This window comes from Mirounga angustirostris, unplaced genomic scaffold (assembly GCF_029215605.1).
Source record: "Mirounga angustirostris isolate CCGP_5_RB_7025 unplaced genomic scaffold, mMirAng1.0.hap1 SCAF_8, whole genome shotgun sequence".
NCBI classification, from domain to species: domain Eukaryota; kingdom Metazoa; phylum Chordata; class Mammalia; order Carnivora; family Phocidae; genus Mirounga; species Mirounga angustirostris.
In genome coordinates, this window is record NW_026991716.1 from 39,283,582 (window position 1) to 39,397,811 (window position 114,230).

A 114,230-nucleotide genomic window follows, 5' to 3' on the forward strand; every position below is an offset into this window, starting at 1 on the left:
CACACTCAAGACGTCTGGAAATGGGAGCTTTTTTGTTAGACTGGCACAAACTCATCTGGTATCTTGATCTCGGGGTCGCGGGTTCTGGCCCCATGTTGGGCGTGGAGACTTCTTTTTAAAAAGTGCAGAAGCGTCTAAGTGTCCGCTAATTGGGGTTGATTAGTACAGCATGGCCTCCCGCACGACGGGGACCCCATCACAGAGTCCTGTGAGGCTCTACGGTGAAGGGGGTGTATACGCTTTGTATACACTTAAGGACTGGTGTCCAAGACTAAGAACACATGAGAGAGCCGTGTGCATAATGTGCAGCTATTTAGATGAGTGAGGGGTGTCTGGTTGCTTCAGGGAGGAAGGCTGAGGGGGAAGGGAGGCTTTTCTGCAGGGTACTTGCTGTACCTTTTGCCTTTTGGACCCTACATTCAGCGGGTGTAACATTTTCACCTAGGCAATACCTAGACAATTTCTGTCCCAGGACACGCTCCTGGCTGTGCCTGGGATCAGAGGTAAAAGGGCCCTAGGTCTGAAGTTCTGCTTTCCCTCTGAGAAAACCACGAAGGTGCAGCTCGGACGTTCCAGAAGCTGTGTAACCGTCTCCTGTTCCTGCCCTTGCCTCCTCCTGGGATCCCCTTGCTTCCAACATGCGTGCCAGGGGGCTCTAGGTCCTAATTTACAAGACATCAGTGGGGCTTCCACATGCTTTCAGCTTCCTTCTTGTTTAGAAATGTCAAAAGCATGGGGCGCCTGGGTGGCTGAGTCAGTTAGGCGTCTGCCTTCGGCTCGAGTCGTGATCCCGGGATCCTGGGATCAGGTCCCGGGACTGGCTCTCTGCTCGGCGGGGAGTCTGCTTCTCCCTCTCCCTCTGTGATCTCTCTCACTTTCGCTCTCTCTCAAATAAATAAATAAAATCTTAAAAAAAAAAAAGTGTCAAAAGCAGAGGCTCTTGGGTGGCTTCATCAATTAAGCGACTGACTCTTGGTTTCCATGCGGGTGGTGATCTCAGGGCCCTGATCTCAGGGTCTTGAGATCAAGCCCCAAATCCGACTCTATGCTCAGCGGGGAGTCTACTTAAGACTCTCTCTCTCCCTCTACCCCTCCTAGCCCCCCCCACATGCGTGTGCTGTCTCTTTCTCTCAAGTAAATAAATAAATCTTAAAAAAAAAAAAAAAAAAAGTCAAGGGGCGCCTGGGTGGCTCAGTCATTAAGTGGTTAAGCATCTGCTTTCAGCTCAGGTCATGATCCCGGGTCCTGGGATCGAGTCCCACATCAGGCTCCCTGCTCAGCAGGGATCCTGCTTCTCCCTCTCCCTCTGCCTGCCACTCCCCCTGCCTGTGCTCTCTCTCTCTCAAATAAATGAATAAAATCTAAAAAAAAAAAAAAAAAAGTTAAAAACAGATCATATTTGTAATATAAAGACAAATGTAAACAGCATATAAAATAAAACAGGAACCGCCCCCCGTCCATGAATCTGATCATTTAGAGGTAACTCCTGCGAATGGTTTCTTTTTTTTTTTTAAGATTTTGTTTTATTTTAAGATTTATTTATTTATTTTAGAGAGAGAGAGAGAGAGCGCTCGAGTGTGCGTGCAAGAGGAGGGAGGAGGGGCAGAGGGAGAGAATCCTTAAGCAGACTCCCTGCTGAGCATGGATTCCCAAACAGGGGACTCAACATGGGGCTTGATCCCACCACCAATGAGATCATGACCTGGGCCGAAATCAAGAGTCAGATGCCCAACTGACTGAAGCACCTAGGCTTCCCTTAAAGATTTTATTTTAAGTAATCTCTATACCCAACGTGGGGCTCAAACTCACAACCCTGAGATCGAGTCACATGCTCTACTGACTGAGCCAGCCAGGCTCCCCAATAACTTCTTTTTTATGTTTAATTTTTTTTTCTTTAAATTCATTTCAGACAGAGATACAGAGTGAGAGAGAGAGCAGGAGCAGTGGGGAGAGGCAGAAGGAGAGGGAGAAGCAGACTCCCTGCTGAGCAGGGAGCCCGATGTGGGGCTCGATCCCAGGACCTGGAGATCATGACCTGAGCCGAAGGCAGATGCATAACTGACTGAGCCACCCAGGCGCGCCATTTTTATGTTTATAATAATAGCTCTCTCCCAGGACGCCTCTGTGAAATGTTTTCATTTCTCTCGGGTAAATACCTAGAAGTAGATTGCTGGGTCATTTGGTAATTTTATGTTTAACATTTTGAGGAATTACCAAACATTTCCACAGTGGTTGTGCCATTTTACGTTCCCACCAGTAATGTATGAGAATCCTCGTGGTCTTTTTAATGGCTACATAGTAGTTCATGGCATGAATGTTCCATAATTTATTTAACTAGTCCCTTAGTTGATTTTTCATTAGATTCTTTCCAACTTTTTACTATTTCAAATAGTGTCACAATTAACATCCTGGCTCCAATCTTTGCTTTCCTCTTCAAGTCTAGTGCTAGGAAAAATCCCCAGAATAATCAAATAGATGAAAAATGGTCTCTTGTTCTATTTTTGAGAACGAATGCCAGGGATTATTCATTCATTATTTAGTATTCTTTCAGTCATTCATTTATTCAACTAATTCTTCAGGCCATTGCTGAGCTCCACATGTATCAGAAACTATGCCAGACATGGGTCTTTATCAGAGAATTGAGACAAAGCATACTGTGCCCTCAAGGAGGTGGTTTTATTTATTTATTTTTTAAAGATTTTATTTATTTATTCATGAGAGAAAGAGAGAGAGACAGAGGCAGAGGGAGAAGCAGGCTCCCTGCGGAGCAGGGAGCCGGATCTGAGACTCGATCCCAGGACCCTGTGATCATGACCTGAGCCGAAGGCAGACGCTCAACCGACTGAGCCACCCGGGCGTCCCAAGGAGGTGGTTTTAAATTAACTTTTACTTGGCATGTGCTACATGCACTCAGGCAGAGACTCTGGGCCCAGCCTGGGAGCTTCAAGGAAGGCCCGCAGATGGATATGATTCTTAGACTGAATTTTGAAGGACAAACTGAAGTTGGACTGATGATGAGGAGAGGACATTCCTGGCAGGAGTAGTGTGGGCCAGGTGTGGAGGTGTAAGAGCTGCATGTGGTTCAGTGTGGTGGTTACAGGTGTGAATCGAGGAGTAGAGAGAGGAGTGAAAGGCGGTGGCACCAGGCCTGAGACAGGGGTAGGTTGTGCCAAGGAGGACAGCTTTAGAGGGTTATAGAGAATCTGTGCCCTCCTCACTCCCTAAGCCTGAGGCCTGCCAGGCACGCTCACCTCCTGAGGTCCAACACAGCTGTCAGAGCCTACCTGATGCTCCATGGGTGAGGACCTGCCCAGGTCCTGGCTGACCTTCTCCCTACTTCCCAAGAAAGAGATTTCTCTTTTCTGTCCTATGGCCCAGAGTGCTCTGAGGACAGGGGCACAGAGAAATAAGTGACTTCATCGAGGTTGCTCAGTCAGGGGCTAGAGAGGGGCCATAAGATCAAGGACATTGGAGGGGGCTTTATTAGTAGAAAGAGACCCTTGGGGATTACCCTGGAGAAGAGGGACAGGGTGGGAGTGTGGAGGGTGTGCCTCTCATCATCAGCCACAGGGGCCTGCTGAGATTCTCCCACTGGCTAATCAAGAGTCAAGGTCAGAATAAGAGCCGAGACCAACCCAAGACTGAAGGATGGTCAGGATGATCTTCAAGTCCTTAGCAGATGTCATTGCCCATGGTGATGAGGTGATGGGGGGGGGGAGGCTGCATGGTCATGGGAATGTGGCCATGGGTCAGGGAGATACATGATACAAGCCCATTTTCATCAACTCTAGGTGGCATCTTCTCTATTCCTTCTCATCTATATACCATTAAACCCAAAGTGGCATAACATCCCGCCCATTACCACCACCATCAATTTTTACCACAATCGCTATCTCTATATCCATTACCCACCTCTAACTCTATTGCCAGCACCATCATTACTCAAATCACAGATACCTTCTCCCAAACTAGCCTCCATTACCACCATCACCACCAACATCACCATCAATGCTACTAGCCCTTGATGACATAATGAGTAACAAGAGAGATAGGATTCTTGCTCTCAAGGAGCCTACACATCTTCATCATGACCACCACCACCACCATCATTATCGTCTACCACATAATCCTTGTCACCACCACTGCCTTATAACCAACCACATCACTATTACCACTATCCTAGCCTCATACCCCTTACCCCTGCCCCAATCACTCCCATCACCATCAGTTTACCATCAGTATTCCCATTCGATCATGATTACACCATCCCATCACCATACTTATCACTGCAATCGATACCATCAGTTGGAATTCCACCATCATTACCACCATCATCATTGGAGGAAATAATTACATGGGTTGTAGCCATGGCTAATGGTCAGTGAAGCCCCAACTAAGACACGGAGGTCATCTGAGGTCACTCAATGTGGAGAGGGACAAAAGGATAAGAAGTCCTGAAGTGTACGAAGTCCATATTGCAAGCAATCCCAAATAGGGAAATGTTTATCCTAGGATTTTATTCTTCCCCAAACCCTCCAACAGTTCTAGCAATAATTTCAACTAAGGAGTTACTATTTTTTTCCAGTGCACAAGGCTCTCCTTCTCATCTAGTCTGGTATAAATGAATGCTTCCTCCAGCGTGGCCTCTGAGCTCAGGTTTGGATTCCCAGGTTGGAGAGGAATGAGGATAGTTAAAAACAAGCTCTCAACTGGTGATTTAGAGCTGATCTGCCCTCTGGTTAGACCTGTGGCATTTCCAACCTTACCTGTCTAGTTCCATCATCTGCCTCCAAACATCATGGTCACTGTTACCACCACTCCTTGATGACATTAGAGAGGAGAGATGCCATATGAGGTGGGGGCAGAGAGTAAGATGAAGCCAGGAGTACAGTTAATACCAAATCACTCTCTATAGAAAGGGGCTAAGATTCAGATCTGAGTTTCTCAGGAGCCAATGCATAAGGGGAGAGATAACCACTATCTGACTATCAGCTCTTTCTCATGTTACGGTAGGAGAGAAAAAAAACCAAAAATGCACCACAGCCAATGCCCAGACTTGGCCTCATTGGTGGTTTCTTTGGCTGTGAAAACTTCAGAGTGTTCCCCATGGAGTCGCTGGATGGACCACAGAGGTAAGATGTCCGCAAAACTTAGTTCTCTAAGCTGCAAAGAAATGTGGTATTTTACTTGTTTATTCATATTTATTTATATTTACTTATTTGTATTTTAAGTAGGTTCTACGCCCAACATGGGGCTTGAACTCCTGACCCTGAGATCAAGAGTCGAATGCTCTACCAACGGAGCCAGCCAGGTGCCCTGGTATTTTATATCTTTACATAAATGATATGATTATGTGGTATTAAATGAGGGAGGAACCAACAGTGTAGAAGTCAAACGTCGGTGAGAGCAAGAGGGGCAGGGGTTGTGTCCCTCCTGAGCTGGTCTCCAGGGCAGCTTGGGCAGCCATCAGGTGAACAAGAGGGAGAGGCCAAGGCTGTCCAGGGGACCGCACCAAGGTGTGAGGTGCCGACAGGCTGGTGCGTTTGGGGAACTGGAGGGAAGTGCGGATGCCGTGGAAGGGCCAGGAGGAGGCTGAGGGGGGCGCTGAGCTTTGGGAGAATCGTGTGGGCCAAAGGAAGGAGCTGGGCTTTCACCCTCCAGCAGGGGGGGCTTTGCCCCAAGCCATTGTCCTGTCAGCTTTGGGTTTTAAATTGTCCACTGTGGTGGCGCCTGGGTGGCTCAGTCGTTAAGCGTCTGCCTTCAGCTCAGGTCACGATCCCAGGGTCCTGGGATCGAGCCCCGCATCGGGCTCCCTGCTCAGCGGGAAGCCTGCTTCTCCCTCTCCTGCTCCCCCTGCTGGTGTTCCTGCTCACACTGGTGTCTCTCTCTGTCAAATAAATAAATAAATAAATAAAATGTTATAAAATAAAATGTCCACTGTGGCAGGTGTGTAGAGAGTGGGCTGAGAGGGGTGACACCGGAGGCCGGGAGGTTTGTTCACCTGGTTTGAACCCTCCCGCTAGACTGCGCTCCCTGAGAGCAGGGGCTGTGTTGAGCCATCTGGGTCCTCGGCTGAAGGCTTGGGATATCTGACTATTATCGCCTCCTGCCACTGCCCTCGCTCTCGTGCTATTAGCACCACCCTGACCACACACCCTGACCTCACTGAGTTAGTTCCCTTCTGGAGCTTTCTCAGGGAGCCCAGCAGCTTGGGCCAAAGGCCTGGGCCAGAGGCAGGGTCCTGGTCTTCTCTCCAGCTGTGCCACTGTGTAGACCCAGCAAGCACCCCCCACCCCCTTTTCCTTAGCTGTTCAAAGTGAGGGCTAGATTAGACTAGGGCTTTTCACACTTTTTGGGGGGAGTCTATTTGCTTAGAAATCTGGAGCCCTGGGACGCCTGGGTGGCTCAGTCGGTTCAGCGTCTGCCTTCGGCTCCGGTCATGATCCCAGGGTGCTGGGATTGAGTCCCACATCGGGCTCCCTGCTCCACGGGGAGCCTGCTTCTCCCTCTGCCTCTGTCTCTCTCTCTGTCTCTCATGAATAAATAAATAAAATCTTAAAAAAAAAGAAATCTGGAGCCCTTAGAAAAAAATCTGATGTCCTCCCAGCTCTGCGAACCCAGAGTTCGGAGAAGCAGATCAGAATAAACCTGATATCGCTGGCCTCTGCCGTGCTTTTGCTGCAGACGCCGTGAATAAGAACTGAATGTAGAAGATCAGACAAACCCTGAGTCTTCGGCATTGCAGGTACCCATAGCGGGACCATGGCGAGCCCTCTCTTTCCCTACCCACTCAATCCCCCAAGGGGAAGCTCCGAAAATAGGGGCAGGGGGCAGGCAGGAGGGACTATGTGTATGGGAAGTGGGAGAGTGATGGGTCTGGGATCACCCAGATGGACCAGGCTGCCCAGGCAGTTCCAGGTGTGTCTCAGGCCAGGGCATAAGGCTCCAGCTGGGGGCCTAAGGGTATATGGCGGCTTTGTGGCTCAGCAGAAAGAACTCTTCACCTGGTCAGGGCCTGGCCTTCAGTATGTATGTATGTATGTATGCATGTATTTAAGATAGAGCGCACAAGCAGGGGGAATGGCAGGCAGAGGGAGAGGGAGAAGCAAGCAGGCTCCCCACTGAGCCGGGAGGCAGACCCGGGGCCCAATACCAGGGTCCTGGGATCACAACCCGAGCCAAAGGCAGTGAGCCACCCAGGTGCCACCCCCCACCCTTTTTAAAAAAAGATTTATTTATTTATTTGAGATGGAGAGAGAGAGAGAGTGAGTGAGGGGAGGGGCAGAGGGAGAGAAGAAGACGCCCTGCTGAATGACCCATGAGATCATGACCTGAGCCGAAATCACCTGTTGGATGCTTAACCAACTGAGCCCCCCCAGGCGCCCCCTGGCCCTCAGTCTGGAATCCTGGGGGCCCAGGCAAGCTGTGCCTTCATTAGGTAAGGCTGACTTAAATCTTCCATAGAACAAAGGGCATCCCAGGAGAGTTGTCACCATGCCCCAGAGGACTCCTCCTCTTAGGAAGTCTTGGAGTCTAGGGGCTCCCTTCCCACACACCCAGCTACCCCAACATGGCAACCCGAGACTAGCCCACTTGGTCCCTGAGCACCGATCTGTAAGTCCCAGAGCCACAGAGTCAGTGACCTCTGAATGGATGGCGGTCCCTCCCCCAGGCTCTGGACCCAACAGGCAGGGATCCCTGAAGACCTGGTGATCAGGGAGGGCCCAGTCCTGGCCCAGCCCCCAGGGCTGGATTCTGCCTGCAGGCTCTCTGCTCTTCAGTCTAACTGCTCCCGCCTCCAGAGTCCAAGGGTCCAAGTGCTGCCCTGAGCCCTACCGAGGAAGGCCACACTGAGAACCGCTGGTGGGTGGGCGGCATGAGATTTGAGGAGCTGCTAGACCAGGTGGGCAGCTTTGGGCCCTTCCAGCTGTGGAACGTGGCCCTGCTGGCCCTGCCCCGCGTGCTGCTGCCCATGCACTTCCTCCTGCCCGTCTTCCTGGCAGCTGTACCTGCCCACCGCTGTGCGCTACCCGGTGCCCCGGCCAACTTCAGCCACCAGGACGCATGGCTGGAGGCCCACCTGCCCCAGGAGCCTGATGGCACCCTCAGCTCCTGCCTCTATTTCACCCACTCCCAGGCCCTCCCCAACACCACGTTTTGGGGAGCGGGTCAGAGCCCTGGGCAGCTGGAGGGTGAGCCCTCCACAGCGCCCTGCCCTCAGGGCTGGGACTACGACCGCTCTGAGTTCTCCTCCACCATCGCAACCGAGGTACCTGAGTGTAAGACTGGGGGCCCATGAGTGGGATGCACCTGCCACTGCCTTGGGTGATGACTATGTGGGCATGAGACACATTGCCTTACTTCTTAGAGTCTCAGTTTACCTATCTGTAGATGGGGTCTATGAATTTAAAGCAGTGAGCTTCGTTCCTGGCCTGCAGTAAGGAGCTCATACCCGGGAGCTGCTATTATCAATTGGGAGGTGGTTGAGGGAGGGAAGGGCTAAGACGGCTCCAGGGAGCTGGGGGAGAGAGTTGAGAAAGGTGTTTCGAGAGTGTAGGAGGAGAAACGACACAGGCCTTCTTTCTCTTCTTCTTTTTGGCCCCAGGTCTGGGATTTATATAATCCATCTAGAGGTGAACGTAGATGGGGGCAGCCTGTCTGGAGAGGAGCAGACCTATTGTCAAAGTGAAGGCCCTCCATGGAAAGAAGCTGAGGCTGCAGGATTGGGGAGGGGCAAAGTCTCTTACCCCTCAAGGTGGGGTGTAAATGGTTGAGGGTTTATTATCTGACGTGGAGGTACCATGATGGGACCACTGACCTCAGAAGGCCCCAGAGTCTGGAGAGGAAGGGTCGGTGCTAACTGGAGAGGGCCTGTGCCCATGGGAGGCCCCTCCCTGTTTGTCCCTGCAGTGGGACCTTGTGTGCGAACAGAAGGGCCTGAACAAAGCCACTTCCACTTTCTTCTTTGCTGGTGTGCTGGTGGGAGCCGTGGCCTTCGGATACCTGTCTGACAGGTAGGGTGCAGTGTGGGGGGGGCAACGAGGGAGTGGGGGGGAGCCCTCTCCCACTAGTCGGGGTATGGGCTTGGTCTACCTCTGTCGTGGGACCTCCCCTCTACAGGGAGCTGACCCTGCATGACCCCTGTGCAGGTTTGGGCGGCGCCGTCTGCTGCTGGTGGCCTATGTGAGCTCCCTGGTGCTAGGCCTGGCATCTGCGGCCTCAGTCAGCTATGTCATGTTTGTCATCACCCGCACCCTCACTGGCGCAGCCCTGGCTGGCTTCACCATCATCGTGATGCCACTGGGTGAGGCAGGCAAAGGACGGGCAGGGCCTAGAAGACTGGAGGGAGGCAGTTGTCAAGGCTGAGACTGAACCCATCTGCTTCTTGCTAACTTTCTTCCTGTCTCTGGTTCCTGCCCTGGGCCCAGAAATGGAATGGCTGGACGTGGGGCACCGCACCGTGGCAGGTGTCCTGAGCGGCACCTTCTGGACAGTTGGCGTGATGCTGTTGGCACTGGTCGGGTACCTGATACGGGACTGGCGATGGCTTCTGCTGGCTGTCACTCTGCCTTGTGCCCCAGGCATCCTCAGCCTCTGGTGAGGACTGTGGGCAGCTCGGGAGTGGGTGATAGAGGAAGTCAGAGACAGAATTAATCAGAGGCCGAGATTCGAATACAGAGTGACTGAGAGATGAAGAGAAAGAGAACGTCAGCGACCGAGAAACGGAAAAAGAGAGAACGAGAGACCAACCAATACAAAGAAGTTGGCACCGGATATGAGAAGCAGAGAAACACAGGACGACATATAGAGAGACTGTGGAGAGAGAGACAGAATCAGTGAGAGGTAGAAAGTGACAGAGACCAGGACTGAAAGGCGGATTCAGAGGGACAGATAGAGATGGTTGAAGCAGGGACAAGAGAGACAGGGATGGAGAGACAGGGCCAGCACAGGGGTAGGGAGCCCAAGCAGGAGGGTAGGAAGCCAGGCAGGGTGGGCATTTCATCACCTCCCCAAAATGAACTGGCTTTTGATGCCCTTTGGGGATTTCTGTATGTCTGTCTCTCCTTCATCCTATGCCCTCCTGTCACCTGTGGGAGAAGCGGGTGGCTGATGCTGGGGGCTGAGGTCTCCAGAATGATAGCAATCCAGTTGAATAGAGAAGGGAATTCTCGGCTGCGGTGGACCTAGGCCTGGGCAAGGCAGTGTGGGAGGAGGTGGCTTTTAAGTTGGGCCTTAAAGGATGAGTAAAAGTTCATCAGGTGAGGAGGGTTTGGGTCATGTTGAGGGACTGCATGAGCAAGAGCCTGGAGGTTGACAGGCTGTGGTATGCGCAGGAGGGAGATGTGGCTGTGGGTGCTGACTCTGCCTGAAGGCCCTCCTGCTGTCCCCCAGGTGGGTGCCTGAGTCTGCACGCTGGCTTCTGACCCAGGGCCGTGTGGAGGAGGCCCACAGGTACCTGCTCCGCTGTGCCAGGCTCAATGGGCGTCCCATGGGTGAAGACAGCCTGAGCCGGGAGGTGAGGGAGAATGTGTGTGTGAGTGCAGGCAAGTGCGTGTGTGTGTGGGGGGGGTGCATGTGTGTGTGCGCACGTGAGTGTGTGAGGCCTACGTCAAGCTCCCCCTTCCTGGGGCCCACTGTATGTGCAGGGAAAGCTCCTGGCCCCCAGTGGAGAGTTCCAAACTCTTCAAGATGTCCTACCTGGCTCCGGTGGGCCACATCCTTGACTCAGGTCCCACCCTACTCAGCTTGCAAGTGCATCCCCAAGAAGGAGGTGGCAGAGAGACCCAGGGAGATCAAGTGCCTAGCTAAGCCGTGTGCCTAAGCCAACTGACGTCACAAACTCTCCTTCTCTCCTGCCAGGCCCTGAACAAAGTGGCCACTCGGGAGCGAGTGGTTCAAAGACCCTCGTACCTAGATCTGTTGCGGACCCCACGGCTCCGACACATCTCACTATGCTGCATGGTGATGTGGTGAGGAGGGGCTGGGCCTAGCAGGGTGGGGATGGGTGGACCGAAAGGCAGCAGACTCCAGGATGGTGCTGAGTGTGAGAGGAAGATGGACAAGTGAACTGTAACTGTGCAGGGCAGGACGACCTGCCTCTGGGGGCATGGAGCTCTGGAAAGTCACAAGATGGAGCAGGCATCAGAGGCAAGGCTCAAATGCAGGCTCTGCCACTTCCTTTCTGTGAGACCTTGGACAGGTCACTTAACACCCAGCCTCAGAGTCCCTTCTGCAAAATAGGACGCTTTTAGTTCCTACCTCACAGGCTTGCTGTGCAGATTAGGTAAAGACGCTTTGGCCATTGGCAGGTGCCGCACACTCCCGAGGGGATTATGGGGACAGGGAAGGCGGTGGGCAGTGGGCTCTGGAGGTGGGGGAGGTGGTCCTTCTAAAAGGCCAAGGCTCCCTAAAAAGAGAGGACAAGGAGTGGGGGGTGAAAAGGAAGGCCCCTGAGTGGCATCACGACCCCCTTCAGGTTTGGAGTGAATTTCTCCTATTACGGCCTGAGCCTGGACGTGTCGGGGCTGGGGCTGAACGTGTACCAAACACAGCTGCTGTTCGGGGCTGTGGAGCTGCCGTCCAAGCTGCTGGTCTACCTGTTTGTGCACCACGCGGGACGCCGTCTCACGCAAGCAGGAGCGCTGCTGGGCACCGCCCTTGCTTTGGGGATCAGTCTGCTGGTGACCTCCGGTGAGCCCCGCCCACTCCCCGGAGGCCCCGCCTCCTGCCCAAGAACGCCCGCCCTTTCCCGGAAGCCCCTGCTCAAAGCCCTCCACTAGGGGAACCTCCCATCCTGGGAGCTCTGGGTCTCCCACAAGGCCCGCTCACTGCCTGTACCCCTTTTCTTCCAGAGATGGGGGCCTGGAGCACCGCCCTGGCGGTGACGGGGAAAGGTTTTTCTGAAGCTGCCTTCACCACTGCCTACCTGTTCACGTCGGAGTTGTACCCTACTGTGCTCAGGTGAGGGGAGCCTGGGCTCCAGGCAACCCACCTGGGGGAGGGCTTGTAGTCACATCTTTTTACCAACACCCTGCACACACACACACACACACACACAAACACACACACTCTGCAGCCTAGTTCCTCCCACCCATTCCTCACACCAGACCCAGAATACAGAGCTAATCAGAGCCATCTGTGCATGCTTAAATCTGGGAGAAGGCAGAGCATTTATCTTTACTAAGTGACCCTGAGTGAGGTCACACTTCTCTGGGCCTCCTTTAAAACAAAAGTCACGAAAAGCGCCATCTGCCCTGCCCTTCTCTTCCCATTCAGCACAGCCCAGGCAGAGCTGCCCTAAGGAGTAGTCTCTGGACCTAAGGCCTGGGGCCCTTTTTTTACTTTTTAAAAGATTTTATTCATTTGAGGGCGCCTGGGTGGCTCAGTTGGTTAAGCGACTGCCTTAGGCTCAGGTCATGATCCTGGAATCCCTGGGTCGAGTCCCACATCGGGCTCCCTGCTCGGCAGGGAGTCTGCTTCTCCCTCTGACCCTCCCCACTCTCATGTGCTCTCTCTCTCATTCTCTCTCTCTCAAATAAATAAAATCTTTAAAAAAATAAAAATTAAAAAAAAAAGATTTTATTCATTTGAGAGAGAGAGAGAGAACACGAGTGAGGAGAGGGGCAGAGGGGGAGGGAGAGGGAAAGGGAGAGAATCTCAAGCAGACTCCCACGGAGCTGAGGTGGGGTTTCATCCCACACCCCCTAGATAGTGACCTGAGCCAAAATCCAGAGTGGCCATGCTCAACCGACTTAGCCACCCAGGCGCCCCCTGGTGCCCTTTCAGCTAGCTAATTGGCAGGTGGGGAGAAGACTGTAGGCAGCTGGGTATGTTTAGAAAGCCTTACTCCTCCTCTACCAACATGGCAGGGTCTGTAGGAGCTGGGACCCTCTTCCTTCCACACTACCCTTTCCCCACCCCTTTTGTGACGACTTTTCTTTTCCTTCAGCAGTACCAGATTGATTCTGTCAGAATGGGAGTCCCATTCTCTGGTGAATACTGGCTTGGGGGTCCCTGGCCTGGGGACAGGTGGGAAGACCACCTGAAAGAAGCCTCAGCTTTCTTAGCCATTTGGGGAGAAGGGGATATCAGGACTTGCCAGCCCAGGATGGGAGCCCTTGTGAGGCATGACCCTAAGTAGGTGTGAACACCAACCCCTCCCCCCATCCTCTCTCTGAACAGACAGACAGGGATGGGGCTGACTTCACTGGTGGGCCGGCTGGGGGGCTCTTTGGCCCCACTGGCGGCCTTGCTGGATGGAGTATGGCTGTCACTGCCCAAGCTCGCTTATGGGGGGATCGCCCTGCTGGCTGCCTGCACTGCCCTCCTGCTACCAGAGACAAGGCAAGCACAGCTGCCGGAGACCATCCAGGATGTGGAGAGGAGGTGTGTGCACAGAACTGTGTCTGTGTGAGCACATGCATGTGGGAATGAGCGCTCAAGTACCTGACGCCTTAGGTAGGATTCAGAGAAGACGTGTCTGCATGTTGTGTATCTGGTGCTTCTATGCAAATGTGCGTGGGTGTATGATTTGAGGTTTGTAAAAGTATACATGAGTCCGTATGTGTGTGTGTACATGGATATCGAAGATTGTCCAGGAAGAGGTGGATGTGTGCACACTCAGGTATGCCTACACATCAGGGATGTATATAAGCATGTGTGGGAGTCACCTGTGGGAGTACCCTTGTTTGTATACCAGCAGCTGGGGAGAGGTGTAGGCCAGCCCCGATGGGGCAGGCTCGGGTGGGAGGCCCAGGGGCTAAATCCCACCACTGCTCATGACTCCTTCCTCCCCAGTGCCCCATCCAGCCTTCAGGAGGAAGAGATACCCATGAAGCAGGTCCAGGACTGAGTGGTATCAGGGGCAGGCCCTCCACAGAAGTTCTGCAGCAGGGGCTGGAAGACCAGAAGGGCAGGCCCTGTGGCTGGGGCTAGGGGCATCAAGCCCCCTCCCCAGGGTTGGAGTTGCCACCAGTGACCCCTCTCTGTGCTCATTCAGCCTTGACTATATGGCCTCTAGCAACTGGGTGACTGAATGCAGTGGGCTCCTGAATAATTCTGGTACCCTTTTCATGGCTGGGGGAGTTCCATAAATGAAGGTGCCCCATGGGTTTGGGCAGCAGTGAGTTGTGGGATGAGCCCTGGATAGGAAGCCAGTCTGACCCTGGGATCTGATCCCAACTTTGCCACTGATTTGCTGTGAGACCTTAGGCATGTGGCTTTCCCTCTCAAGGCTTCAGTCTGTTCATCTCTCAAATGGCTAATCAAGCCTCTTAGCAGACCTCACCACAGGATCTGTTGTCATGCTCAAACGAGATGCCGAATAACGTTTCTTTTTTTTTTTTTTTTAAGATTTTATTTATTTATTTGACAGAGAGAGAGACAGCAAGAGAGGGAACACAAGCAGGGGGAGTGGCAGAGGGAGAAGCAGGCTTCCCGCTGAGCAGGGAGCCCAATGCGGGGCTCGATCCCAGGACCCTGGGATCATGACCCGAGCCGAAGGCAGACGCCTAACGCCTGAGCCACCCAGGCACCCTAACGTGCTTCTTCTAGAGACTGTGCTAAAGAAGGGACTGCCCTGTGATGACTTGTGGCACCAAAAGGCTGGTGGGCATGCTGTCCACTGTGTGGTACTGGGAGCTGCCCAGGACCAGGGTACCAGGAGAATAGAGCTCTTTGTTCCCATGGCTGGCCCTGTACCTACCATGCACTTTGCAGGGTAATGCATCCTCCACCCCACACCTCCCATCCTCCAACCCATTGTTTAGGCCTCATGCCCAAAGAAGAGCTGAAGGCATGGGAGCCAACATTTTATTGGAGAAGCCAGAATAAACACATTTTTTTAAGTACTTGAAGTTAAAGAATTTGCTAGGGAAAGGGACTGGGAAGGCCAGGAGGCTACCCTTTAAAATGTGGTGGCCTATGTCCCCTAGCCAGATTGGAACAGGAAAGGGAGGAATCGGCAAAGTCTAGACTCCCTGGTCTACCATGGAGCCTAGGCCCAGGCCACTGGAAGATCATCTTCCCCCTGTGGGACTGGAGAATTCTGTAGCTCTCATTGGATCATGGAGGGGATGGTATGAGGCCTGAGTTAGAGTGACCTCTCCTGTGAGCATCTCATTTGGATTTTATCTCCACGGGGTCATAGATGTAGCAGCCCACATCACCAATGTTCACACCTGAGGGAGAGAGCCCCATCACCAAGGGCCTTGGGGCTGGGAGGTGTTGGGCTGAGGGATGAAGGGAATTGGGAGGGACCTGGGGTGTGTGTGACCACCCCAGTTTTTGTCCACACATCCCCACAGACCCACATGCCATACTTTAGGCCCACTGTCTGGGGTGGGGCCGCCCACCTTTGGGGCCAAACAGGTAGCCGTAGCAGGGGATGTGGCAGTAGGGGACGCCGTCATGCTGGGACATAGAGAGAAAGAGAACCATCTCAGCTTGACTCTCTTCCCATCTCCAGCCTCCCTCCTCCCAACATAAGCACCCATCCCTGCCCTGTTCACCTCAGCATGACTCCCAGCAGTCAGGGTCTTCCGGCAGCGCTGGCACCTCAGACAGGGTCGGTGCCAATTTCTGCCCAAAGACATCACCTTCTCAGCTGATGGTGGAGAGAATTGGTAATTCCAGGAGCAGGGCAAGGAGACCTACCTGCTTTGCACCACCTCCCTACACTTTGATGCCCATCCTCTGCCCCCCTCCCCAAGCTTTCCATTGTCACTTACCAAAATAGACAGGTTCCTCACAGCCAGGGCACAGTGAAGTCTCCCCAGTGAATGTCTTCATGTGGGGAGGGCCTTTAAGGGGAAGAGGCCCTGGCTAGGGCTGAGGCGGGGGCCAGGCCTAAGCAGGGCCCATCAGCACCAGCCTGTACATGGCTTCTTCCAAAAGCCATGCTCATCCCAGAGCCCCCCACCCAGCTGGCCATGAATCTTTCCTGGGCAGAGCTGAGTCTCCTATGACCCCCACCTCCTGCCCCATTCCTTTTTGCAGAAGGGACCACCTGCTTCCTTCTCCTCCTAGGGGATCAGGTACCCACCAGCTCAACCCTGTCAGCAACTCAATCCTTAGGAAACCTGAGCTGATACAGGAGCGGGCCTGTATGGGTGTCAGGTGTTGGGGAGCATGGTGTCACTGACCACTCTAGAGGATGGGAGGAAGGAACAGGGAGAGGGGAGAAGTGGAAGAATATGAGGGGCTGGCCCTGTCTCAATGACCTCTTACTCCTAGGTTGTTCTTCCATGGCCTTGGCCTGGGTGAGGCCTGAATCCCGGGCCAGCTTTGCCTCTGACTTGCTGTGACTGCACGAGGCCACTCACTCTCTCCAAACCACCTTGGTTCCCAATTTACCTCTTAACTCAGCAGCTGACATGAGAGAACCCCCCAAAAAGGGCCATGAATAAGAGAAGACTTTGCCACAAAGTTGTAGGAATGTGAAGCAGAGGACTAGGGTGGCAGACTGCCACCTGGTCTACCCTGTTTCAGCCTGGGGATGAGGAGTAGCTGGGGCCCAACTTCACTTACTTTTCTTGCCCTGGGGGAGGCCAGTCCTGGGCCTGGGGGGGCTGAAACTGCTGGGGCTGAGGGGAGTGGTGCTGGCTGGGGTGGGAGTGGGAGGGTTGTAGAGGTAGCAGCCCACACCACCAATGTTCACCCCTGCAGAGAAAACAGGGGCTGTCAGGCTTGAACCTCCAGCTCCCAGCCACAAAGAGGGTCCTGCTGTCCCCTGGCCTCTTCTAGATTGGTACTTACCCCTGGGTCCAAAGAGAGCACCATAGCATGGCTTGTGGCAATACGGCCTCCCATTGTGCTAGACACAAGCAGAGGAAAGAGAGCTGCTCAGGGGTAAAGAAGCGGGGGGGAGGGGGGGGAACGTGGGGAGCTCTCCTGTGTCCCACAGGCCTTCCCTCAACACAGACTGCCAGATGTGTCTGTCCATTGGCCTTGGCTGGTGGGGTTGGGAGGGGTGGAGGGTGAACTGGCATGTCAGAATTGCCACTGTGGTCAGGAGAAAGGGCAAGAGCAGGTCAGAAAATTGCTGCTTCCCTCCCCTCCCACCAAAAGGCATGGGGTCCACCCCCCACCAGCACAACTCAGGTGTCCCAAATCCTGGCTGGTGTGGGGCCCTCCGGGTAAGTGGTCTTGGTATTTGACTGCGGAGGTTGCCTTTAGTGAGCCTCCTGAGCCGAAACTGGGGGCTGGTGCTTAGGGGACAGTGACAGACACAGGGCTGTGCGCCCTGGCCAGGCCTCACCTCTGCATGCCCTCCTGGGGACAGGACACTGTGGCAGCGCTCACATTTCAGGCAGAAGCGGTGCCAGTTCTTGCCCAGGGAGCTCACCTTCTCCGCTGTGGGGGACAAGGTGGAACCGGACTGTGGAGAGCCAGGCCACGCAGCGGGCACCCCCCGTCCCCCCTCAGCCCCCTCCCCGCCTTTTTCCTAGAGACGATAGGGAGTGTCCCCGGGGGGGGGGGGTTCAGCTCCAACCCGCCCAAGTGCCCTGCGCCCCAGAGGTGGAAAGGGGGTCTGAGGCCACACCGTCGTCAGCTTCTCGAACGCCCCGGCTCACACTCGCCCCATCTCCCCCTCCTCAGCCCGGGCCTCACCGAAGAAAACGGGTTGCTGGCAACGCGGGCAGGTCCAGCTCATGGCTCCGCACAGGGCAGCCGGCGCCACACACAGTAGTAACCACCGAGAGGGGCTCCGTTCCCGCCCCCTTCGCTGGCTCCGCCCATGGCCCCGCTGTGAGCCTCATTGGGCAGAAACCGCAGCTCCTCGGCGCCTATTGGCCGTCAGAAATTTAGAACAACTGCGCCTGGGAGACGCAGGCGACCTCGCAGGTCTTTCCAAAAACTAAAGCCTCCGACCGGTGGAGATGAGAGAGGGACTTGAAGCCCGACGGGAAAGGAAGAGAGCAATGAAGACGACTGGAAAGGTGGCACTAGTTTCTGGCTTAGTACAAAGGGAAAACTGTCCAGAGTACAGACGTCATGAAAACACTGTAATTTCCTCAAAGCGAGGGGTCAGGCATTCTTTGAAATGGCTTAATTCCGCCTTGACAGTCTCAGGTGGTTAAGAGCGTCGGAATCTGGAGCGCATCTCTGCCACTTACTCTCTGGCTTCAGGCAAATTACTTAACCTCCCTCCGCATCCATTTTATTTGTACAATGAGTATGACGATTAATCTCTACCTCATAGGATTGTTGTGGAAACTGAGTAAGTTAGTACGTGCAAAGTGCCCAAACAGTGATTGGCACATAGCTGCTATAAAAGCGAGAGCTATCATTATGACAGATCCCATAATGAACTCAAGACTCTTTGGAAGCCTCAAAATGTGGTCTGGATACAATAGTTTTCTTGTGAAATTACAATGCTTGTTAAATTTAAATGTATCATTCAGACATCAATTACATAATCCTAATTTAGTTTTAAGGTGTTTTAATATTTGTTACAAGTAGCCCAAGAGTGCTTCAAAGGACACTTCAAGAAAACCCACAGAGAAAGGGAGAAAATATTTGCAAATATAGTATCTGGTAAGGATCCAGTAATCACAGAATATCTATATAAAGGGCTCTTACACCTCAATAATAAAAAGACAACCCAATTTAAAAAGTCAAAGAATTTGAATAGACATTTTTCTAAAGAAGATATACACATGGCCAACAAGCACATGAAAAAATGCTCAACATCATTAGTCATTAGGGAAAGGAAAATCAGGATCACAATGAGATACCATTATAGACCTATCAGAATGGCTATAATAAAAAAAGATAATAACAGGTGTTAGGATGTGTCAAAATTGGATTCCTCATATGCTGTTGATGAGAATGTAAAACAGTACAGCCCTTTGAAAAACATTCTGGTAACTCCTCAAAAGGTTAAAGAGAGTTACTGTATGATCCAGCAATTGCAATTCTGGGTATATACCCAAGAGAAATGAACGCCTATGTGCACACGAAAATTTGTACATGAATGTTCATAGTACTGCTATTCACAACAGCCAAAAGTCCATCAACTGATGAAACAGATGAACAATGTGGCATATCTGTGATAGAAGAGGATTCAGCCATAAAAAGGAATGAAGTACTGATGCACACTACCACCTGGATGAGCCATAAAAACATGCTAAATGAAAGAAGCCAGACACATAACACCACATATTGTATGATTCCATTTATATGAAATGTCCAGAGTAGGGAAATCCATAAAGACAGAAAAGTGGATTGGTGGTTCCTAGGGGTGTGGAGGAGGGGCATTCGGGCATATCTGCTAAGGGGGTATTAGGTCTCTTTATGGGGAGATGAAAATGGTCTGGAATTAGATAGTGATGATAGTTGTACAACCTCATGAATATACTAGAAATTAATGAATTGTATATCTTAGAAGGATGAACTTTATGATATGTGAATAATTTCTCAACAATAATAATGATAATGCCTGAAGAGAACTTATTTTTTTAAAAAGGTAGCTCAGGGAATGAGGGGCAGGAAAGAGAGCTGATTACTATGTGCCAGTGCCCCAGCAGAGAAAAGAATCCCTTGATGAAGTATTAGGTGGTGAAATGAAGAGTTTTCTGGAGTGTCTTTGTCAAGTCAGCTCAGAAACAGCTCAAGGGTGTGTGTGTGTGCTGAACTTAGCCTTCAGCTGCAGTGGGTGAGCCCTGCTAGGTGAAAGGAGTCCTATTTGTGTCTCAGGAGTCCGAGACCCTCTCTGGACTTCAGTTCCCTCACTGGGTAATGGGATAGGACTGGTGTCTGAATTTCCACTCAACACTCCTGTTGCCTCACTTGTCTCCATCAGTACTTTCTCCTTTTAACACTTGTTTTATCCTCCTTGTTGACTTCTAAAGGTGGAAGGCTGCACACCATGAAACAAACTTTTCTATACTTTCTCATTATCTGTTTCTTGTTTTGGGAACTATTTCAAGATCCTTAGTTTTATAACTGTTTCTTGATGGGCTTCTTTAACAAACTTGAAAAATATTAGTCTCCACCGATATTTTACTTTTGTGTTTCTGCCTCTCTCATTCGTTTCTCACAGAAGGTGGCTTGAGGTTCACTGTTTTTTGTTCTCTATGGCTGTCGTGGAGAAGGTCTTACTTCAGGAGGTTGGGAGGACTTCATTGTAGTCATTCATAGACACTGCATTTATTCTCCTTTAGGAAGGTTAGCTTCATTTGCCCACAGAACTATCCTTACAATTTCTGGGGCATATCAAATAATCTTTCACTGAGGCTCTGTAGCTCTTTCTGTGTGGGATCACCTTGGCCACATACCTCAGCCTCCTAGAGAGGTCATCTTTACCAGTGCATCCAGCACAGGGCCCCACACAAAGAAACAAGTGTCGGAGTGTGAGCGCCATGCTGCCTTCACACAACTTGCACTGAGTCAGTGGGGCAAGTGCTATACTGCTCCCGTCTTCTGCGGCCTTCTTGTGTTGTATGGCCATGACAAACACAGTGTGCCTTGTCTCTTCTAGTTCAGTGCTTAGAAAAGACTAGTTGAGGCTCCTCCTTTTCAAATATTGGCCATTCATTTGCAAGTACAGCAAATCACAGTATTCCACTCTTCTTCCTTGCCTGGCTTCTATTATTCTGTCTCTAAAAGAGGCTTTGTAAAGAATGCTAACAGGGAAAATGAACACTTCTTGTAGGAATGTACTTGTAGTTACTGACAGTGGCTGTTTTGAATAGTTGTGTGACTAAAGCCTGTAACGTGATAGTTTAACAAATACCACAAATGGTTAAGTCCAGTTGAGTGTAGGAATTACCTAATCAGCTGTCAGTGTGGAGTCTGTTTTTTTTTTTAAAGATTTTATTTATTCATTTGACAGAGAGAGACACAGTGAGAGAGGGAACACAAGCAGGGGGAGTGGGAGAGGGAGAAGCAGGCTTCCCGTGGAGCAGGGAGCCCGATGCGGGGCTCGATCCCAGGACCCCGGGATCATGACCTGAGCCAAAGGCAGACGCTCAACCGACTGAGCCACCCAGGCGCCCCGACTGTTGGTAGTTTTTGATGAATTGACCCTTTTATTGTTATGAAGCTGAAGAAACAAGCTTTTCAACTCAAGATGAGTGGTGGTGAAGATAATGGCCCCAAACACCTGAAGGCTGTCACATGGAGGAGGCATTAGGGGCACTACTGAGACCCCAGGATAGAGGTCACAAAGAAGCAGATTGGGATTCTGTTCAAGAAAAGAACCTTCTTACAGAGCCCAAACATGGGGTGGCTGCTTCAGATAGTAGTGAGCTTCCTATCTCTGGATGTTATAAATAACATTGGAGAACAAACCAACTGATCACCAGTGTTGCAGAAGGGATGCCAGCATCATACACAGACAGATATTTGAGTTTTCCTCACAACTGGCAGCATATGATTTTGTGATTCTATTACCAAAAAGGAGTTTCAAATTTGTGAGCAAGAGAGCACTGTTAAAATAGTGACAGCTACCACCTATGGAGTACCAGCCCAGGCACTTTACTTGTTATTTCTGATCCTACAAGAACCTGGTGAGGGGTTTAAATGCTACATTATCGGGGTGCCTGGGTGGCTCAGTCGGTTAAGTGTCTGCCTTTGGCTCAGGTCATGATCCCAGCTCAGCAGGGGAGTCTGCTTCTCCCTCTCTGTCTGCCCCTGCTTGTGTGCTCTCTCTCACTCACTCTCTTAAATAAATAATTAAAAAAAAAATGCTACATCATCAATTGTACATAAAAGGAGAGTGGCTTGGGGGCGCCTGGGTGGCTCAGTCGTTAAGCGTCTGCCTTCAGCTCAGGTCACGGTCCCAGGGTCCTGGGATCGAGCTCCGCATGGGGCTCCCTGCTCAGTGGGAAGCCTCCTTCTCCCTCTCCCACTCCTCCTGCTTGTGTTCCTGCTCTCGCTATCTCTCTGTCAAATAAATAAATAAAATCTTAAAAATAAATAAATAAAGGAGAGTGGCTTGGAGAAGTTAAGAGATTTCTTCAAATCATACAGACCCAAGACTCTCAAGCTCATACTCTTTCCACTCCCTGCTTCTAAGCATGGTTTCTGCTAAGCTGCCCATGTGTTTGAGTCTGAATAGCACCTTGTCTGCACAGCACCTCTGTGCCTAAAGGTAAGAGGACCTCTCCAGGTAAATAATGGGTTGCAAGAGACAAGGGAATGTCACTAAAGCTTTTCCATGGCTTCTCAGTGCTCTCAAGGTAAAGTTTTTAACTTGGCTCTAAGGACCTCACCTTTCCAGTTCTAGCCATTTCTCCTGTTTCTCCCTCCAGCCACACTAAATGAGCTTCGTAAACCTGTGAAATCCTTTCCTGCCTCAGGGCCTTTGCAAATGCTATCTCCCTTCTGGGAACTTGCTTCCTCAATATCTTCATCTCACTAATTCCTGCCTAACTTCAGGTCCCCCTCACCTACTCAAAACCAGGCTATTGGCCCCAGGCATTCTCTCCCATAGCATCCTGTGCTGGAGGGCCAAGGCGGTACAATCAGCAACACCTGTGTTTTCCCTACTTGAGAGCTCAACCAAATGAGGAAATAAAAGCTACATCTGTAGCTCAGTGGGAGAATAAAATAGGTTTGCCAACTTCCTGCCCCCCGCCCCCCCCCCCCCGAATTTAGGCTTTGTTAGTCTGTGAGCTCCATGAGGGCAGGGAACAGGAATGCTTTGCCAAACGCTGTGTATGCTTCCAATGCCTTGCTTAATCTCTGATACAGAGTGCTCAATAAATATTTATTGGTGAAAGAATATTAAATGTTATACACAAGTCTCCCTCAAATGTGAGTAGATGAGGGCTAATGAAGAGATGTGGAGTTAGAAGGGGACTGGTAGGAGTTAAGAGTTTCATTACAACAAAAGCCCTGGGGCAAGGGAAGCTTAGGTGGCTAGGAGTAAGAATTTAGGAGTTTGTTTCTTCATACCCATAAGGATCAGCATGTATGAGGCAAACCAGAATATGATTTAAACTGATCCTGATTATAAATACTAGATAACTAATAAAAAGAGAACTGAAAATCTGCTTTGGCAGCAAACCAGTCCCACTAATTGCAGTCATTCACAAGAACTTACTAATTAAGCTTAATTAGCATGTGGCACAATTATGTGTATCATTAAATATATGGCAAATGAGAGAATGTGGGAAAGTGTTATGTAAACTGTAAAGCACCTTACAAATATGACTGCTATAATGTGTCAGGTTAGCACTGAGTTTTGATTACAACTATAAAGTCCACTTATTTCATATCTTTGTAGACTTGTCCAAGTATATGGGCATACGCTTATAACTTTTAAGGCATTATCAAAAACTTTGTTCCTCAATGACTCTTGAAAGGTTTCACTCAGTTCTGGTATGTTAATGAAAAATTAGTCTTACCTTTGATCACCATGTTACTTAACCTTTATTACCCATACATAACCTGTGTGCTTTCTCATTCCATCTTCTGAGTTTCTCCTCTAACTAGAAAGCTTTACTTTCTGCCATTTACGTTACTTAAAAAATAAAATAAAAATAGAAACATACACACAAGACAAAACCAGACTGAAATGTTTTCTTAAAAACACACTAGCAAGTCTGTTTGACCTTTTTTCTTGTTTTCCAGCATCCACTTGCTGCCATTACATGAACCTGTTGAGAGCATTCTGTATATAGCTACTTGTGGTTAGCTGCTTGGGGTTATTGACTGGGCTACATTTTGTGATTCAGTGGCATCAGCTGGGCTAATTCAGAATCAAGGCTGCAGGAAATGACCCTCTGATCTCTCACCATGGTTGCCTTCAACTTATGCTCATGAAGAAATCAACAACAGCTTTCAATGGTGGTTTTCCATACAAAGATGGGCCTGGTTTCGCAAATATCATTTGGAAATGTGTATTTCATCTAAAAATACATAAAAATAACTACATCCAAATAATTTGCAGTACGAAAAATATATCCATATGCTGGAAACCGAGAAGAAAACAGGAGGAGTGAAACTTGGTGGTCAGCTTGCTTATAGGTCTGACAGATAGTGACAATGCTCTGTGATGTGAACTATTGGCAACTTCCTCATCTCATTTTTTATAATATACAAGCATAGTCGTTTCAGGTCACAAGACTATGTTAAGGAAACTAAAACAGTTTAATCTTAGAATTCAGAAAAATGCAAAAGCTTACCTTTTTATAGAGGAGTTTCTCAGTTCCTCTATGAAACTCAAAATCACAGAATCAGAAGTCAAGTTCCAGGCTCTTCCCAGCTCCAAAATGACTGGGCTTTTTCTCTTCTTCTCTGGAGCTTTTGGAAGAGGCAGAGCTATAACATCTTTATTCATACTACATTTATTACTACCAACCCCCACCACCAAAAACAGGGCAGCAATTACCAGTATCTTGTGGGGAAAAGAACTTTGTGATAAAAAGCCACAAAAAGGAAGGCTATAAAACCAAGGTGGCACTGAATCTTTGCAGCTGTATAGGGGACACTTACTTTTCTACTTAGAAGGATTTCCTTTGAAGAACCTCATCTCCCCCCATTCTAGATTGTTCAGTAGGGTAGATCTTGTCTTTCCATGGTGAGCTTCTGACCAGGGCCTGGTCTGAGTACTTTATCCACCTGTCCACAGTAATTGTTCAGGGATAGAAGTGTGGCCCAAATCACACTTATCCTCTTCCCTGAGACTTTTCCATGAGACTTTTTGGTGTTATTAGGCAAAATACACTTTCATTTTCTAGATAGAAACCTTATAAGGCCATAGCAGCATGAGACTGCAGGGGCTATCTTGCCCCTGAGTGAAGAGAAAATGAGGCTAAGCAAAGCTGAGAGGAAGGGGAAGGGAGGGTCCTAATGACATCTCTGACCTCCAGGATCTAACTCTGCCCCAGTTTCCCAGTATCAAGTAATAAATTATCCCCTATCCATTTTTTCTTAAGGTTGTTTGAGTTAGGTTTCTGTTACAACCAAGAGTCCTAATTAATGTAATGTGCATCTTTATACAGCTCTTGTGCTTCTTCTTGTATTTAAGAATTGCATCATGTTGTATAAAGTTGACACTGTAAATTGCTTTATATACATATTTTCTTAATGCATGATTTTTAGGATAACCATGTAAGAAAAAAGACTAGAAAATGATATATAAAAAATGGATCTTAGACAAGTTATCCAATTAAATAACAGGCAAAGAATTTGGATAGTTTTCCAAAGAAGATACACAAATGGCCAATAAGCACATGAAAAAACGCTTGACATCATTAGTCATTAAAGAAGTGTAAATCAAAACCATAAGGACATACCATTTTTACATCCACTAGGATGGCTGTAATCAAAAAGGAAAAAGAAAATAACAAGTGTTGGAAAAGATGTGGAGAAAATGAAACCCTCACATTTCTGGTAGGAGGGTAAGGAGATGCAGTTGCTGTGGAGAACAGTTTGACAGTTCCTCAAGAAGTTAAATATATTGTGATTTCACAGAAATGGCAGAGTAGAGAGTTACAAGAATCAGTCCTCCACTGAAGCTATCATTAAGCTGGCAAAAACAGATAGAAGCAACTTTTTCAAAACTCTGGAATCTAATAAAACTTAGAGTGGAGTCCAACCAGTGGTGTGCTTAATGAAAAAAGAAGCTGTTAATTTTCAGTAACAAAATGTTGCAGCATTTTTGTTTACCTGTCTACCATCCCCCTATTCCCCAGTTCAGTGGTGACTGTGGGATAGTAGTCCACATTCCTGGTGTGGCTTGCTAGTGCCAGGGGAGGAGAGATGCACCCTATTCTCAAAAGACTGTAGCTGTCAATTTTGCCCTGTCTGGTGGTTCCCTTCAGGACCCATGCTGAGTCTGACCTTTGTTTTGGCCCCTCAGCCTGGAGCAGCTTTCCAAGCTGCTGGTGATTGCCTAGAGCAAGAGACAGAGAATTGAACAAGCAGCAGATGGATCTAAAAGCCTGACAAGTAGGAGACAGAGGAGGAAGCTACACAGGGGAATAAGGACTCTAAAGGGCTGTGTGATTGGGGAAATCCATCATACAAAGTGCATGCCCAGGGATAGATGCATGTTCAGAAAAGACCTGAGAGGACCCTAGGTTTGCACCTTTGGCTGATCTTTGGGTTCCATGCAATCAGGAGGTGAAGGCTAAGGCAGAGTTTCAGGCAAATTGGCTTAGCATTGAAGTAGTGCCCCAGCTCAGAGCCAACCTACAAAAACCTGGAGAGGTGGTGGTGGTGTTTTTACTCCAGCCATTTAAGGAAATCTCTGCCAGGACACTGACTGACTGCTGAGATAATGGAACAGAGTTTCAGTGATCACACAACAAGAAATGCAGTCTTAGCAAAAATAGTTTAGAAAAGTCAATGAACAAATGGATGACAACAGCCTTCAATAATCAAAAACAACAAACCCTGGGAAGGGGATGATTCCCAGATGGACATACTGTAATATTCAAAATCTTCAGTTTTAAACAAAAAAAAATCACAAGGTATAAAAAGAATAAAGAAAGTATGGTTCATTCACAGGAAAAAAAAAAAAGTTTATAGAAACCATCACCAAGGAAGCCCAAACATTGGACTTACAAGGCAAATATTTTATATTTTTTTTAAGATTTTTTTTTTTATTTTTTTAAAGTAATCGCTACACCCAACATGGGGCTCAAACTCACAACCCCAAGATCAAGAGTTGCATGTTCTAATCACTAAGCCAGCCAGGCACCCCATTTGGCAAATATTTTAAATCAAATGTCTTAAATATGTTCAAAGAGCTAAAGAAAACAATAGACAAAAAATCTAAAGGAAACTAGGAGAATGAAGAAATGAATAAAGAATATCCATAAAGAGATATATATTATTTATATTATTATATTAATATACATTTATTATTATAAGAACCAAATAAAAATTCTGGAGCTAAAAAGTATAGTAGCTGAAACAGAAAACTCATTACAGGGATTCAACAGCAGATTCAAGCTGGCAAAAGAAAAAAATGAGTGAACTTGACGATAGGACTATTGAAATTATTCTGAGTAGGAGAAATAAAAAAAAGAAGACTCTCAACCAAGATTCTATATCCACAAAACTATCCTTCAAACAAAAGGGAAATTAAGACCTTTCTAGAGAAACAAAAGCTGAGGAGTTCATCACTAGTAGACCTGTCCTACATGAAAAACAAAAGGGAATCTTTTAGGCTGAAATGAAAGGACACTAGACAATAACTCAAACTGTATAAAGAAAGAAATCCAGTAAAAGTAACCATGTAGGTAAATATAAAAGCCAGTATTATTGTATATTTGGTTTGTAACTTCCCATTAGTTTCCCATATGATTTAAAAGGCAAATGCATAAAACAGTAACTGTAAATCTATGTTAATCAGAACACACACAAAAATCTATGTTAATCAGCACACAATTGTAACAAACACCATAAGGATGGAGATGAACTGAAATGAAGGGAGAGAGAGTTCTACAATAGTAGTTGGAGATTCCAATATTTCACTTCAATAAAGAACAGAACATCTAGACAGAAGTTCAATAAGGAAAGAGAGGACTTGAACAACACTGAACTAAGTAGACCTAACAGACATATACAGAATACTTCATCCAGAAACAGAATACACACTGGACTCCTGGGTGCCTCAGTTGGTTAAGTGTCTGCCTTCGGCTCAGGTCATGATCCCAGGGTCCTGGGATCGAGTCCCACATCAGGTCCTTGCTCAGCAGGGAGCCTGCTTCTCCCTCTGCCTGCCACTCCCCCTGCTTGTGCACACACTCTCTCTCTGACAAATAAAATCTTAAGAAAAAAAAAACCAGAATACACATTCTTTTCAAGTGCACATAAAACATTCTCCAGAATAGATCATATATTAATTAGTCCACTAAACAAAACTCAATACATTTAAAAAGACTGAAATCAGGGGCGCCTGGGTGGCTCAGTCCTTAAGCGTCTGCCTTTGGCTCAGGTCATGATCCCAGGGTCCTGGTATCAAGCCCCACATCGGGCTCTCTGCTCAGCGGGAAGCCTGTTTCTTCCTCTCCCACTCCCCGTGTTCCCTCTCTCCTGTCTCTCTCTCTGTCAAATAAATAAATTAAAAAAAAAAAAATCTTAAAAAAAAAAAAGACTGAAATCATACAAAGTATCTTCTCCAACCACAATAGAATCACGCTAAAAATCAACAAGAGAAGGAAAACTGGAAAATTCTCAAAATGTGGAAATTGAACAACACACTCTTAAATAACCAATGGGTCGAAGAAGAACTCACAAGAAAATGATAAAATACTTTGAGATGGATGAAAATAAAAATACAACATATCAAAACACATGGGATGCAGTGAAAACAGTGCTAAGAGGGAAATTACAGCTATGAACATTTAAAAAAGAAAGATCTCAAATCAATAACCTAACTTTACACCTTGAGGAACTAGAAAAAAAAGAGCCAACTAAACTAAAAGATAGTAGGTAGGAGGAAAGAAAGAATAAAGATTACAGCAGAGATGAACAATAGAATCAATGCAACCAAGAGTTGGTACTTTGAAAAACTGACAAAATTGGCAAAACTTTAGCTAAAAAAAAAAAAAAACTTTAGCTAAATTTACTTAGAAAAAAAAGAAGATGCAAGTAACTAAAATCAGAAATGAAAGGACATTACTACTGACCTTACAGAAATAAGAAAGCATTATAATACTATGAAAAACTGTATGATTAAGTAGGAACCAGACAACGATGTCACTTTTACCACTACTTTTTTTTTTTTTTTAAGATTTTATTTACTCATTTGACAGAGAGAGAGGGAACACAAGCAGGGGGAGTGGGAGAGGGAGAAGAAGGCTTCCTGCTGAGCAGGGAGCCCGATGTGGGGCTCGATCCCAGGACCCTGGGATCATGACCTGAGCCGAAGGCAGACACTTAACCACTGAGCCACCCAGGCGCCTCTTTACCACTGCTTTTAAACACTGTACTGGAAGTTCTAGCTAAAGCGATTAAGGAAGAAAAAGAAATAAAAGGTATCCAAATTGGAAAGGGGGAGGTAAAACTATCTCTATTCTCAAATGACATGATCTTATAATATACAAAATATATATTACATATATAAAGAATCCACACACACACAAAACTAGAAGAAATTAACAAGTTCAGCAAAGTTTCAGGATATAAGATCAACTCATTAAAGTAAATTGTGTTTCTATACACCTGCAATAGGAAATTAAGAATCAATTCCATTTACAATAGCATACAAAAGAATAAAACACATAGGAATAAATTTATTTTTTTTTAAGTTTTTTTTTTTTTAATTTATTTGACAGAGAGAGACACAGCAAGAGAGGGAACACAAGCAGGGGAGTGGGAGAGGGAGAAGCAGGCTTCCCGGGGAGCAGGAAGCCTGATGTGGGGCTCAATCCCAGGACCCTGGGATCACAACCTAAGTGTCTGAAGGCAGACACTTAGCCAGCTGAGCCACCCAGGCGCCCCAGGAATAAATTTAGCCAGGACGTGAAAGACATACATAAAACTACAAAATACTGCTGAAAGATATTAAAGAAGACCTAATAAACAAAAAGGTGTCTATGTTCATGGATTGGAAGATCTAATATTGTCAAAATGGTAATGCTATCCAAAGTGATCTACAGATCTAAAACAATCCCTATCAAAATTCCAATGACCCTTTTTACAGAAATGAAAAGCCAATCTTCAAATTCATATGAAATGCAAGGGGGCCCAAACAGCAGAACAATCTTAAAGAAGAACAAAATTGGAAGTCTCACACTTCTCAATTTCAAAACTTACTACAAAACTACAATGATCAAAATAGAGTACTGGCATCAGGATGACATATAAGCCAATGGAATAGAACTAAGAGTCCAGAAATAAATCCATACATCTATAGCCAATCAATTTCCAACAAGAATGCCTAGACCATTCAATGTAGAAAAAACAGTCTCTTTAACAAATGTCCTGGAACAACTGTACTTCCACATACAAAAGAATGCAGTTGGACCCCTACCTCACACTATATACAAAAATTAACTCAAAACAGGTCAACAACCTAAACATAAGAGCTAAAACTAAAAAATTCTTAGAAGAAAACATAGGGATAAATCTTCATGGTTTTAGATTTGGCAATAGTTTCTTAAATATTATGCCAGAACCACAAGTAATAAAAGAAAAAATGGATAAATTGGACTTAATCAAAATTAAAATCTTTTGTGCATCGATATTATGAAGAAAGTGAAAAGACAACATACAGCATGGGGAAAATACCTGATATCTGATAAAGGTCTAGTATCCAGAATATATAAAGAATCCTTACAATTGTAGAACAAAAAGACAACCCAATTAAAAAATGGGCAAAGGACTTGAGTAGATATTTCTCTAAAAAGATATATAAAATGCCAAAAAGCACATGAAAAGATGCTCATGGATTGGAACCACACAAACACTTGTAGTTATCAAGGAAAGGTAAATCAAAACCACAATGAAACACTAGGATGGCTATAATATATATAAAAAAAGAAATTAACAAGGGTTATGAATATGGAGAAATTGGAACCATTGTACATTGCTGAAAGGGATATAAAATGATAAAGGTGCTGTGGAAAAGTTTGGCAGTTCCTCAAAAAGTTAAACATAAAATAATCATATGACTTAGCAATTCCACTTCTAGTTATATTCTGAAAAGAAGTGAAAACAGGTACTCAAACACATACTTATTCATGAATGTTCACAGCAGTACTATTCACAATAGCTAAAAGGTCGAGATAACCCAAATGTCCATCAATGAATGAATGGATAAACAAATTGTGGCATACACATACAATGGAATATTATTCAGCCATGCTACAACATGGATTAACCTCAAAAACATTATGCTAAGTGAAAGAAGCCAGACAGAAAAGGTCACATATCCTAGGACTCCATTTATGTGAAATAACCAGAATATGTACATCATAGAGACAGAAAGCAGACTGGTAATTGCCAGGGGCTGCAGGGAGGTAGGAATGAGAACTAACCGCTTAACAGACACAAGGTTTTATTTTGGGGTGATGAAAAGGTTTTGGAACTAGACAGAGGTAATGGTTACACAACATTGTGAATATACTAAATGTCACTTGTTTATTTTAAAGTGGTTATTTTGTTACGTGAATTTCACCTCCTTAAAAAACAAAAATAAAAACAAAACCACAATACCTGAGATAGCAGTCAGAAAGGTGATTACATTTTGGGAAAGTAGTGACTGGAAGAGGACGCGAGAAGGGCTTCAGGGTTGTTGGTCATATTTTATTTTTTGATTTGGGTGCTGGTTACCCAGGTGTGGTCATTCTGTTAAAATCTTGGGGCTGAACAATTGTGATGTGTGTACTTTTGCTTTTTATATGCACCTTGTACTTCAAAATAAAACTTTACTTTTAAAAAGTTAGGAAGAGTTACCATATGACCCAGGATATACCCAAGAGGACTGAAAAACTTCTGTCCACACAAACACTTGTATACAAATTTTCACATTCACAGCAGCATTGTTCATGATAGCCCAAAAGTGGAAATAACTCAAAATTCCTCAACTAGTAGAGACACAAAATGTGGTATATTCATACAGAATATTATTCAACTATAAAATACAGTGAAGTACTGACACATGGTACAACATGATGAATGAACCTTGAAAACACGTTAAACGAAAGAAGCCGGACACAAAAGACCACACATTGTATGATTCCATTTATAAGAATTTCCCAGAATAGGTAAATCCACAGAGATGGAAAGCAGATTGGTGACTGCCAGCAGCTTTGGGGTAGGGAATAATTGGGAGTGTCTGCTAATGGGTATGTTCTTCTTTAGGGGGGGTGGTAGATATGTTCTGGAATTAGATAGTGGTGATAGCTGCACAATCCTGAAGATATGAAAAATCACTGGATTTTACACTTATTTAAAAAAAAGATTTATTTATTCATTTGAGAGAGCGAGAGAAAGAGAGCATGAGCAGGGGAGGGGCAGAGGGAGAGAGAGAAGCAGGCTCCCCGCTAAGCAGGAGGCCCCATGTGGGACTTGATCCCAGAAACCTGGGATCATGACCTGAGCTGAAGGCAGACGCTTAACTGACTGAGCCACCCAGGTACCCTGGATTTTACACTTTAAAATGGTGAATCTTATGTTACAAGAAATTTAATGTTATATGAAATATATTTCAATAAAAAAGATTTTTTTTTTAAGATATTATTTATTTGACACAGAGAGAGAGAGATTACAAGTGGGGGAGGCAGAGGGAGAGGGAGAAGCAGGCTCCCCACCGAGCAGGGAGCCTGATGCAGGGCTCCATCCCAGGACCCCGGAATCATGACCCGAGCTGAAGGCAGACATTCAACCGACTGAGCCACCCAGCTGCCCCTCAATAAAAAAGATCTTAAATACTTTTATAATATATGTGAACTCTAGCATATTAAATAAAAGAAGTTCAAAGGGAAAATATTACTCTGGAAATGTTCCCTTTCCCCCTGCCCATCCCTCAGATCAGCACATCTTGGAGGTAGACCTCAGATACCACTGGAGAATGGGGGTAGGTGAGTCGCAGTTGGGAATGAAAACTGTGACCAACAGCCCTGATTGTCCCTGAGCAGAGGAATGTGGTAGCTGATGAGAAACAGACCTTGGGCTAGAGCAAGGGAGAGAAAGTCAAAAGCGGTGGTGACAAAGTGTTGGCAGCCCTGGCACCAGAACGCTTTCCATTGCTTCATCCACAGGGCTGATGCCTTAGGAATGAGTAGTCCTTAACTGATTTCAGCCTCAACAGCCAGAGGCCCTGAGATACTTCTTAACCCTTAACTCCTTACTTCTTACTCTTTTGATGGCTCTGGTTGCGTATCATGCAGTTCTTTGTACTTGTAGTATTATGAGTAGTTCCAAAACCTACCCAAACTATAGATTTATTTGGGTAGACCTCTGGGACTCTAAAAATGCCTGGATTTACAAATCAGGAACAAAAGTAGGCTAACAGTTTTAACAGTAAATCTGGATCAGGGGCAGCTCAGATTTAAATGAATCTCAGAGTTTAAAGGACTTAAAGGTCAGCTAAATTTTATTTGATTTTTGTTCTCATCCTCCACAGTCCCAAAATGCAAAAAGGAGTAAATGAAGCACCTCCTGGTATTTCAGATAGAGAGGAAAGGGTTTCCTTGGTACTTTGAAATGATGCTTGCCTGCTTCTGTGTGCCAGATGTTTCAATGTGTATAGGAGAGATAGTAAGACTGAATGGAAACTGGTAGTAGACAGCTGTCCTGAAGTCTGAAATCCCAGGATTTTTCAAACACCACCTTTGTGGTTGTCTCCCCTTCCTTCCACCTCTTTTGTCTACTCATACCCCACTCCTCTAAGAACATAGCCAATTTTTACCTTGATTCTTATATGGACCAGTAATGAAACTGAAATAGTAGATGTTCTACTTGCTGGGAACACTGGGGCCCAGGCTCCAGGAGGGATGAGAAGATCTGAAAGCCACAGCTTTAACATAAGTATCATGGCACAAAATGAGAGATGGAAGTTAGGAGATAAAATTGAGACGAGGAGTGGCAAGCTTAAAATATACATCTCTATGCCTATCCTTATCTTGTTCCTCTTCTACTGCTACAAAGATACAGACATACATACACAACATTTGCTCACCCAACTTGCCATTTGCTGGCAGCTGAGGGCCTTCTCCACAACCCATCCCTGTCCCGGCAGCCATACCTACCTTCCGGAAGTCAGACCCTGGAGGTGACTGCCTACTGACCCCAAGGTGCTCATTATTTCTTTGGTCTCTGTAGCTTCTATCCCTGCCTCCCTGAGGCAAAGATGTCTTCTGCAGTCCTTCCTTCTGGAAATCTGGACTTTAGCAACTGCTCCTGAAAAGAAAGGAAGAGAGGTAGGCAAGAGTCAGTAAATGTCTTCATAGTCATCCTTGTATAGGTAGGCTATAGGAGAGCTGAGTAGCAGTTTAGCAGGGACAGAGCATCAGAGAGAAGATGAAAGAAAATAATACCTCAATATGGTTGATTTTGCCTCTTTGCAATCCTTCTCTATACCCTCTATCATGTAACTCTGCCTCTCCTTTCACCCTGCTTACTCACTTCCCTTAAACATGCATTTCCATTGCTTTCTACAAAATATTTTCTCTCCTGATCCTCTACAAGTGGAATGAAAAAAAGCCTGTAAAGCTTTTAATCTATACATCTAGAAACAAATTATCTTCTACTCTCTTGCATGCAACAGACTTTGTGATATCTTTTTGTGTACCTGCATTAAAGGTAAAGCTCTGTGAAGACAGGCAGTTTGATTTATAGAATTTCACGTCCAAATGCTTGTACACTTGGAAATGTATAACCAGTTGAACAGAAGTAGGGGCAAGAGATAGGGAAGAGGAAGAGAGAAAAAAAGAAAAGAATAATATTCTTCAAGAATGGAGATTGAATGAATGTTGCCCAGCCTTGATGGGAATAGAGGAATTTAGGGAGTCTTGCGGGAAAAACAGCAGGACCTATTTGCAATGATAGAAAACTGATGAGTGGAGTGACACAGATGCGTTGAGTAGGAGACACACACTTAAAAAAAAAAACAAACCCACACTATTTTTTAATATATAAAAGTACACAAAAGGAAAAAAAATAAACCCTGGTCTGTAATTCCACAGCACCAGATCACCCTTACTGACATAAAATTACATATTTTACATGTGTGTACATATTTTATATGTGCATGAAATATTTATATTTTATTTTAAATGCATTTTACGGTCAGGATGTTGAAACAAAAAATACAGAATAAAAAAATGAAAGCATTCTTCCTCCTTCTACCAACAGCAACTGTTTTTGCTTTTTTTTTTTGTTTCCTTCCGGAAATCAAACTGGCAGCTTGACTGAGGGTTCTGATGAGGTGACAAGAGGATGTTGGGCCAAATCAGAGGTCTGGGGTTTGACTGACTGATTTCAACAAGCCTACAAAATCTGGCTGGAAGGAGAAAGGTAGCCATCTGAATATCAAAGTTCCCAAAGCCTTTGATTGCTAACTCTAAGGTCAGTTTACCCCCATTCCCAACCTCAGTTTTTCTTCCAGGAGCTTCAGGGGCAATGTGTCCCCCTCCTGGCCTGACACCACTATTTCAGACTGCTGCTGAAATGGAGGCCAATGACAGCCTTGATATGCACTCCCTGCCATAGACAGTGCTTTGTATACAAAGATCCAGGACAGAAGCAGGATAGTTGGCTTCTGGAGTGCTAAGTATCCAACAAATACAATCAGCAACTTGCAGCTTTTACCCACTAAATTGCTGAGTATTCACAGTCAATAAAAAATAGCTACTATTACCACATTGATTCTTTTAACAAATTTTTATTGAGCACTGTGTGTGTGTCAGGCAACTGTGCACTGGGAATACAATGAAAAAACAGTAAGCAAAGAGACTTCCTGCTCTCGAGAGTTTATAATCTAGTTGTGGGGGGAGGGATATATTGATCAAATAAACACATAAATGTAAAATTAAAACCACACTGTTACAGTGAAAACATACATGGTCCTTTCAAAGTGTATAAGGGTTATGGGCAAATCAGCATGGCAGTGTTTTTTTTTTTTTTAATGATAGATTTTCATTATCAGTTCAACTGCTTGGCTTATCAATGAATACTGTGAGTGTATACATAGTTTTTTTTGGTTAAAAATTACACAAACATTATAATAAAATTCAACTCTATATAAAGAAATGTGTTCACAATCACAAACTCTTTTCATCTGTCCATGTTCTCACAAAATTGTTAATCAATGACCTTGCTTAGGTTCTTTCTTGCCCCAGGCTTAGTAGGTATGTTTTGTTAATGTGAGAACCAAGGTTTATGAATATATATTTTTAAGTAAGCTCTAGGCCCAATGTGGGGCTTGAACTCATGACCCCGGTATCGAGAGTCCCATGCTCTACCAACTGAGCCAGCCAGGCACCCTAGGAATATATTTTTAAAAACCCATCTCACTTTCTTTGTGGGCTGTCTCCTCTCTAAACCTGCCTCCACCTTTTTCTTTTTAAGAAGTACACTTAATGTCCCTGTTGGATGCCTGTATCTATATGTCCAACCCTCCCCGCCCCTCAACACCTTACCATTCTTCTTCAGCCCTTGAACCTGGCAGCCTGATAAATGAACATATGTCCTGGCATGCTTTGATACCAAACCATTAGCTAACCTTTTGACTTTTACATTTTTTTTTAGAGATGGAGCTGTATTAGGTACAATGGGAATACTTACCAGAAAGGTTAAGAGTCTTATATGCCCTGAAGCTAGCTGTGAATAGGAGATAGATGGTTTATGAAGCAAGAGGTCTCCATTCACAAAGCCAAAGGGATTTCTGGGGGGAGGGGGGGGGGTTATTTACACAACTTAGGCAAAATTAGGTGTTTGCCCAAATTTAAACCTAACTGCTGATGATGTATTCTCACAGTTGAGGGAGCCTAATAAAAACTTTCTGATGTTTGCAGAATTTTGAAGTAGTTATAGATGATACCATAAGCGACATGTAAAGATTAGGGCCCCCTCCTTGCCTTTATCTCCAAAGGTGAACATTTACTCAGTGCTGTGATAGTACTGAATAAAAAGAAACAGGTCCTACCTTTAGGTGCTGGCAACTGGTTACAGTTCTGCCTTTCCTTTCACAGGGCTTCTCTGGAAAGCTAGATCCCACTGATCAAAGAGGGATCACACTTTCAGCCCAGACTAAACGCTCTCCCTCTACTAGCTCAAGGCAGATATACAGAATGCCATTGCTTCTTACAAGTAAGCATTCATTATTCTAGAAAAAGCCTGAAGTTATCAAGAGAATACAAAGGTAACAGAACAAAGTACTCCAGCCCCAGCTACTTAAATTAGTTCTGTACTTCCTAGATTTTGCCTCTCTTCCCTTCCCTACCCTTCCCAAGAGTCCCCCTCTTAATCTAAAGAGTAAGATTCTGACTCCCTCAGAGAAGGAATAAGGGTACAAGTGAGATCTGAAGAAGACTAACCCCTCCCCACTCTAAACCCACCCATCTCGCCCCAAAGGGAGGTGAACTATCAGTAACAACTGGCATTTTAAACTTGTAGGTTCTCTGAATTCCTGTAGATAGGCTGCTAGAATAGGGAGGGAGTAGCTCTCCAGAAAAACAAATATATTTCTGAAGCTCATGTGGGTTTACGTTCGTCTAAAGGGCAGCTTCTAAGTCACTCTATGGTTTCCAGGCCAGAAAACTGCCTAAAAAGCAGACCTAGGAGGACTACTCAGGATGGTATGATCCTGGACATATTTGGGGCTGAGATGGAGACAATGATCCTCATTTTAAAGAAGGAAAAAAAAAAATTCCTGTGGCACAGTGAGGTGAAGTAACTTGTCCAAAATCACAGCAAGGCAAATGGCTGAGGAACATTCACGGACTGAACTCTCCCAAGTATGTCTCTTTCCACAAGATGATGAACAACAGAGGCCAGGACATGTTCTAAATAGACATTAGTCAAGGCTCTAGAAAAACTAAATGGCCTCCCCAAAGTCAACATAGGATTCTGCAGCTCTGCACCCAAATTAACAGGGAAAAAAGAATTCTTAGGGAAAAAGACCAACTTTGCATTATTTTTGAGTGGGGAGAAGACAAGACTCTGAAGCCTCTGTTTAGCCAGGCTATAAATTTCTGCCAACAAGGATGTCAAAAGGAAACCAGGACAGAGATTAGGAAATCTGAGGACTAAGCTCTCTGATCCCTAAGGACGCCCTCAGCAAGAACATGAATATTCTTGGGGGAGTTCAGCTTCCAGAGTAGCACAAGGCGAGCCAACATAAGGGTGTATGAAAAGCTTCACAGTAAGAAGATGTCAAAACCAGACCACTGTCGCCTACTCACTACCCATCTGGGCAGCACTGGGGCACAGATAACATAACTTCACAATCTGACATGAAGAAAGTAGCCCCAACAAGTGGGGCAAAAGAAACTGGGAGGGAGGAGACAGCAGGAGTTCATTTTTCTAGTCTTCCTGTGGAGTTCAAATGTGTGTGGTTTCAAAACAAAAATCCAGAAAGAAACATGAGGTTAATGCATTTATTCCAAGTAATTAACACGTTAAAAATAAAATTAAACTTGTCCAAGCCAACTCATAAATTCTTTAATCTTTTGAACAAAATGTACAACCCAAAACATCACACTATGGTGGAAATAATTTGGGAAAGGGAGAGGTAGAGGAAGGGAATACATATGGATTGTGGAACAGAGAATGAGTCCAATCCCAAAACAAGTTTCAGCTCTTCTACCTCTTCAGAACAGAAATGGCTGCTAAACAATTTAACACAAAGTGTTACTGGATCACAATACAATGAACAAAAGGCCATTTCAAAAATAAAAGTGACCCAAAAAGCATATCTGCACCTGGCATTCAGCCATGAATCAGCCTTACCGATTTGTCGTCTTCCAAAAGTGAACCTGCTAGATTTTCTTCCATGTTTATTGAGGCCATTTCCAAACAGGTTTGTGAGTTAGCAGGACCATCTCAAGCAAAGGCAACAGAATAAAGAAGTACGGGGTTGACATGGCACAAGGAAGTAAACAGTAAACAAAAGAGCTACTCACGCTGCATTTCAAACAATGTTAAGGCAGGCTCATCCAAATGGAAGCCTAAGAGATGAACAATCCTTCCTTCATTAGTCGTTTTCCATTTCAGCAGGCTTTCTGGTGTTTCTCCCAGAGATCCATCAGCTGCCCAGGAAATTGGGTAGGAATACAACATAGCAATTGGAGAAGTCAGCTCTGTCTCCCTCCTCCCCCATATTCCAGAAATGGTAGAGTCAAAGCCAAAATACAATCAAAGCACACTATGTGGTGAGCCAGACAGACATTGGATTTTAATGACAAAGTAGGAGAAAGTAAATTGGAAAAAAAAATAACAGAAAATACTTTTGTACAGATATGTATAGAAGTTATGATTGATTTGTCTGGTATCTTAAGAAAAAAAAAACGGAAAAGAGGTAAACTTTTTGGCTTCCACGAACATTTACTGTAAGATGTTGACTGCATTTCTTGGTGTAGGTTCCAGATGAGATAGCCAACTAGTCCTGGATCACCTGGGCACCTGATTTCTAGAAGCCAATTTGATTCATCCACAAGTAGCTCTGGATGTGTATTCTTAGTCATGAACACTGGATGCTGTGTGGTCCTGGGTGGCAGCAACTGGAGCTTCTTGCGCAGGTATTTCCTGAGGGACCATATTGCCTCCAACTACTTGCTCCCTTGTAGGGGACCCTGAAGCCAGAGATCTTACCAAATTCAAAGGGTGGTCACTGTCCTCATCTACTTGAGGAATTGCTAGCTGTGTTATGGACACTTTCGGTATTTCTAGCTGTAGTGGGCCCATCTCCAGGGAACTACACTCAGGAGGGTCACCTGGCTCAGACAGAGGAGAACATAACTTCTCTTTTTGAACTCCAGGTGTCCGTGTAACAAATTCAACAAGGTCTGGAAGGCAAGGAGACGGCCCAAGGCCTGCAGGGTTAATTGTTTCTGATTCCAATCGGAGTGAATCTTGTTTCTCTAATTGAGAAGTTTCTTCTACTTCCTCAGGCATCATTCCTCCTGCTAATAGGTCAAGTGCTTGGTGTGTTCCCTCTAGGCTCCCCAAGCCAAGGTCAACATTTTCTATAGGAAGTCCAGTTTTTAAAATGTTAGGAGTGATCCTTCCACTTCTGGGATTAGATGAGTTTTTTTCACCCGCTGCTCCAAAGTTAAGCACCAGGGTTTTGGGAGAATCTAATGGAAATTCAGAAAAGGATGGGATTGGTTCCAAGTCAGTGAGAGTGGAGGGATTACAGCCTATAGGTGACATAGAATTTTCTTCACATACTTTCTGAGTCAGGGCAGTTGGGGATCTATGTGCTTGGTCTACCCGAGTATTGCAGAAATCAACACCCATATCCCCCAGGTTCCCCAGGGCAGCAAGCTCTTCTACTTTTAAGTCTGTAACTTCAAAGTCTTCTAAGGCCTTGCTTTCTACTGTCACAGTTAATTCTGAATGGACATCTCGTAGCTCCAGGGCTTCTGTTTCTGGTTTCTCTGGGCTCTCCCAGGTCTCTGATTTCTTCTTATTCTCATTCCAAACAGCCAGTTCATAAATCCTTTTACCTTGAAAGTCTTTTGATCTTTCTCTCTTGAGTTTGAGGCTTCTGTAACTAGTTCTGGAAGCTGATTCTGGAGCTGAATTTTCCAGCCACTCTTCACTACCAGCTGAAACTCCTTGCTCCCGTGCACTATCTGTTAAACACATATCTGATCTGGCTGGGGACTGCAGAAGCAATTCTGGGGCAGAAATTTTCACAGGTACATCTTGTGGGTTCTGGAGTAAAGACCTAGCTTCTGACGGAAATGAGTCTATTTTTGCTTTTGTGGAAGAAAGAGCCTGTGCGCTCAAGTCAATCACTATTTTACTTTGAGATTCACTTCCTGTCATCAATTTCTTGGACTGTTCAGCCCTTTTGTCAGTCATTTGTAACTTGGGCTGTTCTATTTCTCCCTCCCATGCACATTTGTTCCCACGGTTCAAATTAGAATCCTCTATGCTATTGGGCCCAACACGGATACCTGTTCCCTCTCCTACCATCCCCTCAGAAAGCTTTGGTCTCTTTTCTTTTAGTTCAGCGTTTGCCTCTACCTCACTTTCCCCACAACCCTTAGATTTGTGGAGCTCTTGGCTTTCCTCTTCCTGGATACCAGATTCCGTAAGGTGAGCTTCTACCAAATTCTGAGATTCCATGATATGGCAGTGTATATCTGACAGCTGAGGGCCTGGCTCTACACCTGGTGGCCCTGGCTCTCCCAGCTCAAGTTCAATTTTTCCACCTGGAGATATATCCCTATTAGCATCACTCTGGAAGGAGCTACAAGTCCACATGGCCAAAGTGTCTGTCTTTGGGGTAACAGTTTCATAAGGCCTGCTTTGGCACAACCTTGTCAGAGGCTGTAGGAAGCCGTAGCTACCACCTCTGCTCTTTGAGTCTGTGCATTCTACAACTGACCATTTCCCTAGAGACACCAGAGTTTTTGCAATGGGCTTTTCAGGGTTGCTGACTAAAGGAGCAGAGTTCAAACTTCTATCTGGAGGCAACTCCTCTTGGGATGCACTGTTGTTCAAAGTAGAAGTGGAAGGGGTATCTGAACTTTCGACTCTAGAGAGATTGCTGTTTTCCCCATTGGCCAATAGACCACCACTCAGCTTAGTCTCAGGGGCCCCCTTTCCACCACTACTGTAGAATATATCATACAGGTCCTTAGCATTGGCTGTGGCTAAGCATGAATTTCGCTTTTCCAATTTTTTGGCTTGTTCACTGAACACACTTGAGAGGGGAGGTGGAGGACGCACTAACACAGAGAAAAGGGTCTGGTCCCTGTCACTCTCACTCACCCCAGGAGCCGTCTCATCAGAAGGAATGGCAGCTGGCTGTGCTGAGGCCATGATGGCTACTGGCAACACAGGATTCAAAATGTTAGGACCCAGGAAGCCAGGGCTGAGAGTGTGAGATACAGCTGGGTTTGATTTGACCGGTGCCAAGACAGCATTTGCTTGAGCAGGAGATGGGGAAGCTAGATGAGGTATAACTGGGGGTGGCGGAGGTGGTGGTGGAGGGGGTGGTGGAGGAGGTGGTAGCATTTGCTCAGGTATATGGGATGGCTCATTCTTTTCAGCCAGTACCATTTTTTCCTCTGGAGACCCTTTTAGAATCACCTCTTCCCCTCCAAATGCTTTGGAGATGATGTCAGGAGGCAAGAGGAGATCAGCTGAAGACTCTTTAACCACTGGCAGAGGCTTAGCGGTAGTTCCAGAAGACTTGATGGATAGAAAGGTGTTAAGAGGAGCTGGCTTGCTCACTGTGGCTGAACCTGACTTGCGGAGTACTGTGGATGGGATCGGCAGGTTGGGTCGGATCTTAGTCTGGGTTGAAGTTGTCACAACAGGCATCCACGGGCTAGTATGTGCAACAACCGTTTTCCCAGAGAGCTTGATTTTGATGGGCTTTGCCTTCCCAGCCTCAGCCTTGCCATCCTCTTTGTCCTTACTGTTTTCTACAGCCTCTTCCTTGGGAATACTTGTGGCCATTGAACTTTTTTCCTCTTCTTTCTCTGGCTTCTTCCAGCTGAATTTCCCGAAAGAGGAAGATGTTGGTGATTCTTTCTTTACCTCTTCCTTTAATTGGAGTTTGATGTTACCCTTCCTTTTACTTTCAGTCTTTTCAGGAGAGTTCCCACCCTCAGAGAGTTGGTCCTCTAGTTCTTCAGAGACTTTGTCATCCTCTTTTACTTCCTTCATGACCTTTGCCTTTTTTTCTTTCTTTTCTTCCTTTGGTTTCTCACTGAGTTTACGCTTTAGCTCACTCTGTCGTCGCCGTTCTGTCTCTAGGACCACAGCCAAGCCAGCTTGGCGGTCCAGATTCCGCCGCTCCTCATACAGTGGGTTTTCAACCACATATTTCTGGGAAGAGAAAAGATAAAGGCTCAACAACTGGTCAAAATACAGTAAGAAAGAAAATCTTGGCCCTGTTACTGTTGGAATTCAATTGGTAGAAACCCCTGAAGTAGAGTTATCTTCTTCAAGGATACAGATGGTTCTACCAGGTCAGCATCTCTTAATAGGACTGAAGAGACCTTCCTAGTAATTACATGGAATTTAAAGTATTAATGAGTTTTTCTGACTCTGAAGTTGTTTGACAAAGTCAAAAGGATTACTGTAGAAAGTGGAAAACTCCACAACTACTACAAAGACCAACCTTGTATTTCTCATTGTGCTGGTGACCCTTCACATGTTGCTCTCCAGAAATTGGATCCCCCAAAAATTCCTCACAGAGTTGGCAGTAATATCCAGTGATGGGAATCAGAAACTCAGAACCTGAAAGAAGAAGTCAAGAAAATAAGTCATTTCCACCTAGGATGTCAGTAAAGGAAATCCCACTTCCCCTTTGCAATAAAAAAGTCAACGGTATACAGGACCTTACCCACTTTCAAGTCAGAAGTAGCATTTAGATGAATCTAAATGGCACAGTCTTTCCAATTTAAAACTTGAAACTCAGAACCTCTAGCCCTTCTCCCTCTTGGGAACATTACCTAGTTAATTCAGGAGTTTCCTGTGCCAGAGTCAGTTCTGTTGTTGATGCTCCTCAAACTCCAACTACCACTAACCATTGTAGGAAATTTAAAAACTATACTCCCAAATAGCTCAGTACCATTTGTATGAGGATCTCTCATGCTGGTATTAATTACTCAAGAATCTACCTTCTATAAATTAGCACTGACTACTTAACGAAGGTAAGAAATTGAGAAGTATAAAGACAGACTTTCTACTTCTCAACCTACCCCCAATAACAACTATTCAAAAATATTTTATAGTTCTCAGGTGAAAAAGTAGTTAAATTACTATACCTTTTATTGTTCTTTTACCTGGATTTCAAATAAATAAGATTTTGGTACATAAGTCAGTGACAAAAAAAGTTATATATACATTAAAAAAATTTTTTTTTTAAGTAGGCTCCATGCCCAGTATGGGCCTTGAACTCATGACCCCAAGATCAAGAGTTGCATGCTCTGCCGGCTGGGTCAGCCAGGCACCCCTCAGTTATATTTTAAAATGGGTATGTATATGTTTAACAATTGTTAGAATTTTGGCCATATGGGTGGAGATCATTTCTGTCATATAGATCTCTATTTCTTCAGGATCTAGTTTGCACATAGAAGGCATTCTTACACCTTTGTTAACAAAATGGTTATGTCCCACCCTATGCTACTTCCTAGCACCTTAGTTCAGGGGACTCTTCTTTGGCTAAATGTAAGGAAACTACAAAGGAGGCAGGGGGGATCATACCTTTTGCAGGAACAGTTATCTTGTCAGTACGCTTTACAGCATCTTGCTTGGCCTCACTCTGGGTCTTTGAAGCCCAAGGTCTGTTGTAGGGATCCAGTGTCTATTTGCAAGAGGCAGAGGCGCTCACACAACAGCACTAAAACTCAATGACCCACTTTTCTCTCTTTTTCTCCCCCACACCAGGGGGACCAGAAACCCCCAGCTACCCACCCCCACCCTCTCTGCCAACTGTTTAAACGGAAATCACCTGTGGAAAAGGTAAACACATGTTAGAGCAAGTACTAGCAACGGATAAAATGAAACAAATAATCAGGTACTCAAGGAATCAAAAGAGGCAAAAGCCTCACTTACACTTGTCATGGTGTTTAGTTACAGGCAGGTCCCCTGGACTGAGTCCTGGGGATGGTGTGTCCTTTGTTGGTATCTCTTGGCTCTTCAGATTGGGGCTCCTGCCCATATGAGAATGTTTCATTTTCCAGCTTTGTAATGCAGATGGGGGTGTAGAAGTTTGAGGGGAAGGAGGGCGAGAATGGAAATAATAGCGAGCAAGATACCTACCTGTGTGTGCTTCTTATTGTGCATATGAGTGAAGAAGTCAAACATGGTTCCACAGATGGTGTTGCAGTCTTTGCACCAGTGATTGCCAGCATCATAATACTCATAGGCAGCAACAGGCTGATCAGCCTGCTTAGCAGCTGGCTGGGGGCTCTCGGCAGGCTTGGGGCTCTTAGTATGGGAATTCTCACTGTTTACCTTTGATTCCTAGAGGGAAAACACCTGCACTCAGAAGGAATTCTAGATCTGTCTTCCGCAGAAAAAGCAGGTAGCTTACTGCAATAATCGATACAGGGCCACATGACCATATTTTCAGTGTCTACAGCTATATAAACTAGGGAAAACCTCATGAGAAATCTGTTTACAAGGCTCAAACAGAACTATAGTGCTACCTGATCATGGAGAATACATCATAATGGCAATATATTTACTTATATATCCTAAAATATTTAGAAAAATACTCAAGATTATGGAAACACTGGCTGCCTCTGGAGAGGGGAAGTAGAGAACAAGGATGGACAGGAGTCTTTTTACTGTACAGCCTTTGGTAGATGTTGAATGTGTTCCCTATGCAATTAAATACATTAGTTAAATTTAGAAATCATAATGACAACTAAGAAAAAAGAAAAAACAACATGGAAGAGGTAATTGACAGGTTAAGCAAATGCAGAAAACACGTAGTAGTGAACCCACTTATCATAGACACATCCTGGTATGCAAAACTGGAGAGCAGGGCTGGTGTTGCGCATAGATAAAGCAGACAGTCATCTACGTGGGATGACTTAAGAGAATCTGGGTAAAATATTTCAAACTGCCTAAAATACCATCATTAGAATTTAACACCTTTGAGTTAACATGAATCCTCTTTTAAAACATATCAACTCAAAAAAAACCCATTATCAACTCTTCAGATTGAGTTATCAACAATAAATACTTTAATATGAATTCATGTGTCAGCAAGCTGGGAACAAGGTACTTAGGAAGTGAGAATTTTGGTAATGTTGGGGAGGGAGGCATAGAAAACAAATAATTTGGAACAGAGGGAGGGTAAGTATGAATGAGGAAAAAAGATCAGAGAACTGGGCACATGGGCTGGTGGGAAGAGGAAGACAGGCTGGAGAAAGGGAAATTAGAACTTCAAAGATAATCTTTCCCTACTAGAGTCTTGTTCAAAAGTCACTAAAGAAATCATACCCAGCAGATAAGGGATGGGCACATGTATACACGGTTGGCAAGTATTAACTGGCACCATCTTTCTGCAAGATAATCTAGGAATACATATTACACACCTCAAAATTCTTTATACCCTTTGACCTAGCAATTCCACTCCTTGACATTTATCTGAAGTAAATTATTGCTTCAAACAGGAGGCGATTTGACTGGTTAAATAAACGTCGGTATTCTTGTAACAATAAAAAAATAAGGTCATTAAAAATGATATTATAGAAATCTATTAACATGGAAAGATGTTCATGATATACTGAAAAAATCAAGTAACTAAATACATTTGAATAATCAATAAAAATATGTAAATAGGCATAGAATGTCAAGTGTCACCTTATCTGAATAACTTTCTGTAACTACTCTATATCCCTTATCCTTTTTTTTTTAGACACTTGTCATTACCTAACCTGTACTTGTTTATTTATTGTTTATCTTCTATTTCATGAGAGTTAGAACCTTGTCTATACAGTTCCCTACTATACTTCCCCCCCCCCCCATCTAAAACAGTGCCTGTCACTTTCTTGGAGATCAATAAATATTTGCTTAATGAATTAATAAACAGAAGATTAGTTGGAATAATATATACCAAGATATTAATGATAGTTGCCTATAGGTAGATGAATTGTGGAATTGTGTGTATGTGTGTTTATTTTTATGAAATGAATAGAAAGAGAAAGAAAACCTTAAACCAACTATGCATTTTAAAGAGAGGCAAAGAAAGAAGAAATACCAACCAGGTAGGAAAGAGGTTGTAGACACATTCCTTACTACTGAAATTAATACTGAATTGTAACATATCCATGTTGGCCTCAGAGAACATGAAGTCTCATTCAAATCAAGGTGATCGGTCATTATGGGGCTGCTGCACAAATGGGCCCCAAATAATGTATAAGTCAACTAAGGCCAAAACTTTCAAGCTCTTTTCCCATCAAAGGCCCTGAACTCAATGCCCTGGTATAAAAAGAGTATAGTCCTACCTGACTGAAAAAGAGAACTCTCCCAGGAAGAATGGAAAAATCAGAGCCTGGTTGATAGAGAATACAGAATATCCTCTTTTCTACCTCCCCAACACTGAGTATCTACTATATAACAGACAAAGTGGATGCCATTGGAAACACAAAGATACATGAGTTCTACTCTTTTATTCTCAGGGAGTTCTTACTTAGTGGAAGAGATGGGCATGAGAACAGACATGATCTTAATCAAGTTTTGTTTTTTTAAGATTTTATTTATTTATTTGAAAGAGAGAGGAAGAGCACAAGCAGGGGGAGCGGCAGAGGGAGCGGGAGAAGTAGACTCCCCGTGGAGCAGGGAGCCCAATGCAGGAGCTCGATCCCAGGACCCTAGGATCACAACCTGAGCTGAAGGCAGATGCTTAACCAACTGAGCCACCCAGGGGCCCCAAGAGAATCTGTCAATCTTGCACTTACATGAGATTTGAATTTAAAACTGAGTTCACTGAGTTAAGTGCAGAGGAGGCAAAATATGAAGTATCTACTTTGCTGCTGTGGATCATGGCAGGAAAGAAGAAACGGCCAATAATGAAATTATAATGAGCAAGGGGGAAAAGAAGCATGAAATGAGGCTGAAGAGGTAGGCAAGGGAGTACTGCAATCACTGGCTATATGTGGAGAAAGGATTAAGAGTGTAGTCATACAAGCAGGAATTGTAGGTGGCTTGGATGGCAATAAAGATGGTGAGATGGATGAAACCGAGATTTACGTCAGAGGGAGAACTGAAAGAATCTCATTGATTCAGTATGGAGCAGTTAGGGAGAGGGAAGCACTAAGAAAGGTTTTCAGGTTACTGGCATGAAAATTGTTGGACAGTGGGGCCACTGAGATGGAGAACACTGAAGGCAGGAAAGAGGGAGGATGCGTACATCATTAGTTTAGTTTAGGATGTGTTGACTTTATTTTTTTTAAAGATTTTATTTATTTATTTGACAGAGAGAGAGAGAGTGCGTGCACAAGCAAGGGGAGCTGCAGAGGGAGAGGGAGAAGCAGGCTCCCCGCTGAGCAGGGAGCCCAACATGGGGCTCAATCCCAGGACCCTGAGATCATAACCCAAGCCAAAGGCAGACGCTCAACCGACTGAGCCAACCAGACGCCCCAGGATATGTTGATGTTAAAGTGTCTATGAAACAATGAAGTGGAAATAGTGAGTAAAACTGTTGGACGCTCAAATTTGGACCTCACCAAACTCATTTGAGCTAGAATATAAAACCAGAAGTTGTCAGCATGGAATTTCAGCATAGACCTGGATAAAATGACCTAGGGAGAGAGCAGAATTCTGGAGAACTGGGCTACGACTGAGTCCTGCAGAACTAAAATATTTAAAGATTAGGTATAAGACAACACACAGCAAAGGAGACTAAGTAGCAGCAGCCAGCATACTAGGAGGAAAAGAAATGTGAGAAAAGCCAAGGGAGTAAAGCATTTTTAGGAGACAGTGTCCCTGTATCAAATACTGATTTGAGAACTGAAGTGTATTCACTGGCTATGCAGCATGGCATTGACCCAGTTGCTAACTGTGAATGCACAAAATGGTATATAGACGTTACAAGAAGATTAGAAAACCATGCTGGAGTGGGTTAAGGAGTAAAGGCGAGAACAAGAACATAGAAAGCCCTGAATGCTAAGGATCTGGGATTCTACTCTGTGGGCAATGGGAACTACTAAAATTCTGAAGTAGAGTCCCATGATCTGATCTGTGCTTTACAAAAATAACTCTAATATGAGTTAAGAACAGGTTGGAAAAGGAAACTAAGGGAATGCTTAGTTAATAAAAGGCTTCTTTAGGAGTCCATGGAAATAAAAGATATAATAGAAACAGAAAAGCTGAGTTGTTACCTTGCTGTTGGAAGAGGAGTTTGAGGATGATGACACTTTTTCTGGGCTCTTAGATTTTTCTGCTTTCCCAGACTTCTCTGGAGTCTCTTTACTCTCATTTGAAGACTTTTGGGATTTATCCAAAATGTTAATTCCCAGGATCTGAGCCACTTTGTCCAGTTCAGACTGCTTCTTTTCTGCCTCTTCTGCCTCTTGTCGAAGTTCTGCAATGTCCTTCATAATGTTATCCTGAAGCCGACTCACCTCCACGAGGAGCGGGTCTTTGTGGCCATCTTTCTCCCTTCGTTTCTTGCGTAGCATTTCCCCTGAGTAGTTAAATGTCAAAAGAAAGAAACACAAGGAAAGTAAGTTAAGACAAGTCATGTTTCCATTGTAAGTAGTAATCTCCCAAGAGGTCATGGTGACAAAATCTTTTCCCTTAAAACATTCCTTCCTGGGGTGCCTGGGTGGCTCAGTTGGTTAAGCGACTGCCTTCGGCTCAGGTCATGATCCCAGGGTCCTGGGATCGAGCCCCGCATCGGGTTTCCCTGCTCAGCGGGAAGCCTGCTTCTCCCTCTCCCACTCTCCCTGCTTGTGTTCCATCTCTCGCTGTGTGTGTCTCTGTCAATTAAATAAATAAAATCTTTAAACAAACAAACAAACAAATAAACATTCCTTCCTAAAAGCAAGACTCTCCTTCCACATGGGCTAGTTTAGGTGAAGTTTCTTTTCTTTCGTCTTCTTTTTTTTTAAATTTTTATTTATAAGAGAGAATGAGCATAAGCAGGGGGAGGGGCAAAGGGAGAGGGAGAAGCAGATTCTCCTCTGAGGAGGAAGCCTGACTCGGGGTTCCATCCCAAGACTCCAGGATCATGACCTAAGCCAAAGGCAGACGCTTAACTGACTGAACCACTCAGGCACCCCTAGGCGAAGTTTCTATGGAGGTAAAGGATGACTGATTACATTATCTCTTATATAGGAGTTATTAGCTAAGGATCTACAGGCAGGCTTCAGAACTCCATGAATCCCCAAAATGGTATATACAAGTTTGTATGCATTTGTCCTTATGTTGTTAACTATGAATCCAGGGGCATCTGGGTGACTCAGTTGGATAAGCGTCCGGCTCTTGGTTTTGGTTCAGGTCATGATCTCAGGGTTCTGGGATCAAGCCCTGCATTGAGCTCCGTGCTTAGCTTGGAGTCTGCTTAGGCTTCTCTCGCTCCCTCTGCCCCTCCCCAGCATGCTCTCACTTTCTCTAAAATAAATAAATCTTTAAAAAAACCCCAAACTATGAATCCGGTGGCAGTCTTCTTCAGAAAACTAAAGTATTATTCAGAAGGCAAAAACCATTCAGTCACATATTTGACTTTATCTGATTTAAGGATCCTTCACCAAAAAAAAAAAAAAAAAAAGATCCTTCACCGGTACCTGCATTGAGTGTTAGGTTTTGCCTCAGGTTCACCTAATGTTATCTCCTATTCTAAACTGCAGGTTCTCATGAAATAATCCTCACCGGATTAGTAACTAAATTTCTCATCCCTGAACAGTCTAAACCCAAACAGAAGAAATTGTATCTTCTCCCACTCTGTTCTGCCATGCTATCATCAAGCTATAATATTTAGAAGCCTTGTTATGTTCCTTCCTCAGCGTGTATGTGAATTCCTAAAAGCACAAATGAAGAGATGGAATCAAAGAGACATCATGAACATTTTTTTGTGCCAAAAGGAAGTACTCAAAAAATGATGGGAACATATCAAAGGACACAGAAGTCAACTCAAAGGGGCTCCCACTGCGAAATCTGGGGCACTTTGGGCATGAAAATGATCAAAAGTAAATTATTAAAACTTGTTGAATGGAGAGTCCATGGGTTCACACCAACATACATGGATCAATGAATGGGAGAAGAGGGATGGGCAGGAAGCTCTTCATCACAGGAGAAAGCCAACTAATAAAAGTAGAAGGAATGATGAAATTAGAAAATCACTAACATCCATCACAATAACTGATTCAGGCAAGAATCACCAATGAATGCTAAAACTAGTCAGAGGAAATTTGAGGAGTAACTGAATATTTATTCCTATAAATATCTCTCCTATAAAGTTACCTACTAATTATAAAGGATAAAATAATAACTTTCCAGTGAAGAAACCCTTGAAGACACCACCTTAACCAAATGATCAAAGTTGACATCACCAGTAATGGGACTGAAATCAACACCTGATACGAACTCAGCATCACTTCTGTGATGTTCCTGTCAAAAATGCATAACCTAAATTTAACTGTAAGGAAACACCACACAAACCAAAATTAAAGGACATTCTACAAATATGTGACTTTTCTTCTAAAATGTCAATGTCATGAAACAAAGATTCAGGAACTATTACAGAAAAAGGAGAGTAAAAGAACATGACAACTGAATGCAATGCATTATCTTGCATTTTAGGGCATTAATAGGACAATCAGTGAAATTGAAATTAGATTAGTAGACTAGTATTACATTATGGTTAATTTCTTAATTTTGATAAGTATACAATGGTTATGCAAGTGAATTCTTTATTGTTAGGAGTATGTTCACTTCATCTTCACAATGAAGTATTTAGGAGTAAAGGAGGATCATATCTAAAACTTACTCTTAAAGAATTCAGGAAAAATCACACACATACACCCCCCCCACACACACACACAAAGATTGAGAGGGAAAAAAGGTTAGAGCAAATATGGTAAAATGCTAATAATCATAGAGAATACCTGAGAATTCTTTACACTATTACTGTAACTTTTTATTGCAACTTTTCTCTAAGTCCAATTAAGTCAAAATTTTTTTAAAAAGTAAGGCTTCAGAAGTCACTGAACCCGTCTGAGAGTCCTCACAGCTCTCCTTGAGTAGGTCTCCTACTCAAGTTACTACAAAAAGGCAGTCACGCACAGGAGTGTCTGATACCTTGTTGTTTATGAAGCCGCTCCAATTCAGTCCTGAGGTAGTACATCTTCTTCTGGCGAGCTTCCCGGTCACTCTTTAGCTTTTCCCTCTCTTCAATAACCTGCAAAGTACAACATCCTTCAGCCTCCAACATCCTCCTTTTTCTTTTTTTTTTTTCCAAAGTCTAAGAAAGAAGATTTAATCTAGTAATGATTTTTTTTAAATTTTATTATGTTAATCACCATACATCATTAGTTTCTGATATATAACAAACATATATACATTACATCATTAGTTTTTGATATATAATAAAGTGTGTAACACCCAGTGCTCCATTCAATATGTGTCCTCTTTAATACCCATCACCAAGCTAACCCATCCCCCCCCGCTCAGAACCCTCAGTTTGTTTCTCAGAGTCCATGGTCTCTCATGGTTTGTCTCCCCCTCCGATTCCCCCCCTTCATTTTTCCCTTCCTACTATCTTTTTTTTTTTTTTAACATATAATGTATGATTTGTTTCAGAGGTACAGGTCTGTGATTCATCAGTTTTACACAATTCACAGTGCTCACCATAGCACATCCTCACTTTTCTATTGCTCTCTTCCATAAGCTGTCATGCTAGATGATATCAGAATCCAAGGATCCAAATGTCTGCACACATAAGTTCTGACTTTATATCAAAGGTGATATTTCATTCTGACCCAAATTCCAGAATAGAATTATCCTTATCAGAGCTACATTGCCCCAGAAGTATTATTTTTATGCAGAAAGCACTATACTATTTTTTTCTTGGGGGGGTGGGTAGCAGGGGCAGATGGAGAGGGAGAGAATCTCAAGCAGGCTCCACACCCAGCGTGGATCCCAACGTGGGGCTCAATCCCACTACCCTGAGACCATGACCTGGCCTGAAATCAAGAGTCAGACGTTCAACCTGCTGAGCCACCCAGCCGCCCCAGGAAGCACTATGCTATTAATGTTAACCTAAAGTTACTGATAGCAACTATTAGACAGTGGTTCTGAGCTCAAAGGGAACCATCAAGAAGGGAACTAATAAGTGTTATAGGGGACACACTGTGTTAGTTGCATTACATACATCATCTTATTTAATCCTCATGACACTATCTCTGCTTTATAGTAAGAAAACTGAAGTTGCGAAAGATCAAGTAACATACCCAAGATCATATAGTAAGAAAATTTAAAATCCAGGGCACCTGGGTGGCTCAGCTAGCTAAGTGTCTGCCTTCAGCTCAGGTCATGATCCCAGGGTCCTGGGATTGAGTCCTACAGCGGGCTCCCTGCTCAGCGGGGAGTCTGCTTCTCCCTCTCCCTCTGCCCCTCCTCCCCGCTCATGCTCTCTCTCTCTCTCAAATAAATAAATAATCTTTTTTTTTTTAATTTAAAATCCAGGTATATAAATCAACTCAAATCAAGTAAAATCAAATCCAGGTACATATAGCCAAAAGCCCACAGTGTTTCAACTGTATTACTACTACTTAATGGAAAAAACAAATACAGCTTGTTTATAATGGACTAGTGTGGAAAACCTGTGTATTAGTGCTAGGTTCTTGAAGAAGAAGTAAAGGGAAAGCATTCAGTCTACAAACAGTGTCTGTGCAGTCTCGGGTTTTGTCTGTATTGAACCTATCCCCCTCTTTCTGGAGTTCAGAGTATCTAAGTACAATGAAAAATTAAGAAGAGGGCGCCTGGGTGGCTCAGTTGGTTAAGTGACTGCCTTCGGCTCAGGTCATGATCCTGGAGTCCCTGGATCAAGTCCCGCATCGGGCTCCCTGCTTGGCAGGGAGCCTGCTTCTGCCTCTGACCCTCCCCCCTCTCATGTGCTCTCTCTCTCTCATTCTCTCTGTCTCAAATAAATAAATAAAATCTTTAAAAAAAAAAAAGAAAAATTAAGAAGAATGATTTCTGTCTTCTCAAGAATTAGCTAAATTTCCTTTAAATTGGAAAAAAAATGATTGGCCCTCCATTTTTTCCCTTTTTTTCTCCTCAGGTTTTCATTATTGTATTAGCAAACCAAATTTATATATTACATTTTTATGTTCCTAAACAAAGTGAGTTATAGTTACTAAGGACCTTTAAAATTAAGAGAACGCATTAATTTTTCCATCTGAATTTCTGCTATTCCGTATTCCTCATCCCTATTTTTTACCTGTTGTTTTAAAACATCTAGAATCATTACATCTTTACCCCAGCCACTGCTCCCTTCCTATACCAGAGAACACAATGAACTTTGTAGTATAAAAACTACTTTTTTTAAAGTGTCATAAAAAAGTATTGTTTTATAGAGTCCGGGACTCTAAAAGAAACCGAACAAGCAAAGCTTATTTCTTGGGTTTAATTACCAAGCAACAACCAGGTATTAGCTTTTAACCCTCATAATCACTATAGGAAAAGGATCCCAAACTCACTAAGATGAAAACAGGTTTACTGATTCTTCTTAACCCAATCCCATTTTGGTTCCTCATTCCCTGATGAGGTCATATTTGAAAACTTTAAGGCTCTCAACTCCTACCCATAGTGTTCTAAGCCCAGTAATTCTGATAGAGACACTTTATATTTTTTTTAAAGATTCTATTTTTTTGACAGAGAGAGAGAGACAGTGAGAGAGAGAGCACAAGCAGGGGGAGTGGGAGAGGGAGAAGCAGGCTTCCCATGGAGCAGGGAGCCCGATGCAGGGCTTGATCCCAGGACCCTGGGATCATGACCTGAGCCGAAGGCAGACGCTTAACGACTGAGCCACCCAGGCGCCCCCTGATAGAGACACTTTAAAAAGAAAAAAGAAGTCAAGAACTCACAGTGGGGCCTAGGGCCAGAATTTAGTTTAGTCCTAATGAGAAAACATGAGAAAAACAGAGGGGGTATATACATTACTTAGAGCGAGGACAGCAGCCTCCAAAAACTTAAAAGTAAAAGGACCTTACTCCCTTTAAAAGACAAATACCAATTTATGTTAAAATAGGAAGGCTCAGGCACAGGATGCCCAAAGCTAGTGTTTACCTTCTGCTTCTGGGAAGCACGGTTCTTCTCATCAGAGATCTTCTCCGGATTGTATCTTATGAGTGATGGGATGGACACCTGGACAGGCACTTGAGCAGTAGGAATTGAGCTTAGCACTGACTCCTCCTGTTTGGGCTCATCAGGAGTCACAGTGGGTATCACACGGAGATTGGGACGGCTACGAGTAGCTTGTTTGGTAACGGGTATTACCCTGTGTGGTTCAGGTAGAGAGTGGTTGGATGGTTGAGAGGCGGGGTACATGGGCCACCTTGAGGCTGCATATGCCATGTAATGCCTGTAGGCATCAAAGGAAGCAGAGGGAATGGCAGGTCCCTGGTAGTTTGGAGGTATCCGAGCTGCAGCAAACTGAGAGGCCCTTGGCATATGAAACTGAGATAATGAAGCAGGATGTGGAAGTCTAATTGGGGCAGACGGGGCTGACGGTAACATGCATCTGACAGCCACAGATGACTGAAAACCACTGCCAACTACCTCTGACCCTGCAACATGACCCACTGAATGGTCAGACTTTAGGAATGGGGGGCTGTTTTTTGTGAGCAGGTAAGGATCTACAGGGGAGACTGGATGTGGATGGGACACCTCTGGGGAGTGGGTATTGCTATGGTGTGCCTCCCTGCTCTCCAGTCTGTGAGGATCTGAGGAGTGCCGATCAGCTGAGAAATGGTGGTCAACTGAGGAACAGCGGTCTGCTGAAAAGTGCCGGTCAACTGATGAACGGCGGTCAGCAGAGGAACGTGATGGTTTCTTGCCATGAAGTCGTTCCTGGGTGCGGGCGGCCAGTTTACTAATCTCTGCTACCCCGATATCCAGCCCTATGGTCTTGAGCAAGTCATGAATCTTGGCATATTCTGGATTGGTCTCTTCTATTGATTCTAGTTTTACAGCTGGAGCTGAAGAGGGCAGGGAGCTTGCCTTCTGTCTCAAGACTTCACTCGCAGAGCCCCCAAGGGGCTTTGGTGGAGATTCTGCCTTTAAATCCTCTTCTTCATCCCCATAGAGAAATTTCTCCTCATCCTCAATGTCAGGGAAACTACGGCGCCTTTTTTCCTGTGTACTGGTAGAGTCTGCCAACATGCTCAAAATGCGGGAAAAACCACTGCCATCCTGGCTAGCCCTCTCATGGGGGAGCAAGAAGTCTGTGTGTCGCTCAGGCCCCTCAGGCTTCATATTCAGTTTCTCCTTGTGGCAGAGAAAACTTCCAAACTTCTCTCTGAGAGGACTGTTGTCTTTGGGCATCCCAGGGAGAGGACCCCATTGGTAGAGGCTGCCCTGAGGTTCCTTCAGGGTAGTCTCTACCATAGTTCCCTTATTTTCAATCTCTGAGGCAAAAGCAGCAATAGCACCACTTAGTGGAAGAGATGGGTGACCAGAGTAGACAGGGTGATCCTGGCTGGAGCTGGTGCTGCTGGAAAAACTATCAAGCTGCAAAGACAAGCACAAGTGATTTAGCCTCTATGCAGAATCTCAGAAAACTAGTAATTGAGATAAATACTTAAATACTTGGTTCTTCTTGAATTAATAGGGGAATGATAAGTATGAATGAAAGGGAGGTACAGTATCCTTAGGCAGGGTCAAGATTTGGGTCTCCATCTCTCCAGATGCTTCTGCTGAAGCAAGGGGAAACATGAAATAAGGCAGACTGGCATGAATCCTCACTTTTGCCCATTTGTTGTAGTCCTTACCAAGGAATATGAATTCAAAAGGACTTTAGAGATGCTCTAGCTCTTCCATGGGTCCCTCGAAGGAGGAAAAAAAGACATAAAAGTGGAGCTGCTTTGGTTCAAGTGGGATTAGGAAACTGTGAAACCCTAACTGATCAGCCTCCCTTTGCTTCTTTATGTGCCCTTAGGTACTCCTTCAGAAACCTTGGACTCCTAAGAGAATAGCTAAAAACTAGTGCTCATGCCTGATCATCTTTTCACAGATGAGGGAAAAATAACAAGGCCCAGAATGGTGAGGTGACTTGCCTAAAAATCGCACAGCAAGGGGGTGGCAGTGGGACCGGAATCAGAATCACCTGATTTCTGGTCTAGTGACCTACCACTCATGAATCTTGTCTTCTCTCTAAAGAGAAATGAGAAAAATTCAGATCATCTCCTCTCTTTGCCCTTTAAGCTTAATTTCCAAGATATCCACATTCAAAGATTCCTACAGGGCTACCCAATTTAGAGAAAAAACTTACAATAAATACTCAAAAGTGTTTATTTAGAAAGCCTAATATATGACAATAGAAGCCCTCTACTTCAAGGGCTTCGAGGTATGATTGCACTGTAAGGCCTACAGTTTCCTTTGGAGAATCCTGGAAGATAGAGCTCATAGGCATAACAAGGTTGGTCCAGGATATATTACAAAGATACCGTTAGGGACACACCCCCCCAGAAAAGTAACCAAGTTTCAAGATATTAGAGGGACTAGCAAGAGATCCTAGAAATGAAGCAGAGACCTGAATGGAAGGCTCCATGTCCACCTCAATCCGTTTCTTCAGAATTGACTTCTTGGGCATCACAGATACTTCCTCAGGCCGATGTAAAGAATATCCTGGCTCTGATGCTGTTAGGACACCCGACAGTCCAGGAATGGGACAGCTAGTGTCACCACCATCAACGCCAACCAGCTCCTGACTCAAGCTCCTACTCCGTTCCTCCTCTTCCTCTCGTTTTCGCCTGGCAAGGTCCAGCTCTCGAAACTCAGGATCTAGAAACCTAGGGCTTGGGCTTCGTCTACGCTGTCGATAGTTGCGGGTCCCTGATGTAAAACCTGAGTGATCACCTCCCATGCTGTGTATCTTCTCTGTGTCATCGTAACGGGGCCGTTTGGCCTCCCGACTCCTTTCCTCGGGTCGTATGGAGTAGGAACCTTTGAGTTTATCTCTATTCCTTTCTGTTCCCCGCAACAGCTCATCATGACAACTGATATGGGGACTATAATCAGAACGATGCAGGAAAGTTTCTCTTGTCCGGTAGTCCTCATCAAGTTGTCCTAAGAACGGACTAAGAGGTCCCTCCTCCCGGGAAATATATCGTTCAAGACCTCGAGAGCATTGGGAACTTCGAGTGAAGACAGAATCATCAGTCAGGTCATCCCTGAGGAAAGAGACAAGCATCACTGAATACAATGGACTTGGAAACAGCAAGACCAGACAAGATTAAGAGCCTGACATTCAGCCAAGGGGCTACAAAATACTTAAGACAAAACACAATCATGAAGTCCAAGAACAAACCTATGGAACATTTCTTTTCCCTTTCTCCAGGGCACAAGCAGCTTCAGCCTCTAACCAAGGAGAGATATTACTAGTCTCTCTAGACAGAGCTCTTAGGCTAATCTCTTTGACTAGACTTTGGAGATGCAGAATATCACACCAGGGTTTGGGAGATGTGAAAATACCACTACCAGACTACAAAAGGCCCTGGATTGAACAACTCCACACTAGCTTAAATTCTAGCTCTTTGCTACCAAAAGTGTGATCTGAATCAGCAGCATCTGTATTACCTAGGAACTTTTTAGAAATGTGGATTCTCAGCCTCTATCCAGGCCTCCTGAATCAGAACCTGCATTTTAACAGGATCTCCAGGTGATAGGTATGCACTTTAACATTTGAGAAACACCAGGCCAGATCAATGATTTTCAAGCTGTTCTTTTTTTTTTTTTTAAGATTTTATTTATTTGACAGAGAGAGAGAGGACAAGCAGGGGGAACATCAGGGAGAGAGAGAAGCAGGTTCCCGCTGAGGAGAGAGACCGACGTGGGGCTTGATCCCAGGACCCTGGGATCATGACCTGAGCCGAAGGCAGATGCTTAACCGACAGAGCCACCCAGGCGCCCTCAAGCTATGTTCTACAGAGATTCTGAAGTCTGCTCAGGAGCTGCCTAAAAGAAAGACATGCTAAGAAAGCAGAGCCTGGCAGCACCTGGGTGGCTCAGTCAGTTAAGCATCTGACTTCAGCTCAGGGTCTTGGGATGGAGCCCCATGTTGGGATCCACGCTCAGCGGGGAGTCTGCTTCTCACCCTTGGCCTCTTCCCCTCCCCTTGCTCATGCTCTCTAATAAATAAATAAAATCTTAAAAAAAAGAAAAGAAAAAAAAGCAGAGCCTGCATGGCTCTGGGCCTTCCACCTCACCAAAACTGTACTAGCTCCAATTTTATCTGTTTATGAGATAAAGTTCTATATATCATTTGGAAAAGAAGTGTTTCACTGTGGGGGAAATTTTTTTAAACTACTGAGCTACCTTACTGGTATTTTCTCACAAGTTTTAGAAGGTTCTCCAATGCTTTGTTTTGCTAGTTCACATATTAAAAACCACAAAATTCCTTCCACAGCCTGTTTAATTCCCTTCTTCTACTTTGCTTGGATATCCACAAGCATCTGCTAATCCTGGGTGTGGGAAAAAGTATGTGGTGGTTTGGCTCACTATATATTTTCATTTCATAGAAATAAAACGGTCTTGGACCTTTGTGGCGTGAAGATAAAAATATAGGCTGGGACACTTGTCCTTTTTCAGTTCAGGGCTCTATACCACACACAGTAGTCCTAATCTTTTTGGGTACTGTGGTCACAGAGTTTCTACTGCCCAAAAAGAAAATTTTTGATTTAATCACAGATAGAAATAAAGATCCTACAGAACTTTGAGCATACAACTTTTAAATAATCTGAATGAAAAATTTACAGGTTACTCACATTCCACTCACACTGGTGTTTGCTACAGTTTCTAGTACCTACCTCTATTTTTTGAAAGTTTCTAAGAAATAACTTTTCTTTCATTTTGTTTGTTTTTTAGTTGCTTTCTCTGGGACTGAGTTAGCAGAACATCGAAGAGTTGCCTATTCTTATTCACCAGTTCTGCCTTTGTTCAAAGTTTTAGACCTGGGTAACAGCTATAAATAACTTTATGAAAGACTTTTATTAAAGATAAACTTTATCACCTCCGCTAAAAGAATGCCACCCATGGGAATCCAGGTTCCTATAACTCACCTCTTCTGCAAGAGTCTGGGGAATTCTGAGGTTTCAGTATAGTATAAAATAGGGAAAAAATGGGATTGAAGCAAAGATGATCTCTGAAATCAAACATAACTAGAGTAAAACATTTTACTCTATAGGTCTGTCAGCCATGAACATACCTATTTCCAGGGAGGAATGTCCATGAGTTGCTCCATTGCTCCATCATCTACCATAAAAAACTCTCTGATTGTATTAGTGTAGGGGGGAAAAAACACAGGTTCCACAGGTAATGGCAAATTCATCCATACTTCCATGTTCAGTTCCACACTAAAACTATTACATATTACCACCAAATGACATACCAGCTCAAAATCTAATCCAGCCCTAAATATCAAGAAGTCAGAAATAATGAAATGGCTCCAAGAGAGTCTCAGTCAAGACTTGTAATCTCCAGCAAAAGGAGACAAAAAAACAATGAAAAAAGGCACATTACCAGTTAAAACAATGAGCTATCATGTAAACACAGCCAGAAATTAAGTTGCTTATTAGAAACTCATGTCCTCCTTTCCCAGATCTCCCAAAAGATAAGAGAAAGAACTGGCTGCAGTAAAAGTAAATCCTAAAAAGGTCCCCATACCCTGTAGCTCAGAACAGTCCAGGAACACACTCTGAAAGCTTTAGTTAAATCCAACTCTTCTCTAAAATAAGGTCTATCTATTTAAAAAATTGACTGTTGGATGTAGGTGACGAGTACACGGGGGCTCTCTGTACTATTCTACTTTTTTTTTTAAGATTTAATTAGCTTTATTAAGCTATTCATGAATTGGGCAGCATCTCATCTAGCAAGTAAGTAGAGGGGAGCTCCCTCTTTGTACTTTGTATTTATGAATTGCATTAAATAAGTTAAAAAATATGTAATATATATCCACATAAAAGTTTACACACCAATTGTTCATAGTAGCATTATTCACAATAGCCAAATAGTGGAAACAACCCAAATTTATCCATCCATTCATCACTGATAAATGGATAAACAAAACACATACAATGAAATATTACTGGCAGTAAAAAGGAATGAAGTACTATTATATGCTACATCATGAGTGAGTCCTGAAAAACATCATGCTAAGTGAAAGATGCTAGTCACATACGGAATGTCCAGAATAGGCAAATCTATTAGAGACAGAAAGTAGATTAGTGATAAGCTATGGCAGGTGGTGGGGTTAACTAATAAATAGCTAAGAGTACAAGTAATAAAACTGTTCTAAAATTGATCATAGTAGTGGATTCACAACTCTGAGAATATACTAAAAGTCACTGACCTATATACTTTAAATGGGTGAATTTTATGGTATATGAATTATGGCTCAATAAAGCTGTTAAAAAATGTATATGATAGGGGCGCCTGGGTGGCTCAGTTGGTGAAGCGTCTGCCTTCGGCTCAGGTCATGATCTCAGGGTCCTGGGATCGAGCCCCGCATCGGGCTCCCTGCTCGGCGGGAAGCCTGCTTCTCCCTCTCCCACTCCCCCTGCTTGTGCTCCCTCTCTCGCTGTGTCTCTCTCTGTCAAATGAATAAATAAAATCTTAAAAAAAAAAAAAAAGTATATGATAAAAAAAAGAAAAGAAAAGAAAAAAAGATCCTCCAGAGCCCAAACATCCCATCTTTTCCTCTGCTGCTTCCCCAAAATGCTGGAAGAAAACTGTGTGCTTCTGTCTTTTCCCTAAGGCAAATCGGAGGGTGCTTGCTTCGGCAGCACATATAATAAAGCAAATTGGAGGGCAAAAATCTTGCTCTTTCAACCTATGTCAGGGCAAGGAAGAGTTAAGAATTCCATGAATGAAACATACAATGTGCAGAGTACTTTGTTAATAGGGGAAATTGACCTCACATCCACAAATCTTCAGAAGCTGTCTTCATTCAACCTCTTCATGTTCCCTTTCCAGAATAAGTTAACATTAATACACACAGAGCTGCCAAGGTGAGAACCTGGACAACTCTGGCAATTTGGCTGTAATCCAAACTGGATATAAAATTTAATATATTCAATAAGGGAAGAGAAAGAACACCAGGGTCTCAGGAAAACATTTATTTATTTATTTTTAAAGATTTTATTTTTAAGTAGTATCTATACCCAACATGGGGCTCAAACTTACAACCTCAAGAATAAGAGTTGAATGCCCTACTGACTGAGCCAGCCAGGTGCGCCCAGGAAAAAAATGTAAAAACCTACATAGAAAGGACAAAAATGGCCTGGACCTGGAAATGGTACAGCTGAAAACTGGACACGCTATCAGGAGACATCCTGAGAACGCCAATGGTTCTATGACCACATTTTAATAGACAGTAATTATCTACACAAACCATATTGAGTAAAAGTACAGGGAACAAAAATCTATATAATGGACTAGTACCTCCTTCTATTTTTCTTCCTTAAGTAATCTCTACATCCAACATGGGGCTCAAACTCATAACCCTGAGATCAAGAGATGCATGCTCTACTGAATGCACCAGCCATGCGCCTCACCGGTAGCTTGTCTCTCTGAAACACTTAATTCTGGAAAGAAAACTACTGTCCCAAACTCCCTAAAAGGAAAATTTTAATTTTTACAACTTAAAAAAAGACAATTAGCTCTCTGAAGCACATGTGCATAACGAAGCTTATGGAAAGGGGAGGTGAAAGCCTAGACATAACAAGAGGAAATGCTTAAGTTACCGCAAAACCTTAACAAGGAAGGAAGAGAGTCACACCATGCACCACCTACTCAACCATCTTCCAAAATAGAAGCAGCCAGAAGGGCAAGGGCTTTTGCCTCAATTAGGGGATATAGCCACATACCTTGAAGCCTATCTTCAGAAGCTTATGTTGTATGACATAGAACTGTCCTGCCTTGCTTTGCCACATCAAATTGCCACTGCAGCTTTGAAGTAAATATTACCAAAGGGTAGCACTGGTCTTCAGACTTCCTGTCCAGCTGTCCCCCACCTGTCTGCCTATGCTCAGTGTACCACTGCATGGACAGCCTCAGTTTGTAAAAGCAACACATTGATTTGTTGCTACTGCTAATCATTTATTAAAACTCCCAGTATGCTGGGCAGAGACCGTAACAGACATGGATCCCAGCTCTCAGAAAGAGTGCTTTCCCTGTACTCCCATTCTTAATTACTTTGGTGAGGTGAGACACACCTAATGTGATTTCTTCCCATATATAGTTAAGTTCCTAACACCTGGGACCTATATTTAACACTCTGTGGAGCGTATTTGTCCTTCCTCAGCACTCCAACAATTGTAAAGTAGTAACTGAAATTAAACATTTTTAAAGAGCTTTAACTTTCTATTAATGCTTATATATTTAATATAGATACATATATTAGACATGAATTTATCTAAGCCCTTTCTGAACCTCTATTTCAACCTGACCAAGCTGAAAAATAACACCACTAAAACAAGATTTCCTATTTTGTCCAGAACTTTCCTTTGCAGAAAGGATCCTAGTTCCAGTATTTTAGAATCCTTATCATCTCAACTGTTTTTAATCTGGGGAACTCTGTTTATGTCCCTTCAGCTTTCCAGGTGGACCAGGATGACATTCTAAAGTCTTTTCTTCTACATAATTCTTTCAGCAACAGAGTCTATATCAATATACTCTCCCCACTCAGAAAGCCTTTTCCAATGTTATACCTTGTACTGGACAGAGGGCATAACTTCAGTGCTGGCACCACTCTTTCAAATACATTATTCAGAAAAGAGCAACTTTTCTACCTTCAAGCACTATTATAGTGTGCCCTGCCTCAAATGAAGCCTACCTGTCCACGTCCTCCAGATTATCCACTGGTGACCCCAGTCGATCACTAAGCCGCCGCCGTTCTGGTATGCCAACACAGAAATGGTCATTACCAACAGTGATCCTTAAGCTCTGTTCCAAAGAAGAGTCAGAACGCAGACCAGGAGAGCGCCTCTACAAAAGTAAAAGATAATGTTAATAGTCTATAGGGTGGAGACAGCCCAAAAATGTACTCCTCCTTAGTTATAAAGTTGTCACCCAACAAAGAGAGAAATGGCTATGATAAGCTACTACCCCCAAAATAAAGCACATTTAAAAAGTCATCTATCTTCTTAGATGAAAGACCACACTTCCAACCCTCCCCACCAGAGACCTTTCAGTCTTTCATTTCCTAGTACTGGGCATGGGACGAGAAGAATAAACTGAGTCTGTTCTCAGAATGTATACATTTCTAGTGAAGCAAGCAAGCAATAAAAAAATGTTTTTTTTTTTTAAGTACTTCTGATAGCGGAAAGTGCTATAAAATCATTAAAACATGATAACATGGAAGAGATTAAGGAAAAGGAGCTACTTCAGATAGAATGGTTAAAGAAGGCTTTTCTGAGGTGATACTATTTAACCTGACGCTTGAATGATGAGAGGTCAGCCTTGCAAACAGATGGAAGGATGTTTCAAGCAAAAAGAACAAGCTCTGTAATGAGCTTAGCATGTTTTGGGTAACAGAAAGGCAGCCAGTGTGACTGCAGCAAAGTGACAGAAGACAGGCAGAAGCCAGTTAGGAAATTTGGATTTTATTCTTAGTGTAGTAAGAAGCCACAGGAAGATTTCCAGCACAACAGTGATATGATCTGACTACATTCTTCCTCCAGATGCTTGCATTGCTCATACTCTCATCTCCTTCAGGTCTTTATTAAAAGTCACCTTCCCAGGCCATCCCTGGCTAACCCTATTAAAAAGTATTAACTCCTTTCTCTGTTTTTGTTTGTTCTTAGTACTTAATTCTATTTAACATGTCAAAATAATTTACTTCTCTATCTTACTTATTATCTGACTCCCTCTCGCAGAATATAAGCTCTACGAGGGCAGGGGTTTTTGACTGTTCATGTTGTATCCCCAGTGCCCAGAACAGAGCCTAACACATGCTAGATATTTAATAAATACTTCTCAAATGTATAAAATGAAGATTTAAAAAAATTATTTTGATTGCTGGGTACAGAATAAACTGGGTGGTAACAAGAGTGTAAAGGATCCTAACAGACAGGAAGTAATAGGACGTAGACTAGGGAGATGGTAGGAGGACAGTTTGGGGGATGTAGCCTGGAGGTAGAGCTGACAAGGTGGATGAAGTGACTGACAGCTTGGACTTGGGAAAAGGGAGATGATCACTGTTTCTGGCTGAGCAATGGGTGATGTCATTTACTGAGACAGAAAAGCCTGGAGCACTGGAGAAAAGGGAGGTTATGGAAACTAGTGTTCAACTTTCTTTGCTTCCTCTGTAGAAGTGCTTGCTTCCTCAGGCTATAGCTGCTCAGCTATGAAAATCTTACAACATAGTGACAAGTCAATTCACCTATGACCAGAGTACGTAGAGTACTCTGACTCCCAATACTTTTAGAAAGCCACCCCACCCATCCCACCTGAGAAAACAGAAACTTTGTCATGGGGTTTAAAGAAAAAAAATTGGTGAACTGAAAATAAAAACCAATTCCAAAACACCAGCCCCAGGCCAGAGGTGGTTACTGTGAAAGGTCAATATTACATCTAAACTAAACTTTTTTTTTTTTTTTAAAGATTTTATTTTGGGGGGGCACCGGGATGGCTCAGTTGGTAGAGCATGTGACTCTTGATCTTGGTCATGAGTTCAAGCCCCACATTGGGCATGGAGCCTACTTCTAAAAAGGGAAGGAAGGAAGGATGGAGGGAAGTGAGGATGGAAGGGAGGAAGGAAGAAAGGATGGAAGGAAGGCAGGCAGGCAGACAGGCAGACAGACACACAGAAACACAGAAAGAAAGAAAGATTTCGTTTTAAATAATCTCCCCACCCAACCTGGGGCTTGAACTCAAAACCCTGAGATCAAGAGTCGCACCCTCTACCAACTGAGCCAGCCAGGCACCTCTAAACTTAACTTCATGTTCTGTCCCTTTAGCAGGGAAACAAAACCGTTAAAATCACGCGTGCCAGGAACCAGGTAGATATGGACTGAATCACAGCTACACCACTTCTTAGCTAGGTGACATTAAGTTGCTCAAACCTCTCTGGATACCTCAGCTATTCAATAAGGAACAATTTTCACTGCCTCTCCTCAAAAGGTTGTGAGTGTTCAAAGAGAATGTGTAAAGTGAAGGGCCAGGCATAATCCTGCCACATAACTCAGTAAGCGGTGGCAGTTATTACAATGACTGTGGATACGCACAGCTCATTTCGGAGAAGCAGCTCCTATTTGCTAACAGTTTACACCCAAGGTGTCTACGCTGATGGGGTTTAGGCAACCCTAACTGGCCACAAAGACATTTCAGCTTCTTTTCTAAGATCCAAGGGGCAGCTCAGGTCTAAGGGGATACCAAACCACGGAACTCTGAGGCAACATCGACTACTGAACAAGTACCAGGCACACGGTTTGGAGGGCATTCCCCTCGCCCTGGCAAACTTTTCCGCATCTCACCTAGACTGAGAGAAACAGCCTATTCCTGAAATGGTGCACTGCCTCCCGACCAGGCGCCCGTACGGGTCCCGAGTCCGTTATTGTGCAAAAGAAGATCCCGGGGCTGACAGGGAACCTCCAGATTCGGGCGTCGCTGAGGGAGCCCGTGGGGGGTGGAGGGCCCTCGATCCTGGGACTCTGGCCTGGAGGCCTCGGGGCGCCCGTGCTGCGGGAGTTTCTGGAAGCGGGAAGCCCGGGTGAGGGGGCTAGGGTAGAGAGGGAGTCCCGGTCGAGGGGTGGGATTACCCGGCTGCCGCTGTCGCCTGGATGGTCTCCGCGGCCGTCCCGGGCGAAGTCGGCGCGGGACTCCCCTCGGCTGCTGCCTCGGAAACCGGCCGGGCCCGGCGGGAAGAGTCGTCGGCCCCGCGGCGGCGACGGGGAGCCACGACGGGCCCGCGGCGGGGAGGGGGAAACGCGACGACCCCGCGGCGGGGACGGTGAGGCCCGGCGGCCGCGGGGCGGGGACGGGGAGCCGCGGCGACCCCGCGGCGAGGACGGCGAGGCCCGGCGGCCGCGGTGCCCTGAGGGCGAGCGGGGCCGGCGAGCGGGGTTCCGCGACGAGGAGGAGCCGGAGGGCGGCGGCGAGGTGCGGCGAGCCGGGCCTGAGGAGGAGCCGGAGCTGCGGCCGGTTCGCGGGCCGCCCCCGCCGCTCTCTTTAGGCCGGTGCGAAGAGACGGAGGAGCGGGCGCCGCTGCGGTACATGGCTCTGGCAGCAGCGGCCACAGCTGCAGCTCCGACCCGGCGGCGCCCTAGACGCGGGGCCCCAGCGCGCCGCTGCAGCTGCAGTCTCGGCCGCCACGGCCGCCACGCGCCGCCCCCGCAGCCGGAGCCGCCCCCTCCCCGCGGCCCCGCGCCGCCCCTGGGGCCCGGCCAAGCGCGCGGCCGCGGCTGGCGGTTGGACGCGCGAGCACGCGTCCGACACACCCCCCCGCCCTCCGGGGCTCCCCGCTCCTCCACTCAGGGAGCGGCCACAGAAGCCAGAAGTGGGGAGGAGCGCAGAAGCCGGAGCCAGGCAGGGCGAGGGGCGGGGCAGCGGAGCGCGCGACCCGCGCCCCGGACGCTCCGCCCCAAACCGGCAAGATGGCGGCGGGTGAGCCGCCCACTTCCCCCGCCCCCGGCGGCCACGTGACCCCGAGCGCTCCGCGCGGGTAGGCCCTGGCGGAAGAGCAGGGATTAGCGGGAGCTAAACTGGCCTTTTTGGGGATGCTCGAAGCCTGGGGACGTGGCGGGAGCATCTTAGCCCTGCCCCTGTCCCCTAAACTTGTTCATTTACGTAGGGACAATAAATGGTTATAAGTTATGGGAATACAAACAGCCCCAAAACATTAGGTATGGCGAAGGTATGGCAAGAATGACCACCAAGTCCCCGGGCCCCACAGAAGCTACAGCCATCGTTTTACTTTCCATTTTGCCTGAACTCTGGCAATAGAAATTGGGGATGGGATAATGCAGAATGGGGATGGGTTGGGGGACGAAGAGTCAAACCCAAAGCAGACATCAGAGTAATCTGTTTGCTCTCTCAACCAGAATACTTCTGGTCATGGGGAAAGTCACTCACTGCCAAAGGGTCCGTATCATGACAGGAGGCCTGGAGAGTTTCTGTGAGCGATTCAGAACCCCCATTCTATGACCAGAATTTTCCGGGACGCTTCGCTGCAGTAGTCCCCAGTTTCAGCCTGCAAACTAAATGCAAAAGTCAAGAAAATGTTAACACGTGAAAGATGAAAAACAGTGGTCAAAACATGAAAAAAAAAGTTGACCCTAACCAAACTCTTCCAGACGAAACAATGCCTTGACGGTTTTCATCTATCACCTTGAAACACAAAATCTGAAATTGGTATGAAAATCAGGTTTCTGATTCCAAAGCAAAGGCAGAACAAAAAATTTTAAACCATAAAATTCCCATTTTCTAATTTGTTTCCATATTAAATTTAAAATATATCTAATTTCACGTGTTTGTATAATGGCATTTGCTTATAACATAGCTCAGTAAGAATAAATTCTTTTTTAAAATACTTTATTTCTTTTTTAAAAAATATTTCTTTCTTTAATTTTTTTAAAAAATATTTTATTTATTTATTTGCCAGAGAGAGAGAGCACAAGCAGGGGGAGCAGCAGGCAGAGAGAGAGGCAGGCTCCCTGCTGAGCAAGGAGCCCAAGGCAGGACTTGATCCCAGGACCCTGGGATCATGACCTGAGCAGAAGGCAGACACTTAACCGACTGAACCACTCAGGCGCCCCAGGCATTTGAATTTTTGATTCCTGACTTTTGGGTTTCACGGCTTAAGGTCTTCATCATGTCAAGGTTATTAGTATATTCCATATATTTTTTTAACACTTGAATGATTCTGTTTTCCAAAGTTAGTTTATCTGGAATTTTATGTGTGAATCCTTACATAATCAATCTATTAAGTTAACATCTAAAACTACTTTTCATGGATGGATAGTCAATTTTGTTCAAACATGAATTGGTATTACCTGTATAGTGGGAAGTAACAGTGAGGGAATGAATGAAACTTGCCAAATGCTCATCATCCACATCTCAGTCCACTTCTGTTTTCTTTTAGTTGTGTAATTTAACAGTGAAGAGATTTTGTTAATGGGATTTCTTTGTGAAAAGAAAACAAAATACCAGTATCGATGGAAATATCGATCACTGAGAAAGTGATGGCTCTTAACCAGAACATATGAGTTATATGTAAGGTTTCTGTACAGTTTAAAACATTTCATAATGTGTCCTATGCAACAGAGACCTCCACTCAGAGATTTGATTACACCAGCTAAATAGCATAAAAGGCCTGTCAGAGTGAAAATGGGGAAAACTCCTGCTCAAAATATAACCTAGAGTCCATTTTTTTAAACAATAAACTTTCTAATTGTCTGCTTCCAAGCAGAGGCAGCCCATGGAGCACATCATAAGGATGGATAACAGCTTCTATAGATGAAAGCTCCCGGAGGTACAAGTCACATGATACTTGTTTTAGTTGTTTTCCAGAAACTAAGAGGCCCACTGCTACCCAGTTCAGATGGGTCAAGACCTTCTTACTGGGCTTGCGCAAATGTCCACAGGTGACCTTTTGACATGGAGGAGACTGAAATCTCCACCCCCTGCTCATGTCAATACCCCATCTTTGAACAGGCGACATAGGAAAAAGCATGACAATGGACTGCGCCTGCATAGATCAACAATTCCTTGACCTTTAGTCACTCTTTCTAGCTTCCAATCCCATTCACCCATGCTCTCCCTAAAATCGCATAAATGTTCAAGACCCCTTCTCACAAGAAGGGAGCTTTGAGACTTGTTCTCCCATCTCCACATTTGGCTGCTTTGCAAATAAATTCCTTTCTCTGCCACCTATCTGCAAGTCTCAGTGATTGGCTTGCTGCGCATGGGGCAAACTGAACCTGGTTAGGTAACAACTGAAGGGTGACAGTGTATGTAAGTTGAGCTGCCATATAAAATAGTCCAGGGGCGCCTGCGTGGCGCAGTTGGTTGAGCGTCTGACTTTTGGGTTTTAGCTCAGGATGGTGAAATCCAGCCCAGCCTGGGGCTCTCTGCTCAGAGCCCCAGAGTCTGCCTAAGACTCTTTCTCCCTCTCCCTCGGCCCCTCCCCCTGCTCTCTCTCTCTCTCTCAAATAAATAAATAAATCTTAAAAAATAAAATAAAATAAGATAGTCCATAGAAGATGATTTTAGTCATCTCTGGCTTTGTGACATCAGGAGATCTGGGAATCTGGCAGACCTTAGCAGGGTGCATTGATATCTGTGTTTCCTTTCATTTGGGGCACAAGGAAGGATACTCTCTTCCTTCTTTCAGAAAGGGGGCCATGTTACTATTTCTAACCACTATAGACTGTGAATGGAAGCACTTCCGGGCCCAATCAGGAAAGAATAGTTGTAAGATTTCCATGCTCTCTCCTCCCTTGCTGTGGCAACTGAAAAGCCACATGTTCCAGATGGTACAGCCTGTCAGCCTGGGTCCCTGAGTGACTGTGTAGAGCAGAATACCACACCCTACCCTGAGTTGAACATATACCATGAGCATGAAATAAAGCTTTGTTGTGTAAAACACTGAGATTTTGAAGGATAATTTGCTACCACAGTATAACCTCCTGAATGTGACTATTATGAAGGTGTTTTTTGGTGGTTTTGTTTTCTTCTCATTTGTATTTTCTGACTTTTGGGTTATTTATATAACATAAAATTTAAAAACCCATTAAATTACTTTGATGAAAAAATAATTTAAAATATGTGGCACCTGGCTGACTCAGGTAGAGCATGCAACCCTTGATCACACTTCATGAGTTCAAGTCCCACGTTGGGTGTAGAGATTACTTAAAAATAAAATCTTTAAAAATAAAATAAAAATAAAAAATCTGCCAGAAGGCTATGCCCTGCCTTTATTAGCCTATATATGAATTTTGGTTACCCATGCTGAAGAAAATGTTAATAGGTGTTTACAGATACTTGGAGTCAATATATATATTTTTTAATTTTTAAACGTTGGGGCACCTGGGTGGCTCAGTTGTTAAGCGTCTGCCTTCGGCTCAGGTCATGATCCCAGGGTCCTGGGATCGAGGCCCACATCGGGCTCCCTGCTCGGCGGGAAGCCTGCTTCTCTCTCTCCCACTACCCCCTGCTTGTGTTCTCTCTCTCGCTGTCTCTCTCTCTGTCAAATAAATAAATAAAATGTTTAAAAAATAATAATAAAATAAAATTTTTAAACGTTTATTTATCTTTTTAGTAATCTCTATATCCAATGTGGGGCTCAGACTCACAACCCCGAGATCAAGAGTTGCATACTCGGGGTGCCTGGTTGGCTCAGGTGGTTAAGTGTCTGCCTTCGGCTCAGGTCATGATCCCAGGGTTGGGCTCCCTACTCTGTGGGCTTCTCCCTTTCTCCCTCTCCCTCTGCCTGCCACTTCCCTTGCTTGTGCTCTCTCTCTCTGTCAAATAAATAAAATCTTAACAAAAAAAATCTCTCCTCTTTAATCCTTCTCTAATACTGAATAACTATTTTTATCAAGGGATTTGGCCTCCATGGGATAAAATTGGAAAACACTTCTGCTTCCCCTTCATATCTTCCTTCCGCATAGTTTTTCCCATGCCCTGCATGAAACCTCTTGCAGATCCCTTCACTTGTTAAGTATTTTTCAGTCACAAGAGTAGTCTTAACTGCAGTAGTGAAAATATCTTGTCCAGGGTAACAAGTACAGCTCTAAACCTCATTCAAGCTAACGGTTCTCCCCTTCCCCAGCTCTTGGCGGCTACAGACGTGATACTTACTGTGCTGAAGGGAGGTGTGCCAGGCTTCTCCACATCCCTGCCTTTACTCCTCAGTGTATATTTGTCCTCTCTCGCTGGCCAGCTGCTATTTCTGAACTGCCCTCCCCCAGCATTTGGTGCAGGAAAAGAAGGGATTAGGGGGAAAGGGCAGTCTTTCCTGGATGGTGCAGGATACTGTCATCTTCCAAATTTCGTTCCCTGTGGGCATGGAGGATTCACAAATGTTGGCTCTTTCTCTCCTATGTCACCTTCGTAGGCTTTTTTCTGACTCTCCTGCTGGGACCTAGGTAATGCCTCTTCTCTGGTTGACTGCCTATTACTTTTCTCCCCCCAGCCCCTGGCTCTGTAGAGCTTCATCCACATAAAACTCACTCTCTCCTGCGTCTCTTTCCTCTCCTGGCACATATCACGGGAAGGATTCATTGATTGATTGATCGATTTTAAGTTTTTGTTTAAATTCCAGTTAGGTAACATACAGTGTAATATTAGTTTCAGGTGTACAATTTAGTGCTTCAACATTTACATACAACACCTGGTGCTTAGCACAACACGTGCCCTCCTTAATCCCCATCACCTATTTTCCCCATCACATCACCCACCTCCCCTCTGGTAACCGTCAGTTTGTTATATAGTCTGTCAAGAGTCTGTTTCTTGGTTTGCTTCTCTCACTCTTTTTTTTCCCTATGCTTGTTTGTTTTGTTTCTTAAATTCCACATATGAATGAGATCATATGGTATTTGTCTTTCTCTGACTTATTTCGCTTAGCATAATGCTGTCTAACTCCATCCACCTCGTTGCGAATGGCAAGATTTCATTCTTTTATGGCTGAGTAATATGTATATGTGTATACACACACACACACTACATCTTCTTTATCCCTTCATCAGTCGATGGACATTTGGACTGTTTCCATAATTTGGCTATTACACACAATGCTGCTATAAACATTGGGGTGCATGTGTCCCTTTGAATTAGTGTTTTTGTATTCTTTAGGGTAAATACTTAGTAGTGCAATTGCTGGGTCATAGGGTAGTTCTATTTTTTACTTTCTGAGGAAACTCCATACTGTTTTCCAGAGTGGCTGCACCAGTTCACATTCCCACCAACAGTACAAGAGGATTCCCCTTTCTCCACATCCTCACCAACACCTGTTGTTTCTTGTGTTGTTGACCTTAGCCAGTCTGACAGGATCCTTTTAAAATGATTCCAGGTTGGTTTCCTTCTAAGTGCACTTGGCCCACAGGACAACTTATGCATCTTGCCCTGCTGGCAAGGGCAGGGCCGCTCATTCTCCATGCCACATACCTTACTTGCCATCCCAGGGAAGCCAGTCAGCCCACATCTTGCTTTTGGACTTCATCAGGTGAGAGTTAGGATATCACTCCCTATGGACTGCCATACCCCACACCAGGAGATATAAGCCAAACGTTCTGAGAGGTGCTAATGGAGCCTCCAATTCACCTGGCTTTAGGCAAAGGGGACAGCCCCTCTCCCTCCCCAGAGTGGCAGAAGAGAAAACTCAGAACCCATAGGTAACTCTCCAACACAATCCTCTTTCTCTCTTTTTTTTTTTTAAGATTATTTATTTATTTATTTGACAGGGAGAGACACAGCGAGAGAGGGAACACAAGCAGGGGGAGTGGGAGAGGGAGAAGCAGGCTCCCCGCAGAGCAGGGAGCCCGATGCGGGACTCGATCCCAGGACCCCGGGATCATGACCTGAGCCGAAGGCAGTCGCTTAACCGACTGAGCCACCCAGGCGCCCAATCCTCTTTCTCTTATACAAACTGTAGAACATTAGTAAAGCTGGCAGACTTGGTCACAGTCTCTTCTCATCTCCCTTTGAGGTGGTGGTGGGGGCAGGGGTACCTGGGATCTATTGTGTTGCTTTTTGCTTTTGAGGCCTTTGCTGAAACTCCAAAGACAACAGGAAGAATCTGATTAACATCCTGTCACAACTGTTGTCTGTCATCAATTCAAGAAACTCTTACTAGATGTCTGGGTTTTTTTGGTTTTTTGTTTTTAAGTAGGCTCCATGCCCAGCATGGAGCCCAAAGTGGGGCTTGAACTCATGACCCTGAGATCAAGAATTGAGCCAGACCAAGAGTCAGGTGCTTAACCAACTGAGCCACCCAGGTGCCCCCTCTAGCTTTACTTCTGATGAAAATAGTGAGATGGGTTTACACACACACACACACACACACACACGGACAAATAGCAATGACAGATAAAATTTGAAAAGGGAAGGGGCACCTGGTTGGCTCAGTCAGTTAAGTGTCCAACTCTTGGTTTCCAAGAGATCAGGTCATGATCTCAAGGTTGTGAGATCGAGCCCCACATGGGGCTCTGTGCTCAGTGTGGAGTCTGCTTAAGATTCTCTCTCTCCCTCTCTCTTTGCCCCTCCCCCCACTCTCTCTCTCAAATAAATAAATAAATAATTTTTAAACCTTTGAAAAGGGAAAAGAGACCTAGGCTTTAAAGCCAGATAAAGCTCCCCTATGAATATGCTCAAATCTCACAGACCCCCTAGGCTTTGAAATAAGTCTAAAAGTAAGGGTAGCAGTTAGAGATTCCACTCCTGTGTATGGAGATATAAGTGCGTCCCAGGAGGTGGACGATCTGGGACAGGTTTTCAGCTTGAAACAAAGGACAGTCCCACCCTTACATGCAAGCTGAACACAACTATTGCCAATCTTCAGCTTGGGTTTATAATTTTATCAGAAGCTGTGTGCCAAGTCGGTGTGAGGACAAAAATGTTGACAGTCCTTAGTTGAGAACTGAGCCTAGGCACTTGCTGCTCAGTGAATGGGATGGCAGGACTTCGATATCACTAGTTTCTATATACTAGCAATAACCAATTAGAAAATATGATTTTATGTTAAACATGGTGGATTCAATCCATGCATTATCACTATTAAGTCCCTAAACTCCTCTAAAATGACAGTAAAGGGGGTGCCTGGGTGGCTCAGTCATTAAGCGTCCGCCTTCCGCTCAGGTCATGATGCCAGGGTCCTGGGATCAAGCCCCACATCGGGCTTCCTGCTCAGCGGGAAGCCTGCTTCTCCCTCTCCCACTCCCCCTGCTTGTGTTCCCTCTCTCGCTGTGTCTCTCTCTGTCAAATAAATAAATAAAATATTTTAAAAAAATAAAAAAATAAAAAATAAAATGACAGTAAAGGGTTTCACTTGTCTGATTTTTAAGGCGTATCCTCATACATGCAACCTGTAAGTGTGAAGGACATAATGCCAGGTGGGGTGGAATTTTGATCAGTGAAAGGCAAAAGCCAATGAATAATTTTCTTCCACTTCTTCCATTACCTCACCTCTCCCAGGATGGTCTTGAGAAGCAATTTGTTTATTGAGGACACAGTCCCCAGATCCAGCAATCACTTTGATTTAGCGGCCGAAGCTGATAAAACCATCCTCTTGTTGGTTCTCCTTTCTTTCCTGCATCACTCTCCTTGTCCCTCACACCTGTTCCCTGGACTCCCTAATAATACAATGACGCTCTGGTTTCTGGGGAACCAGGCTAAAACAACTGACAAGGAAAAGATCAATATATTTGACTTCATTACAATTAAGAACTCCTGCTTATCAAAAGACACCATTAAGAGAATGGATTCAGAAAAGGTATATGCTGCAAAGAAAAGGGACTCATAGCCACAATATATAAACAACAGTTGTAGTACAAGAAAAAGACAGACACTTTGATCAAATTATGGACAAAATACTTGAGTAACTGATCAAAAGTGGAAATCCAAATGGCTAGTAAACATGCAAAACCTCACAAATAATCATGAGAATGCAAAGTAAAACCATGATGAAATACCACTTTACACTTACTAACAGGGCTAAAATTCCAGATGTTGGTGAGGATATGGAACAAGGGACATTCACATTCACTGCAGTTGGGAGTGTAAGTTGGCACAGCCACTATGGAAAACAGTTTGGCATTATCTACTGAAGTTGAAAATGACTATACAATTCTATTCCTAAGTATATATCCTAAGAAATGTACGTGCAGGTCTTAGAATTACTGTACCAGGAGATGTATATAAGAATGCTCACATAAGGGTTGCCTGGGTGGTTCAGTCAGTTGAGCGTCCGACTCTAGATTTCGGCTCAGGTCATGATCTCAGGGGTGTGGGATCGGGCTCTGTGCTCAGTGGGGAATCTGCTTGGGATTTTCTCTCTCCCTTTCCCTCTGCCCCTGCTCCCGGTTTGCATGTTCTCTCACTCTCTCTCTCTCAAATAAATAAATTAATCTTTTTTAAAAAAAGAATGCTCACAGAAGCTTTATTGGTAATAGACAAACAGTCCACATATTCTTCAACAGTAAAATGGATACATTTTGGTATGTTTATAGAATGGCATACTATACAGAGTTGAAAATTAACAAAGTACTTAATTCAATAACATAAATAAATCTTAAGAACATAACACTGAGCCAAAGAAAATAGTTACAAAACTACTACATACTGCATGATTCCATTTATAAAACATTTTTAAACCGGCAAAACAAAACTATAGTGAATAGGAGTGCATTCTTAGGTGGTTCATTAAAAAGAAAAGCAACCTGAAAACCATAAAAATCAGCATGGTGGTAGGGAGGGTGCTGTGATTCAGGAGAATGAGGAGGGGTTTCTGGGTGTTGGCGTTGTTCCATATCTTTACTTGGGTGATTGTCCACAGATAACAGCTTTTAGTAAACTTAGTAAACTGCACATTTATGTTTTATGCACATTTAGGTACAGTACAAAAATTTTTACAATATAAAAGTGTTAAATTTTTACAATATAAAAGGTAGCCTACGAAATTTGAAGTCCAGGTAGTATTATTTGTGTGCTAGCAAGCAATTTATGTTCCTAAGATGTGGTAGCAAACCCCCCAAATGGCCCCTATGATCTCTGTCTCTTGGTATTCACACCCTTGTATAGTCCCTTCCTATATGGTAGCAGGGTTGGTCTGTGTGACCAATAGAAAACACTGCTTATAAAATAATTTTTTAAAGATATTATTTATTTATTTGCCAGAGAAAGAGAGAGAGAGAACACAAGCAGCAGGAGTGGCAGACAGAGGGAGAAGCAGGCTCCCCGCTGAGCAGGGAGCCCGATTTGGGATTCGATCCCAGGACCCCGGGATCATGACCTGAGCTAAAGGCAGACGTTTAACCAACTGAGCCACTCAGGCATCCCTGCTTATAAAATAATTTGTTATTTATTTTATTTTATTTTATTTTAAAGATTTTATTTATTTTTTTATTTTTATTTATTTGTGAGAGAGAGAATGAGAGACAGAGAGCACGAGAGGGAGGAGGGTCAGAGGGAGAAGCAGACTCCCCACTGAGCGGGGAGCCCGATGCGGGACTCGATCCCGGGACTCCAGGATCATGACCTGAGCCGAAGGCAGTCGCTCAACCGACTGAGCCACCCAGGCGCCCCTATTTATTTTATTTTTTAAAAAAGATTTTATTTATTTATTTGACAGAGAGAGAGGGAACACAAGCTGGGGGAGTGGGAGAGGGAGAAGCAGGCTTCCCGCTGAGCAGGGAGCCCAATATGGGGCTCGATCCCAGGACCCTGGGATCATGACCTGAGCCGAAAGCAGAGGCTTAATGACTGAGCCACCCAGGCGCCCCTTAAAAAATAATTTAAAAACTAACATTAACAGGGGAACCTGTCTGGCTCAGTCGGTAGAGCATGCAACTCTCGATCTTGGGGTTGTGAACTTGAGACCCATGTTGGGTGTAAAGATATATAAATTTGATATGCAAGTCATTTTTTAAAAGATATTTATTTATTTACTTGAGAGAGAGAGAGAGATAGAGATAACAAGAGAGAGAGTGCGGAGTGGGGGCAGAGGGAGAGGGAGAAGCAGGAGCCCAACATGGGGCTAAATCCCAGGACCCCAGGATCATGACCTGAGCTGAAGGCAGACACTTAACCGACTGAGCCACCCAGGTGCCCCAAGATTTTATTAAGTAATCTCTACACCCAACCTGGGCCTCAAACACACAACCCCAAGATCAAGAGTTGCATGCTCTTCCAACTGAGCCAGCCAGGTGCCCCTAAAGTTGACTTTTATTTTATTTATTTATTTATTTATTTATTTATTTATTTATTTATTTATTTATTTAGATTTTATTTATTTATCTGACAGAGAGAGACACATCGAGAGAGGGAACACAACCAGGGAAGTGGGAGAGGGAGAAGCAGCTTCCCACGGAGCAGAGAGCCCGATGCGGGGCTAGATCCGAGGACCCTAGGACTATGACCTGAGCCAAAGGCAGATGCTTAACAACTGAGCCACCCAGGCACCCCTAAAGTAGACTTTTAATAATGTTAAGGAAACTGTAGTATCGGTAGTATTTTTATAAGAAAAATCATGAAGGTGCACTTTAAATACATAAGGATTGAAAGGGGTGCCTGGGTGGCTCAGTCAGTTGAGCATCTGCCTTCGGCTCAGGTCATGATCTCAGGGTCCTGGGATCAAGCCCCCGTCAGGCTCCCTGCTCAGCAAAGAGTCTGCTTCTCCCATTCCCTCTCCTTCTGCCCCTTCCCTGAACTCATGCTGTCTCTCTCTCAGATAAATAAATAAATAAATAAAATCTTTTTTAAAAAATAAGGATTGGGAAATACCAATTTATAGTCACTGTGCTAGCTTGAGGGAATAAAATGGTGAGCAAAAGCTCACGGACCAAAAAAAAAAAAAAATCCAAAAGAAAAGAATATACAAATAAATTATTTTAATACATAGTTGGATTTATCAAAGTCATTGAAAGCAAGGTCAATACACAAAAATCAACTGTATTTCTATATACCTATGAAAAGAAAAGAAAGTTTGAAAAACAGGCCCATTTACAATAACATCAAAAAATGCCAAATACTTCAGAATAAATCTAATAAATGAAGTATAAAATCTCTATATAGAAAACTATAAGACATTAATAAAAGTAATTAAAGAAGATCTAAATAACTGCAAGGATATACCATACTCATGGACTGGAAGACTCAATATTGTAAAAATGTCAATTCTCCCCAAATTGATCTATAGAGTCAATGTAATCCTAATATGTTTTTTGATAGAAATCAACAACTTGATTCTAAAATGTGTATGGAGAGGCGGCTGGGTGGCTCAGTTAGTTAAGCGACTGCTTTCCACTCAGGTCATGATCCTGGAGTCCCAGGATTGAGTCCTAAATCAGGCTCCCTGCTCCGGGGGCGTGGGGGGGGGGGGCTGGGGGGGACGGTCTGCTTCTCCCTCTGACCCTCCCCCCCTCATGCTCTCTCTCTCTCTCATTCTCTCTCTCTCAAATAAACTCTTAAAAAAAAAACTTTAAAAAAATGTATGTGGAAATGCTAATAGTCTAAGAATAGCAAAGCACTCTGCAAGAAGAATGCTACCAGATATTAAGTCTTATCAGAAACTACAGGGGCACCAGACTGGCTCAGTTACTAGAGCGTGTGGGGTTGTGAGTTCGAGTCCCACATTGGAAATAGAGAATTACTAAAAGAAAGACAGAAAGAAAGAAAGGAAGGAAGGAAGAAAGACTTATTAGAAAGCTATAAATTAAAATTGTGTGATAGTGGCACAATGAGACAAATAGACCAACGAGTACAATTCAGAGTCCAGGAACAAATCCATGCTTGATTTAGGACAAAAGTGGCACCGCAGTGCACTGGGGAACAGAAGATATTTTCAATAAATGGTGCTGGGTCTACTGGGCATATAACTACAGGGAAAAAAATGAATCTTGACCTTTATGTAATACCATACACAAAAATTAATTCCAGGTTGATCATCTACATATAAATTTTAGATTGTAAAAGATAAAACAATTAGGGGCGCCTGGGTGGCTCAGTCGTTGGGCGCCTGCCTCCGGCTCGGGTCACGGTCCCAGCGTCCTGGGATAGAGCTCCGCATCGGGCTCCCTGCTCCGTGAGAAGCCTGCTTCTCCCTCTCCCACTCCCCCTGCTTGTGTTCCTGCTCTAGCTATCTCTCTTTCTGTCAAATAAATAAATAAAATCTTAAAAAAAAAGATAAAACAATTAAATTTCTAGAAGCTAACATAAGAGAAAATCTTCATGACTTTCAATAAGTAAAGAAAGATTTGTTAAATAGGACACAAAAAGCACTAACTGTAAATGAAACAACTGGTAAATAAGACTATTAAAAGAAACTTTTAGAAACTTTGGAGGTGCCTGGATGGCCCAGTTGGTTAAGCAGCTGACTCTTGATTTTGGCTCAGGTCATGATCTCGGGGTTCTGGGATTGCGACCCACACTGGGCTCCTCGCTCAGTGGCGAGTCTGCTTCAGGATTGTCTCTCTGTCTCCCCCTGCCCCTCCCCCACTCTCTAAAATAAATAAATAAATAAATAAATAAATATATCTTTAAGATTAGAAACTTTGGTCGATCAGAAGACACCATTAAGGAGAGTGAAAACATAAGTCATGGAATGAGGGATCATATTTGCAAAATATTTAACCAACAGAGTGCTTGTACTAGAATATACAAAAAACTTGTACATCAGTAAGAAAAATATAGGCAATCCAATTAAAAATGGGCAAAGGACTTGAACAGTCATTTAACAAAAGCAGCTATCCAGTGGCTATTAAATATGTGAAAAGGTGTGGGGCACCTGGGTGGCTTAGTCAGTTAAGTGCTTGACTCTTGATTTGGGTTCAGGTCATGATCTCAGGGTTGTGGGATCAAGGCCCATGTCTGGCTCTGCACTGGGCATGGAGCCTGCTTAAGATTCTCCCTCTGCTCCTCCCACTCTCTCCCTCTCTTAAAAAAAAAAAAAAAGTATGCTAAACCATCTTAGCTATCACAGAAATGGAAAAAAGGTACACTATACTAAACACTTACCAGAATAATTAAAAGACCAGGGTGCCTGGGTTGAGCTTCTGACTTGATTTTGGCTCGGGTCATGATCTCAGGTTTGTGAGATGGAGCCCGGAGTTGGGCTCCACACTGGGTGTGGAGCCTGCTTGGGGTTCTCTTTCTCCCTCTCCCTCTGCCCCTCCTCCCCACGCCCCACTCTCCCCACCCCTGCTCACATGCACACACACACTCTCTCTCTCTGAAGGAGAAAGGGAAAAAAAAGAATCATTAAAAGATTAATAATACCAAGTGTAAACAAGGGCATAGACCCATGAGAACTCTTATACAGGGCTGGTGGCCATGTAAATTGGTACAACCACTTTGGAAAACTGTTCAGCAGTAATTACTAAAGTTGAACATACTCTATGACCCAGCATTTCTAAGATATATGCCCGTCAAAAATATGCACATATGTTCATCAAAAAGACATGTACAGAAAAAGTTCTGGAAATGGATGGTGGTGATAGTTGCACAACAATGTGAGTATACTTAATGCCTCTGAATCCTACACTTAAAAATGGCTAAAAGGTTAAATATTCTGTGTGTTTTCCCACAATAAAAATGACACAAAGAGGTGCCTGGGTGGCTCAGTCGGTTAAGCGGCTGCCTTCAGCTCAGGTCATGATCCCAGGGTTCTGGGATCGAGCCCCACATCGGGCTCTCTACTCGGCGGGAAGCCTGCTTCTCCCTCTCCCACTCCCCCGGCTTGTGTTCCCTCTCTCGCTGTCTCTCTCTCTGTCAAATAAATAAATAAATAAAATCTTAAAAAAAAAATTACACAAAGACATTCTTATGGCATTATTTGTAATAGTCAAAATATCACTGTATAATGAAAGTATATTCATACAACGAAATACCATATAGCAATGCAAAAAATAGACTACAGCTCTATGCAATAACTATATGAATTTCACAGATACAATGTTGCATCAAAGAAGCGAGACGCACAAAAAATACAAACTGATTCTGTTTATACTGGGTTCAAAAAGCAGGCAAAATTAATTATGATCTTTGAAGTTCGATGGTTATAGGAGGGGGTCTTCTGGAATCCTAGGAATGTTCTATTTCTTGACCAAGATGTGTTTACTTTGTTACAATTCATCAAGTTATACATTTAAGATTTTGCACTGTTCTGTATGTTAGGTTTCAATTTTAAAAGTTTGTAAAAAGGAGCAGGAGGAGGAAGAGATGAAGACCCTGCTCTCATACAACTTAAGGTCAGCTGAGGAGACATAGATAAACGTAAAATTACAACTGTGATAAATACAATGAAGGAAAGTCACGGGATGGTCTGAGAACATATAGTAAAGAGATCTAACGTGATCAAGAGTGGTTAAGGAGGGCTTCCCAAATAAGTGATGTTGGAGTTGAGTTCTGAAGGTGAGTAGGAGGTAGAAGAAATGCAGAGTAAAGCCTTCTAGGCAGAGGGAACCCTTTATCTAGTGTTTCCCAATATTTACATTTTTCATTGTCTTTGGCTCTGTCCACTCCAGTCACCTACCTACCTAACTCTCCACCTATTCTTGCTCCAGGACTACACCAAGAAGAATAACTTCTTCTTCTTCTTTTTTTTTTTTTAGAAGAATAACTTCTTGACACACTTGTAATCCATTCCTGACATAAGGTTGGGAAACAAGTTGCAAGTTATACAATTTATAGAGCTTTTTTATGTTCTTGAATGGTTTGAGAGCAAATTGCTACCCCACTGTTCCTGGGTACTTCAGTAGATGTTGCCTAAAATAAGGACATTGTCTTACATAACTCCAATACAATACAAATTAACATTGATTTATAACTACCACTTAATTCTCAGACTCTGTTTGAGAGTCTCCGGTTGTCCCCAAAAGATCCAGATCATAATCATACACTGCATTTCATTTTTATATCTCTTTAGTCTTATTCATCAGGAACAGTTCATTCTTTGCTCGATATTCATGACTTGACATTTTAAAAGATTATAGGCCAGTTATTTTATGTGCCTCAATTTGGCTTTGCTGGGATTTCCTTGTGGTTGGATTCAGGTTATGCATCCTTGGTAGGAATACTAGAGAAGGGATGATATGTTCCTCTCATTGCATCCTGTTAGGTGATGTGAGGCTTCAGATGTTCTTTCCCAGTGCTGAAAAGCTTATACTTTCATCAACTTGATGAAGGTGCTATCTGCCAGGCTCATCTACTGTGAAATTTCTTTTTTCTTTAGGAATTTGGAAGTATTTTGCGGAGAAGCATTTGAAACTATCAATGTCCTGTTCATCATATAATCCACTCATTCTTTTTTCCACTATAGACTTGTGGTTTCCGATTATATTCAATGAGCAGTAATCTGCTACTACAATTATTTATTTTGATCCTCAAATTGTCTCCAGTTTGGCCAATGAGAGCCCATTCTGTGTTCTTCTGACACATTTCCATTATTCTTTGAGTACTTCCTTTTTTTTTTTTTTTAAAGATTTTATTTATTTGCGAGAGAGAGAATGAGAGACAGAGAGCATGAGAGGGAGGAGGGTCAGAGGGAGAAGCAGACTCCCTGCCGAGCAGGGAGCCCGATGCGGGACTCGATCCCAGGACTCCAGGATCATGACCCGAGCCGAAGGCAGTCGCTTAACCAACTGAGCCACCCAGGCGCCCTCTTTGAGTACTTCCTTTCGGGCACAACAAGATGTTCAGCTTAGCTTGTACTTTCCTTCTTTCCAGTGGTGGAGTCAGCCCCTCCTGCAAGAAGTCCTGGCTGCCTTCAGGGAGAAATAATGTTTAGAATCCAAGAGCTATGCCGTAGGTGTGTTCATTGTGATTGGGGTGTCATCACTTCCTGGCCTTCCCAGTGCAATCTTCAAGAACTAGAAAATGTATGTATGTATATACACACATATATACATGTGTCTATACATACATACATTTACATATCTACCTATCTTATCTTTCTATCTATATCTATCTATCTATCTATCTATCTATCTATCTATCTATCTATCTGTCTATCTATCTCCTTCTTGAATAATGTGAGTTCACAAAGATATCTCTAATTACAGTATAACTCCACAGGGTTCAATCTGATTTCCTCCCTTTTTATATTTGTTACTCTCTTCTGCAACACTGAGAAACTTGGATCCTTAATAACTTTACTTATTGATCAGCCTCTCTGGAGGTAACCAGTCTCCCACTTCCATCACCATCCCTTCCCCTGTACAGATACCCTTCTCACTCTACTTGGACTCTGACACCCTGTGCCAGGCTGATGCTGTCAGGCCCTCAATGTGAATGCCCTCCTGTGACAGCCCACATAGGGCCACCACATTAATAGAAGCTCTCCTTTCCCTCAGGGGCTCTAACGCCAATCCCAGGCTACCCTTGCCTGGACAACCTCCTTACCCTGATGCACACGACAAGCCCGGTGATTCTTTTTTTCCTTTTTCTTAAGATGTATTTATTTTATTTTAGAGAGAGAGAGAGAACGTGAGTAGGGAGAGGGGCAGAGACAGAGAATCTTCAAGTAGACTCCCTGCTGAGCATGGAACCAGACACGGGGCTCGATTCCAGGACCCTGAGATCATGACCTGAGCAGAAACCAAGAGTCGGACGCTTAACCAACTAAGCCACCCAGGTGTTCCAAACCCAATGATTGTTTTTCCAAGTAAGTGTGGCAGATGTTACTAGTTCCTACCTAATATCACATCCCCTTTATGGGTTGAACTGTGTCCCCCAGAAAAAGATGTTGCAGTCCTAACCCCTAGTACCTCTGAATGTGACCTTACTTGGAGACAGGAAGGCCCTAAATGCCACTAGATTGTTCACTTTAAAATGGTTAATTTGGGGGCGCCTGGGTGGCTCAGTTGGTTAAGCGTCTGCTTTCGGCTCAGGTCATGATCTTGGGATCCTGGGATCGAGCCCTGTGTTGGGCTCCCTGCTCAGTGGGGAGTCTGCTTCTACCTCTCCCTCTGCCCCTCCACCCCACTCATGCTCTGTCTCTATCTAAATGAATAAAGTCTTTAAAAAAATAAATAAAAATAAAATAAAGTGGTTAATTTTTTTGTTATGTGAATGTTACTTCAATTTAAAAAGAAAAAAAGACAATCAAGGAACTAAAAAGGCAAATATTCAAGGACAAAGGAAATAAGGGGAATGATGAGAACAGACAAGAGATGCTGACAAAACTTAGGAAAACAGAAAGTAAATGGCAATGGTTAACTGACTCAGCAAAGCAGAAACAGGCATGCAGGGAGGTAGCCAAAAAGAGACCAGATGATTCATACACAGAATTCTGATGAGCTTAGAGATCCCAGGTACCTCTGACGGTGGGACTGGAGGTGGTGTTGAAACAGTAGAATTGGGTTTTAAGTTAGTGTAAGGAGTAGTTGGACCCCTCGACCTCTTCTTCTAGCCCATGTAGCCAGATGACTGCCCCATTCCTTCCCCAACAGATGGGAGGTTATTTCTAGAGCAGTCTCCACAGCAGAGCATGGTGATGAGATATCATACTGAAAAACAGGACAACAGTCTGGCAAACCTTCCAATCGTTTTTTTTTTTTTTAAAGATTTTATTTATTTATTTGAGAGAGAGAATGAGAGAGAGAGAGCACATGAGACGGGGGAGGGTCAGAGGGAGAAGCAGATTCCCTGCTGAGCAGGGAGCCCGATGTGGGACTCGATCCCGGGACTCCAGGATCATGACCTGAGCCGAAGGCAGTCGCTTAACCAACTGAGCCACCCAGGCGCCCCCAATCATTTTTTTTAACCTGCTTCTAGAATGCAGGCAGGCAAGCCTATATTCCTAGCCAGGAGACTGAAAGACTCTCCCTTGAAGAAACTGAATCACCCCCAGAGAAATGGTCTATAGACACCAACATTGGGGGAACTCTGCAATGAAGCCCACTTGCCCACAAACCCAAAGCATGCACCTAGAGCTACTCAGCTTCTTAGTGCCTCTCTCTTAAATACAAGTAACAGCCAAGGATCACCAACTGAGAACCACCTGTAACCTGAACATCAGAAATTTTTAAAATGGGGAGGGCACCTAGCTGGTTCAATCCGAAGAGTGTGAGACTCTTGATCTCAGGGGTCGTGAGTTTGAGTCTCACATTGGGTGTTGAGATTACTTAAATAAATAAATATTAAAAAAGAAAAAAAGAAAGGAAAAAGAAACTCAGAGGAACAAAGAAAGAGAGCCAAAAGAAAATTAAAACTAAAAATAATAATGTCCTCGGGGCACCTGGGTGGCTCAATCCATTAAACATCTGCCTTGGGCTCAGGTCATGATCCCAGGGCCCAAGGATCGAGCCCCACGTTGGGCTCCCTGCTCAGCAGAGATCTGCTTCTTCCTTCTCTCTCTGCCCCTCCACCTGCTTGTGCTCTGTTTCTCTCTCTCTCTCAAATAAATAAATAAAATCTTTAAAAAATAAAAAATAAAAGTAATAATATCCTCAAAAAGACATGAGATGGTATTGTGACCATGAAACAAGAGAAATAGGCTATAAAAATGAAATCAGAAAGGGTGTTTGGAAATTAAAACTATAATGAGCAACGGGGCACCTGGGTGGTTCAGTTGGTTGAGCCTCTGACTCTTGGTTTTGCTCAGGTCATAATTTCAGGATTGTGAATGAGATTGATCCCCACACCGGGCTCCATGCTCAGCAGGGACTCTGTTTGAAGATTCTCTCCCTCTGCCCCTCTCCCCACTCATGTGTGCTCTCTTTGTCTCTCTGTCTCTCTAAAAAAGAAATAAAATAAATCTTTCAAAAAAAAAAAAACTATAATGGGGAAAATAACAATTTAAATTGAAGAGTGGAATTTAAGGACAAGGAAATCTCCCAGAAACCAGAACAAATGCCAAAGAGAGGGACGTTGGGGAAAAATAAGACTTTAAAAGATTAGATGATCAGTTCAGGGAATCTTACATCTGTCTAATAGGAATTCCAAAGAGATGGGAGATAAATGAGGGGAAGAAGTTATCGAAGAAATAAAATGATACATAAAAATTCCCAGAACTGAAGGATGAGTCTTCAAATTGGAAGGCCCTCTGAGTTCCCAATACATACAATGAATGAAAAAAAACCATCAAAAGATGACCAGAAGTTTCAGAACACTGACAATAAAAAGAATATCCTACAAGGCCATGTACAGAGGGTTAGGGATCAGAGTGGTATTGGCTTCTCAGTAGGTACAATGCAGCAAAAATACTGAGTGAAAAATTAGTTTCAACTTAGACCTGATACCCAGCTAAACTATCTGTAGTAGCTTTGCAAAGATGGCCCCCAACGAACTACACCTCTTAATAATTATACTCTTGTGTAGTCCCTTCCAACTCTGAATGCAGGTTAGTCTATGACTCACATTAACCAATAGAGTATGGTGGAAATGACACGGGGCCAGTTCTGTTCCTGACCTTTAAATGTTACTGGCTGTTTCCACTTCCTCCCTTTTGGAAAGCTTTTACTTTGAGGAGCCTAAGGTGCTACGTAGGAAGTCTAGCACTCTGCTAGAGAGCTCAAGGGGAGTGGCCTCTCTGAGACTACAGAGAGAATGAGAGAGGGAGAAAAGAGAGATGGATTATAAGGAATTGGCTCACATAGTTATGGAGGCACAGAAGTCCCAAGCTGGAGATCTAGAATAGCCAATGGTATAGTTCTAGTCCAAAAGCCAGCAGGCCAATGTTTCATTTGAGTCTGAAGGCGGAAAAAAAACTGATGTCCCAGCTCAAAGAGTCAGGCAATACTTTCCTCTTACTTGCAGGAGGGTCAGCCTTTTTGTTCTATTCAGGCCTTCAACTGATTAGATAAGGCCCACTCACATTAAGGAGTGCAATCTGTTTTACTCAGTCTATTGATTCAAATGTTATCTCATCCAAAAACACCTTTACAGATATGGCTATGATAACTTTTTTTTTAAGATTTTATTTATTTATTTGACAGAGAGAGACACAGCGAGAAAGGGAACACAAGCAGGGGGAGTGGGAGAGGGAGAAGCAGGCTTCCCGTGGAGCAGGGAGCCGGATGTGGGGCTCAATCCCAGGACCCCGGGACCACGACTTGAGCCAAAGGCAGATGCCCAATGACTGAGCCACCCAGGTGCCCCAAGGCCATAATAATTTTTGACCAAATATCTGGGCATCTCATGGCCCAGTCAAGGTGACACATAAAACTAATCATCACAGAGACTTTGTCATTAGTCAAAGTTTATCTGTCAGACATTCTACTCACTTAGAATGAGTTCTTTCCTAAGGATGGTCGCTAGACTAGTTTATCAGGCCCTTGCCACTGGTTCATCAGAACCATGACTAAAACGAATCTCAGAAGCAGACATAATAGGTTGGATCTCCTTTAGATTATTAGTTGTTGTGGGGTAAGTTCTGAGGAATTAATAATTATACCTCACTTTTCTTGTCCTCAAAGAGCTTATGGTCAAGTTGGGACCAAGAAATAGTAGCTTGAGAAATGAAATTAGAATATTCTTCACATAGTATACCATAATTTGTTGCGGTCTTCACAGTGATTAATCCTTCTTTGGAAACTGCTTCCCCCAAAGAGTTATGTCATTCCCAACCATGTTTGTGTTCTGTGGTCAGAGTTGATTGAAACATAGATAGGTATCTGATTCATCTCTCCTGGGAGTTTTAACAGTGAGAGACACCAATGAACAGAACTGTTACAAGCTGAGTCACATCAGTGGCAATGGTCTAAGTAACTCTAGATGCTTATATTCTAGAAGTTATCCTGGCTCTTTTTCTTTTAAAGATCTAGTTATTAAAAATTTAGTAGTAGGGGCACCTAGTAGGCTCAGTTGGTAGAGCATGTGACTCAATCTCAGGGTCATGAGTTCAAGCCCCACACTGGGCATGGAGCCTACTTAAAATAAAAATAATAATAATTTAAAAATAAAAATTTAGTTGGATTTCATGAGATAACTCTGGAATTAATCCTGGATAACTCTTTTCCAACACCACTAAGCAATTCTCCAATTCTTATGGACACCAACCGAATGTCCTACAAATTTAACTCCATTCTGACACTGCCCACCTACAGATGGTGTCAGATCCCATGGGTTAAGGGCTCCATCCCACAAGACTGCCCTCACCTCAGATGCCATTCACAAGTCCAGGTTGTCACCTGGGCTTCTGATTGGCCATAAACCAGGGGGTCCTATAACTCCCTCCTCAGATTCGATAACTTATTAGAATGGCTCACAAAGCTCCGGGGAACACTTCCTTACATTTACCAGTTTATTATAAAGGATATTACAGGTGATACAGATGAACAGCCAGATGAAGGGGTACTTTAAGAGTGAGGTCCAGAAGGGTCCTGAGCACAAGAGGTTCTGTCTTCATGGAACTGGGGTGTGCCACCCTCCCAGCATGTAGATATGTTTACCAACCTGGAAGCTGATCAAATCTCCTAATTAAAGAGTTTATAGAGGGGTGCCTGCGTGGCTCAGTTTGTAGTTGGTTAAGCATCTGCCTTCAGCTCAGGTCATGATCCCAGGGTCCTGGGATTGAGTCTCCAATCGGACTCCCTGCTCAGCAGGGAGTCTGCTTCTCCCTCTACCCGTCTCCCCTGCTTGTGCGCACGCTTACTCTCTCTCTCTGTCAAATAAATAAAATCTCTTTTTAAAAAAGATTTTATTTATTTATCCGAGAGAGAGATAGAGAGAGAGATCATGAGCAGGGGGTAGGGGCAGAGGGAGAAGGAGACTCTCCGCTGAGCAGGGAGCCCCATTCGGAACTCGATCCCAGGGCCCCAGGATCACGATCTGAACAGAAGGCACATGCTTAACTGACTGAGCCACCCAGGTGCCCAAATAAATAAAATCTTTAACGAGTTTATAGAATTTAATCTACAGCTCTTCTCCTTCCCCTTCCCTGAGGTCAGCAGGTGGGGCTGGAAGTTTCAACTTTCTAATCACTTGGTCTTTCTGATGACCAGCCCCATTTTAAGGCTATCTAAGGTCCCACCCTCAGTCACCTTATTATCATAAACCCAAGTGTGCTCATTAGGGGCTCCTTATGAATAATCAAAGACACTCCTATCAGGAAATTCCAAGGGTTTTAGGGACTTTGTGCTAGAAACGGGGGGAAAAGCCAAATACATTTCATATTACACACAATAACCTAATAACTTCTGTATTAGTCAGGATTCTCCAGAGAAACAGAACCAACAGGATGTGGATATATATAGAGATTTATTTTAAGGAATTGGCTCATGCAGTTGTGACGGCTTGGCAAGTCCAAAGTCTGCAGGGTAGGCCAGCAGCTGGAGACCTGGGGAAGAGCCACACTCAAGTCTGAAGGCTGTCTGCTGGCAGAATTTCTTCTTGCTTGGGATATCACTTTGTTCTACTAAGGCCTTCAACTGATTGCATGAGGGCCACCCACATTATGGAAGTAATCTGCTTTACTCAAAATTCACCAATTTAAATGTAAATCTCATCCAAAAAACACTTGCACAAAGACCTCCAGAATATTGTATGTCTAAATATTTGGGCACCATGGCTGAGCCAGGTTGACACATCAAATTAACCATCACACCATCTAATTGATTCCATTCTTAGTTTAAACCAGCTCAAATTGGTGCTGTTACTTGCAGAAAGAAAAAAAATTAAATATTCTTGAATTGTTTAAAACTCTAATAATAATAGCTGCCAGGAACACAGGTTTTGTTCTACAATGATGAGTAAGACATGGTCCCTATCTTTGAAAAGCTCATAGGGTTTTGAGATATTTTTTTGCTTTTTGTTTGTTTTTTTTTTGTTCTTCAAGATATTGTAGCCGGGGTGCAGGGGTGTAAGAGCACCCAGCTCCGGGGGGTCCCAAACAGACCAGGTTCGGCCACTCGCTGCCAACAAAATCCCAAAGGCGGAGAGATGAGTGGTGGTGAATCACGAAAGGAATGTATTTTGGTGAGGCCACCACCCGGGAGACCACGGACTAGCATCTCAAAGACTGTCTCCAAAGTGCCGAAAATATTTCCAGGTTTATATAAGGAAAATGTGGGACAGAGGTCAGTGGGTACGTGCAGGTGGGCCGGAAAGGGCAGGTGGATCGCTGTCTTGTAGTCACTGACGCAGGGCCTCGCTGGCTCAGGGCAGTCTTTATTGCTTGGGGGGGGGGGGGGGGTGTTGCTTTGCCTGCAGGGTCTTTTGCCTGAGTTAAGACATAAGCTGGAAAGAAGAACTTAATCAATTAGAAAGTACAGACTGATGTCACCATGGGGGTAGTTGAAATCCTCTTGAAATACAATAAAAAATACGTACATCATGAGGTGGTGAATCATTAAGTCCAATTGTCACAAACAAGAGTTCTATGTATGGAGACCTCTTTGAGGACTGGGATGGTCAAAGGCTATACTCCTTTGTCCTGAGAAAAGGTTACATTGCAATGTTCTTGGTGATTCGTTGGGCACCCAAGAGACAATCTCACTTGAATGCTGGATTTTTAGAAGGGAGCAGGCAAAGACACATTTGGAAAGCCAGCTTGGCATCAGCCTGGTGAGAACCTTGCATCTCAGACTAAGGAGTCTAGAATTTTCCCTGTCAGTAGTGGAGAAGCCTCTGGAGGTTTCTGCATGATGAAATAAGGTGATCTTAATCCTTTCTGTGTTTTAGGAAGAAGAAACTGATAGGTGTGAAGAGAGAGGGGGAGGGATAAAGCAGTCTGGGAGGCTGTGTCAATCAGGGTTTTTAGGTATAAGTAAGAAGTTTCAACTCTTGGCTAACTTAAGCTGGAAATAAAATGATTGAAAGTAAATTGTGCAGTTCACAGTATTGATGAGAAATATACAGAACAAGGCTCCAAAAATCCCTCCTGCTGCTTGTTATCCACATACATTCTTTTTTTTTTTAAAAGATTTTATTTATTTATTTAAGACAGAGAATGAGACAGAGCACATGAGAGGGGTTAGGGTCAGAGGGAGAAGCAGACTCCCTGCCGAGCAGGGAGCCCGATGCGGGACTCGATCCAGGGACTCCAGGATCATGACCTGAGCCGAAGGCAGTCGCTCAACCAACTGAGCCACCCAGGCGCCCATCCACATAAATTCTTCTCCTATACTTAGTCTTCCGAAAAGTAATTCTATCTGACATATTTTAGATATTCTCTCTCTTTTTTTGAAAGATTTTATTTTAGGGACGCCTGGATGGCTCAGTCAGTTAAGTGTCTGCATTTGGCTCAGGTCATCATCCCAGGGTCCTGGGATGGAACCCCAAGTCAGGCTCCCCGCTCAGTGGAGAGCCTGCTTCTCCCGCTCCCTCTGCTCCCCTGCTTGTGCTCACATGCTCTCGCTCTCCAACAAATAAATAAATAAGATCCTTAAAAAAGAATTTTAAAAAAAGATTTTATTTTATTTGAGAGAGAGAGGGCGTGTGCATACAAGCACAAGTGGGGGGAAGGGGCAGAGGGACAAGCTGACTCCCCACTGAGGGCTCAATCCCAGGACTCTGAGATCATGACCTGAGCTGAAGTTGGATGCTTAACTGACTGAGCCACCCAGGCGCCCCTAGATATTCTTTAAACAAATGAAATCATTCACTCTTTCCTCCCAAAAAGACAACCTCAGGTTTCAACAGTCACTGCATCCAGCTCCAAGTCTAGTGTCGGCTGATGACCACTTCCCTCCTAGTTCTGCCCAGGCTCATCTGCTATTTCTCTAAACTAACTTGTAAAGTTATCAATCACCAATTATGGCATTTATGTTTTTCAAAAAGTGGGAAAATAGGGGCACTTGGCTGGCTCAGTTGGAAGAGAATGTGACTCTTGATTTCAGGGTCATGAGTTCGAGCTCCATGTTGGGTGCAGAAATTATGAAAATAAATAAATAAACTTTTTTTTAAAGTGGGAAAGGAATTCAAAGAAAAGAGAAATTTATTTAGATAGATGAATATATTTAGTAAAAATAGAGGAAGGAAATACGGGTGGAGACTACAGTTCTCATTTCCACAACAAATGGTGTAAGGCTGTGGGTATTTATGACTTCTGCCCTCTCTAATTGGTCCATGTTCTCTATGCCTTTAGGCAGAACTTCAGCTGGTTAATTTTCATCCAGGGTGTGTCCCAAATCTCATTTCTGAGGGATCCAAGGCCTTGGTGGTCCTGCTTATATAAGAAGTTGAAGGAGTCTTTCATTAACTTCTAGTACTGGTCATGGCTGTGTACGGGTGTACCACTGGGGGCCCTCTGGGTCCCATCCATATGCCTCTTGACCCCATCATGTAATCACAAACTTATTTCTCCTTGAAAATTAGGATTAATGATTCTAGTCAACGCTGGAAACTTTCCTTTTCCCTGTTGACCCACTGCAATGAGGAGTCCAAAATGGTGAAGTGGCAACCTGGCCCTCTCTAATGTGCCAACTTGGTCAAACCAAACCTTTCCTACTAGCAGAGCACAGAGTTGATGATGTGGTAGGCAGAATAATGGTCCCCAAAGATGGCTTTGTCTTAATCCCTAAAACTTGTGAATATGTTAGGTTGCATGGCATGAGGGATTAAGGCTGCAGATGGCATTAAGACTGTTAATCAGTTGACCTTGAGATGGGGAGAGTGTCCTAGATTATCCAGGCGCCCAATGTAATCACAAGTATTTACCTTATAAATGAAAGAGGGAGGCAGGAGATTCAATTTCAGTGATGAAGCCTGAAAAAGAGTTGACCAGTCATCACCGGCTTTGAAAATGGAAGGGGGTCACTTCCATAATTTGGCTATTGTAAATAATGCTGCTATAAACATATGTGTGCATGTATCCCTTTGAATTAGTGTTTTTGTATTTTGGGGGTAAATACCCAGTAGTGTGATTGCTGGATTGTAGGGTAGTTCTATTTTTAACTTTTTGAGGAAACTCCATAAAAAGTTTCCACAGTGGCTGCACCCGTTTGCATTCCCACCAACAGTGCAAGAGTGTTCTTTTTCTCTACATTCTTGCCAACATTCGTTGTTTCTTGTCTTTTTGATTTTAGCCATTCTGACAGGTGTGAGATGATATCTCATTGTGGTTTTGATTTGCATTTCCCTGATGATGGATGATGTTGAACATCTTTTCATGTGTCTGTTGGCCATCTGTATGTCTTCTTTGGAGAAATGTCTCTTCATGTCTTCTGCCCATTTTTTAATTGGATTATTTGTTTCTGGGGTGTTGAGTTGTAGAAGTTCTTTATATAGTTTGTGTATTAACCCTTTATTGGACATATAATTTGCAAATATCTTCTTGCATTCAGTAGGTTGCCTTTTAGTTTTGTTGTTTCCTTTACTGTGCAGAAGCTTTTTATTTTGATGTAGTCCCAATAGTTTATTTTTGCTTTTATTTCTCTTTTGCCATTTGCAGTGACATGGATGGAGCTAGAGAGTACAATGCCAAGTGAAGTAAATCAAAGAAAGACAAATGCCATATGATTTCACTTATATGTGGAATTTAAGAAACAAAACAAACGAGCAAAGAAAAGAGAGAGAGAGAGACAAACCAAGAAACAGACTCCTAACTTTGGAGAACAAACTGATGGTTACCAGAGGGGAGGTGGGTGGGAGCATGGGGGAAATAGTTGATGGGGATTAAGGAGTGTGCTTGCTGTGATGAGCACAGTGTGGTGTATGGAATTGTTGAATCACTATATTGTACACCTAAAACTAATATAACACTGTATGTTAACTATACTGGAATTAAAATAATAAATAAATAAATAAATAAATAAATAAATAAATAAATAAATAAATGAAAATGGAAGGGAGCCATGATTGGCCAGGAAGCTACAAGGTCACCATGACATGAAGACAGCTTAAGTTTCCTAGAAGAGTTAGCACTGTGGGCAGTCTCTAGAAGTTAGAAAAGGCAAGGAAACAGGTTTGCCCCTAGAACCTCCAAGTCATACAGCCATAACGTCATTTGATTTTAGCTCAGTGAGAACCATTTCAGACTTCTGACCTCCAGAACTGTAAGACCATAAATGTGTTGCTTTGGGCCACTAAATTTGTGGTGATTTCTCACAGATGCAAGTGTAATTTTAAGAGGCACCACTTGTGAATTCTGGGTATGAGAAAAATAGCTCCATTATAGTTGGTCACTGGTGCAGAGCACATGGAACATTCTATAGTATAGCACTCTAATATTACAAGATGTTGTCTTCTGGTTGGCAAAATAACTAAGACTTCAATAGGTCTATCTGATAAGGCCAGCTAGAATACATGATAAGACAAAGGAGTACCATAAGGGTTAGGGCGCCTGGGTGGCTCAGTTGGTTAAGCGACTGCCTTCGGCTCAGGTCATGATCCTGAAGTCCCGGGATCGAGTCCCACATCAGGCTCCCTGCTCGGCAGGGAGTCTGCTTCTCCCTCTGATCCTCCCCAATCTCGTGTTCTCTCTCTCTCTCTCAAATAAATAAATAAAATCTTAAAATAAATAAATAAATAAAAATAAATAAAAATAAAAAAGGCAGCTGCCACGGAAGGCTCTGCCTGATTGATCTCCGAACAGAACCGAGATCCTTCCCTGCTTGAACATCAGAAGCAGTGAGGGCCAAGGGCTGACTGGACCAGACCGAGGCCTTATCTCAACTGCACACCCACAGACAGACTTCGCGTTTAGTTCGTTCACTTCTTGCACCCTTCTGTTATCTTGTTTGTTGTTTGGTTTGTCTTCTGTCCTGCTCTGTGTGCTGTGTAGGAAGCCAAGTTTAATCACATGGTGAAATGTCATTGAGTTTGGAATCCTGAACCCGCTTTATAGTTGTGATTTAAAGTTTCTTTTTAAAAAAGATTTTATTTATTTATTTGGCAGAGAGAGACACAGCAAGAGAGGGAACACAGGCAGGGGGAGTGGGAGAGGGAGAAGCAGACTCCCCGCCAAGCAGGGAGCCCAATGCGGGGCTCGATCCCAGGACCCCGGGATCATGACCTGAGCCAAAGGCAGACGCCCAACGACTGCGCCACCCAGGCGCCCCTGTTGTGATTTAACTTTGCTTCATGATTGACTAAAGCTGACATTGTGGAAAGATACAACTTGTGTGTGTGCTTTCATAGCATCTGACACTTATCAATTTTTAAGAATTCTTCATATATTCTGCTGGGTCATTTGTCAGCTATATGCATCACACATAGTTTCTTCCATACAGTGGCTTGCCTTCTTACTTTTTTTTTTTTTCTGCCTTCTTACTTTCTTAATGGCATCTTTTGATGTCTTAATCAACTCTTGCATTTTAAAATTGCTATTTTAGGGGCACCTGGGTGGCTCATTTGGTTGAGTGTCTGCCTTTGGCTCAGGTCCTGATCCTGGGGTCCTGGAATTGAGCCCCACGTCGGGCTTCCTGCTCATCCGGGAGTCTACTTCTCCCTCTCCCTCTATGCTCTCTCTCTCAAGTAAATAAACAAAATCTTTATTTAAAAAAAAAAATTCCTGAGTCAGGGAAGAAGGGAAGTGAAAGGTAAGGCAAAGAACTTGGACTTTCAGAGATTTAAGAGGTGGGTGACTTGCATCTCTCTTCACCTCCCTCCCTTGCCATGCATAAAAATGTAGATGTGGTAATGTGCCCTAACTAGGCAAAGAGGGCATGAAACAGCCTCCGAAATATCCTGAGACCCCACAGTGTTTCAGAAGAATCGTGTTTCAGCTTGAACCAGGATCGTTCCAGGACATGAGTGAGACTCAGAGAGATCCTTAGAGCCAACAGGAGCCCGTATGAGACAGTTATTGGTGTACGTACCGCCGAGTCATAACTGAACCAAGAGATTAGACCAACTCTTCATCGCATGTGGACTTCAAGGGCAGTAGCCAACAAGGTTCCCCGGTGATCAGAAAGGCAGAAAAGGAAAACTACTTCAGAAACCAGGGGTGCCAAAGACCCTGTGAGAGCAGATCTAAGACTCTCTCTCCCCATTTATCAGGAGGTCACACAGCCATTGCACACTCCAGAAGACATATCCGAAAGAATAAGAGGAGGAGACAATCTCAAGTAGAATTTGCCTGAAGGAATTGTTTTGCCACAGTCTGTTGAAACCGAAAGACACAGAGATTCTATTAATTGGCAAGTTTAAGGTACCAGCCCACTAGTGGTATTGGGGTTGTGAAGATTTGATCACTTACAGAAAATGAACTATGTTTTCTTAGCACATGTGATTGTGTAATTTTGTAACCACGTACTATTTTAACTGTAAATGATTCTAATTGCTTTCCTGCCTCTGGAGGGCGCTTCTTTCACAATTATTCTCATTCTTTGGTACTAATTTACATGAGACCAGACTCAATCTCCTTGTGAAAATAAAAAAACCTAGCACAGTTAGGAGTTTTTATGTTTTGCATTATGCCAATCATCCTCTTCTGATTTGAGGAGACAGTATTTATACTTAGAGTATTTGCAGTGTTTAGGAACATAAAAATAGCAATTAGCACAATATTATTAGGGCAATAAATCAAACATATGATCAAGTAAGAAAACTAATAAGAACTATAGGTTTATTTTGTAAGTGATTTTCCCAGGACGAAAGTCTTTTATGACCCCTTTATTCAAATTACACTTCCAAGGACATATTTAAATTAAGAGAGAACATAGCAAGTTGATAATAGTTATCATCACCAAGTCTCCAATTGGCACAAATGGAAATGGAAAACAAGACCGACATTTTTTTAAAAAAAGATTTTATTTATTTATTTGACAGTGAGAGAGAGAACACAAGCAGGAGGTAGCTGGAGAGGGAGAAGCAGGCTTCCTGATGAGCAGGGAGGCGGATGCGGGGCTCAGTTTCAGGACCCCGGGGTCATGACCTGAGCTGAAGGCAGATGCTTTACTGACTGAGCCACCCAGGTGCCCCAAGTCTCACAATTTTTAACAAAAGTGTCTGTGAAAGAAATGAAGATGTGCCCTCTTCCTTGCAGCAACAGAGGAAGCAATAGCATTCTGCATTATCAAAGTAGTTCAAAGAATCTGATTTGACAAGGAGTTAAATTGAGAACGTTTATAAAAATGTCAGTCTTGGGGTGCCTGGGTGGCTCAGTCGGTTAAGTGTCTGCCTTCAGCTCGGGTCATGATCCCAGGGTCCTGGGATTGAGCCCCACATCGGGCTCCCTGCTCAGGAGGAGGCTCCTTCTCCCTCTGCCCGCTGCTCTTGCTCTTTATCTCAAATAAATAAATAAAATCTTTAAAAAAAATTGTGAGACTTCCTTTTATTTATTTTTTAAAAAGATTTTATTTATTTATTTGAGAGAGCATGCACAAGCGAGAGAGCACAAGCAGAGGGAAGTGGCAAGCAGAGAGAGAGGGAGAAGCAGTCTCCCCACTGAGCAGGGAGCCCCCCAAGACCCTGAGATCATGACGCGAGCTGAAGGCAGACACTTAACTGACCGAGCTACCCAGGCCCCCCGAGACTTGCTTTTAAAGGCCAGGCTCTGACATTTCATTAGTTAGCATTAAAAGCAAAATACAGTCCTTTAAATCTTGATTTAACTGACTGAAGAAACAGATAGAAAGATTTTCTTTAATAAGGAATATACAGCAGAAATCTACCATATTAACCTTCCATGTTAGTGACTCTCCTCTTCCCCTGTTCATTGACTCCTTTTTCTCTGTCCTGTAATATACAGAAATCTTATCTCAAAAATTACCTGAATGTGATATATCTAAACGCTGGATTACTACTCAGCAACAAAAAGGAATGAGCCACTGACATATATAAGAGAATGTGGATAGATCTCCAAAACATTGTGACGAATGGAAGAAGTCAGGCCCAAGAGTCCATATTGCATGATTCTGATGAGCGAGCAGAAGGCTAGCTGAGAACAAAGCAGAAGCTGACACCCTACACCCACCTCCCCCCATGTGGTATGTGTGACATTCCTCAGGCACTCCTGGCTGCCCTAGGGAAAAACAAATGGTTAACTGATAGAGATCACAGTCCTGCAGGACAGAAGTCTCCCTCAGTTTACAAAAGTCTTAGCAATTTACAAGGACAAAGCATTTCTATCAATGGCATAGCTTCCCGAAGGAAATGTAGATACAATGAAATGTCCTTATAATCTGTAGCCCATTGACAGACACTTGAAGTGGGTAAAGTGTAATGTCTCTCCAGGAAGCTCCCAACTATCTTGCTGTTAATGCCTTACTAGAAGGAAAAACAACCTGAACTTGACAATGGCAAGGCCTCTGGTATCCTGTGAGTCTTCTTTAACATACAAAAATCCTTTTGAAACCTCCCTTTTCCTTACCTCCCCCCAATCTCAAGTATATAATCAGCCACCCCTCACAACCCCAGGGCAGCAGCTCTTTCTGCCCACGGGTCTTGTCCCCGTGCTTTAATAAAACCACCTATTTGCACTTAAGAATTCTTTTTTGGCCATCAGCTCCAAATCCCAACCTTCAAACTACATCAAAAAGATACTCAACATCATTAGTCACTGAGGAAATGCAAATCAAAACCATGAAATATGGGGCATCTGGGTGGCTCAGTCGTTAAGCGTCTGCCTTCAGCTCAGGTCATGATCCCAGGGTCCTGGGATTGAGTCCCGCATCGGGCTCCCTGCTCAGAGGGAAGCCTCCTTCTCCGTCTCTCACTCCCCCTGCTTTTGTTCCCTCTCTCGCTGTGTCTCTTTCTGTCAAGTAAATAAATAAAAATCTTTAAAAAAAACAAACAAACCATGAAATACTACTTGACCCCACTAGGATATCTTTTTGCATCAAAAAGAATAAATTACTTATGAATAAATTTAACCAAAGAGGTGAAAGATCTGTATACTAAAAATTATAAGTCACTGATGATAGAAATTGAAGAAGACACAAATAAATGGGAAAATATTCTGTGCTCATCGATTGGAAGAACTGATATTGTTAAAATGCCCATACTACCCAAAGCAACCTACAGATTCAATGCAATCCCTATCAAAATTCCAATGGCATTTTTCACAGAAGTAGAACAAAAAATCCTAAAATTTGTATGGAACCATGAAAGACCCCAAATAGCCAAAGCAATCTTGAGAAAGAAGAACAAAGCTAGAGGCATCACACCTCTTGATTTCAAAATATATTACAAAATAGGGGCACCTGGGTGGCGCAGTTGGTTGAGTGGCCCACTCTTGGTTTCGCTGGCTCAGGTCATGATCTGGGGGTCGTGAAATCAGGCCCCACGTTGGGCTCCGCACTTGGTGAGGAGTCTGCTTGAGTTTCTCTCTCCCTCTCCCTCTGCCCCTCCCTCCCCACTCTCTCTCTCTCAAATAAATGGATAAATCTTTAAAAATATAGATATAGATTACAAAATATATTACAAAGCCTTAGTAATCAAAACAGTGTGGCACTGACATAAAAATAGACACCTAGATCAATGGAACAGAATAGAGACCCCACAAATAAACGCATGCATATATGGTCAGTTAATTTACAACAAAGGAGCCAGGAACATACAATGGGGAAAGGATAGTCTTTTCAATAAATTGTGTTGGGAAAACTGGATCGTCACATGCAAAAGAATGAAACTAGACCCCTATCTCTCACCATACACAAAAATCCATTCAAAATGGATTAAAGATGGGCGCCTGGGTGGCTCAGATGGTTAAGCGTCTGCCTTCGGCTCAGGTCATGATCCCAGGATCCTGGGATCGAGTCCCACATCGGGCTCCCGGCTCAGCGGGGAGCCTGCTTCTCCCTCTGACCCTCTCTCCTCTCATGCTGTTTCTCGCTCGCTCTCTAAAAAATAAATAAAATCTTTAAAAAAAATGGATTAAAGATGAACATAAGACCTAAAATCATAAAACTCTTAAAAGACATAGGGGGTAAGCTGGTTGATATTGGTCTTGGCAACGATTTTTTGGATTTGACACCAAAAGCAAAGGCATCAGAAGCTGAAATAAACAAGTGAGGCTACATCAAACTAAAGAGCTTCTACAGAGCAAGGGAAACAATAAATTGAAAAGGGCAAACTACAGAATGGGAGAAAATAATTACAAATTATTTATCTGATAATGAGTAAGGGACAGGCAGGGCTAGGTAGGGAGAAATAGATAGGGGGCTATGTGATCAGGCTCACAGAAATCCCAAAAATGTGGAGGTATAAGGAAACCAGAGAAAAAGGAACACACCAGACCACCCTGCCCTAGGTGTCGGGGGGGGGGGCGGGGGGGCTTATTTATGACAGTCTCCTGTGGTCAACAGAAAATAACCAGACCCTAAAAAGGAGTAAGCCATTAAAGATGTTATCACTAGTCCTTAATCAGTGGTGCTACCAGTAGAGAAGTCACAAAGATTTAAGTTCTGGGGCGCCTGGGTGGCTCAGTCGTTAAGCATCTGCCTTTGGCTCAGGTCATGATCCCAGGGTCCTGGGATCGAGCCCCACATCGGGCTCCCTGCTCAGTGGGAAGCCTGCTTCTCCCTCTCCCACTCCCCCTGCTTGTGTTCCCTCTCTCACTGTGTCTCTCTCTCTCTGTCAAAATAAATAAATAAAATCTTAAAAAAAAAAAAAAAAAGATTTAAGTTCCCTGGTTAGCCTTCAATAAGAGAGCAACCCTAAAAGCGCTCAGTGGCAACCCTGTCGGGATCCCTCTCACCCCTGAGATAGATTAAACTCTATCACTTTGCTCACTCTCCTTTGTCTGCAAGATTCACTCTTCAACTCCATGAGACAAGAACCTAGCTCTCCGCTTCAATAAGAGATTAATATCCATATTATAAAAGGACCCATACAACTTAACAGCAGAAAAAAAAAATCTGAATTAAAAATGAGCAGAGAAACTGAGTAGACATTTTTCCCAAGAAGACATACAAATGGCCAACAGGTACATGAAAAGGTGCTCAACATCACTAATCATCAGGGAAATGTAAATCAAAATCACAATGAGATACCACCTCACACCTATTACAATGGCTATCATCAAAAAAGCCAAGAGGGACACCTGGGGTGGCTCAGTGGGTTAAGTGTACACCTTTAGCTCAGGTCATTATGCCAGGGTCCTGGGATTGACTCCTGCATTGGGCTCCTTGCTCGGTGGGGAGCCTCCTTCTCCCCTGCCTGCTGCTTCTCCTGCTTGTGCTTTCTCTCTCTCTGTCAAATAAATAAATAAAATCTTAAAAAAAAAAAGAGATAAGTGTGGTTGAGAATGTGGAGAAAATGGAATCCTTGTGCACCATTGATGGGAATGTAAATTGCTGCAACCACTATGGAAAACAGCATGAAGTTTCCTCCAAAAATTAAAAATAGAACCACCATATGATCCAGCAATCCCACTTCTGGATATAAATCCAAAGGAAATGAAAACAGGATATCAAAGAGATATCTGCATTCCCATGTTCACTGCAGCATTATTCACAGTAGCCAAGATAGAGAAACAAGCTAAGTGTCCATCAATGAATGAATAAAGATGTGATTATATATATGTGGAATATTATGCAGCCATGAGAAAGAAGGAAATCCTGCCACTTGCAGCAACATGGATAGACCTTGAGGGCATTATGCTATGTGAAACAAACCAGAGAAAAATAAACACTGCATGGTGTCACTTAGGTGTTGGGGGGGAAAATCGAACTCAGAAAGAGAGAGTAATAAAGTGTTTGCCAGAGGTAGAAGTGGGGGGTGGGGGATGGGAGCAGGAGGTAGGGAGAGGTTGGTGAAAAGGTAAAAACTTCCAGTTATAAAATAAGTTAAGTTCTGAGGGTCTAATGTAAAATATGGTGACTGCATTTGATTACACTATATTGTATAATTGAAATTTGCTGAGAGAACTTAAATGTTATCACCAAAAAAAAAAAAAGATAAATATGTGAGGTGATGGATGTGTTAATTAACTAGATGGGGGTTCCCTTCACAATGTATCCATTTATCAAAACACCATGATGTACATTTTATTTTTTTATTTATTTTTTATTTTTTTTCCATGATGTACATTTTAAATGTCTTAACAAGTTTTTTTTCAACTACCTTGATAAAGCTGCAATTAAAAAAATAAATGCAATCAATGTACTTATAGAACAATTATACTTATGTTTGAGAGCATAAATGTATTTTAAGATTTTTTATTTATTTATTTGAGAGAGAGAGAATGAGAGACAGAGAGCATGAGAGGGAGGAGGGTCAGAAGGGTCAGAGGGAGAAGCAGACTCCCTGCCGAGCAGGGAGCCCGATGCGGGACTCGATCCTGGGACTCCAGGATCATGACCTGAGCTGAAGGCAGTCGCTTAACCAACTGAGCCACCCAGGCGCCCGAGAGCATAAATGTATTTTATCAAAATAAGTACTAAAATTATTATGTATTATCTCCATATTTGCTTTGTTTACAACTTGTTGACAAAAATAGATTTCTTTTTTTTAAAAGACTATTTATTTATTTGACAGAGAGAGAGCACAAGCATGGGGAGTGGCAGAGGGAGCTGCAGAGGGAGAGGGAGAAGCAGGATCTCCGCTGAGCAGGGAGGCTGACGCGAGGCTCGATCCCAGGACCCTGGGATCATGACCTGAGCCGAAGACAGATGCTTAACCAACTGAGCCACTCACGAGCCCAACAAAAATAAATTTAAATGACATTGTCACCAGCTAGTCCCCAAGACCTATCTTTACTGCCCACCTGCTTGTACTCACCGACCTTTGTCCCACTTTTTCTTTAACCTCTTCTTTCCAGCTTATCTCTTAACTCAAGCAAATGGAAAGCAAAACTGCCCATGGAGAAATAATGACTGCCTTGACAAGACCTCCAACCAGCCCAGATGGCCCAGACCAGTTTGAACTTAACCCTGACTCGCACCTGCACAGATGGACCATGGAAAGACCATGGAATGACCATGGAATGATTGACAACTACCCTTATCTCATTATAATACTAAAATCTCCACCCAAGGAGGAACACAAGCCTCATTTACATAACATACAATGTGTGTGTAGGCATGTTTCCTTAGGCACATGCACAACCTTATGCCACCGCTACACATTACAAGGCTTCCCTATCTAAATACTCATCCTAACCCTAAATTAACTCAACCTGGTGCAGTTTCTGACTCACCAAGGAAGGAACTCACGTAGGTTCCTTACAGAATCGTACAAAAAAAGGAAGGAAGAAATATGTTTGGTCTTTGTCCCCAGTTCCTGGTACAGAATTTCTAAAACCCTTGTAATCATCTGAGTGATAAGAGTATCTTTATTTGCTAAGAGATGACTAGTGGCTGGGAACCTGTAAATGGCTTGGGGTGGGGGAAGGGGTTGGTTGCCGAAAGACCAGGGCTTCATTAGAGGGTTGGAACTTTCAGTCCCATCGGCCACTCCTCACCTCCAGGAAGGGGAGAGGAGCTGGAGATTGAGTTAATTCCCAATGGCCAATGATTTAATCAATCGTGCTTAAATAATGGAACCCCTAAATGATGGCATTGGGAGAGCTTCCAAATTGGTGACCACATCAAAGTGCTGGGAGGGTAGCATGCCCAAAGGAAGCTCCTTGTCCCTTACCCCACATCTTGCCCTATGTGTCTCTTCCATTTGGCTAACCCTGAGTTGTGTCACTTATAATAAGCCAGTAATAGTAAATAAAGGATTTTCTTCAGTTCTGTGAGCCATTCCAGCAAATTATTGAATCTGAGGTGGGAGTTGTGAGAACCCTCACAAGTTATAGCCAGTTGGTCAGAAGTGCAGGTGGTAACTTGGAACTTTTGATGGGTGTTTGCAGGCAGGGCAGTTTTGGGAGATTAAGCCCTTAAACCTGTGGAGTCCAAACTTACTCTGGGTAGTTAGTGTCAAAAATGAATTGAGGGATACCTGGGTAGCTCAGTCGGTTAAGCATCTGCCTTTGGCTCAGGTCATGATCCCAGGGTCCTAGGATCGAGTCCCAAGTCCGGCTCCTTGCTCAGCGGGGAGCCTGCTTCTCCCTCTGCCTGCCGCTCCCCCTGCTTGTACTCTCTCTCTCTCTAACAAATAAATAAAATCTTAAAAAAAAATTAACTGAATTGTAAGACACTCAGTTGATGTCAGCAGAAAATGCTTGGTATGGAAAAAAACTCACATTTGATGTCAGAAGTATTGTAAGTGAAAAAAAGATCATACAGCCCTAGCCAACTAATACAATACAGGATGTCTTCACAGTCTCGGGGTAGACAAAGATTGATGGAATCTTTGTCTAAAGATTAGATGTGATGTAAAAGGCACTAGCCATAAAAGAAAAAAGAAAAGACAAATTGAACTTTATTAAAATTAATAACTCCTGCTGGAAAACTGGAAACAAGCTAAATTTCCATCAACAGATGAAAGAATAAGCAAATTGGGATTACATCTTTGCAGTGAAATATTACATAGAAATAAAAAGAACAAACTACTGATAAACACAATAGCATGGACTAATCTCAAAAATAGGATGTTGAATCGCCAAAGGCAAGGGAAGCAAGGGCAAAAATGAACTATTGGGACTTCATCAAGATAAAAAGCTTTTGCACAGCAAAGGAAACAGTCAACAAAACCAAAAGACAACTGACAGAATGGGAGAAGATATTTGTAAATGACATATCAGATAAAGGGCTAGTATCCAAAATCTATAAAGAACTTATCAAACGCAACACCCAAAGAAAAAGAATCCAATCAAGAAATGGGCAGAAGACATGAACAGACATTTCTGCAAAGAAGACATCCAAATGGCCAACAGACACATGAAAAAGTGTTCAACATCACTCGGCATCAGGGGAAATCCAAATCAAAACCTCAATGAGATGCCATCTCACACCAGTCAGAATGGCTAAAATTAACAAGTCAGGAAACGACAGGTATTGGCAAGGATGCAGAGAAAGGGGAACCCTCCTACACTGTTGGTGGGAATGCAAGCTGGTGCAGCCACTCTGGAAAACAGTATGGAGGTTCCTCAAAAAGTTGAAAATAGAGCTACCCTACGACCCAGCAATTGCACTACTGGGTATTTACTCCAAAGATACAAATGTACTGATCCAAAGGGGTATGTGCACCCCAATGTTTATAGCATCAACATCCACAATAGCCAAACTATGGAAAGAGCCAAGATGTCCATCAACAGATGGATAAAGAAGATGTGGTATACACACACACACACACACACACACACAATGGAATATTATGCAGCCATCAAAAAAACATGAAATCTTGCCATTTGCAACAATGTGGATGGAACTGGAGGGTATTATGCTAAGCGAAATAAGTCAGTCAGAGAAAGACAAGTATCATATGAATGAGCTCACCGATATGAGAATTCTTAATCTCAGGAAAAAAACTGAGGATTGTTGTGGGAGTGATGGGGTGGCTAGGTGATAGGTATTGGGGAAGGTATGTGCTATGGTGAGCACTGTGAATTGTGTAAGACTGATGAGTCACAGACCTGTACCTCTGAAACAAATAATACATTATATGTTAAAAAAAAAAAAAAAGAAGATAGTCGGAAGGGAAAAATGAAGGGGGTGGAAATCAGAGGGAGAGACGAACCATGAAAGACTATGACCTCTGAGAAACAAACTGAGGGTTTTAGAGGGGAGGGGGGTGGGGGGATGGGTTAGCCTGGTGATGGGTATTAAGGAGGGCATGTATTGAACGGAGCACTGGGTTTTATATGCAAACAATGAATCATGGAACACTACATCAAAAACTAATGATGTAATGTATGGTGACTAACATAACATAAAAAAAAAAAAAAAAAAGGATGTTAAAGAAAAGAAGCCAGACACAAAAGAATCTACGCTGTATTCATATAAAGTGTGGAAGCTAGCAAAATCAATCCATGGTGATACGAACCAGAATTTTGGTTGCCTCTATGGGGGGCCAGGAATTGATTAGAAAGCGGTAGGAGGGAACTTTCTGGGGTGATGAAAATGTTCTAGAATTTGATTAGGGTGATGATAGTATATATTTGTCATCATAACTATTCAAACTTATTTGAGATCTGTGCATACATATGTGTATGTAAATTATATCCGAATGAATGAAAACAAAAAGGATTTTTAAAAGATTGTATGAGATACTACCTATAGCCACCAGTTTCTTAAAAATTAAGAAGTCTCGGGGCGGCTGGGTGGCTCAGTCGGTTAAGCGACTGCCTTCGACTCAGGTCATGATCCTGGAGTCCCGGGATCAAGTCCCGCATCGGGCTCCCTGCTCAGCAGGGGGGTCTGCTTCTCCCTCTGACCCTCTTCCCTCTCGTGCTCTCTGTCTCTCATTCTCTCTCAAATAATAAATAAAATCTTTTTTTTTTTTAAGATTTTATTTATTTATTTGACAGAGAGAGACACAGCGAGAGAGGGAACACAAGCAGGGGGAGTGGGAGAGAGAGAAGCAGGCTTCCCGTGGAGCAGGGTGCCCAATGCGGGGCTCGATCCCAGGACCCTGGGATCATGACCTGAGCCGAAGGCAGATGCTTAACGACTGAGCCACCCAGGTGCCCCTAAAATCTTTAAAAAAAAAAATTAAGAAGTCTCATAATGCCCAGTATCAGAAAATATATGAAATTCTTAACCACTCCTAATAGGAATGTAATTTGGTTCATCTACTTGGCAAAACAACATGACACCAGAACCCTCCTACACTGTTGGTGGGAATGCAAGCTGGTGCAGCCACTCTGGAAAACTGTATGGAGGTTCCTCAAAAAGTTGAAAATAGAGCTACCATATGATCCAGCAATTGCACTACTGGGTATTTACCCCAAAGATACAAAAGTAGGGATCCGAAGGGGTACGTGCACCCCGATGTTTATAGCAGCAATGTCCACAATAGCCAAACTGTGGAAAGAGCCAAGATGTCCATCGACAGATGACTGGATAAAGAAGATGTGGTATATATATACAATGGAATATTATGCAGCCATCAAAAGGAATGAGATCTTGCCATTTGCAACGACATGGATGGAACTGGAGGGTATTATGTTGAGTGAAATAAGTCAAACAGAGAAAGACATGTATCATATGACCTCACTGATATGAGGAATTCTTAATTGCAGGAAACAAACTGAGGGTTGCTGGAGTGGGGGGTGGGGTGGGAGGGATGGGGTGACTGGGTGATAGACACTGGGGAGGGTATGTGCTCTGGTAAGCGCTGTGAATTGTGCAAGACTGTTGAATCTCAGATCTGTACCTCTGAAACAAATAATGCAATATATGTTAAGGAAAAAAAAAAAGAAGAAGAAGAAGGTAGCGGGAGGGGAAGAATGAAGCGGGGGAAATCGGAGGGGTAGACGAACCATGAGAGACGATGGACTCTGAAAAACAAACAGGGTTCTGGAGGGGAGGGGGGTGGGAGGATGGGTTAGCCTGATGGTGGGTATTGAGGAGGGCACATTCTGCATGGAGCACTGGGTGTTATGCACAAACAATGAATCATGGAACACTTCATCTAAAACTAATGATGTAATGTATGGGAATTAACATAAGAATAAACAAACAAACAAACAAACAAACAAACAAAAACCAACATGACACCATCTTGTGAATTTGAACACTTGGGAACCAATGACCCAGCAATTCTACTCAAGAAACACTTCCACTTAACTGACAGGACATGTGGATTAAAGAAGATCCAGATAAAATAATAAAAATATTAGAGGAAAATCATGGCAAACATTTGTATAACTTTAGGATGAGAGCAACTTTCTGAAGCAAGAAGGAAAAGACACACTTACCAACGTAAAATTTAAAATTGTATTGCAAAAAACACCATAAACGGAGTCCAAAGACAATAAACTGGGAATAAATATTTGCAATATTTGCAACATATGACAGGTAAAGGGTTAATACCTGCTGTAATCAATGAAAAGCACCTGTAATTCCTGGGAGAAAAACACCTCAGTAGAAAAATAAGCAAAATATATGAATAGGCAGTTCACAAAAGAGGAATACAAGTGTCCAAAACAAAATAAAACACTGAAACATGTTTATCTTCACAAGTAATCAAAACACATTGTATGGGGTACCTGGGTGGCTTAGTCGGTTAAGCATCTGCCTTCGGCTGGGGTCATGGTCCCAGGCTCCTTGGATCGAGCCCCATATGGGGCTCTCCGCTCAGCGGCAAGTCCGCTTCTCCCTCTCCTCTGTGATCTCTCTCACTTTTGCTCTCTCTCAAATAATCTTAAAACAAAACAAAACAAAACAAAACACATTTTGTTTTTGTGATGATTAACAGTGGCAAACATTTTCAATATTTTTTTAAGATTTTATTATTTTTTTAAGATTTTATTTATTTGTCAGACAGAGAGAGAGAGAGAGAGAGCACAAGCAGGGGGAGTGGCAGGCAGAGGGAGAAAGAGGCTCCCCGCTGAGCAAGGAGCCCGATGCGGGGCTCAATCCCAGGACCCTGACTTGAGCCGAAGGCAGACGCTTAATCGAATGAGCCACCCAGGTGTCCCTAAGATTTCATTTTTAAGTAATCTCTGCACCCAAGTGGGGCTCGACCTCACAATCCCGAAATCAAGAGTTGCACGTTCCACCAACTGAGCCAGCCAGGCACCCCTCAATCTTTTTGATGTCAGATTCCTCCCTGTCTTTATCCTCATGTTCTCCCCAATTCCCTGTAATTGGCTTGGTCCTCGACATTCCACTGAAATTGCCCTTGGTGAGGTCTTCCAAATACAAAGAGCACTCCTAACCCTCTCTAGAATTCTCCAAGGCACTTGGCCCCTCACCTTTCCTTCCATGAATACTCCTCCCAGGCTTCTTGAAGAATCATTCCCACTGGGCTCCTGGGTGGCTCAGTCAGTTAAGTGTCTGCGTTTGGCTTGGATCATGGTCCCAGGGTCCTGGGATTGAGTCCTGTGTCGGGCTCCTTGCTCAGTGGGGAGCCTGCTTCTTCCTCTGCCTCCACTCCCCCTGCTTGTGTGCTGTCTCGCAAATAAGTAAGATCTTATTAAAAATGTTTTTAAAAAGATTTATTCCCACCATTGTAGACCACTTCTATCTCTTGACCAGCCATTCTCCTTCCTTTTCATGCACTCTAGGTTTGGCCAACGGTGGGTGGACATTTCTTTTTTGAGGGGTGGGCGAGGGAGGCTGCTCAGCATCTGAGAATTTCCCACCTTATGAATCTTTTATGCAGACCTCACTGTCACTCTATAAGCTGAAAATGCCAGGTATGTGCTTTCCCAGCCCCTTCTGCAACCGGGCGCTGGCACTGACCTGGGCTGGGCTGGGCTGATCAGATGCAGGTACGGTAGACTTTGACTCTGGACTTACTGGTGGAAAGAAGCAGAGTCAATGGACCTGTGTTCCTGGCAGTTTCCCTGGCAGTCCTGTGGAGCTTGGTTCTCAACCCGATGGTGTCAGCGGTGTGAGGTGTGACATCTAGTGGACAGTGGTATCCTCACCAAACAGTGTTTATAGAGTGATTTTTGGCTCTGGTTTTAGCCATTTAGGCTCTGAGCCTGGTTCTCCAGCTTTCCCAGTGATTCTGTGAGCTATCTATAGCTTAACTTAAAAAATCAGAATCTATTTCCATTGCTTGCGACTGAGAACTCTGACAAATATAGCATTTCAAAAAGCTGTCCTCCATTCTGTTTCTCTATACCACTTAAAACCACACTTATCTACCTTCTAAACTTCTTTTTTTTTTTTAAGATTTTATTTATTTATTTGACACAGAGAGACATAGCGAGAGCAGGAACACAAGCAGGGGGAGTGGGAGAGGGACAGGCAGGCTTCCCGCGGAGCAGGGAGCATGATGCGGGGCTCGATCCCAGGACCCTGGGATCATGACCTGAGCCAAAGGCAGATGCTTAACGACTGAGCCACCCAGGCACCCTACCTTCTAAACTTCTATTTTAAATAAGCCATGAAACTGAGCACATTATCATTTGCTACCTTATACTTTAATATTTCATTTTCATATGTTTATTACAAGCCCTGTTACGCCTATAAATTATGTCTCTCTAACAATACCATCAACAATGAGCACAATTACAGTGAAAGATCACATAGTCTTATATATTTGCAAATGGAGATGACGGGAACAGGACAAACTGAAAACAGAGGGGTACACGGCTGGCAGGTGCAGTGTCCCCGAGCAGTGGAGAGAAGAGATCCAGAACCCAAGTCAAGGAGTTGGCCTTGGGAGCAGAGACGGTTCAGCTGTAGCAGGAGGAGGGCAGACAGAGTGTAAGTGTACAGATGCTTTCAGTGGTAGGTGTGGTAGTGAGTGCCTTAATTTTCTCTGTGCATCAGGAAGCCGTGTCAAACAAATGAAACTACCCAAATTTCCAACAACAGGTGAAAGGATAAAAGAAATTTTCACCTACTAACCTCCACTCTTCTGCTCTCTACTATCAAAGCTCCTCCTGAGGGAAGGTCCCGTGAGAACAAAGCAAACAGAATGTAGGTAAGAAATAGAGCAGATAAAGTCACTTTATTTTGGGGCGCCTGGGTGGCTCAGTTGGTTAAGCGACTGCCCTCGGCTCAGGTCATGATCCTGGAGTCCCTGGATCGAGTCCCGCATCAGGCTCCTTGCTCGGCAGGGAGTCTGCCTCTCCCTTGACCCTCTCCCCTCTCATGTGCTCTCTTTCTCATTCTCTCTCTCTCAAATAAATAAATAAATAAAATCTTAAAAAAAAAAAAGTCACTTTATTTTGTTCAAGGATAAATTCACGGCAAGTAGCCATATCTTCTCAGGCTATTTAGCCGTTAAACTTCAGAATGAGATATTGTTGTTACTACAGGGCTATCATTAACCTGTTTATTTCTATTGGAAGACAAAGTATTTGACAGAGGACGGACTTTGTCAATACATTTAGCAGACACTTTCCGTAGATTGAATGAGTTAAAAATATAGAGCTCTGAGACTTTGACCAAAAAAAAGTATTTAAAATATGTCATAAAATAAACATGATGGGGCGCCTGGGTGGCTCAGTTGGTTAAGCGACTGCCTTCGGCTCAGGTCGTGATCCTGGAGTCCCGGGATCAAGTCCCGTGTCAGGCTCCCTGCTCAGCAGGGAGTCTGCTTCTCCCTCTCCCACTCCCCCCTCTTGTGCTCTTTCTCTCTCTCACTCTCTCTCTCAAATAAAAATAAAATCTTAAAAAAAAAAGATAAACATGATGTATTGTAAATATTTTTTAAATTTTCTGTAAATTATGACATTTTGATGTATATTTGACATTATGACGTTAAAAAACCTTTCTGGCTGGGGAGAGACTGCCCCTCCCAGAGTAGCCTACAAGCACGCCTTTCGTATGCCTACCAACCAATTCAGAGTTTATACTCCCAACTACCTTCTGATCTAACTCTCACACACTAAGCCAGTATAGTTGGTCCTTGAACAACACGGGTTTGAACTGTGTGGGTCCACTTATAAATGGATTTTTTTCAATAAATATACTACAGTACTATAAAAGTACTTTCTCAGTCTTCTATTTTCTCAATAATATTTTCTTTTTCTCTAGCTTACTTTATTGTAAGAATACAGGATATAAAATATAGAACATACAAAATATGTGTTAGTTGACTGTTTATGTTAGTGGTATGGCATCCAGTCATCAGTACGCTATTAGTAAAATTTGGGGGGAATCAAAAGTTATATGCAGATTTTTGACTGCGCACAGGGTGGGAGACAGGGTGTCCTGGTGCCCCAACCCCCACACTGCTCAAGGGTAAACTGTATTGCCCTTGCCCTAAATGATTCCAGATCCCAGTACCAGGTAACTAGGGACCACCCCTAGAGCTCACAGCTGACCCAAAATTATTTCAAAACTAGCCAAATCCTAAACTGTTCGTCCTGCATTGTCTTTTCCATGGAAAGCCCAGTAAGGGCCATGGACTAGGCTTTACCTTCTGATCAATGCCGGGCTTGCTATGTGGCCCTGCATAGTGTGCGGTGACCTCTCTCTAGGATATGGGAGTATAATAATTTTCTTCCTTTTGGGGTACCTGGCTGGCTCAGTCAGTAGAGCATGTGACTCTTGATCTCAAGAGACCCACAATGGGCATGGAGCCTACTTAAGAAAAAAAAATTCTTCCTCTCAAGCCTCATTCTCCTCTCCTCCTATGGCTGTACTGACTTTACCATACCATATCCAACATGTACATTCTTTCTTTTTATTATTATTGTTGAAGCATGGTTGACACATAATGTTACATTAGTCTCAGGTACGCAACATAGTGATTCCACAAGTCTATATATTATTCTATGCTAACCACAAGTGTAGCTACCATCTGTCACCATACAATGCCATTAAAACATAGGTCTTGTCAAAACAACACAATTTAAAAATGGGCAAAAGAATTCAATACACATTTCACCAAAGAAGATATATGAATGGCTAAAAAGCACATGAAAATAAGCAGTTGAGGGGCACCTGGGTGGCTCAGTCGTTAAGCGGCTGCCTTCGGCTCAGGTCATGGTCCCAGGGTCCTGGGATCGAGCCCTGCATCGGGCTCCCTGCTCCACAAGAAGCCTGCTTCTCCCTCTCCCACTTCCCCTGCTTGTGTTCCCTCTCGTGCTGTGTCTCTCTCTGTCAAATAAATAAAATCTTAAAAAACAAAAACAAAAACAAAAACACAATGAATAAAAAAGAAGCCACAATGAGATACCATTTTGCACCACTGGAATGACTAAAATTAAAAAGAGAAACAATTAAAAGTGCTGGCCCATGAAGAGGAAATTCGCAATGGTTATCTCTATGAAATGGAATTTTAGATATCGATCATGTATTTTTGTACTTTTTCATATGTCCCTAAGTATCTTTAATTAATATCTTTAATCTGTAAAAATCTAAAAAGAAATGTTATTATTAATAATTTTAAAACTAAGCTGGGGTGCCTGGGTGGCTCAGTCGGTTGAGTGCTAACTTTTGGTTTCAGCTCAGGTTGTGATCTAATGGGTCATGGGACAGAGCCCCGTGCTGGGCTCTGTGCTCAGCGAGGAGTCTGCTTGAGAGTCTCTCCCTCTGCCCCACTCCCACTAGCACACACTCTCACTCTTCCTAAAATAAATAAATGTATTTTTAAAACTTAAAAAAAAAAAAAGTGCTGGCCCAGATGTGAAAAAACAGGAAATCTCAGACACGGAGAATATAAAATGCACAGCAACTTTGGAAAAATCTGTCAGTTTCTTAAAAGGATAAACATAAATTTACCATTAAGATCTAGCAATTTCACAACTAAGTATCTACCCAAGAGAAATGAAAACCTATGTCCACACAAATACTTTTACATGAACGTTTATAGCAGTGTTATTCATAATAGCCCAAACTGGAAACAACCCAAATTTTCTTCAATGGATGAATGGATATACAAAATGTGGTATATCCATACAATGGAATACCATTCAGGAATAAAAAGGAAAGCACTACAATGCCAGGATGGTTCAACAGCTGAAAATCAATTCATGTAATACATTCTGTTACTAGAATAGAAAAAAATGACATGATCATCTCAATATACAAAGAAGAATTTGACAGAACCCAACACTCTTTCATGCTAAAAAACACTCAACAAATTAGGAATAGAAGGGAACTTCCTCAACCTGATAAAGGTCTTCTATTATAAACACACAGCTGAGGTGCCTGGGTGGCTCAATTGCTTAAGTGTCTGACTCTTGATCTTGGCTTAGGTCTTGATCTCATGGTTGTGAGTTCGAGCCCTGCATTAAAAAAAAAAAAAAATCAAACCCACACAGCTAATATCATACTTAATGGTGAAAGACTGAATGCTTTACCCCTAAGATCAGGAACAAGACTAGGCTCTCTGCTCTCACCACTTCTATTCAACACTGTACTGGAGGGGCTAGCCAGGGCAACTGGGCAAGAAAAAGAAATAAGAGGCATCCAAATTGGAAAGGAAGAAGACTATCTCTATTTACAGGTGACATGACTGTGTAAATAAGAAATCCAAGGAATCCACTAGAGATTATTATAACTAAGAAACTAGTTCAGCAAGATTGTAGGATACAAGATGAGTATTTTTTAAAGGATTATTTATTTAGTAACTTCTACTAGTAAGCCCAAAGTGGGGCTCGAACTTACTACCCTCAGATCAAGAGTCACATGTTCTTCCGACTGAGTCAGCCAGGTGTCCCAAGATCAATATTTTAAAAAATTATATTTTTATACACTTGCAATGAAAACCCAGAAATGAAAGTTAAAAAAAAAAAAGGTTAAGTGGAATAGGCTAGTCACAAAAAGACAAATTTGTATGATTCCACTTATATGAAATACCTAGACTATTCAAATTTATAGAGAGAAAACAGAGTAGTGGCTGCCAGGGGTTGGAGAGAGGAGGAATGCAGAACTAGCATGTAATAGGTATAGAGTTTCAGTTTGGGAAGATGGAAAAAGTAGTATAGATAGATAGTGGTGATGGCTGGACAACAATGTAAATATACTTAATACCACTGAACTGTATGGACAGTTAAAATGTTTAAAATGGTAAAT

General features: G+C 43.7%; 3 protein-coding genes across 10 annotated transcripts; 1 reads left to right on the top strand and 2 right to left on the bottom strand.

The window, feature by feature from the left end:
- The first annotated feature begins 7,800 nt into the window (after positions 1–7,800).
- On the top strand, positions 7,801–14,318 carry SLC22A7 (solute carrier family 22 member 7). Of its 2 annotated transcripts, none has more exons than XM_045869946.2 (10): positions 7,801–8,269; positions 8,911–9,014; positions 9,150–9,304; positions 9,429–9,597; positions 10,393–10,516; positions 10,861–10,970; positions 11,477–11,691; positions 11,853–11,961; positions 13,183–13,386; positions 13,798–14,318. In XM_045869946.2, exons 1-10 carry the CDS (start codon positions 7,877–7,879, stop codon positions 13,850–13,852), a joined length of 1,638 nt encoding a protein of 545 aa, XP_045725902.1. In that variant the 5' UTR covers positions 7,801–7,876; the 3' UTR covers positions 13,853–14,318. The 2 variants fall into 2 exon arrangements, with proteins under 2 accessions (XP_045725902.1, XP_045725901.1); XM_045869945.2 differs by having other exon boundaries at positions 7,877–8,269; positions 8,887–9,014.
- A 36-nt stretch (positions 14,319–14,354) lies between these two features.
- Positions 14,355–21,769, bottom strand: CRIP3 (cysteine rich protein 3). 3 transcript variants are annotated; one of them, XM_045869957.3, is made up of 8 exons: positions 17,611–21,769; positions 17,258–17,352; positions 16,756–16,813; positions 16,528–16,659; positions 15,729–15,800; positions 15,510–15,604; positions 15,354–15,411; positions 14,356–15,179 (listed from the first exon to the last, which is right to left on the bottom strand). In XM_045869957.3, exons 1-8 carry the CDS (start codon positions 17,651–17,653, stop codon positions 15,118–15,120), a joined length of 615 nt encoding a protein of 204 aa, XP_045725913.1. In that variant the 5' UTR covers positions 17,654–21,769; the 3' UTR covers positions 14,356–15,117. The 3 variants fall into 3 exon arrangements, with proteins under 3 accessions (XP_045725915.1, XP_045725913.1, XP_045725914.1); XM_045869958.3 differs by lacking the exon at positions 15,729–15,800 and having other exon boundaries at positions 14,357–15,179; positions 17,611–21,767; XM_045869959.3 differs by lacking the exons at positions 16,756–16,813; positions 17,258–17,352; positions 17,611–21,769 and having other exon boundaries at positions 14,355–15,179; positions 15,729–15,828; positions 16,528–16,615.
- Positions 21,770–23,691: 1,922 nt separating this feature from the next.
- Positions 23,692–71,157, bottom strand: ZNF318 (zinc finger protein 318). 5 transcript variants are annotated; one of them, XM_054506469.1, is made up of 11 exons: positions 71,077–71,157; positions 67,348–67,472; positions 63,110–63,261; positions 56,810–57,449; positions 54,346–55,788; positions 51,355–51,454; positions 48,435–48,739; positions 44,362–44,565; positions 43,804–43,903; positions 42,716–42,834; positions 38,782–42,420 (listed from the first exon to the last, which is right to left on the bottom strand). In XM_054506469.1, exons 4-11 carry the CDS (start codon positions 57,140–57,142, stop codon positions 39,088–39,090), a joined length of 5,937 nt encoding a protein of 1,978 aa, XP_054362444.1. In that variant the 5' UTR covers positions 57,143–57,449; positions 63,110–63,261; positions 67,348–67,472; positions 71,077–71,157; the 3' UTR covers positions 38,782–39,087. The 5 variants fall into 5 exon arrangements, 4 of the variants coding, with proteins under 4 accessions (XP_045725907.1, XP_054362444.1, XP_045725905.1 ...); XM_045869949.3 differs by lacking the exons at positions 67,348–67,472; positions 71,077–71,157 and adding an exon at positions 66,036–66,651; XR_006789951.3 differs by lacking the exons at positions 38,782–42,420; positions 42,716–42,834; positions 43,804–43,903; positions 67,348–67,472; positions 71,077–71,157 and adding exons at positions 23,692–24,252; positions 33,660–33,810; positions 66,036–66,658.
- Between the last annotated feature and the right edge of the window lie 43,073 nt (positions 71,158–114,230).

Excerpts from the sequence above, each read along its gene's own strand:
- SLC22A7 (XM_045869945.2), top strand. The coding sequence starts at position 7,877 with ATGAGATTTGAGGAGCTGCTAGACCAGGTGGGCAGCTTTGGGCCCTTC. Across the intron at positions 11,692-11,852 it reads CAGTCTGCTGGTGACCTCCG|AGATGGGGGCCTGGAGCACC; the intron begins GTGAGCCCCGCC and ends CTTTTCTTCCAG. Across the intron at positions 11,962-13,182 it reads TTGTACCCTACTGTGCTCAG|ACAGACAGGGATGGGGCTGA; the intron begins GTGAGGGGAGCC and ends CTCTCTGAACAG.
- ZNF318 (XM_045869949.3), bottom strand. The coding sequence starts at position 66,491 with ATGTACCGCAGCGGCGCCCGCTCCTCCGTCTCTTCGCACCGGCCTAAA. Across the intron at positions 42,835-43,803 it reads GATAACTGTTCCTGCAAAAG|GTTCTGAGTTTCTGATTCCC; the intron begins GTATGATCCCCC and ends TTCTTCTTTCAG. Across the intron at positions 42,421-42,715 it reads AGCACAATGAGAAATACAAG|AAATATGTGGTTGAAAACCC; the intron begins GTTGGTCTTTGT and ends TTCTCTTCCCAG.
- CRIP3 (XM_045869957.3), bottom strand. The coding sequence starts at position 17,653 with ATGAGCTGGACCTGCCCGCGTTGCCAGCAACCCGTTTTCTTCG. Across the intron at positions 15,801-16,527 it reads CCTCCCCCAGGGCAAGAAAA|GCCCTCCCCACATGAAGACA; the intron begins GTAAGTGAAGTT and ends TTCCCCTTAAAG. Across the intron at positions 15,412-15,509 it reads CTGCTGGGAGTCATGCTGAG|CATGACGGCGTCCCCTACTG; the intron begins GTGAACAGGGCA and ends TCTATGTCCCAG.